This window comes from Trifolium pratense, linkage group LG3, assembly GCF_020283565.1.
Source record: "Trifolium pratense cultivar HEN17-A07 linkage group LG3, ARS_RC_1.1, whole genome shotgun sequence".
In the NCBI taxonomy this organism is placed as follows: Eukaryota; Viridiplantae; Streptophyta; class Magnoliopsida; order Fabales; family Fabaceae; genus Trifolium; species Trifolium pratense.
Genome location: NC_060061.1, coordinates 4,389,256 through 4,504,742, shown reverse-complemented (window position 1 = coordinate 4,504,742; position 115,487 = coordinate 4,389,256). Strand labels below are relative to the sequence as shown.

Sequence of the window (115,487 nt, the reverse complement as noted above, 5' to 3'; positions counted from 1 at the left end):
CTTTTTCCCTTCACGTAGTTTTACCTACGGATTTGTTGAAGTATGATGTTTTCTTATTTTACTAAAGTATATCGTTAATGATGATCAATTTTTGTTGGGGAATTTATGAGGCATATAAGGTAAATTCTCTTCTCCCAATCAAATTTTCTTCATACGTATGATCCAGGACTCGAACTCCTAATCACATTCTTAAAGAGATCAAGACACTTACCACTTGAACCAATTCATTGTTGTTTCCGAGAGAAAAAGTATTATATTCTATTGGAAAAAAAAGAAGAAAAAGAAAAGAAGGAAAAGGTGTAAAAATAAAAAGTAATTCCATTAATCATCACGGTACCTTGATAGATATATGTACTCCTACTTATGTTTTATTGCTTGTTTAATTAATCTTAAGAATCAGCAATAATGCTTTGACTTTGCAGTATTTCTTTTCATCAATGGCAAAACAAAAACAGGGCAAGTAAATAGTTAAAAAGGGTAAAAACAAAGTGTCTTCTAGTTGCAGCTATCTTCATCCACAAATAACAAAAGCAAGTAGGGCCATTGTTTCAAGTCTGCATCTGCATGAGTTCATCATCCATAATATATAAAATGATTGAAACCATATAAATAAAGCAAAAGTTATTTATTTTCTTGTTCTTACTTTTTGGCTGATCGATCAAGGTTCTCAATTCAACTACGTTGTTTCATAACACCCAACAAAATATAAAAGATTTTCATAAAGCTTAATAAGAGACTTTTATATTCTGAGTCATCATTAGGAAGGGACAAGTTAAAAATATAATGGCATGTAATAATGTTAATAATAATTTTTTTACTTTTTATTTTGAAAAATGTTATTTTGACATCAATTTTCAAACAAAACTACGACGACTGCATATTCATACCACTTTTTGCATATTTCAAAAACCTTGCATAAAAAAAGTAGCTAAAATACGGATGTGGTATTTTTGTCCATAAAAAATTGTTCATATAACATATTTTTTTTATTTTTAGCACGCAATTTATTTGAAAAGGATGATCAAATGCTAGCTAAGTAGTTGTCATTTTCTGTCTCCCCAATAAATGTTTTCCCACCATCACAATTATTACAACAGAAATGACAATCATTAAGAAAAGAAATATATATTTTTTTATTAGAATCGTTGTGAACTTAGCTCAATTATGATAGCTAGGGACATCATATTATATATGTGAGAGTTGAAATTCGAACTGCAGATACTTCATTTATTCAACTTTAAGGTGACATTTCTAGTCACTGTCTAATCTGGTGTCCCCTCCGATCGCAGTTGCGGAAGATCGAAATGTAGTCCTCCCTACCAAGTTCAACGTCAATTACTATTAGACCAACAAACGATTGGTATCATTGTTCTATTTAGCGTAAATTATAAATGTCGCTACAAGTTAATCTTAATTTAAACTAAAAATATATACAATAAATAGTTCCCGGTGAGCTTAACTCAGTTGATTGAGATATTGGATTATATATGTAAGAGTTGAGGTTCGAACCCCGAACACTCTACTTATCTATCTTAAAAATGAACTTTATAGCAATTAAACAACTTAACAAAAAAATAATATAATAAATAGTTTCTAAAATATGTATATCCATTTAATTCATATTATTAAATACCGTATAAAAGAATACATTGACAACCTTTGTACCAAATATATATATATATATATATATATATATATATATATATATATATATATATATATATATATATATATATATATATATATATATATTGACAACTTTTCACATACTTTCTACTTTTGAGATAAAATTGAAGAATTTCATATTATTTATTGGTATATTTACATATTTAAGTGTCTAAATTGAAAATAAAATAATTTGGGCATTAAATGGAGAGAAAAAAACGTTTTGTAAAATGAACGTGTTTTTTTTAATGATAAATATATATAGCGGATAAAAATGTCATAATACAATTACAAAGTAGGAGTTCGATAAATTCTCAAAAACAAAATGAATATATACCAAAAAGAACTTTGGGGAGACGTAAACAAACCACTAAAACCGCTCGAAACAGCCACCAAGAAAGGGAAGGAAAAAACCAACTAAGAACGGGCAAACCAAAAGATATTACTCAACAGGAACCAAAAACATCCGAGCACCGTATCCTCATCTTCGTCTTGTTATAAAGAGATGTTGCACCTCCCCCACTCTTAATAAGTCTTAAAAAAAAACGTGTCTGTTTTAAGATTGTCAACAACGTAATTGTTTCACTTTCATATTCCGCTAAATTCCAATGGTTTTTGTGCTTTATCAAAGATAATATGCTTTGTCAGTTGTGTACCTAATATGTTTGCTACAATAAAGTTCAAACAAAAGACAATCATATCCTGAGATATTGTAGCTCATGTTTGAATAAGACTCAATTGAAAAGAGCTTAACGATTTTGAACAATATTCATATCTAGATAATCATCTCTCTTTTATTTTGTGTTAATTGAATCAGATGAGTTGGATAAAAAAAATCTTATGAATAACATTTTTAAACATTGTTCCTCGGTAAAGAAACTTAAATTCTCATTCGAATAACAATTTATTGTTCCTTTGCTCTCAACATAATTTTTTAAAACCAATTTCTTCAAGCATTTGAGCATTCATGTCTTCCCAAGCTAACACTAACAACCTCCCCATCAATAATAATTTTCAGCGTATTATAATTCACAAATCGCAAAAGATTATTATTATCAAAATATTTTTGGAGCATATGTCAAAAAGAACATTTTTGGAGCAGGTACGAAACTATTCCGCACACAAGCTATTAACTTTTTTTTTTAACGACAAATATATTAGTATTAATAACCGATCTCTGTACAAGTTATTAATTCATGATAAGGTTTTTTGTGTTTTTGTATTGCGGAATTTGGTGAGATATAAATTTAGGGAGAAAACTCTCCTCAAATATAGGGTTATATGAAGAATACTAAAGTTCTTCTTTATTCATTATGCTTATGGCTCTATATATAGAGCTACATAAAAACAAATCATATATTTTTAAAACAAAACTAATCCTATAATAAATTCTAAACAAATATTAAATATTCTAAATAGAAATATAAATCATAAAACCTAATATTATCATATTTTAAATATAAATCTAAATAATATTTAAATCTAAGATCTTTCAAAAAAGATATATAGGCATTATTCCCAACACTCATCCTTGACTGAATATCTTTTTGTTGTATCCAATCTGAGATTTGCACTGAAATTTTATTGTATTTTTTGTTTATCAAGCCTCTCCTCTTTGACCGAATATCTTTGTGTTGTATCCGACCTGAGATTTGAGTTGAAAAAACTTTTTTGAACACTCCTCCTCGACACTGAATATCTTTGTGTTGTATCCAGCATGAGATTCATGTTGATTTTTGTTGTTGTTGTTGTTGTTGTTCATCCACATTCTTTGTTGTTGTTTTTGTTTAACACTCCTCCCTGACTGAATATTTTTGTGTTGTATCCAGCCCGAGATTCATGTTGATTTTTGTTTTTGTTGTCTACATCTTCATATGAGACTTGAGCTTTTTTCATGTATTTGTTATGGTTATACATGAAACTATCTCGCATATAACATATGAAAGATGCAGGTTATGGTTATGGTTTTTCTACAACTTCATATGAGACTTGAGCTATGTATTTGTTATGGTTATGGGTTATATAATACATGAAACCATCTCGCATATAACGTATGAAAGGTGTAGGTTATGGTTATGGTTTTTGGCTATGGATTGTTTTTCTCTTCTTTTTCACATCTTCATAATAAAGATGCAATCAAGGTTATGGGTTGTTGATTTCATGGTTTCTTCTTTTTTCTTCGTCTTCATCATCTTCTTCTTCCATCTTCACGGGTCCTTTTGAACGACGGCGCTCTGATGCCACTGATAAGGTTTTTTGTGTTTTTGTATTGCGGAATTTGGTGAGATATAAATTTAGGGAGAAAACTCTCCTCAAATATAGGGTTATATGAAGAATACTAAAGTTCTTCTTTATTCATTATGTTTATGGCTCTATATATAGAGCTACATAAAAACAAATCATATATTTTTAAAACAAAACTAATCCTATAATAAATTCTAAACAAATATTAAATATTCTAAATAGAAATATAAATCATAAAACCTAATATTATCATATTTTAAATATAAATCTAAATAATATTTAAATCTAAGATCTTTCAAAAAAGATATATAGGCATTATTCCCAACAATTCATGGGGCGAACTTCAACGCTATTCAAAGATTATATTTATCTTTAGCCAAATCATCTTTAACATTAAATTTACAAGAGATAAAAATATGTCCACTTTCCCGTGATTTTAATCTTTGGATGAGATTTATTTTATCTCAAAAACATTTTAAATTGCATTGCAAACTCTTCAAATTTGCGTGTTAAAATAATTTGGGTGGGATTCCAAATAATCATATGACACATGTACAACCAAGTTATCATTTTAATAATAGACACTTGATATATAAATAGTTATACAAAATTATCAAGAAAAAAATGGAATATTGAAATAGTTTCTTATGATTTTTCACTCATTATAAAAATATATATACTTATTTGTTTTAATGGTTTAATTTTAATACAAGAAATGTTGGCTTAAAACTATATATATAAACTTGTCCCTTTCCCTCTCCATTATCTTTGGAAGTCCCGTGGGGCATGTGCCCCTTACCACGATGAAATTGAAATGCATTGTTGTCAAATAGCTGGAACTGTAATGCAACCAAAATAAGATGCTAAAAGAATTAAAGAAAGGTGTTCAAGTATAAGGTTCTATCATTCTCATTACCTTTCTTTTAGGCACCTTGCATTGATTTTATTTATTTTTTTTTTTTTTACAAATGCATTAATTTTATACTAGCTACATCTTTTTTTACATATTATTAATCTATTCACCAAATAGTATAATGTACCGTTTTTTTTTACTAAAGTATAATGTACCACATTAAAACTAATTCCATATGAATTAAATTTTTAATCATCTATCAATAATTAGTTTGGTCCAGTGGTGATTAGCGCTTGACTTGATAAGGAGAACCTCGGTTCAATCCGCCGCAACTACTATCAGGAGAGGGCTGAAAATATTTGATGTCAGGACTAACAAATTAGACGGTCCAGTAGACCGTATACTAGTGGAAAAAAAAGTTTAATCATCTCTCTGGTTTTGGTACTTCATATCAATATCATTAAATAGTAATACACTAAAAATGACAAAAAATAATACAGTACTCTTAATTTATTATAAGCTCCAAGAGTAGTCACTGTAGTCCATTTGTTTTATAGCTATGGTTTGAGGGCCCAAATCTTTGATTTACATATTTGAGTACAATACTTGTCCTTAGGGAATGAGACTGCACTGCATAGGCCTTCTTAATAGACAAAAACTTTTATTGCACTTATTGCCATCAAATCATCGAACTACTACCTGAAAGTGCACTGATTAATTAGCTATACATCATATATATGGGGATGGATCATGGATGAATGAATGAATGAATAATTGCCACAAACAATTTCACGTGCAAATATGCTATTACCATGTTCTATTATTGAATGTTGGAACTTCTCTGATGAGTAAAAGCAGGTTATATGAAGAAATTTTGCAAGTTATCTAGCCATAGATCAATAGATATAAGTCATAATTAACATATTTGCAATATCAAATTAATAGATCATTAAACATTGACAGCGTATCTTTTAAGATTTAGAGATGATCGGCATGAGAGAGCAAAATCATGAGAGAAATGACTATCCTCATTACCGTCAGTAGGTTTCACCTTATTATGTCCAAGTCCAACGTCTAATGAGATAACATTTATTTAATTTAAAAACAGGTTATATGAAGGAATTTTGCCAGTTAGGCCATAGATCAATAAATATAAGTCATAACATATTTACAATATCAAATTAATAGAATAAACATCGACAGCGTACCTTTTAAGATTTAGAGATGATCGGCATTAGAGAGCAAAATCATGAGAGGGATGACTACCCTCATTATCATTGGTAGGTTTCACCTTATGTACGTCCAAGTCCAACGTCTAATGGGATAACATTTAATTTAAACAATTGAACAACTGAGGGCCGAGACATCTCATTGAGCTTAACTGAATGGTCTAACCAATCACGGTCCTTTCAGAAACAAGAGTCCAATTATATAATTTATCAATATTAAGTGCCACTTAATAACAGTAGACCGAAATTTATATTAATAATCATTCATAATTATTGATTATTGTCGATCCATAATTGATTAAATAATTAATCCAATATTTTTTTTGCAATCTCAAGCTATACTAAAATGACAGCTCTATTTATTAAGAACACTCATTTTAACTACTATTCTTAAAGCAACTGGTTGATACTTCCTAAAATTGTTCGAGAGAAGCTAAATTCGACTCTTGATAAAATTAATTCTTAATCAGATTTTATTTACCCTGATCCAAAATCTAAATATTTTTGTCTTCTCAATCCATTATTTATTATTCAAAAACTTGTCTTAAATGAGGTGTGTTGACCTAAATTGAAATTTTGGGCCCACCCCATTCATGGTGAGCGTTTGGGCTGACCCACCAAGAAAGTGAAAAAATTAAGCAACAAATGATAACACCTCAATAGAAAGTTGGCGAGTTTATCCCCGTGAACTTAACTCAGTTGATAGGAAAATAATGTTATAAACATAGGAGTGGGAATTCGAACCCCAGACACTCTATTTATCCGGCTTTAAGATAGAATTTCTAACCATTAAACTACTTTAAATAAAAGGACGGATTCACGCAAAATCCCAAATTTCTCGTCACTTAAATAAACAAACAAACTAGTACTTGGTAAGACTGAACTCACTTGATGTCAGAACTGACTATCAAACCAAATTTGACGGTCCAATAGACTGAAAGAAAAAAATGCTATTTGGGGTCACTCTGTAGGTAGATTGTGTATTAAGAGATTTAAATTAAATATAAACCAGTTTCTAGTTTACAATAAACACTTGAAAGGATGAGGCAATATTTCAGGATCTTAATAACTTCACTCAGTCTGTTCTCTGTTGCATCTATAATCTATATATGTATATTGCACTTAGATTCTAATTAAAGCAAACCAGTGAACCAGACTTAGTATCTCGAAGCACCCTGCAACTATATTGCAGGAAAAGCATGTGAGTTGTGAGCAAGAGCATGGAATTCTTCCAAACACATGATATAGATATATACAATTAATTACTGCTCAAAGAATGATTTATTGGGTGACTGAATGCACATTCACTATATTTAATAACTTTCAGCACACCAAAAAGTACCGAGTCTAGTAAGGATAGTTAAATACTCATTTTTCTCAATTCAGTGATGCGTCTTTTTAACTAAGGACAAAACTGTGCGAACGTATAAGATTAGTTAGTTTAAAAGATGAGAGTGTCCGAACATATTTATACATTTAACCATACAAAAATTTTAACAATGTATAAGTATAATTCCAATACAACTTCAATATTCACCCTCAGGTCTAAGATACGTTTAACCCAGTTTATTTCAAACTTTTTTACTGAATAAAAGTAGAAGTCGTGTCAAATAGTATTTTTAAGAAGTTCTTAATAAATAAAGTTACTTAATTTTTATGTGTAAAATACTCCATCCGTCCCTAATTATAAGTACCGTTTCAAAGAAAAAATTTGTCCCTAAATATAAATCCCTTTTCAATTCTCCGGACACATTTATTATTACTTTTCCAAATATAACTTTATATTGCATTGAAATACGTAAAGTTACCTACAAATATATTTTTTCACAAAGAACAATATAGTAATTGTAATATCCAAAAAGTACACATTTATTACATTACCAACTTTTCTTAATAAGCGTAAAAAATTACAAAGGGACTTATATTAAGGGACAGAGGAAGTACATTAATAAAGGACTTTTGGCAAAGTTAATATTTATAACTTTGGTCTTGCTAACGAGTGTCTCCGAGACACTCTTTAAGCATTCCACTAAAATGAACTTTTTATTCAAAAAATTAAACACTTTAATTTCCAATACTTTGGCTTTAGGCATTCCCATAAAATTTTTATAAATAACTTACTATTTAAAGAGTGTCCCGGGACACTATTTAACATTTGCGTGTAACTTTTTCTTGGGGCAGTATAGCTTTTCGCCATTACAGCCTTCGATTCCCTTCAAAATCCAAATTATTATATTATTATGTATGCATATGTTTTATGTGCTACTGCGTCAAGACAAATAATTCATGTACATGTACTATTATTCTATTAATTTTCACCACTGTTTAAAAAATAAACAAAATTTCACCACAACAATAAAGGTTCAAACTTCATGCTATCAATTAAAATAAAATAAAATGTAGTAGTGTATAGTGTTTTTCTTCTTTAAAATATAGTTATTATATTTTAAATAATATTATCAAAAATAATTATATCATTTAAATAATAAATATATAATTTTAACAAATTTATAATTTATTTGGTATATTATTAAGATCGATCTATCAAAAATTCAAAATTCAAAATTTATATCACTTAAAGTTTATTTTAAGATCTTTTAAAAAAATGTTTTTGAAAAAAAAAATCTTCTAAAAATAAATCACCAAACAACTTTAACTTTATTTATAAAGTACTTACTTTTAACCTTTATTTTAAAAGTAGTTTTAGACTGTAAAAAAGTCAGACCATACGATACCTAATAATGTGGATCCTAAGTCCAATCTCACATTTTAAATAATGCTTAACCGACTATTTTTTTTTGCGTAAACTATGTATTCTCTGCGCGCAATTGTAAAGATTGATCCATCGAGTCTTGTGGAACCTAAATAGATTGCAAACTCTCCCTAAAAGTTTTAACACTGCTGCATGCCCAAGTCATGAATCGAACTCAGGACCTTAATTAAGTAACCGACTTTGATACCATATCAGAAAAGCTTTGAATCTCATATAAAATTAGCTCAAAGCATAAAAGTGTTCAAATACATTTATATATCTAAGAGCCCATTTTATATTAACAAAAATATTAATCCATTGTTCACAAGCAAATGTGAAAACGTTCAAGCAAGAGTACGTTGAGGGCTTAGATGGAAGAGACCCTTTACATCTAAGTATGTGCTGAAGACAGAGTCAACATATTTATATTTATATATAAACGTACATTTATACAATGATAAGTGTTTAACCGTTAATACTAGCAAGATTAGCTTATGTGATGCACTTTTTTTTTTTGGTAAGGTTATGTGGTGCACTGTTTACTATAGTAGTTCCCAAATACTTCCTTTGTTAATTAAAAGTCAACTTTCAAATTAAAGAGCATGTGTGTGTGAGTGTGACTCCATAAGGAATAACACCTCGATTATATATATGTATTTATAATAATCTAATTTGGTCAAAATACATTAACAATAGTTACTGTTTGTTATGTACTAGCATATATAGCATAAAACCATGTTAAAAAATTGCTCGCAACACAAAAAGTACACCCCCCATAACTCCTGTAAATCACACTGTTCTCTCAAAGGATCCAGCTTCTTTTCTTCATAAATACTAAAACTATATACTATATACATGTATAGTAATAAAATATTTGTGTGCTTAGAATTGATCTCATTGGTTTTTTTTTTGGGTTAGCATGATATTAATATGAAGTTTCCACCGTCGTTAGTGATGGTTAATCTTTGTCGGAAAACATGTGAGACACACAAAGTTGGTTTTCTCCTCCCAACCGATTTTTTCACATACGTATGAGCCAAGCATAGAAGAAGAAAATGTCCATAACAATATTATACTAATTGATGAAGAAATGAAAGATTAATTGAATTATAATTAATCTAATTGCTAGCTAATTTTAGATATTAATTACATTTCCAACCACCAAAAAATAATACACCTAAATCTGTACTACAGTATAATACAAAACCATGGGTCCTATGCCTCGCATCTTACAACTATGTCATGGGGTCATGTGTTGACTAGCTACTCCATACCAAGTTATATTATATATGATCGAATACCATTAGAGGTGGAACAGGCCAGGCTGGCCTACATGGCCTTAAGGCCTAGCTTACATAAGCTCAGGTCAGGTCAGCCTATTTCTTTAAATAGAGCAGGCCAATGTTTTTTTATAAGCCTATTTAGCTAAAAAGGCCAGGCCGTAGGCCATTAAAAAAGCCTTTGAGGCCTACTAGGCCGGCCTATTTAAGTTAACATTAATAATATTTTTATTACGATTATTATTTATATATTAAAATTTATACTTTGATTAAATTATAAATCTATTAACTTTTTAAGTAATTTAAGTTTATTAATCTACATTAGTTTTTAACATATATAAATGTATTATTATAAACTAGAATTGAAATATGATGACATATATAGTCAAATTCTCTAAAATATCAAATGGAACATTATTTTATTAGTTCATAAGTATATTTCAAAATAAATATAATTATTTATTTAAATATGTTCATATGAAATAGGCTTTTAAACAGGCTAACAGGCCACATCAGACTTTCAAAAGGCCAGGCTCAGGCCTAGAATTTAAGCCTATGATAGGCCACAGGCCAGGCTCAGACCTTCGATTTTTTGACAGGCCAGGCTCAGGCTTGGCAAAGCCTAGCTCGGCCTAGCCTATTCCCACCTCTAAATACCATAAATAAAAGACGATCATATCATGAGATTTTGGCTCCATTTATAATATTAAATCAAATGATTTTATTTTACTCAATTTTATATTAATATTAATTCAAAATGGAAAACTTGTAGCTATCATAAAAAAACAACTTGTTATCACCAAAAAAAAAAACAACTTGTAGCATGCATCTAATAAAACAACTCGTAATACTGTAGGATATTTTATATGTTTAAGATCATAGAAATTGCGAATAATTGAACAAGGATATGATATGGGGGTGAAGGATTTTGCTCATCAATTATTGGAACCAAATTAAAGTCACTCTTTGTAATGATGTGTGACTGCTTGTGTCCACCTAACAACCATAGTCCATAGGGTTTCCGTCTAATAATGTTCAAATAATTAATCTTATCTTATTATAAGTTATTATTTTATAATTTATATTGTTTTCTTTATATGACTTTACTTTTAAAACATAATTTTTGTCGAAGTTTATTTAATAAGAATACTTGACTCTTTTTTTTTTTGTTTAAAATAACTTAGTGATTAAAATTTTATTCGAACATTTAATTTTTTTTAATAGTATATTTAAAGCCATCAGTTTTGGTGTAATGATGATGGATTTAAGTAATATGTTAGAAGTCTTGAGTTCGATCCTCAACTCATTGTAAACAAAAAATAAAAATAAAAATAGTATATTTAGAAATTAGGTCAAACCAATATTAATCAATATAACTACTGTTTTTGTACTATTTAATTATTTATAATATTTTTTTTATAACTTGTACTGTTTATAAGTTATAAATAATTTTTTTATAACTTGTAGTACTATTTATCTATAACAATATATAAAGGGGATAAGGGAGTTTGGGCTGGATTTTTTTTTGTCCATTTTGCCCTTAACTTCCTTTATGGTTTTTTAATTATTCCATAATTGCCCTTAACTTCCTCTCTTTTTTTTTTTATGGTTTTTTCATCTATATCTATTCTATACTATAATATAAAATATATAAAGGGGATAAGGGAGTTTGGGCTGGATTTTTTTTTGTCCATTTTGCCCTTAACTTCCTTTATGGTTTTTTAATTATTCCATAATTGCCCTTAACTTCCTCTCTTTTTTTTTTATGGTTTTTTCATCTATATCTATTCTATACTATAATATATAATATATAAAAAGAATACATGAGTTTTGGGGTAGAATTTTCATAATACCAACATTACCCTTGCTTTTTTTAGTAGTAACAAAAATCTTTTATTAACAAACTCACCATAACATAAAGCGTATCTTTTTTTTTTGGGTACATAAGTTAGACACAGGCACGCGCCTGCCTGGCCCGCTAGTAAGTTATAAATCATATTATGCTTCCTTTTTTCTCAAGAAAAAGACATCATCTAATAATGATAACCGCAACATGATATTATATTCAGAATCTTCTTCTTACAATTATTTACTTATAACATTCATATATCACACATACGAGTGGACCACAACAATTTAATGTGATGAATGGTAGATGAAAATAGATATTGAAAAATATTTCAATATTGCGATGGGGTCTATAAATTTGACGAGTGTGTGAACATAAGAATATTTGTATAGTACATCGTTAGTTGATTTATTGATGATTGATGTTGGATTTGATAGAAAAAATTACAGTTCAGTCCCCCGTAATTTGATCGAGTGAATAGTAGAACCACTTGATATATATTAGAGTTGATCTTTAAATTAAATTATGCGATCCAGTAAGCCAAATACTATTGATGAAAAAAAATTGCATTGTGCAGAAAACTTAAAATAACCTTTGAATATATTTGACCTTTAAGAAGTACCAGTGATATGATTTCTTCTTCAAAAACTAGTAATATGATTTTAGCATATTGTCTATATGTAATTATCAAATTCGACAATATGCATATTATACACTCATAATTTTTTATTGGAAAATGTTAAATAGTGCGTTCGGTGCACTAGTTAAGTATACCAAAAAGAAAATTTTATCTTGAAATTCCTGCATTCAATGCATTGAAAGTGTAAAAAGTTATTTTTATCAACATTAACGTTATGTTTTATTTCTATTTTTAGTATGCTTAACAAGTACACCGGGTGCACTGTTTAATATGACGCTTTTTTATATTAACAATTTTTTTTGTTCTGTATAATTATCAAACTTCTATGATCGTTTTAAAATTCAGCTTTTGTTCTGTATAATTAATTATTAGAAAATTCTTGCAAGATTTTTTCATACACATATTTGTATTTAAATTTATTCAAAAATTTGCTAAGATAAAAAATTCTGTATTTTGCTCCCATTGAAGACACAAGTAATTATCGGTTGTAACCCGTGTAGGTTGCAACTATTGTTTTCACGGCTCATCTAAATCTAAATTGCGTAATTAATTAGTAAATAAATGGGATCTCAATTTGTGTGCCCTAGAATTTTTTTTAATTGCATTCATTGCAAATATTAACTTGGGGCATTGATTATGATTTTTTTTTTCTTTCACCACCTTTGATTCAGGGTCGTTTTAATATCAAATGGTTTCAGCCACCTCTCAATCGTAGTTACGGGAATTAAATTGTGGCTCTCCTATCAAATTAAGTATCAAACATCACTAAACCAATTAACAATTGATACTCATAATTTTTATATAAAACAATCATACCGATAAAAGTTAAATAATTAATTTTTATTTACTCACTTGTGTCCTATAACAAAAATCAGAGGTGGTAGTACTCGATGATTATCATCAACTCAAGTTTTCAATGTGAATTTATTGATCATAAATTTTCTGACCATCTTATTATTATTCGAAAGTTTTACTAAGATTTGTAGTCTTTGATTATAGTAGTATCAGAAATCCTATGCTTATGAATACACATGTCAAGATTGATCACACCAGATGTTGGAAAACTGTGTCCAACAAATATCATTCTGATCAACTGCATTAAACAAGTGTATATTGTCAACGAATTGTTTTATGAGTAATTCTTCCGTAAATTAATTAATTATTTTTTGACACGGAACAAAAATAGTTGTTAGCTAGTGAAATTTCAAATAAAAGTCAAGATATATTTGACTCAAATTTAGACTAGTGAGTAAACGTTAAATCCAAATTTCATATATTAGCATAACTAGAACTGAAAAAACTACCTCTAGTACTCAATTGGTCGATGTTTAAATTGTCAAGATACTATATATTATCTCCTTAACTCTTATAAAATGTTCTAAATTAATTAGGACGTCAAAAGTATCAAAAAATAAATACTTTAATTAGGTGAAATATGCTTCCACGTGACCAAGCAATATTTTTATTTTGAATCAAGTTGTTATCACATCGTTATCGTTAATACTAATAGTACTGTTTACAAATTCTAATTGCATGGAAAATCTTTCACATGAGAATAATTAGAAAGCTTAATTAGCATTGAGTGGCTTTGCTTTGAACTAAAATCTAATGATTGCTTTGGTCTTTGGATTTTATCTCAAGTTGCCAAAGCATGAACTACTATTTAATTTGACTATGGAAGTGTTACTCTCCAAGCTGGCTAAGAGAAACCAAAATTAATGTTACGTGTCAACAAGTTATTGCTGGCTGTATGTGCTAATTATTGTTGTGGCAATTAGCAATCCAAGCTTCGTTCAACTTGTTTTTTTGATTAAAATTATCCATGCCTTACAAATATATATGGATCTTATGAGAGTTTACGATATAACCCTCTCTCATCAAAAGAATTCAGGTAAAATTTCTAGAGTCAATTAAAAGATAGTAGGTTAGAAAAAAAAATGATTATGTTTACTTTGCAAATAAAATACTATTTTTTAAGTATAAGACTTCATGACTAAATAAATGACAAGTAATAAAAAAAGTTGATAAGTTGATTGTTGTATTAAATTTATTAATAGTTGATATTATTAGCACTAGTGATTCATTAAACCATATGACATATATAGAATTTGAAATATTATTATCTTTTTTTTTTTTTTTCTTTTTCAAACTCATTTCACGACATTTTATTAAAAGATTGGGTCATGCTAACTATTGTTATGTTATACTGAAAAGAATTTATACTTGAAAAACATGGAGAACAAGTGACCAACATGATTTGTTTGTGTCTAACAAACCTCATACTAAGATTTGGAAAAAGACTAAGAAATATTGAACACTTACTTAAAATAGCTCCAAAAACTTCTACTTGAATTTGGTGAGAATGGAAGTCTACTGCAGTCAAACTCAAACATAATAAGATTGACATATACATGTTTAACGGTGCATTTGATAAAATTATGCTAATATGTGATTTTATTCAAACTCTAAAACATATTTTCTTTCAAAATTGCTATATCTTATTACCACAATTTTAAATATCACAGTCAATTCAAACATACTATCTTTTAGTCAAGTCATGAACAATACATATATAGACTATCTTTTAGTCAAAAAATAAAATAAAAATATACACCATCTTAAAAATTGAATTTTCATGTTTAAGGCACATATACCAAAAATAGGGTAGGCCATGAATTGAAAAAAAATAAAATTAATTAGCTGTAAAAGAAAAATGTACAAGAGAATCTGCTTTTAACCTTTATTTATGCCTGTTGTTGAAAAGTATAAAATAATAATTATAATAATAAACATAACATAAACAGAAACACATAGTTTCTACATGTATATATATATATATTTCATTTTATTTGCATTATTACATAAAAAAACACAAAGATGAAGACAACATGAAATTAAACCAAAAAGATGCAAACAACACAGATAATAATAAATCCTAAACAATAAACACAATAGAGACAAGAAATGTATTTAGCCTTTTGAAGTGAAAAATTTCAAAAGGGTTCACACATAATTTTAAAATATATGTAACAAAGAAAATGACAAAAATGAAAATAAAATTAAAAAAAAAAAGAAAATAGTAGAAGAAGAAAGTAGTAAAAAGCATTGGGTAATTAATTAAGATAAGACTAATGCTGCTGCCACAAAGAACCCTCATAATAACCACAAAGAATCATACTAGTAAAACTTTCAGAATTAGTATCTTGTTGCATTGAAATCTGATCCAAGTCCTTAAAATAATCCCTTTCATCGTAAATGCTGTGATTATTAAACCAAGTCCATGAACCATCAACCGGGTCGGAAAATATCATATTATTCGGGTCGGGTAATTCGAAACTCGTTCCCAATGCTGGTAATTCCACTATTTCACCTAGATCATCTGGTGTTGACGGTTCACCGGAGGAAGATGAAATCGCCAATGAACAAGATGATGAAGATTGCGACAGCGAAGATGATGATGATGTTTGTTGTTGTTGATGATCGGGAACTTCCATTGCAGCGGCTTTGACAGCAGCGGCTTGAACATCACGAGGAGAATTTGAATCGGGTCGGGGCATTGAATCAGCGAGTTCAGGGAAGTTGAGGATGGCTGAACTACCTTTGATGGCTAAAGCTGCCACGTCATGAGCTCGAGCCGCCATCTCCGGCGTTGCGAAGGTTCCTAGCCAGATCCGATTCTTCTTACGTGGCTCGCGGATTTCGGATACCCATTTTCCCCATGCCCGCATTCGAACTCCTCTGTAAACCGGGTGGTTACTTTCTCTTGGTCTTTTGGATCTCTTTTGAACCGGGTCGGGTAAATGGAGCTCCGAAGATGAAGAAGTTTTAGTCTCTGAGCTAGAGCTACTAATAATAAGTTGAGGTATCTCACACTCACCCATTGCCTTAACTAAACAGTTCAATTTCTATTTTTAGTTATATCACACTCACACACTTATTTATTTTATAACTAACTAAAATGGCTTAGTTATTTTTTGTTTGGTTTGGAATATTGATTAATGTAGTTATGAAATTACTAGCTACTAGCTATAGTAGTAGTATCTTCTTCTATTAAGAGTGTGTGTGTGTATTTATAGTAGGTAGTGTATGAGGCAAGGTAGAGAGAAAGAGTGTGTAAGAAGTGAAGTGGAGTGGAAGTGGGAAGGGAAAGCAATGAAGTTGAGAATGGAGGGAGGGAGGGGTTAACTTAAGGGGTTATAGAGAAGGGAGGGAGGGAGGGTAGCTAAGCCTTAAGATAGAAGGACGAAAGATATAAAAGAGGAACGTGGGGCTTATATGTATGTGACCCCCACACGAATGGCTTCCATATTATGCATAATTGCATATGCTATGCCTACTAGTACATGCACATCTATCAAATATTTATTTATTTCAACTCCCCAAAATAGAAAATATATTCAATATAATAATATTTTATTAGATTTTATATGAATTGTGTCTTCTTTAATTTAAATTTTTGTTTCATAAATGTTTTTTTTTATTGATAGACGAAATGACAAAGTCATTGAAAATTTACACATAAAAGTAGAGTAACCAGGATCCTAGTAATAACGTCTGACACTAGTAATTTCGGCATTTATGCCAATTAAACTAGAATTTGTGGACACATAAAATAACTCTTTATTTAGATATGTAAAAACATTAGACCATCTATAATAGAGTTGCTCATAGGGAATTTGATGGAACTGATCTCAGCCATTCGATCTCTGATCGACGGTTGAGATTGTTTTACTTCATAATAAAATTGTATTTTAAATTTGAAACAAAAGCCTTATATGACAATGTGAATGCACAGTATTAAATTGTTTATTTATTTATTAAAGAGGGAGAGAGAGAATATATATATATATATATATATATATATATATATATATATATATATATATATATATATATATATATAGGTGGTAGAAGAAGGTGGGTGTGGCAAAGAGAAGGAAGGTAACGGGGGACAGTCACCCTAAATAGGTTGACCCAGACAGAAACGGTCACTACTCGCTCACAGGCTGGCTGTAGTAAATAGAATAAGACGACGGATGATTTAGGGCTTAATTAAGTTTGTTGGATTGACATGACATGGAGGACATGGACATAGACATGAACATAGATAGCAGGCTACCTAGCTAATAATAATGCCTTTCCTACTACTGTTTTACTTTGGACTCATTCGGGAATAAATCGTATCATATCATATCTATGCCATTTAATTTTGGAGATCATTATCATATTAGTAGCTAGGATTTGAACTAGTAACATTTTGCTTGAAAATAATATATATATGTTGGAAAATTTTACATGAAATTAATTTGAGAAGATTACCTTAAAATTAGTATAAGCAAGATTTCGTTTGTTTTTCAAAACAAAAGTTTATAGCTTAATTGGTAGTGAGAATAGATTAAAATGTACTTGAATTTCATGGTATGTTGTTCGATTTTCACAAAAGACAAAAATTCTATTAGAGAGGGGATAAAGAAAATCGTAGGGTGATAGTGTCGGGGTTGCCTAAGAGAAGGTCTGGACTGTTACACTAATTCTTCGTTAGAAGATGAACTGGTCAGAAGCACTTTAAGTGTTAGTGTTGTGAGATGTAGTTATGTATTTAGTTTAGAGGGTGCGAATGTACCGACCCGTAAGATTGTTAAGAATAGTTTATATGTTATAACAATTTTCACATAATGTTATTCTTTAGTTGTCATTCGACAACAATTAAAATTTCGACATAATATTCATGTGTTTTTTTATTTTCTGTCTTGTTTTCCTAACAGTACACGTTATTACTACTCTTTACCAAACAGCTATTGATTATGCAGAATCCTAACTATAATTAAATCACCTTCCTTTGTCCTCTTGCATAGTGAAGCTGAATGAACTATATATTTTTAAGGCTACCGTGACTATGTTCACATTGTCACACTCACATCACACACATATCTGACAACAAGGGATAAGTAAGGAACTACGTAGTTTTCACTTTGGCGTTTTCATTTGTTGTATTGTATCTATTGAAGTACTGTTCATGCACACTGAGTCACTGAGCCTTGGGGGTTTGATTGATTACTCCAATTTTTCTTGGGAAAACGAAAACGTACTAGTACATGACAGAACATGAACAAAATTTACACACAATTTGTTGTTTTCATCGTTTATCAATACATTTCTGAATTCGGGATAAAATAAATTCTAAACTGTAAAAGAATATTGGTCCCAGCAGCATTAGGAAAAATCAACACTTCAACTGTGTGTCTCTTCTCTTTGATATAAAATCCAAATTTGGATATTTGTGACTATACTATACATTATGATTCATTGAATAAATACATAAACAGAATTTTCTAGCATTAAAGTAAGGGAAATGAGGTCTTGAGGGGTTGTTGTCATTATTAATGACCAAAATTATGATCATTTTTCTTCTCTGCTTCTGGGAATCTTTACTTAGAAACGATAAATACGTACGGATAATGATAAAGTAAATTGAAATTCCACGTTGTTGATCTCTAGTGAGTTTTCCAGAATCTCAGTCAAAGTTGTTTCCAACAAAAAACAAAGTTCAGTCAAAGTTCATTTTCACTTATAGACAATGAGTGGCTTCTGTCAATTTTTAGGCCTAAAAAGACTTGTGAATGAACTGATTCCACATTGGTACCATAGATCCTGAGATTGTGTAGGTATGTGGTTGTAAAGTTGAAGGATACTAATTTATAAGAATTGATTTCTACTACATATGCCAACTAGATATATTATTTTCGATAGTTCATACCATAAGAACTACACATTTAAACATGTTTGATTTAGAGCACTCTTTGAATAAGTGATCATCTTGAGAGTTATAAAAAATGTGCAGTGAGGACAGAAGATACTAAAAACTCGTATTAGTTTATGGGAACACTTAACGGTTCTAAAAACCCAATTTAAGATGTTACAAATATGCTAAAAATTAATTCATATGAAATAAACTTAGTTTAAATTGAGATAATATTTTCTATTTTTTTTTTTGTTTAATTTTAGCTGCTAATAAGAAACTAATAGATCATTAAAGTGAATAGTTGAGTATATTTTTTGGAAAATCTTGAAAATGCTGAAAGAATTAAGTCATAGTTACCATTTTAACAAGTAAAATTAAATACAAACATTCTAGTATATTGTATTGAATACTTATTAATCGGTGATATGCTATAAGCATTTTCTCGTAAAAAAAGAGTAAAATGAATTCAAATTTTTTAAAAAATGAAAACATAAAACAATTTCACAAAGTGAATAAACCTTTGTTTTCATTATTTTCATAAATACATCATTTCTAAATTCTAACTATCATTTCATTTTCTCTCTCTCTCACATTGATTCACTTCAAGATGTCATATCTTCTTACTAACAAGTCATAAAATGAACACCTATTTTAAAAATTGAAAATAGAAAATGTGTTCACAAAATGAACGATTATATATATGCTTAGGCCTTTATAGTTCACTGTGAGACTAAATCAGCAGCAGAATATCTGCTCTTTTTTTTTTTATATATATCAGAGCTGGAATACCTCCAAAGTGAGATTGTTCTTGCATGTAATGTGCCTCTGATCAAATTTATATTCTACCAACTATTTTATACATCTGTCTCAACAGCTCAAACGTGTTACTATACAATACAATACATGTCAAAAGAGATTGCATTTCCTTACAAGAATTTTCGAACAATATTATTTTCTAAATGTTGAAAATGAAGAACAATTTAATGTTCTGTTCTGGTGTTATGCGATGTGGTGGTGACCATATTCATTTATTGTCTGTCTAATCTTAAGTGCTGCTGCATGTCCATGTCTGGTGTCTTATTATATAAAAATTCCATTTTCTATCCAACTTTGAAGTTTAGGTAAATCTCATAAATAATATACCCTCTCTTTTCCTTCATATATATACTTACAGCTTATTCGGTTTTATGTACGTCAGGCAGGGTATATATTACGTACTTTTTGTCTAAATTACGTACACTTTCATGTTCTAATGCAAAAGGAGGCTAATTATGCTGTGTTAGTACAATTTTCTCATTCTGATACCTTGTACTTAAGACATTTAGTTGCATATAAAATTTAAATTTGTGATATATCTCACATATTTTGTATTTGTAAGCAAACAAATACATCGGTCTAAGTGGGGCTAGAGAAATGAAATGATACATTTTGGGCCACCCAAATTATGTTTGATCCCACTATTAATGCTTGACCTTATTTTTCTTTGGTTTTGTATGGACTATGTGCTTACAACTATATTATTAATGGCCCAACCAAATCAATAATGTATTTATTTGTGGTGCTGCTGCACTGCAGTACAACTATGCCACCAAATATACTACTACTTACTACTCTGCATTCATAATAGTAACAAACTAACATGTGGCTCAATTTTATTTAGAATGATGTTGTTGTTTGAACACAAAAAATTCTACATCATATTCTGTGTTTTTTATAGGCAGATGTTACATATGATGATTTTTTTTTATAGTCAGATGTTAGTTATGATGTTACTATTTTTTTTAGTGTTGCTATATGTAGCAAAGAGTTTCACTACGAAACTCATGAAAATCAATGTTTTTTTACAGAGCAGTTAACTTCCGAAATCTTGATTAGGAAAATATAGGAGGATAGAGGTGAAAATTTAGAAATCATACAAGTTTGTGATTTGTTGTGATGTTAATAGTTCGATTTCTTGCGTATTGAAAAAACTTGGTTGGGAGAGAGAACCCACCTTAAGTGTTCACATGTTTCCCGACAGAGATTAATCATTGTTCCCGACAATATAAACTTTGTACATGGTAACAAAAAAAATTAAAATGTTTCAAAGGAGTACTAAACTGGATTGTGCATTATAGTAGCTAAACATGGAGCTGAAATACTAAAAACATCATAGTTGGAGAAAAGTAAAGTCTAGTTCACTTCCTTTTGTACATCTCCAACTGAACAAATATCACAGCCGAGTGATGCGAGGACCCAAATCTGGAATCAAATTTGGTAAGAAAGACATTGAAGCATGTTGATTATAAGACATTGAAGCATGTTGATTATAAGACATGCTCCATTTTCCTTTCTGTCTTACCAAGCTCTACAAGTAAACTAAATAAAGCTTGACACATTTCGCGAGCGTCAGGTTCGGTTGGATTCTTCTTTGAAGAGTAAACCATCCAGGCATGATCAAGTTTCATGTTAGGCCTTACGACAACCGATCCTGGAACTTCAGCATCACGACATGTCACTAGTCCATCACTCTTTTCTCCATATCTCAGCTGCAGGTGGAGAGCCAAAACAGCCATTGCAGCTGATGCAGGAATCATTACAGGAACTTGGCATCCTGATTCGACGAATGAATCAGACACCTTTGTCCCAAATTTTGGTAGAACAAGCCGGGGAAGTTCCGCATGAGCAATCTGTGTCATTGTTGCAAGAACACCAGGGGCAATGCTTGCTTCAGAATGAAAGGAGATCAAAGGAATATCCAAGGGGAGCTTGTGCTTCATGATGAACTCCTTTCGCTTCTCGTAGGTGAGATCCTCCAATGCCCTTATGTCACCCTGAATTATACAACTGACATACAATTAACAAACGAAAGGAAGAGAGAGGATAAGTTTTTCTTATGGAATTCATATTCCTCTCCTAGAAGGTTAGAAATACAGCAAACTAACTTTCAGCACAAGCATCAAAGTTCATTGTATGATCATCTAATGATCTAAAGTTCTAACGGTTTTCTTTCAGCTATCATTTTTGGATACAAATAAAATGTGCAATGAGTACACTCTAGTCCACTCACAAACTTCAAAGCATGCGAAATGGTTACCTTAATTACTTTGCATATTATAATTTCCAAGATCCTCCGAGTTTCTTTGTCGCCAATCTGGCCTTCGCGGAGAATATCAGAAGCTATGGGGGTGCCACCATATGGACTCTGTACCAGTGCCAAACCAGCAACTTTGTCTTTCAGGTCAGACCAATACAGAGACAAAGCAGCTGCAGCATCAATACCACCTTTACTGTGTCCAAGTAGCATCACTGGCTTGCCAGAACCCCAGTAAATCTCCTCAATATACTGCTTGAGTTCCATGGCATTGTGTTCTACAGATGCCTTAAAAGAGAAACAAAATATATATTGGAAATTCAGGCACCAGAAGGAAAATATTATGGTGAATAGTATAAAGAATTTTGAAGATTTGAGCGTACAGAAAAATGTTCAAACTTCAAAGGGAAGAAGTATATAACTACTGAACAAAAAGTTAAATGCATTCAGCAAATATATGTTATTGGTTAACACTAATTGACTAATTTTTTAATCTTAACCTTCCGGTTCTTGGGGAAAAGGGACTTTGGTAATCTCCAGTTCGGCAATCAGACAAGTAAAGTCTAACCAACAATTGTTTTAGTCAAGGTTCCGGTACTCCCAACCCGACACTAATTGACTAATTAAAATAAAGGAATAATTGATCACCTCACTATGAACTTTTGCAATATGGCAAGCTAGACCCATCTTTGAAAAGAACTTCTTAGTGGCAACAAAATACAAGGGTCCATGATTGCTAAAGAGACCTGCAACATTTATAAGTTCTAATCTTTACTAAAAATAAATATATGTTAATCAAAATCACAAAGGTTGATGACATGCATTTTGAGGTACCTGGAATCAACAAATAAACAAATGAACTGGGTAGTGTGTGTTTTCCATTCCTGTAAAATGAAACCCAAAAACAGTCACTATGTAAAGAAAAGTTGAACAAGAATTTTAATATTTTGATGGTATCAAAACAAAACAAGCAATACCAAAGACTTGGATAATGTGAATATGTGAACATAAAACGCGACAAATATAATAACCTAAAATTGTGAATAAGTTTATCTGATGTTCAACAATATTATCCAATTTCGCATATGAATGATTTTGCAAGAATATCAAGGTCTTCAAAAGGTAAATGTAAATGAGAATCACAAAAGAAAAAGAAAAGAATCTATAGTCCAGTTTATTTCAGATTAAACCTTATAATAAAATAGGGGACCTTATGTCTGAAAGCAATTCCAAAAATCTTGAAGTTCCATCATGTACTAGAGGCATTCCGGGAGCATGCTGCAACCACCCAATATCATCAGAAGAACCGCGCAATGTTTTCAACAGACGAGATTTAACTCTGAGAAATACCATAATTTTATAGCAGTATTCAGTAACACTATCCAATAAATCATCAATACAGTTAATTTTTCTGGCTAAAAGACATAGATGAATGTACAAAGGAGAATAAATTGAACGCGGAAATAAGTAATCTATATTCCCATCAGTTTGTTTTCATAAACCTACTTGTTTTACCTATGAACATGAACTTGAGCACATCTAATGCATGAGAAAGAATATCTGCAAGAGGCCATTCCCACACTCCAAACATATTGTAGACCAAGAAATGGGAGTGTCAAACTGCACAAAGATGAGGATAATGTAATAGCAATTACAAAATTGCAAAATGCTAAATTTGAAAGTATTAACAAAGAATGAACAACTCTTGCATAAGTTTAGGTGAAAGTTGACATTTAGTCTAATAACTGAAAATCTAAGAAACATCGACACTAACATCAGACAAGACACTGATATATTTGAATGTAACCACACATGTTTGTATCATGTGGAACACCAGACACGTCTTTAATCATAAGTGTCATTGCTACATAAAGTGAAAATTCAATGACAAAGCACCAACTTATTAAATTTAAATTCATGCCATGTCTTTTGGTTGTATAGTTAAGCATAAAGAACAAAAGGTGATTACCCTTTTAATAAAAATGAAGGAACAGTTGCAGTTACAGATCTGGTATCTAGAAGCAGTTCACTATTATTGTTAATGTCTCTTCTTCCACAGATTTCATCTCCAACTCGAGGAGGTTGCAAAGATGTGCTTTTGGTATAACCATTTGAACTGTGTGCTGATGAGGTAACCAATGGAGTGGCCTCAAAATTTTCTGTGCACCTAACTGCATCTCTTAGTACCAAATCCTCTGCAGCATTGACATCAAGGAAAATTAATGTATAGCAATTTTATAATAATTCATGAAAATGTTACTTGTTCATAGAGAAAAATGATACATCATAATTCATAGCTATATGAAAATCAGGAGGAACATACATACCTATGAATTTTAAGAATCGACCACTAATATGATTTGTGAGTCTGAAAAGATTTGTAAGTATGTCAGCCATGAAACAACAATCAATCTGTATCTGCATTTGACATGTCTAATAAAAGAGCAATCAACTTGATACAATTACAAAGTATAGAAAGATGTGGTAGCTACTAGCAACCCTGCTGAAATATAGACTGATAGATAAACTTTATATAACAGGAGTATCAATATCAATCAATATATGGATGTATTATTCATCCACAATTATAGAATGGATCGGATTTGATCATTACCTACAGCTACTTCCTTATTTGCTTGTATCAATCTTTCCAACTCAGCAGTTTGGACCACTCTTTTATTTTTTTACTATGTATAGTATATATACAAACTTATACTCTCCGGTCACTCTTTACTACTGTTTTACTTTGGACTCATTCGGGAATAAATCATATCATATCATATCTATGCCATTCAATTTTGGAGATCATTTTCTTAATTCTCCTGTCCGTTTAGTTTTATGGAAATAAAGTAGAAGGAAAAAAATTTATGGAAATTGGGAATAAATTTGAACTAAAGTTAGGTTAAGTTCATTCATTGGTATCAGTAGTTTTCTTTTCTTCACTTTCTTTTCATAAAACCAAACCAAACGGACCCATAATATTCGCTGAGAGTAGTCTTTGTAACAATTTTCACATAATATTACTCTCTAATTGTTATAGTATATGACAACGATCGTAGTTTTTTCTTGGATTTAAAATTTCCACATAATATTCGTGTGTGTTCTTGTTTATTTTCCTAATAGTACACTCTTTACCAAACAGATATTGATTATGCAGTATATTTTTTTGAGTATACTTAAATAACCTTCCTGTCCTCTTGCATAGTGAAGCTGAATGAACTATTTTCAAAAAGTGTACAGTGAGAGGACAAAACATACCGCTAAAGTCAATTTGTGCGAAAGAAACTTTGCTTAAATTGAGATAATATTTTCTATTTTCATTTTCTTTTAAATTGTGCCTCCGATCAAATTTATATTCTACCAACTATTTTTTACATCTGTAGCAACAGCTCTAACGTGTTACTATACAATATACATGTCGAAAGAGATTGCATTTCCTTACAAGAATTTTCGAACAATATTTTCTAAATGTTAAACATGAAGAACAATTTAATGTTCTGTTCTGGTGTTATACGATGTGGTGGTGACCATATTCATTTATTGTATGTCTAATCTTAAGTGCTGCTGCATGTCCATGTCTGATGTCTCATATAAAAAGTGAAATGGAAAATCCAAATTAGGCTTGTATGACTATGAAACACCTGACTGATTTCATCATGTCACAAGTCTAAGAACCTAAGCAAGCCAAAGAGTATGTCATGACTCACTTAATCAGTAAGAATTATAGAAATTAAAATAATATTTTATCCTAAAAGAGTTGAAATGAATTACCTACTTATTCAACAAGTAACTTTGTTTATCCCTCCACATAAAACTTTTCTATGATGGGTCCTGCAATTGAAGATGTCCACCATCTGAAATGAATTAATAATAATCAGAGTTCTTTTAGTTGAAGTTTCAACTTTTAATGCCAAATTCTTCTCCATAATTCTTGCATCACTTAAAAAATATTGAATCCGAGATGTACAACATAGAAGCAAACAACATGAAAAAGAGACAAATGTTCACAGTAAAGAAAGTAGATACAAAAGATGAAATAAATAAATTGACTGTGCTGGTAGTAGGATATTCATATAATTAGTGAAACCGGCAGGCTTGAAACTTATGTTTCAATTTCTTTCAACTGAGAGTTTTTTTTTTAGCAGGACTGCTTAACATGGATATTTGCAAAGAACTGCTGCAGGTGGGTGTTATTTCTTATAATATTATTAAACATACAGTTCCAAGACATGATTTAATTTTTTTAGTGGATGCAAGATGCAACCCTCTCAATTATGTCCTATTAAGACGACACATATTTTTTATTTCATGATATTTCCTTGTACAGTTGTACGTATCCATTTAATTTGATCAGAACAAGTAAGTAAATGTGATACATACAGTATGCAGCACAACAAAGGCAGTTATTAACCGTATTGAGACCAAGGTGTGTCGGTTGTCTATGATTCTGGATAACTGATTTATGAGCCAGTATCGTTTTGTGAACTGATTTAGAATTCTATATTCTTGGAAGTCATGGTGCAATTTTTTGTCCTAAAAGATGATTGTCATTACTGACTTGTTCTTTTTTTATTACTTAAGATGACCCAGCATCCAAAATTGATGGTTCTGGCTTTAGTTTTAGTTGGCTACAAGTGTGTTAGGGAGGCTTCAACTGAGGTTTACTTATCAGAAGCTACTGACATGGTCAACTGCAGCATCATCAATCTCATCTCAGTAAATGAACTGGACTCTAGTGATCAGAAGTCTGAGTTAGACTCTGAAGGACCAGTTGAAGGGATATGCTAGAACAAATAGTATCAGATCCTCCGGCACTTCAACAGAGGTGAAGAAGAAGATGCTAAGAAAGTTTTGACCCCAAGCAAGGAATGTCTGAAAGTCCAGTAGAAAGGAAACATCAAGGGATGGAGGAAGAATTGCAAAGCTCCGAGCTTCAAGAAGAGGCATTAGCAATCCCAGAACATGAACTAGTTTCTTGTGATCAAAAGCCTGAGGTAGAAGCTCAAAGATCAATTGAAAAGGATGTTCCTTAGCCATATTTTGAATGCTTAATTTATTAAATTATTTTTAATGATCCGTACAATTTCAAATACGTATAATTTAAGAATTTCAACTAATTGAGTGAGGCACAAATAATTTGGCTTTTTACTCACACTTTGACTTGAGTTTAAGTATAAAATTTCGATAGATTATATAAATTAAATTACATTGCAAATTCTCATTGAGATTGGTTCATTGACCTTGTGCACTTGTGCAATAGTCCATCTATATTTTTATTTTTTTGACAAAAATATTGTTTATATTAAAAAAAAAATATATTTGATCACATTTAATTTATGGACATATTATATTAAAAATATAATATCAAATATATCAGCATATTGTCTTTTTTTTTATAAGGAAAAACAAAAATTTGGGCCACGAAGCACACTCCGTGCAATGTCTAATCTAATATAAATTTTAGATTATAACTCAAATCACAACTAATGTGACCACAAGATCTAACCATCATATGTATTAATCACAATTAGTTGGCCATAAATAAGGATAAAAATAGGCTTATAAAAAAGTTTTGAATCTATATAGGCTAGACTCTAGACTCCTATATATGGACTAACTTGATCTATTACCGGCCCTAATCACAAATGGTCTTGCAACAACTTATTTAGTTGCAATTAAATTTCCCACAGTTAAAGCAGGACGTTGTAACTGATCTTGACCCTCTAATTTCTGATCGATGGCTGAAATCGTTTTGCTTTATAAAACTGTATTTTAAATTTGAACCATCCAATCTCAAATCAATGATCAAGATTAACTACAACGTGAAACTATATCAATAATTTACAGCAGCAAATCCGAATCCTATTTAGTTAACAAATTAAATGAGAGAGAATTGTGGTTGAGAGATGCATACTATATAGTATCCATAGTGTGGAGTTGGATGTATGATGTAGACGATGACGATTGAGTAAGAATACCAATTGTGGAGTAATAAATAAATAATGTAAACATGATTGATATATAATCATAAAATACTAGTATGTGAGTTGAAATATTAATATATAGTGGCAAGAGGAGCATACAATATCTAGCTACCTAGGTGTACAAACATATATATATATATTGAAATCTATACATGCAGAATCTGATGGATCCATCCAGCTAGGCAGCATCAGCTTATATATAAATCCATCAATTGGGCAAAGGATCTTTCATTTCTTTATGTATTTGCAAAAAAAATCTAAAGAAGAATATGGATCATAGCAATAATTATTATGGAGAAGAAGCATACTTTGGAAATGGAAATTCTTCATCATCATCAAGGAAAGGGAAGAAGAGTAATTCAAATTCAGATCATAATAATAAAGCAAGAAAGCAGCCACAAAGAGGACTTGGTGTTGCTCAATTGGAGAAAATCAGATTACATTCTCATCAATTGCAGACCCCTTATCATCCACCTCCTCCTAATTATTATAACTACCATCCATCTCATTTCAATTACAATGTAATTAAATTCAACTCCAAATCATTTTTTCTATAAGCTACTTTTTAAAGTATTACTATAGAATAGTGAAATTCAATTGATCTATAGTTTAATTTGTTGATCAAATGCAGGAAGATCCAAGAGTACAAATGTCATACTCACCTAATTCATATGCCTTCCAACCTCACACTACTATGGTATGTCTAATCTAATAATTACCCTAACTTTATTTCATACCAATATCAATGCTCTCACATAACTTGAACAATATTTTATCAAATTATATTTTTTTTTAATATTCTTGTGATGCATGGGGTGAACATGTTCCTATATCTTATCTTCTCAATACTGTTTATGCTAGTGCAGAGTAATTGCATTGCACCACAAAGCAATTCAATCCTATGTTTGGTATCACAGTGGGAATGTCAGAATCACGGGAAGCTACAAAGTGTAGCTTTAGGAAAATCACGGTGGATTACTGTGATTCTGATGTATCCACCGTGATACCAAACATACACCAGAATACATTCAAGTATATAATAATGTATTATAATGTATACATATAGTGAGTTGGGTGTATCCTAAAATTTTGACAAAAAAAGTTTGATAATTAATGCAGATGGGCCTACCTGAATATGAAAGAACAAACAACATCAGATATGAGGATTCTCAGCCAAGGTATAGCTCACAACAGATCATTGACATTAATGGCAAACAAAAATGTTCATGAAATTTGTTTTCTTATTTTGTTGTCATGAACTCATGATCATGAATTTGTTCTTATGAGCTTCTTTTTTTTTCTTATCTTAAACTAGGTGGCAACATGCCAATGTGATCGTGGAGAACCAATCTCATTCTCAAACAAACATAACTCAACCTTTTCTAAATCTATATGTAAGCATTTTTCCATTTTTATTTTTAAAATTCTTAGCCTATAGTTTAATTATCTGCAAATTCAAATGACTTATTTTTGGCCCTTTAATATGTATTTAGGACTCACAAGACATAGATATGAAGAAGCATAGGAGTGGTTCTTTGGATTCTCAAACAAGTGATACTCAAGAGCTAGATTTGGAGCTCAGATTATCTCTGTATTAATTGATTGATTCTCATATTTAACGGTTAATTCTATTTACAATATCAACACCAATCTGTAGTTGGTTGGACTGTTTAATTTGCAATATACAAATCGAGCAGTGCAAACGCTATTTCATTCGTGCAGTTCTAATAATTGGTATTTTTATTGAGAGTTTGGTAACAAATAGGACCGCGTGAATTAAGATACTCAGTAGAATATTGATTGGTTAGTGATACCGTCAAAGAGAAAAGAGTTACCACCAGACAATGGCGTATCCATGAATCAAGATTTTGACTTGATCTGCAAACTTTAAATTAATAACAAAATTACATACATATTCTATAATCGTCCTATGTGCAATTTCATGCTCAGAAACTGTTGAATAATCGAAGCATATATCAAACTGTGGTATCGTTCTTGCCCTGCTGTGTCCCATATATCAAACTTCACAGTGGCTTCATTTAAAGACAAAACCTGTGTGAAGAACGAACGCTGCTCCAATTGTTGATTCCTGCATACACACATTCATTCATATTAATCCAACTTGAATTAATCCATAATGATGCGAAGACTGAAGATCAAGGCATAAACAAAGAAAATAAAACAATCATAGCAACCTGGTATTCTGAAAATTGACCTTTGACAAATCTAAGAACCAAGCTCGTCTTCCTGGTTCCCATGTCTCCTAGAAGTACCTGAAAAGTATATAATTTTAAGAACTTGGGATGATTCAGAGTTCCGAAAGCATTGATTATATATGAAACTGATTAGCGAAATAGTAATAGCAAGCAGGTAGCTCAGTCGATGAGCTAAGGTAAGGGATATGTAACAAATTTTAAACAGAAGGCTTAGAGCTTAAACCATGTAAACTAATATGACCGCTAATATATTTACATTTTCAAATTAAAAAACACAATGGAAATGGATTTGAAGTAATCATGCACTTAAAATTAGAAAGTTTATTTTTTCACTCTACCTATTTCTTGCGCATTCTACACATTTTCATTTTTACTCTTTCACTTGTTAAGTAGCGAGACGTTATAAAAATGAAAAAAAATTAAGAAAGTTTGTAAATGTCATTCGCTACTTAAGTAACGGACATTATAAAAAAAACATGATAGGATGTCTTTGAGGTTTATTCGGTATTTAAATAGCAGACAGAGATATTTTAATAAATTTGTAGGATACTCAAGAAAATGAATACGATAACAAAATATTTAATTTGAAAAACAAAAATAAGTCATTTCCTCCTACTCTCCCTTCAAAATTCTTTGATCACAACTGCCATCCAAACATTATTCACTGAGTGCAAAATTGTCCTTGATAAAATTGAGTACTGTGCACAATGCATGTATGCCAAAAACAAAACTTTTTTTCTTCTAAGAAATAATGAATAGTACAACGACATGAACAAATACAATAGTAAGTGTCAAACAACTATTGTAATCCACCCCATTATGGGAAGATAATTAGTTTTGCTACCCTACCGGTTACTCGCGTACCCTACGATTTTCTAATTTTACCCTTCCACTACTTAGGTAGCGGACGTTATAAAAATCAGAAATTTTGAAAAATAACGTCAACTACTTAAGTAGCACACGTTATAAAGGTAGGTTTTGAGAGGTGAGGTAGCGGACAAGAGTATGTTGGTAATTTCGTAGAGCGCGCCCCAGAATCAATAGGGTGGCAAAAGGATATCTCTTATGGGAAATGGGTTGCTTGTTAATTTTAACTGTAGTTACAATTATGAGCGTTGATAAATTTTCTAGGGTACAAATCAATTTTATAAATATGCGGTGTTAGCCATCCGATCCGATCTAATATAAAAGATGTAGATTAGTTTGACGATAGGGTTTTATGACTGCACCATGGTTCCCCATCATGTGTATTATACATGTAGAAAAATATGACTGTTTATCCCACTAAATAATTCGTTCTATTCATGCAAGAAATTTTCGTAACATATAGTATTTCTCTTTTCTTCTCCTGTCATAATTTCATTACCATGGACAACAAGTTGTAATTCTTTTCGTCTCTTTTGCACGAATAAATCTTTGAAGATAGTTTACTAAACGCCTCGTATTTTATTTTACGGTTCTTTATTTTGTAGCTTTGTTTTCATTTTCTCTCATCCACTTTATTCAATATTGCTAACATAATTCCCAATATTTTTGTAGAAAATATTTTCCATTGATGACTTCCAATGAACAGATTGCTTAAAATATGTTATTTGTTTAAACATGCATTTGATCCATGCTAATATATTATATTTTTAGTGCTTGTTCATTTTGGTTCTTTTGATTGAAATTAGTGTGGTGTTATTGGAGTTAGAATAAGAAGCCCATATATTAATTTAGAATTGATTTTAGTTCATTTAAAATAATTTAGGTTGTTTTAGTTGTTTACTCTTCTTTTAAACCTTATTTATTTATATTAATTATAGAATTTATTTATTTTAGCATGCATGTGCGCACGCACGTATACACACTAAGCACGAACATGCGCACACTAAACATATCTTAAAAATAATCATTTAATAATATACATTGGTTTAAAATTTCTAAATTATTGGTTGTTTTGCCGTTCGAGTTGGATTATTATACATTATATCTGGCTTAGGTGGAAGTTTAGTTTCTGCACTGTTTATCCAGTCCAGGGTCACCGTCAGTGCCTCTGGTGCACTGACCGGCTTAGCAGGAGGGTCTATAACAAAAAGCTTCATAGAGTATTGGACACTACACCTTCCATTAATGGTTGTTATTTAATCTCTTTTTATTATTGAGTTTTGGTTTATATGTTTTGGTATCATAATAAAAAAAGTTTATTTTTGTTGTTTTGTAGGGTTTTGACTTGTCACTTGTTGTTTCCATGATGCTCGTCAATGTTGCTGTAACAATTTTGTAAATCTGGGAGGATCGGTCATTGGAGCACTTTTTGGATTTGTGATATTTACTCGGCCCCCATTGAACAGATTGCGTTCTACCGCTTTGTTGATCGTCATTTTTGTTGGGTAATTTCTCTTTCTCATCATTGTTGGAATAATAGGATCAAATATAAAGGTTTACACCTATTTACTTAATAAATCACATTTGATGAGCCACAGATTGTTGATTGGGATGATGATGGTGCTAAAAGGAGTAAATGTGAACGATCACTGTTCATGGTGTCATTACCTTGATTGTATTCCTTTCCCGGGCTGGAGTTGCAAGTACCGGGGAATTAATTGTGATGTGAGTGGTCGATGTTATTACTTTGTTTATAATTTATCTTGTTGTGAAAATATGGAGAAAACGAATTACAAAAAAAAAACTTGATAACTTAGGTAACATTTATAGACTAGTTAAAACATAACATAATACATGCTTTACAAAATCGGATATTTCCTTTGAAAAACGGTATCCCTCCCCGTTCAGTGGAAGAGTTGTGCTTTCGCCTTTGTCAAGCCTAGGATTGTTAAGTGAAGCAAGATTGAGGAACTATTTTAGGCTCTTGAACTTGTCACTGGCTTTACATTTTTTGTTAGGCTCTTGAAAGTAGAAAACTAGCTTTGCATTTGCTTAGTGTGGTGTTATTGGAGTTAGAATAAGAAGCTCATATATTATTTTAGAATTGATTTTAGTTCATTTAAAATAATTTAGGTTGTTTTAGTTGTTTACTCTTTTTTTAAACCTTATTTATTTATATTAATTATATAATTTATTTATTTTAGCATGCATATGCGCACGCACGTGCGCACGCACGTATACATACTAAGCACGAACATGCGCACCGGGGAATTGATTGTGATGTGAGTGGTCGATGTTATTACTTTGTTTATAATTTATCTTGTTGTGAAATATAGAGAAAAAGAATTAAAAAAAAAAAAAGGAATCTTGATAACTTAGGTAACATTTGTAGACTACTTAGAACATAACATAATACATGCTTTACAAAAACACATCCCAATTAGAATGATATGTTTTGGATGTTTGGTACTAACATTTTTGTAATCGATGTAATGATGCAAATTATTGAAATTGGAAATTCATTATCCATGACATGCAAAAGCAATGGAAAAAATCGGATATTTCCTTTAAAAACGGTATCTCTCCCTATTCAGTGGAAGAGTTGTGCTTTCCACTAGTACAAAAATTGCTTTATAGAAAACGTCTTAAGTCAGTTGGCATTACCACCCGACCTAAGAAGTCACGCGGTGGCAGTTGTGTAAATATTCTTAAATATTTTAGATCGGTTTCCTGTATAACCGACTTCAAAAATATTAAATAAAAATATTATAATTCATGTTTAATTCCTTAAGTCGCCTATAATAACTAAATGACTTAAGAAACCTATTTCTTAAGTCAGGTTTCGCCCACCCGACCTAAGAAGTTTTATAATTAAATTCCAATGTGTTATATGGGAGAATCGAACCGAGTAGCTTTCGAAGAATCTAACAAATTAATTTTTTTCTTTTTTTTTTGGTACAAACAAATTAAACTTGTTAAAGATAAAATAAAAAATTAAATAAAAGCAAACACAAACAGAACCCAGTACCCTTCGCCATCTCTTCTTTCTCTGCAAACGCCTTCTCTCACTACGAACCAAGAAATCCTTCACTGGGAAACCCCTCGATTCCTTCTCTTCACTGAAAACCCAGAAATCCTTCGTCACTGGCAACCCTAACTTCATATGTATGTAATTTTTAAACCCTAACTTTTAATTTTTTTGTTGTTGTGATAATTCAATTTCTGTATCTGTTGCTATTTATGTTATTATTATTATTATTTTCCTATTCCAATTGTTCTGTATTGATGATAATAGGAATTCTAAAAACTTATAATTATAATTCCTTCTCTATTTATGTTATGAATTATTATTTTCCTATTCCAATTCTAAAAAAATTATAATTCATATTAGATTTTTATAGTTGTTGAGTTGTGAAATAGGTATTAGTAGTAACAAACTAAATATGAATAAATTTAAAGTGATTTTAGGTGAATTGGATGGAATTGAATTTCTGCCAGGATAGAGACTTATGCTCATAAGTATGGTTACACACTTCTAAACAACTTCACATATAATTAGTATTACTTTTTTTGTATGCTCACATTCAAATTAATGTTGGGGGTGAAGAAAACCTTTCCTAAAGAATGTATTCTTGCCTAACAGTACATGCAAAAAATTAACACATGCACTATGAGATGGTTAAGTGGCAATGTCTAGAGTTACTATGAGGAAGTTTGAAAAAACAAAGTAAAGGTGATTTTCTGCCTCCAAATCATTGCTACACATGTAAGTTTTTCATACTCTACAATTTTCCCTTCATTGTTTTTGGTTTCCTTCATTTTACCTCTATACGACATTATGACTCGTTGTGATTTTACTTTTTTATATATACACACACACACACCTTTTCTTGCCTAAAACAAATTCAATAATCGTGAAATATTCAATAATCACAGAGTTTCCTTCTCCTTTGATTTGCACCCAACTTTCCTCCGCCGCTGTATTTCCCTTCTCACTGTAAGGGTTCGCCGTATAAAGGCCTCCCCTGTCGTCGACATTGAAATTGGTGCCTTTGTTTTGTTTCTTCAACTTCACTTCGCCGTATTTCACCTTTTCTAGGGTCCGCTATATCAAGGTAATATCTCTGGTGGTTCACCGTATTTCACTTCACCGTAGTTATGTTATTCCCCTGCTATTGCATCTTTCTATATGTGTGGTTTAATGTTATTAATCCAAAATGTTGTGGTTTCTATTTAAGCTAAGAAGGTTGACGGATTTTTAATGTCATCAATCCTTGTTTTATGTTGATTTAATTGCTATCTTCTTCTTAGTTTAAAGGAATTGTTTCCGCTTTTGAACTTTTATTTTTCCTAATCATATATCAGTAGCCACCATATTAATTTAGTGATGATGATTTATTGTAAAATTGTGAACATCATTTTGATGTCTAGAATCTGGATACATGAGAAGGATCATACAGTATGTTACTAATGTGTCAAAATCCTTGTTCCTATAGAATTTTCACCTCGTGACACTCCTACTGGACTTGATGCTAGAGACCAATATGTTCTTCAACTTGGTAGGTTGATTGATGCTCTATAACACTAACACATTTCTAGGAGGAAGCTGATCTACAACTAGCTGGTGAGCTTCAAAGAAGCAACACCAACAACCACTTTTCACTGGAAGTTCAATTCCTTCTCCTACTCAATTGAGCCTCTAACATAAATATTCAATTTGTTTGTGTAGAGTGATGGTATTAATTAATGATTATGGAAAACTGAAATATCTTGGGTTTGTGGACTCTCATTTATGTATTACTGTGGAATTCATGTAATTGTGCATACCACTCTACCTACTTGGATTTAAAGGTATTGATTCTCTGTTTGATTTTTATCAGATTTGCTCAATTGCTACTATTTCCAAACTTCATAGTTAAGTTATTTAAAATTTAAATAGGACCAAGAGGTATTGAGAAATAACGACTTCTTTTCTTTCTCCAATGGCAGCATAATTGAATGACCATTCTTTGTACCAAACATGATGTAAATTTATCTCATTGAACTAAGATAATAGGTACATAGTTTTCCATCATAAGATAATACTAGTTTTTAATATTAGTTACTACAATATTGGAGGCATTTGAAGGGTATATGTATACACTTTAGTTGTGACTAATTCACTACTGTTTCTACTCCATTGCAGTCATTGGTCAAACATAAATTAGATTTTCATAGTTGTGCTTGAGGTGCTGGATGATTTGGATTCCTTAGTCAGAGAGTTGGTCTGTCATTGGTAGTTGAAATACTCAGAAACCAGGTTTGTACTCTATTTTAAGCAATTATTTTAGACCACTCTTATTAGTACTTGCTACTGTGTATCTTTCTCCCTCTCTATGTATAAGGCATTTTTGGGACTTAAATGATATCATAAAAATTATTGTTTCTAGTTTTGAAGATTAGAACAACTTTCTTCCACATATTTACTTCTTTAGTCTTGGACAGTGGCATAGTTAACCTTGGTTAAAGTTAAACTTTATTAAATTGCATCTTTCTTCCCCATATTTTGTGTTCCCCATATTTACATTAGTGTATTCAACATGGTATCCAACACGTGTTATAGGTTGCACTTTTCTTTCAACTTTAGTTAGGGATTTTTAATATTCTTTCAATTTTTAAGTTCAGGACATTTTCTTATGAAGGGCTAAACTTGTCATTCTCAAGCATGGTTGATCTATTCATGGGTTCCAAATGTCATTGATGCCAAGAAGTAAGAAACCAGAAAATTCACCTTAAGCATTAGTGAAAGAAGCAATTGTTGATGAGAGATTTGAAGTATCATTTGATTGTGGTATTATATTGCTATTGCAAGTTTTTAGTTTGATAATGATTAAAAGTTTTGTAACATTGTTTTCTTTTAAACAGGTTTTGTAACATTGTTGATAGTGGCATGTGTTAAGAGACAAGGGTTGGTGATATTTCTTATTTCTTTCACCTTGTCTTAGTGTTGTTTATTACCTGTGAATGTTATATTTTACTTTTGTTTATGAGTATATATATATATGTACTATGTAGTGTAATTTGTATTGAAATTTTAGATTTGTTCTTGTTGTGATGCATTATATATAGTCAATAAGTTAATTTTTGATTGTTATACATTCTATTCACTAAACACTTCATTCAGTGGTTATAATTACAAAATCAAGCTTGAATATTTTTTTGCATCTTACTTATTTTTTGTGTATATTGAATAATGCTGGGAAAAGTTCTTTAGAACGGTATTTAAATTAATATTTTTAGAATGCAATTTTTTTTTTTTAAAAATTTGCCATGCTTTTTAAGTCGGGTGGAATATAACCGATCTAATAAGATATTTCTTAGGTCGGTTCCAAATCCGTGTTAACAACTCAATACTTCTTATGTCGGCTTTTCTTAGGTCGGACGTGAAACCGACTTAAAAGGTCATTTTAAACAGACCTAAGAAGTGTTTTCTTAAGTCAGGTTAAAACCGACTTAACAAGTCAATACTTCTTATGTCGGCTTTTCTTAAGACTGGCACGAAACCGACTTAAAAGGTCGTTTTTAACCGACTTAAAAAGTGTTTTTTGTACTAGTGTTCGCCTTTGTCAAGCCTAGGATTGTTAAGTGAAGGAAGATTGAGGAACTATAGATGATGTTTGTTAAGTAGGACTTATAGTTCAGATTGCAAATGTGTCCGATGTTCGCAACATGTGTCTTTCAAACCGGATCATCATATTAGTATTAGCATCATGTTTGTGGTTGTAACATCCCGATATTTTATATATATATATATATATATATATATATATATATATATATATATATATATATATATATATATATAAATATCTTTATTAATAATTTTATTGATTAACTATTTTATTTAATTATTTTTGGAGATGTAATCAAATTGTGACTGTATCTAATTTACTTCACTAGAACCCGATTTTATTTTATCAACTAGTGTGACCATTATCACATAACTACTTCCAACTAGTTGCTAAGTTATCACTCTCCTCGTCATTCCATTTCCTCCACTCACTCTCCGTCGTCGGAAGATTCGGAAGACTTCTATTATGTTGCATAGTGTTTGTCTCTTCCTCAACAATATTATTTTAATGTGGTAAAGTTTCTCTTAAGCTTATTATCTTATTTCTTTAATTTAATAAGGGTGTTTTTTGGTACAACGCTCTCCGATGAACAGGTTGTTTAAAACATGTTATTTGTTTAAACATGCATTTGATCACCACTAATATATTACTTTTTATTTTTAGTCCTTGTTCATTTTGGTTATTTTGATTGAAATTATTCTGGTGCTACTGGAGTTATAATGAGAAGCTCAATTTAGAATTGATTTTAGTTCATTAAATAACTTAAGTGTGTTTTAGTTGTTTACTCTTTTTTAAACCTTATTTATTTATATTAATTATATAATTTATCTATTTTAGCACGCATATATGCACGCATATATGCACGCATGTGCGCACGCACATACACACCAAACACAAACATGCGCAAAATAAATATATATTAAAAATAATCATTTATTAATTGAGAGCGATTATTTGAACATAAACACTATTGGAATATGATATTGAATTGTTTATGTTACAACTACATTGATGTCTATCCCGATTATTATTATTATATTTAATTTTCATTGATTATAGAGGAGCTTTTTTTTTTTTTTGGTATTGATTATAGAAGAGCTTTGATGGAAATGGGTATGAGTTTAGTGCATACGCAGCGAGCCAGTGGTGTGGAAGGATTTCCAGCCATTGAAGAAAAATTGAGGTGTGGAAAACGAAAAAATCTGGACAATTTTGGACTTTAAAAATAGTTAAATATTAAATTACTTTTATTTTTTAAGCAAAATATTAAATTACTTAACTGTCCACTAATTGAAACAACTTTTGAGGGAGGAAAAGTGGGTTTTTTGTCCATTTAATAAAGGTGGATAATGCTATAATACACCTTCACAAAAGGAGAAATTCTTAAGTAAGTCATCACCTAAGCATTAATTATTAGGTACAACTAATCATAAAATTGCAACTCATTAATATATTAAATAATTCTAAATAAATAATAGAGTATTAATAAGAGCAAATCTTAACAGATCTTGGAAAATAAGGTAATAATAAAACACCAGCACTAGGTTGTTATTAGCAGTTTTAGTCCCAACTATAGAAATTGATATTTTCTTCGTCTACTTTTTAGTCACACCGGTCGTTACAAATGATACGAATTTATACAATATTGGAATATGATGATGAATTGTTTATGTTCAAATAATCGCTCTCTAGTGTCTAGCAGTAGTAATTTATCTTTTGCTGTCACGTAATTTTACTGGTCTATGCCGACTACTTACTAGTTTTAATTCAAATTTTTTGAATCACATGATACTCAATTGTATAATGAAGCATCAATGTCTACAATTTTTTTTTTTTTTGTGACAATGACATTGCAAAGTATTTAAGCCTAAAAGTAATCCACAAAAGAGCATACCTCAACGATAGAAATGCATATTTTATTCGTCTACTTTTTAGTCACATCGGTCGTTATAAATGATACGAAATTACGAATTTATACGGTATTGGAATATGATGTTGTTTATGTTCTAATAATCGCTCTCTAGTAGTAATTTATCTTTTGCTGTTAGATAATTCTACTGGTCTATGCCGATTACTTGCTAGTTTTCATTCAATTTTTTTGAATCACATGAATCATGTGACATGATCCTCAATTGTATAATGAAACATCAATGTCTACAATTTTTTTTTGTGTGACAATGACGGTGTCTACAATTTTGTAACTCATGGTGTCAATTTGTTCTAATGCACTTGTCTTGTTCTACAAGACTAGTATATGTTACAGACACTACTAGTATACAGTATCTCATGAAAATAAATACTACTCCAATTTTTTAGCGAGACCAAGCCGAGCCACTAGAAGAGTAAGCCCTTCCCACATGTAAAGTTGAATGAATAAAAGAATGCAGCCTCAACCAGAGAGATCAACCAGCGCCGCCGGCAGCACAAAACAACACCAATCCGCAACTAGCAAGTTTTTCCAAGTACATTTAAAAGGTTAAGTCCAACCCAAAACTATCGGCTCAAGACGAGTTTTCAGATTAAATTAGGCTACACACTTTGAGATAAAACTAATTTCCTCACATCGAGAATTAAAAATGAAAAGGAAGAAGAATTAACTTTAGTGCTTGGTTTGTTTGAAAATAAATATTTCCTATGATAGTACTTCTTCCATTAGTCCCAATCTATCACGGGACTACGTAGAACAAATCAAGTCTAGGTAAAGATTCTTGAGCTGTAGTAGTAATTGAAAAGGCTAAGCCAATGTAGCAATTTATTTTATTTTTAGTTATTAATTGTGTGTTACTAGGAGATGCCAGCTCAACCCTTTTTTCTACTATTTGAATTTAGGGGGTTCAGAAAGCAAAAATGTTGAGCAAATGTGCACTTTTTTTTAAAGTTCAAGGTTTCATAGCAGCTCCAACCCTGCCATTAGATCAGTAGAGTGAAAGTCAACTACTAAAAGGATGGTAATGTTCGAAGAGTCTCACATTAAATAGATAAAAAATTTAAATCTGGTATACTTAGATGGTGATGTTTTCTTTTCCTTCAAAATTGTGAATGGAGGGAATATAACCAGACATTGGTTGACGATAGATGGTACGCAGCTCAACTACAAAATTTGTAATATGTTTCTCTTGAGACGTGAATTAATTTTACATCAAGTAGCATCGGATCTTAAACAAATGTGATGAAGATGCTAAGGAACACTTAAAATGAGTCTAGGTAAGGAATGTATGAAAGTCCAGTAAGGAAGGATTGGTTCTGTGCTAACAAACTTCTGCTGCCTCCATATCTGATAAACTCTTTCAATCTTTTGGTACTTCCATCACAAGCATTGGCTTGCATGCCATAATCCCCACATTAAGATGCACTAAAAATCTGTCTTAGTAAAAATAAGTTTCAAATTTTAGTAGACACAATCCCCACCTTAAAATTCGATTTTGTAGGATTGAGTTAGGTCCAACTCCCAATTTTAAGATGTAATATGCAGGGATCAGGTAGCGATATATTTTAGTCAAAATTTAATATCATGTCATAATTTACAAGATCAACATTTGCAGCTTCATGAATAATCCTAAAAAATGATTGGTGTAATATTATACTAAAAGAATAAATATTTCTTTGAATCTTGATACATTCTCATCATTTTGACTTTTGAGTCCTCCTTTGATGAATTTGAACTGTATATTCCCATCACCTTCCATGTTTCTTCTTTCTCCTCGGTGCACCAACGCCTCCGGGATCGACCAATGGACCAGACCAAGTATGGATATTTGATTTTCGTTGTGACAAGTTTGTTGAACTAAATGGAATGTCGGGAGGATCGAAAATTGGATCCATGTGTTGTGAAGAACCCAAAGGATAGCCTAGAGCTCCATCTTGGTGTGGAGGAGGAAACTTCTCACTCTTGCTCTTAGCATTTGCGTGTGTGATCAATCGCCGTCTCTGTAGTAAGAATTAAACATCAACGCGGATTCTATAAAAATATAAGCTGTGATATAACAAAATCATCTACAACAATACTAAATTAGCTTAATGTCTTTGGATTTTGCAGTGATATTAATAACTACTGCAACCAAATATCTCAAATCTAAAACAGCATTTCAGAATATGGGAACCACTCGGTTCAATCCGCATTTGTAACCTATCCATCAATGCTATGTCTTAATTAACAATCATTATAATGTAATTTACATGTTATGCTGATTAGTTGAAGATGTAGTTTAACTTTTTAAGCAATCAAGTAAAACTTTTTGGCAGCGTAGATAAAAATGAAGTTTGGTCCAACATGAAAACATGATTAATTTGACATTAAAAAAATATGAAGGACTTGTTTGAAACTTCAAAATATGACCCCTAGTGTAACTTTGCCTAAATTAATTACTTGCTCGCATTAATCATAAGCAGTAAGAAATAGTAGCTGGAGTGAATTAGGAGCTTTATTAGACATACATCAATATTTGCTTGCAGTTCAGCATTGGCGTCTGGAATGGGAAGTCCCCTCCCTACTCGCTCACGTGGACGAGATTTCTTCACACCATCAGCATTTGCTCTACCAGCTGCTCTCAATCTACATTCATGACATAATTTAAATTAAAGATGGAAATTTGTACATTTTGTCATAACCAACATGCAAGTGTTTTGGCAAACTTCTATATGATAATAATAAGTGTTTCATCAGAATGCTAATGAGATGAAATGAGCATTGAGATGCGGAAAAGTAATTTAAGTCACCTTCTAGCTTCTTCGTCCCGTAGCTTTGCATCCATCTCTTTACTGGGAGGATATTTAGGAAGGCTAGAGGGATCACAAGCATAAGGTTTTGTAGTAAAAAACTGCAAAAGAGAAGCAGGTAACATTAAACTAGGATCCTTATATCCTATTACCGATATATAGTTGGCTGTCTGATATAAGAAAATTGAATGGATTGAATATAAATACTTAGTAGTTATGGCAATTATATATTTACAAAAGCATAGCCAAAACGGAAAAGTATTGATAAAAGCACGATCAATGTGGAAAGTAAGAAATTGTTATTCATAGTTATTAGATAGAAAATAGAGACATAAATTTGGGTGAATTAACCATTCTGTTTACGACGTGTACATGATAAAAGTATCCAATTATAGAGTTGTAGCATACGTCTGTACAAAAGAGAGACCTCACATGCAACATTAATTCAGTTGATTAAATATTATCTTACTTCACTATGCAACGCAGCGGTGGCAGTCAGACGTTCATCAGGATCAATTGTGAGAAGGGTTTCAATCAGTGGCAAGGATGATGGTGGAAAATTCTTAAAAGTCTCCGCTATGCATCGCTTGTATGATTGTTGAGGCTTAAAAATGGTAGCATGTGGCAACTTTGACTTTTTCCAATATTCTTCGGATGGAGAACCACATAGCTTAAATATCTTATGTAGCTGCTCAACCTACAAACCATGATGGATACTATATCAGCAACAAATATTGCAGCATAAACTAAGTAAACCAAATACATATTATGATCCGAAAAGGTGCGATTATATAACTCAGTGTTATCGATTGCAGTCGCAGATCATGGAAAATAGTGGATTTGTTTAGATTCTTCTACACTATAGTGCTATAGCCGCTATTTTTCAACACTTTACACTAAATAACGTATTGCGGAACAATAGTGATTGCGGTTTGTAATAGCAGCAATTTAACAACACTGATATAACTTATATAATGTATCTGATCATAGAGATTACCTCTGTTCGACCAGGCATGATAGGTTTTCCAGCCAATAGTTCAGCAAGAATGCAGCCAGCACTCCATAGGTCCACGCCTACACTATATTCAGTGGCTCCAAGAAGAAGTTCTGGAGGTCGATACCATAATGTCACCACTCTACTTGTCATCGGGTGCTTGTGATCAGGATCAAAGAAGGAAGCTAGTCCAAAATCAGCAATCTTGAGAATTCCATCATTGTCGATAAGAAGGTTTGAACCCTTTATATCACGATGCAGCACATGACGGTTGTGACAATGTTCCAGCCCAGAAAATAGCTGATGCATGTAACATTTTACCTAAAATATCCAGATATTATCATACAAAGAAGGTCGGTGTCAAAAAACTACACAAAAAATTAAATTGTTCCTGAATCATATATCAACAAGAACGTGGATTTAGTAATTTGAACCAACACCTGAGGTTCTGTGAACTTAATCGCTGGATTGGTAGCAAGTCCAGCCAGATCATGTGCCATGTATTCAAACACAAGATATAAACTGCATGACATTCTTGAAGTCACTAAGCCTTCCAATTTGACAACATTGGAATGATCCAAACGACGAAGAATCAGAATCTCTCTTGCCATAAACTTCACACTCTCGGGCTCTAAATTGTCGAAACGGACCTTCTTTAGGGCAACAATCTTCCCTGCTAATGTATCCCTAGCTTTGTAAACATTGCTGTATGTACCTTGCCCAATCTGATACAAAAATAGTAAAGACACCAAAGATTCAAACTTTGTCAGATCATTAGACATGAAACACAAAATGTCCAAAATCCACATTACTATTTTTAGGTGTTGCCATTACTTGCATTCAAAAACCAAACAACACAAACAACAAACAAGTCCTTCTGTTGAGCCAATTCCTCGCATTAACGTAAAACTCCAAATAGCAATATAATGCATGTTTAGACTGACGATGAGTTTGGCAGAATCACAGTGTGGTGTGCCACCGCCGTGATTCTGCCAAACTCACAGTTAAACCAAACACACATATAGTAAGTAAGCAACATTGAATACTATTTAAAGGAAATAAACAATTAATTAAGAATACAAAACTAACTTTCCCAAAACTCCAAACAACAAATAAAGAAAAAATACACACAATCTTAATACTTAAATTGGAAACAAAATGTTATGAACAACTTTTTGGTTGTTCATAACTTCAAGAGATAATTGCTAAAATGTACTAACAAACTACACTAAGCTACAATAACTAACTTCTTCATTCATTTTGCTTGATTATTACATGCACCCAATGTCAATATATATAGCTAACAAACTAATCAATGACTCATCATTATTCTAGATCATTCTAGAACATGAATAATCACATACAATTGACTAATGCATTTTGGGCCTATTTAATCTCTAAGGTCTATATCCATTCATTACATTCCATTGGTCTTGCAGAATCACCTTGTCCTCAAGGTGTAATCTAACAAATTCCACAATTTAGTGCAACCTAGAATTTAATCTAAACCCAAAGAAAATTCAAAATGTGTTGAGTGAACTTATTCCCAAATTCTTTCTCAAAACTCTAATTCTTCTTAGCTTGACCCCATTATGAAATGCAAGTAGTCCAACGTGTGTGCAGGCCCATTGCAAACATTCGTGAGTCCAAATTCATCTCCAAGGCCCAATGCTTTCTCCCTCTATCCCACGGCACTTGCAGAGGAGATTGTATACCATGATTGTTGATCAAATTCAGCGCCGGAGAACCACAATTGCGCTCATTGCCGCCGGGGTCGAAAACACAAATGCCATTACCAAAAATCGCCAGAGAACGAACTCGTCGCTCATCATCGCCGGAATCAAAGATGAAGAGGTGTTGTGGGAGCGGTGCCGTCACGTCAAAAACACGTCGTTTCTGCTGCTTAACGGAATCAGACACAGGATTGAAATTTGCGATGAGATCTGGTGCAAACTTATTTTCTTCCTCAACGGCGTGAGAAATGGCAGCGGGGGTGAAATTGTCTTCTGTTACCTCTTCACAGATCTCTAATTTCTCATCATTTTCTGAGACGGTGAAAATGCTATCGCCGACGACATCGTCGAAATGTGTTGGTTCTGTGACGATGTCGTTATTGACGAGCTTCTTTTCTTCCATGGTGACGTGAGAGTTTGAATCCGCTGATGGGTAGAAAGTATTGCCATCAACAACAAGTTCAAGTTCGGTGTGATTCGATGGATGATTTGTGTGATGCAACGGATCCTGAGGTTTGGATGGACGAGTGGAGATTTTGAGTGGTGGTGGTGGTGACGTGAAGATGGTGGGTATGACTGTGTATGTGGAATTGTTGAGGGGTGGTTGGTGGTTGTTGAAAGAATTCTGCAAAACAGAGGTATTTTGTTGCGTGGGATGAATGTTATTGTAGGTGAGGTCCTGAGGTGTGGAGGATGATGGAATGGTGGGAAAATAGTTGTAAGATGTTAGATCTGCATTGAGGGCAGAAAATGCATCGATACAATTGGACATGGTTTGAAGGCAAATTTGTTGAGAGTGTTTGAGTTGCTGGAGAATGGATTGAAGATTGTTATTGCGGTTTGGAGGGTTGATATGGGTAAGGTTAGGAGGTGTGAGTGATGATGTGAAGGTGGAGGGTGGATTGGGAATCCCGTATGGTTGTTGTTGGTAGAAGGGTGGGCATGATGCAAATGGTGAGGATCGAGTGTGAATGCAAGATGGTTGTTGATACTGTTGTGGTTTCAACAAGGTGTGAACATTGATGATGGTAGGATCGTGGTAGAGGAACGGGTTATGGTAGAGAGAAGTCATGGCAATGAAAAACTCTCAATGAAAGCACCAATTGTTATGAACAACTTTTTGGTTATTCATAACTTCAAGAGATAATTGCTAAAAACTACTAACAAACTACACTAAATCTAAAATAACAAACTTCTTCATTCATTTTGCTTGATTATTACATGCACCCAATGTCAATATATATAGCTAACAAACTAATCAATGACTCATCATTATTCTAGATCATTCTAGAACATGAATAATCACATACAATTGACTAATGCATTTTGGGCCTATTTAATCTCTAAGGTCTATATCCATTCATTACACAAAAGCAAGAATCCACAGTGTCAGAAATTTACTTTACCTTATCAAGTTTCTCAAAAGTATCAGCCCTCCTAGGAACCAATCCATTGATAGCTTCACCAGCAACCTTAGATAACCAAGAAGGCCAACCAGCTGCAACCTGTTCACCATGAACATTGTTAGATGGATTACTCAACCTCGGATTCTGCTTCGAAGATCGTCTTCTTCTCTCCCTACTATGCCTTATTCTCTTCTCCTCTCCACCCTCTTTCACATTCTCAACCTCTCTACCACTACCACCACCCACACCCACATCTACTTTTGCTTCTCTAACTTCCTCTCTCCTCTCTTCCACTGATGACTCTTTACCAAACACACAACCCATCTCTCAAAATCTCTCATTTACACCTCCACCTCCTTCATCAAGTTCCAACACATGAACCAACCAGGCAACCACATTTTCCCTCACTTTCTTATCTTCCATAAGAATCATTCACATTCACCTTTGAAAAAAACCCCAATGACAAATCTTGCAAATTAGATGGAATGAACAAATGCTACTTGAAAAGATTGTAACTTTGACAGAAAAAAGTGAGAAAGCAATGATTTTAGAGACACCCCACAAATTGAGGTGTAGTCAAAGAAAAACAAGACTAGTTTTTTTTTTCTTTGTTTCTTTTTTTGCCCCTTTAAGGTGGGTCTTTTATATATATGTTTTTCTTTTTTCTCCTTTTGATTTTGGACTATGAATTTGTGTGTGGAAGAGAATCAAAGTTGAAAAAACAGTTAAGGTTGTAGTGTTTGGTCTTACTAGAAGATTCAAGGATCAGTGAAAAGAAAAGAATGTTTTTGAGAGAGGAGAAAATGTGGGGGTGAAATGGAATATGTTTTACTGTTTTTCAACTTCTTTCTCTTTAATTAATCTGTGTTTAATCTTTGTATTAATTTTGATTAGCACAGCACACCAAGCAAACAACAAGGGAAGTTGATGGTTCGGTAATAAAAAAGGGAAATGGATGATTATTTCTACATTTTTTATTAGAAATTTAACTCGGGTTCTCCCGGACAATTTGTCCTAAAGATAATTTATTAATTACTTGAGCCAAATGTGATTTTTTTTTATTCACAAGGGAAATGAGTAAACAACAATTTTTTAGTAAAAATAGCGGATAATTAATAAATTAGTAGTTTATATTGAATAAATTAATTGATTGAATTTGTAGTGTTTGATAAAATTAGTGGTTTAATTGACTTATAGATATGAAATGACATAAAAAATATATATGTTTAATTAATATTTAATTTTTTTTAAGAAAAGACAATAAGTTAATTGTTTGAATTTGTAGTGTTTGATAAAATTGGTTGTTTAATAATTAACTTATAGATATGAAATGACATAAAAAAAAAATATGTTTAATTAATATTTAATTTTTTTTAAGTAAGATGATTGAGATAAAATTAAAAGAAAAACCCCTAAATGATCATAGGCCGGTCAGTTCAAAGCTCTAAGAGGGATAAAAACTTCCATCAGCTTATCAAAATAAGCTATAAACAAGCACAAATAAATTATAAGCTCGTGAGAAAAACTTATTTAACACAAGAAAGTACACTAAAAATATATACAACATGGTGAATTACAGTATCTAGAAGCAGTTCACTATTATTGTTAATGTCTCTTGTTCCACAGATTTCATGGTTATCACTTCCAACTTGAGGAGGTTGCAAAGATGTGCTTTTGAACTGTGTGCTGATGAGGTAACCAATGGAGTGGCCTCAAAATTTTCTGTGCACCTAACTGCATCTCTGAGTACTAAATCCTCTGCAGCATTGACATCAAGGAAAATTAATGTAGCCATTTTATTGATACATCATAATTCATAGCTATATGAAATAAGGAGGAACATACATACCTATGAATTTTAAGAAACGATCACTAATATAATTTGTGAGTCTGTCATCCATGAATTATCAAAATCCAATCATCACATCCTGCTGAAATTAGGAACCACATGAGATTTGGAAACCATCTTATTACTATAAAACTAATTAAAGCAAAATGTTAGTGAGAAATGAAATGATTAATCTACTGAGTTACCTTCCTTACTTATGATGAATGGAACAATCAATTGGGAAGTTTTTGAAGTATAGAAAGATGTGGTAGCTGCTAGCAACCCTGAAAATATAGACAGATAAACTTTATATAATATGAGTATGAATATATGGATGAATTATTCATACAAAATTATCGGATTTGATCATTACCTACTTGCTTAGTTGCTTGTATCAATCTTTCCAACTCAGCGGTTGGATCACTCTTTTCTTATTTTATTTTATTTTATTTTTTTCACCACCAGTTCTGCCATTACGTGGTTTCAGCCCTCTCCGATCAAGTTCAGCGACAATTACCACTGAACCAGCTAAAGATTGTTCACTCTTTTCTTATTTTACTAAGTATATATAAACATAAACTTATGCTCTCTCGGATCACAATTAATCATAAACATAATTTTATTTTTAAATTTATTAAATAACTAATGCATCTAATCTATAATATTAATCGAATATATGAAATTAAAAAATGAATTTATAATCGAGACTCAAAGGAGTATTTTATTAACTTTGGCTTGGTTTCTCCTAAAAATCAGGGACATTTGTTATCTTTGAAGTGACATAGTTGTACTTTGAAAGTCCATATAGGATAGGGACAACGATGCTTGCTTGCTGATTCACTCTTAAGATGATGGACGAATGTGACACGTGGAGAGTTGGGAGCAAATATCGCTTTTGTGGACATTCACTATTTCACCTTATTTTCTTGAGCATTATATACTTTCTATTTGTATTTTAGTATCTTCATTATAATTCAATATAGTTATAAGTGTTATATCAGTCACTGAACACGCCTAATCTGAACAGTTTTTGTGTTTGATAAGTTTTTGTTACATGAGGTGTGGAAAACATGTTGAAGATAAGATGGGAAAAATGTGAAACACTGTTCTTACTTCTTACTATTCCAATGGAAATAGATTTCATACTTTAACCCATAAAATAGCTCATTCAAACTGAAATTTTCTGCTAGCTGTAGGCTATGCACCTTAAGTCTAGCACAGTCTAGTTGTGCTGGCATATTTATACTACTGAGTTGATCATTGGCAATTGAGGCTGAGAAACTGCTCTTTACCTCCACAACCTATGCATTTAGCACACTACTACAAAATTTAGAACTTCCATATAATGCAAAAATGAGAAGAAAGGTCTAACACAAGATTAAATGGCCAGAAACAAAAATATGAAATAATCTTGTAAGACTAAGGACACTTTTCGGTTCACCGATAAAAATGTTTTGTTCTGTTTTCTTTGTATGAATCTCACAACACCCTGTAAGGCTGTAACTTTAAGTGCATTGACATGATCTAGAACATTTCCTTTTTGACTCATTCAGGGAATCAGGACTAACAACAAAACTAGGACATTGAATACAAATGACTAGTTCCTACCATATTTTTTCTTCTCGAGTTCTTATTCCCTATACAGCTCAAGAAGCAGTGTCTCTCATAATTAAGTCTTCATTTGTTTTCCTAAGTTCTTTAGCCACATATGCAGATATGCTTATGCTTTCTAGTTCAGAGGGCTCGTATCCATTATTTTCTCACATTTATTTGAAATACTCTATTATACCAAATTGAGTGAAGGGTCATGTGAAAGAGGTCATACTTCAAAGGTTTTGTATGCCAGAGAAAATGTTTTTGAACCCTTCTGACACCAAGTTGTAGCTTGAGATACTTCTCTTCAGGCACTGAAAGAAGTATTTGTTTCAAGTTTGGAATATCTTTCTCTGCAAGGATTAATGAGAATGCATCCCAATTTAAAACCTCGAAAAACGGCGGCACAAAATTGTCAGATATGATCACAGGTACGCACTCGTAAAACATGGCTTCAACCACCCGAGGGCTGTTGACTTCATACCCTTTAGGGCATATGCAGTATTTGCTATTCTTCATGTGTTGGATGTAATTCATTTTGTTTGCAACACCATGAGGCATTGGACCAAATATCTTCATATCAGGGTCTTTGTCCTTCCAGTGCTTTAGCAATATCGGGCGCAGATATCCGTGCATATTTCCAGCAAAGAAGGCAAGAACGGTTCTTTGTTGAGGAGGTTTTCCACCTAGATCTCTCTGAGGATTTCGTACCGACCGGATCATAGTTTCTGGAAGAGAAACGTCTCGTCCTATTTTAAAGCCTTGAGTTACATCAGAATTACAGAGGGCTTTTATGCAGTATTCCATATGGTGCCTCGTTTCATATGGAGCCTGCAACATGAGATGTAAATCTTTTAGCTATGAGCACACAAGCATAATGCTATTATAACGGTGTTCGGCTAACTGTGCCTACGTCTATGACTGGTTGGAAAGTAAATAAAAAAAATGCAAATAGAGAACACGCAATATTTTATAACTGTGTTCGGCTAACTGTGCCTACGTCTACGACTGCAGAGAAACTGCATTACCTTTCTATTATACAAACTTAGGGTTTATAGAGTACAACTTGTGTTAAATACTACGATCTAGTTTACAAGATTACCCCTGAAACATACTTGTACAAAAGATGTCCGCTTATCAGTAAACTATGAGACTTGCCCAGCAAATACTTTGTATAAAAGATGTCCAACAAAAAGGTTGTTACTACCTCCATCAAAATGGCAAGGGCATAGCTAGGCAAAAAGGATTTCAAAATGAATATGTTCTATTAAGACATCAAATAGGCATCCAATTCAACAATCATAATAGAATAATACCTTGGAAGTTAGGACAGTTAATGGTTCGTCATGCAAGTAGAGTTAAGGGGAAAAATAAAAAAGAGCAAATATCATATACATACCCAATCATGGCAAGCAACAAGAAAATGGTCAGCACCACCAGTTCTGTTAAAGTATCGATATTTTGCTGAAATTTTATCTGTGTATTCCTTCAAATACTGACGGAGATTTGTCCGGTTATGAGAGTTACGTACATAAACGGAGAATTCTAACATACGCGAACTAAATGGCATATAGAACAGGTGAGCCTTTGCAGGATCCTTCACAACGAATTGCTTATTTTCCTCCATCAATTTCATAAACCAACCCTCTGAGGCATATAGTCCCTTAAGTATGGGTTGATGAAAGATCGGTTTATTTCCTTCCATGTATATATATACTTTGAGTGTGCGTTCCATCAGTTCATAGCTCCTGCGTACGCAAAAAGAAAGAAACATAAAGATCTCGAACTTTGCATTTGCCAATGCATGTTAGAGTAAGACTTACTTTAGCTGAGTTCATTTTTTTTCTTTAACAACTTCATTCATTAAGCTTACCTTTTGAACATAGAATGATTGCGAAAGAGAGGAGCATAGAGTTCCTTGTCATGTGTTACTGTAGGAGCATGCTCAATCTCTGACCTTGCAGCAAGAATTTCCATATCAAGTTTGGATGACCACCTTGGTTTCTGCAATCAAAAGTCGAAAACCAGATTGAAATAAGCAAAAGTCCACAACAAAAACTTATCCAAGTAGCAACTAGCAAATTCATAATTGACAGAGATAATAATACCATTGCACGAGAAGAAACACGGCGGCGCTCTAGTAAATGGTTCATCTCATGTATCAACATTCTTGACTTAGGAGGCATATTACACCTCATCTTTCTCACGGTAACGTTAGCTGCAGTACTTTTACCTGAGGCAAACAATTTAATCTTCTGAGGAGATTTTTCAAGATGAGTCGAATTAGTCGATGAAGTTGTTCTCTGCGAGGTACCAAAATCAACATTTTTACTTTTTTCCAACAGAGAAATTGTAGAAATTCCCCTTTTTGCCTCGAAAAACCGCTTCACCGGAAAGTCAACTTTACTTTCCTTGGCAAAAATTGCCATGAAACTTTCCTTGGAACCTACATTATCCAACTCTAAGCTATTGTTTTTACCAACATCTTTCTTCTCAAGTTCAGAAATACCATCAAAGACTAAACTACTATTTGCATAATTATGCATTCCTTCATCTTCTTCAATAATGGGAATATTCACTTTCTCCACCATAGCATATGGAACCAAAATTGACTGAAACAGTAAATAATTAACACCAAGTGCTGCCAACAGAAAAAGCAATCTACGGTTTCCCATATGACATAACTCATGAAAACATTGAAACATGTTAACTTGTCAAAACTAATATAACCCCAAAATCACTTCAATCATAATTTTCTCCGAAAATGAACTTCAATGTCCCAAATACTGAGTTGCATGTATGAGTTCCCAAGTCAGTGAATTTTAGACATAAAGCTTGAAAATAAATCAAAAGGTCCTATAAAAAATGGAACTTGAGATGATTAGAGAAAGTTGGTGTGATTCAGATCAAGTAAAGGGTGTAACATTGTTGTTGATTGATATACAGTTGAAGGAAAAAGACAAAATGGAAGTACAGTACTAACCTCAGTGTAGTAAACTACTTGACTTCAAGTTGTTTTTCTTTCCGTTTTGCGATCTTCAACTTTCTGAGGAGCCAACAACGAATCATGAGATTCAAGTTACTAACTTTGAATCTAAAGGCAACAACTTGTTAATTTTTATAATAATTTCCACAAAGCATTGATATTAATTAAGTATAAATAGTTGACCGTAAATTCTAATATGTTCCGTTCACAACTTATTTATTTTAAACCACTTTTAACCAATATTTAAAGGGTTAAATATGTTATTTTGTTACTTGACAAAAAAATTTGTCTGCAAAATTTTATGGAAAATGTTATTTAGTAAAAAAAAAAAAATCAATGAAGAGAATAGTTTTATTTGGTAATTTTAACACTTTTAAATTATAATATTTTTTTTCTCCTATGTTTAGTTAAACAATTTTAAATTATTTAAATAATCTACTTTTATGGATTTTTCTCTTTATTGTGTAATATTTTCTTACTAAATAGTAATGCTCAAATTATATTATGTATGCAGTTTTAGTCTAAGTTAAATTAATATAGTTTTCAACCCAGTTGTGATTGTTCTAGAGGTGTTAGCTTGGGTCATTGGAGTATGCTTCTTTCAATGTCTCAGGTTCGATTCTCTCTGGTGCCAATTTCGATGGGCTAGTCTATATAGAGTAAAAAAAAGTTACGGCTTTAAATAGGGCCCCCGCAAGTGGATAGTAAGATTGGTCCCTTTGAATTTATCGGTCCTAGTGTCGGATACCAAGTTTTAAAAAAATAAAAAAATAATATGGTTTTCTCTAAACTATTATGTATAATTTAGGGGTATTTATACAACAATCTATGAGAATATCATATGCATATATATGCGTGAAATAAAAGTTCGTTATAAGTTATTTGTAAGTACTACATGTAAATTTATTTTTATTAGTTGTTGGATAAATATCCCAAATAATTATCAATGGATAGAGTAGATTTTATCAATTCACGTATATGTTTTGAATGATTATTTATATATGTTTAAAATATTATTAAAAAAATTAAAATAAAGTCAACATTTTCATTACTTTAATTTTTATTTTTTAAAATTTATTTGTATCCAAAAAAAATTTAAAATTTTCTCACCAGATATATATATATATATATATATATATATATATATATATATATATATATATATATTTAATTATTTTCATTTTAAAAAATTATAAATTTTTTATAAATAATTTTTTTTAAATAAAGTGTGGAAATAAAGGGAAAATAAAAAGAAAAAAAAGAAGAAGAAGCAAAATCTTTGTTGTTTCGGATAATGTTGGCTTGTGGAGACAACAGCCGGTGTAGTTGTCGCCGGGGAAGAATGAACCAAACGACGTCGCTCCACTAACTCCCCAAAAAAAATCTTCATATAGTTGCGAACAATTCACTCTATCTCAACAAAAAAATACTGACTCTTCTGTCTCATCTCATCATCACTTCAATTTGAACTTAACTGAGAAATGCGAACCACTTTCTCCTCATCTCAATGACTCTCAAGCTCCCAATCACTTTCTCCATCTCCTGCTCCAATGCCTCCAGGCCCACCGGAAAGCCCAACAAGAACCCATCAAAGCCCAAAGTTGTTGATCCAAAATCACACCCCGCCCTTAAGTTTTCAAATATACCCAAACAGAAACTAAGACCAGTCACTAAACCACCCGATAATGTCAAAATCAGCGAAGACGGACTCTCGTACGTAATTGAGGGTGCTCCGTTCGAATTCAAATACAGTTACACTGAAACCCCCAAATCTAAACCACTTAAAATGCGTGAACCGGCTTTTGTTCCTTTTGGACCGGTTTCTATGCCTAGACCTTGGACCGGTCGACCTCCACTTCCTCCTAGTAAGAAGAAACCTCATGACTTTGATTCTTTTGTTCTTCCACCGCCTCATAAGAAGGGAGTTAAACCGGTTCAGTCTCCCGGTCCGTATTTGCCGGGAACTAGTCCTAGGTATGTACGGTCTAGAGAAGAGATATTGGGTGAACCTTTGACGAGGGAGGAAATCAATGACTTGGTTCAAAGCTCCTTGAAATGCAGTCGCCAACTCAATTTGGGTATATCTTTTTTTCCTTCTTTTTTGACTTTATCTTTTTACATAAACACTTGCGAGACTCTTTGGGCCTGTTTGGATAAACAACTTATTTTGCAGCTTATAGCACAAGGTAGGTATTTACCATTTTTTGTTTCGTGCATTCATTCAGTTTTGGTGTTTTAGGTAGAGATGGTTTCACACACAACATGTTGGATAATATACATGCTCATTGGAAGCGTCGAAGGGTGTGTAAGGTTAAGTGCATAGGAGTGTGTACCGTTGACATGGATAATGTGTGTCAGCAATTGGAGGTTCGTTTCCTTTCATTTTAATCTCGCTTGTTGTCGTCATCCATTGCCCTATTCCCTCATAGCCTACAACCGAAACTTGTTGAGGATTTTTTGAGATAAAAATTTTAATGTGTGTTTGTTGTTTCTTTGTAATATTTGCTCTTTGTTTGATTTCTTTTTATGAAATCAAATTATAGAACGATAAAAGCAATATGCATTGGTGTGTGATGTTGGAGAAATTCTTAATCATTTCCTTTTACTGATGTTTTGGAGCACTCCTTTGTTCATTGGCAACTTCCCATTGTTTGGTTTCTCTTGGTGATCTGAATCTTCAGTTGTTTAATTTTCTTCAAATGGGTTACCTTAACTTGCCTTTGTGTATTGGCTATGTCCCCTCCTCCATGTAATTCTTCATTAAAATGAACTCAGTCATATTTTATTGTCTTCATAGTAGTTTATCTTAGCACATCTTCTGCTGAGAAGACTGCTTTTTGTTAATATATATATCTCATTTTGGCTTGTTCAAAAAAAAATTTATTGTCTTCATAGTGTCTTTGGTCGTTGCCTGTTTGTTTGAGATTTGGTCTTTGGTCATTGCAAACGGAAGAAAATGCAGCATTCCAACGTACTCTTGTTTTCAAATACCTGCTTTAGAAAAAGTGCCTCGTACAGCCAAATTATCACATTCAACAGTGAAACAAATCTCAAACAGACTGTAAGTTTTTGGCTTGGTGTCTTTGACTATTGGCCCATGTAATAAGTCTGGCATAGTGTCTTAGCTATTGGCTCCTTAATTCTAAGTCTTTCACTCCGCCACTGATTGCAGGGTAATGCTTTTTTAATACTAAATTATAATATTATCATTTCCTCATGGATCTCACAAGTCACATCCCTTAATCACCCACGAGATAATGTTGATGATGAAGTGGAGGACGGGTGGAGATTGTGATTAGGGCAATACTAGATTTGTGACGAAATGGAAATATGCAAATGGTGCGCCTAAGGCCGAGCGCTTCCCTCTTTAGTTAGGGGCGGCGTGGTATTTCCACGAGATAGGGTATTCTTTGTGGCACACTTTTAGTGTGTAGGCGTAAATCAATTCACTTTTAGTGAAAGGCTTCTTGGCTGCTTTCCTGCTATGGCAATTAGCAGGTTGAGCGAAAGGTTTGCCGAACATTTCTTCAAATTTATATGCACGTTAGATGTTTACATTATTGACATTTAGGTACATTACATTCAACACATAATTCAATACATGACACATTTCTCATTAAAAAAAATATGCAAATGAAATTGCAATTTATTAATGTTCCTCTTGTCATATATTCTTCTTGTTCTTCATTAAGGTGAACTCAAATACTCAATTAAGTTTCTCCCACCCTAATGTCTTTGGCTATTGCCCGTGGTATAGTAAGTCTTTGATTTTGTGTTTTTGACTATTGGCTCCCCTAGTAAGTCTTTGAATTGGTGTTTATGACTATTGCGCCCTCCCCCCCAGTAAAGCCATTGGATCAGTGTCTTAAATTGTTGCCTCCCAAATCTTAAATCTTTGGTTCCGTCACTGATTGTAGGGTAATTCCTTTTTTTTCTTTCAATATTATCATTTCCTCACAAGTCACATCCTTCAATCACCACCATCATAGGTGTTGATGATGGAATGAAGGATGGTTGGAGGTGGAGTGTTGTCAAATATCGGCCATGGAAGACTGCGGTGCAGATTTTTGACAACCGCCATGGCCAATATTTGATGGATGGGCATTTTATGGCTGCTTAAAATGGCGCATGTTGGCTTTCTGCCATTGAGAACACTGGGGAAATGCTAGATTTTTGAGGAAATGGAAATATGCAAATTAAAGTACCCTTTATTATTTATGTTCCTCTTGTCATATGTTATGTGGTTTTCCAGGAAAAGACGGGAGGGAAGGTCATTTACAGAAGGGGCGGTGTTCTTTACCTTTTCCGAGGAAGAAATTACAATTATAAAACACGTCCGCGTTATCCTCTCATGTTGTGGAAACCCGTGCCTCCAGTATATCCTAGGCTGATTCAGCAAGTTCCAGAAGGTCTAACACTAAAAGAAGCAACTGAAATGCGTCAAAAAGGAAGGGCATTGCCTCCCATATGCAAGCTAGGTACCTTTTTAAGGATGTCCATTACAGTTTAACAATGAACCAAATCTAGTGTTCTGTCTTTTTATTTTCTGATACACATGCTTATTTATTATTTATTGGATTTTTTTCTTATGACAGGAAAGAATGGTGTTTATTTTAAACTAGTAAACAATGTCAGAGAGGCATTTGAAGAGTGTGAACTAGTACGTGTAAACTGTCAAGGACTAAATAAAAGTGACTATCGAAAGATTGGAGCCAAACTGAGGGTATAACCAATTTCGCATCCAGTGTTGAAGAGCACATGGGTTCTATTTTGTTCTTTTGTTTTGATTTGGTTTTTCTTTTACGTCATGTGGTAGACACATGTATCATGGATATTTTATTATTATTATTAGGACGCCACTGTAACACCTTTCTTCAACGTATGTTCTTTGACCGTAGGATCTTGTTCCATGCACGTTGATTTCATATGAAAATGAGCATATACTTATGTGGAGAGGACGAAATTGGAAGTCATCTTTACCAGATCTCGGAGATGACTCGAAGGAAGCCAATAAAACTGATATTGACAACAAAAATTACAAAACACTGAAGTCAGCAGCCCTAGATGTCTCGGCACCAAGTCTACAGAATAATCCCACAGAACAATCTATGTCTGTGGTTGCTGATGCTTCACTTACAAAAGCCTACGAAGCTGAAACCACAAATATTGCCACAGATTCCTGTGGTGAGCCAGAACCTTGCAGGAGCACCAGCCTAGGTATGATCATATCACACGATGGTGTGGAATGTCCTTCAAATTCTATGAGTGATAGCCATGGAACTTCAGATATAATGGACAACAAAAGATGCAGTGACAGTTTTTCTACTTCAGTTTCAGGATCAGATGCAATGCTAGAATCTAGTGACAATAACATTTTTGGCATGGTGGATCCTCATGCTGATGAATTGCTACATGATTCAGGAGCACCTGATGTCAGTCCACTACCAAGGTCAGCTGCCCCTTGTATGAAAGGAATTTCATTACTATTGGAGCAAGCTGTTGAGCAAGGCAGTGCACTTGTTTTAGATAAAGATTCTTTGGATGCAGACAATATTTATCGAACCACAGTTTCCTTTGCCAAATCAGCTCCACCTGGACCTGTTTTTATGAAACACAGAAAGGCTGCGGTTGTGGTTCAAAAACGTGACAAGCAAGAAGCTCCGACTTTGGAGACAAGAGAAACTACCACTGTTACCGTGAAAGGCAAAAAGGAGAGGAGTCCTAGAATTGGAAGAAAGGAAAATTTTGATGAGGGATTTAGGAATCTTGTACCACAAGGAACATTAGGAGTTGATGAACTTGCTAAACTACTGACATGATACTGGCTAGAATAATGATGCCATCAGAATGAATTTTTTTTTCCCAACTGAATCTTACTTAGTGCATCCGTTAACAGTGAAATATTAAGTTTTATTCTGTTTCTCTGCCCTTTGTACTACTTTCGTTATTCTTTGTATATTATCTTAATATTCTAGGTTGCCAATATTTAATTGCCAGCATCTTTATGTTGTGAATGGCTTTAGGTCATGTTGTCAACCTCTATGGCTTTATGATGTTCAGATATAGATGATGGGAAATGGCTGATGGCTATTCATTACTTATGTGTGTGATGTAAGAAAATGTTACATTTTAGATTACACTTAATAGAATTCGATACAAAATAGAAATCATATGAATAGTGAATGAAAGTTTTAGAGAAGATTGGTTTTCTGAATTGAAGCTCAAAGCCATGCTAAATACAACAATCAAAGACCAACGAATCACATTCCTTCTGTCACCTCAGCAGTATTTATATATAATGAACTAAATAGTAAATTGTGCCACAAAATCCTTTTTTACTGTGAATTAAATTAGTTAACACATAGGCCTAAAACATAATGTGAAGAAGCAGAGATATATTGAATAACCTGTACTTTGTCAAATAAATACAAATTTATTCGACATAATTTCAAGAATTTAAACATAACCAAAGAAACATTGTAATAATCTATCTATAGTTATAATGCATGGATAAACAATTGATTAAAAAGAAGAAAATAAAATAAAACATAGACTATTGTCAAAAAAATAAAATAAAACATAGACTTGTTCAATCACATTTATTCTGCCACCTCAGCAGTATTTAAATATAATTTTCCTTTTTCTTGGTCTTTTCCTTCTCTTATAATGTTCTTCCAAAACCAATGGTTTTCAAAGAGAAGATAAATTTCTTCAATTGGAACTTGCTTTGTTTCCGGCAATAGAAAGAATACAAAGCAACTCATGACGACAATCAAACATCCAAAAAGCAAGAAGATTCCATATTTGAGGTGACAAAGTGACAAGAGAAACAATTGCGCAACAAGGGCAGTGAAGATCATGTTTACGCAAACCACAATACTTTGTGCTGCTGACCTTATCTCTAATGGGAAGAGCTCACTTGGAACCAACCATCCTAGGGGACCCCAAGATCTTCCATATGCCAACACAAACAAGAAAATCACTATAACAAGTAATGTACTTATGCCTTTTGAAAGTTCTTTGCCATGTCCAAACTCTACAGCCAAAACCACAGCAGTAATAATCTGCAAATCAATCATAAAGTCAAACAAACAATTAAATTAATTAACAATGGTTATACTTATCATGATTTAATATAGATGCACTAACATTGTAAAGATTTGTAACAATGTCAGTTAGTAACAATCGTTCGATCACTAAAAATATTTGACTTGAATATTATCTACCGTAAAACTCACCAAATGCGACATGTATGATTGGTTGATAGTGTAAACATGTGTTTCATGAAATATAACTTGGATAATAAACAAACAAGTAGTCAAGTAGTGTTTAGTGTTTACCATGCAGCATATCATTTCAAAACCAGCTTCTAGGAAGAATTTTCGTCTACCAAACTTGTCGACTAAAAACATTGAGATGACAGTAGCAACAAGGAGAGCTCCATTGGTAATAAAAGATGAGAAAAGAGATGCATTAGCTCCAAATCCTAAACTCTGGAAGATAACTGGTGCATAGAAGAGGATTGAGTTATTTCCTGTCAACTGTTGGAAAGCTGGAATCCCTAATGCCCCTATTATTAGTTGAGGTCTGTACTTCCTCTTTAGAAGTATCTTAAATGGACTCTTCACTGCTTGTGCTAGTTCGCTTGCATCTTTTAGATCTTCAAATTCAGCTTCAATATTTTTTGTGCCTCTAACTTTCTCCAACACTTTTCTTGCTTCATCCAATCTTCCTTGTTCCACAAGACTGTTTGGTGTCTCGGCACAAAAAATACCTCCCAACAACATCATAAGTGCTGGAATACCTGCCAAGCCAAGTGATATTCTCCAACCATGAGGATGGATTTTGTTGGTGAAATAATTCACTAAGTTTGCAATTAAAATTCCAGCACAGGTTGTGAACTGAAACAGTTGGTTAACTGCTCCTCGGCTGCTAGCTGGAGCCATTTCAGACAGATACAAAGGAACAGCCTGCACAATTAGAGACATGGCAGTAAGAAAAAAAGGTAACAAATGTAAGAAGTTTTTTATTAGTCATTTATCTCAATGTATGGTTCAGTGGCATAAGTTCTGACACTTGAATGAGGTCTAAGGTTCGAATTCTGCTACTAACAAATTCTTCGTCCGCCTATCTACAAATTAACGACTGACATTTGCCTGTAAAAAAACTTGACTATAGAAATGATTCATAATAAAATTTGATCCGTGTCACTTACTTGATTTCCGAAGCCAATGCCTCCGCCAAGAAAGACTCTACCAATGATCAACATTGGAATGTTCTGTGCAGCTGCATTGAGAATAGCTCCAAGAAGAAAGCTAAGAGCTCCTACTATGATACTGGCCTTTCTTCCCTTCTCTCTTGTTAGGTAGGAAGCAAAAAAAGTCATAACCAATGCCGAGAAATAAAGAGATGATGTAAAAAGTGTCAACACTTGGTTGTCATATTTACAATAGTCAGTCTCGTTTAAATGCGCGTTCTTCTTTTTGTAAACGTCCGGGAAGAATTCCTTTAAGAAATCATCCATGGAGGTCACACCACCTGACAAAATACCAAGTAAAATTCTTGTGATTTTTTACATCAATATCATGCATATGTCAAACATATAAGTAGAACTTTGTCAAATTTTCTAGTAACTCCCTCCGTCTCAAATTATAATTCATAATTTTATAACTTATTTTTAAAATAATTTGTGATTTCTATTTTGTATAAAAAATTAATTACATTTCTTAATTCCAATAATTAACATGAAATGGTCATAATAATGACAGTAATTACTTAATTACTAATTAATAAAAGATCCAATAAATAAGCAGTGATTGTTTCATGTTCCGAATAAAAATGCAGAAAATGAGGAATATCCCAAAGGAACCAGAAAAGTGGACCTAAAAGTAATAAATAATATCATTTTCATTTGCTCAAAATGGTTAAAAAAAAAAATGCCTCTTTTCTTACGTCCTTTCCTACATCTGCAATTTTTGTTTTTTGTCCATTTTCAAAACAAAACAGCTCATCAATTCAACACGCCACATGAACCTCAAATTAGTATTTATCAATTCATAAAAAACATCAAATTATGTGTGGTGTACTATTATCACAGTTGTGTACAATGATGACAAACAACAACAGTTTTTTTTTTTAATAAAAAATCAAGAAATGTTTTTTCTTTTGGAATAAAGTTGAGTTAATAAAATTAATGTATTTGACCCGAATTATAAACAAATACATTATCTTTGATCAAACTTTCTCTTATATAATAACATCAGAAGCTAGTAACATAAAAAATGTCATCAGATAATTTAGATATTTTTTGTTTACAATGAAGCCGAAGATCAGACCTACGAGGCTCCGACCTCTAGCATACTACTCAAACCCCTCACCATCGGATTAAACCTAATGATTTAGATAATTTAGATTTTGGTTTAATCTGAATTCACTGGAAAATGAAAATTGACATTAACAAATTGAATAATCAATCTAAGAAAACAAGAATGAACCAGATGATAAAAACAAGAATTGAAATGAATTGAAGAATGAACACAGACCTGAAACACCAAGATCATAACCAAAAAGAGAGCCACCAAGAGCACCAACAATACAGGTAAAGGCAAAATAAGCAGTGAATTTGTGTTCATAGAGATGAGCTCTTTTCCCTGGTCCACCATCTACCAATCCTCCACCAGCCATTATATTACTCACTATTATGTCAGTAATCTCTCTTTTCAGAATATGAAAAAAAGAACTCTCTCACATAAAACTCTAAATTTCAAGGACTTATATATATAGTAGTAAATGAGATGATTAATGAGCCATTTGCAGTTTTGGTCAACGCCAACTGTGTACTCATATTATCTCATAATAACCAAAAAGAAAAAATCCAACTGTGTACACGTCACCAAATCTCAATTTCATCCAATTAGGAGCAAAATTGGGAAACTAAAAATTGGTTCAATCGCTTAATTACTCAATGCTATTATAAGGCTATAAACACTCATCAAGTGGATAAATAAATCATAGTACAGTATGTCAAGTGATAAAGTAGACTACAACTTAAACTACAAAATCCCTACAATTGGGTTTAGATTAATGCAATATCTCTATAGTCCTTATGTTCACATTATGACTTAATAATATGTTATAAAGATTAATATCTAAAGTTTCTGTCAACATAGCCTAATTGATAAATATATTGTATTTTATAGGTAAGATCAGAGTTCAAATCCGATATCTTCTACTTGTTCATTAACCAACTTAAAAAGAATATCTAAAAAATTAATGTATAATACTATATCTTATCATTTTCATAAGAGAGAAATCACATTTTTAGATCATTATATCTCTGATTTATAATATTAAATATATTAATTAGGATATACAATTCTAACTTGCATACAACGGTTAATAGGATAGGTATGTAGTATGATGTATGATGTTGAATTTTGGATAGAGACAAAAAAGAAAACACAGTCATACTTGACTTAGGCCTTATAATATTCAAACAAACTTACCCTTCATATTCATTCATTCATATTAACTAGTGGCTAGCTATGTATGTGCTTTTTCTGGATATGGTTGTCATAATAAAAGTTCAGTATTGTCTACCTTGATGGCTGTTGGGCAACAACTATTCTACATTCATTTTTTATTTCACTTTAAAATTTAAATAGTCAACAATTGTCTAACAAATTATCTTTTTTTTGGTACAATAGTTTTTTTTTTTCTAAATAAAATTTAACAATTTCTCTTCCAATTTTATTCTTATCAATAATTACAAATTAAGATAGTTGTTAGAAGAGAATAAATAATATATTCATACTTTTTTTATTTTGTCAAACAACTTAGTAATCAGAAATTTCACCTTAAAAATGAATAAATGAAATGTTCGAAATTTAAACTTCAAGAAGATAGATATTCATTTTTTTGGGTCAAGTAATATTATTAATTAATTTCTTTTGTAAAAGTAGATATATTAATAAGTTATCAATGATATGATATAGTAGTTTTTTTTTTTTGGCACAAATGATAGTAGAATTCTTCTTAGTCCTAATGAATATTTTGTGACCGAGGCATACAAGGGCCTAGAATTGAAATTAAAATTCTTCTTAGATTTAATCCATGTCCAAGATAAGAACTTTACTAATATCAGTTATATTTTTGAAGAAAACGAATATCAATTATTGGTTCTTCATTATTCTCATGTTGCCCAAAAATCAACTTATTTACGAATCTACATATTTACCAAATGCAAGCTAACCATATGGATAAGATGCATTTACACGATTGTCTACTTTTAGAATTTTAGGGTCCGTTTGGCCCAACTTTTTTTAAAGTTTATACAAACAGTTTATGCAATATAAATTAGGTTTTATGTTATTTTATAAGTTTATACTAGTGAAAATTGTAATTTTATAAACTATTTTATCATAAACTACCTTGACAAACTTATAATAATATATAAAAATTGCATAAGCTGTATAAGCTCTAAAAAAAGTTGGGCAAAACGAAACCTAAGTGTTGGATCTAACTTAATTCTATAAAACCGACTTGTAAGCTGATGATTGTCCTCACTTATAAACACATATTCATGTCATTTTGCAATCGATATAAGATTTCTTAACACACACCTCACACCTAATACTATTGGGTTTGGTGCGTGGATATAAACGGTGGATGACCCAATAAATAATTGAGAGACTCTGATATCATCTTGGAATAAATAGTTTGATCTAACTCGACCATACAAAATCAGCTTAAGGTGAAGATTGTTCTAACTTATAAATACATATTCATACAATTTCACAACTGATGCGAGACTTTTTAACATCTACGTCTACCACAAACTGCAAAATTGTTTTGCAAATGCCAAACTATTACTAATCCTAAATATAAAAAATAAACAAAAAAATTAGGTCAAATTAATTAATGCATGTATCTAGTAAAAAATTAGAACAGCATGCATCAACTTTTGTTAATATATATATATATATATATATATATATATATATATATATATATATATATATATATATATATATATTATATTTAAGATTAGTATTTAATACAACGGTACAAATAATCTAGTCATCTTGATTTTCATTCGTCAAATTAATGAGTTGACTTAAAAACAGAGATAAAAGTTGTAACGAAAAATATTTGTAAATACAAAACTTGTTTTTTTTTGTATACAATAGAGCCGATGATTAAACTTAATACTTTTAGTATACTATCCAAATTTTTACGACTAGACGAAATTTAATGACTTATTACTTGCTGAAGTTTTCAAATTGACCTAAAACGAAATTTTATATATTTAGAGTAACGTAAAAATTATTCAATCCTATATTTTTTTTGTCACCATTTTGAACAATTTGGGTGAAAAGGAAAAGGACACTATTTTCAACAACTAGGTAGCATTATATTTTGGCACATGAAAATGAGAGGGATTTAAAAAGTGTACATGCATGAGATAACGAAGTTCAAGCTGACTTTAATTAGTATATTAACGTCATCCATACTAATTACAATTTTTTTTTTTGCAAATATTAACATGTATATTCTTTTTTTTTTTGTGCATAATAACATGTATATTCTTTTTGGTGCAAGATGACACACAGGACGGACATAAGGGGGCAAGGAGGGGCCCCTCCTCTTGTCGTATTTTTTTTTCTTCATATATTTGTTCTTGATACATATGTACACATAAATTGATATTTGAGATTTATGTTTAAAGATTAGTAACTACCGTTTGGTGCAAAACATGTACCCACAACATAGTAATTGTAATAATTTACTTTAAAATATTTTGATAATATATTATACACTACTAAAGTCTAAATTCAATTAAGTTAGTTCTGATTGTTTGCTACAAGTAAGATATTATTTTCTGCTATGAAGATTGTGAAAAATATGTTGAGAAACAAGATAGAAAATGAATTTCAAACTAGTTATGTGATTACTTACACCGAGAGAAGAATTGCTAAAAATTTAATACAAATTTAGTTGTTGATGAATTTTATGATATATAGCAATGTCGTGTATAATTTAGATAAACAATATGATGTATTTTTTATTTTTTATTGAGTATATTTAAATACTATTATAATTATTATTTATTTAATATTTATTATTTAGTTATTCCGGCCCCCCGTTTTATAGATTCTTGGATCCGTCCCTAAATTGACACATGTTAACAAAATTTATGATATTTTGAATAGACTGGTTGGATATTTTTTTATAATAGAATTGAATATTTTTATATAAACAGCAATTAAAACATAACAAATAAAAAAAAATACTATTTGAAGTTATAAATTTAAGTTGACTGAGATATATAATCGTTTCGTACTCTTCCAAAAAATGAGATACGATAACCATCTTGTATTTTATTTTAAATTGAATTATCACAACAAATTTCTAATTAATAACCATTTTTTTGGATTATATAGTCTATTTGAATTTTTTATACTAAGTTTAGAATACAAAAGACACACTCTCATGCAAGAGGTAATTAGAGGAAAATCATCAACCACATTAAAAGTGTACAGTATATAATTAAGGACTTGAATGTCCATCCATGTGGTAGTGAAATGGAATGTCCATACATTTATCAATGATCCAGTACTTGATTAGTCTATTTATTTTTTTGGTGTACTTAACTCTCGGTCGTTTTTAGATAAGGAATTATACTGATCTAGAGTATTATCAGAATATAACGTAAAAGCTCCCAATTTGAAATCCTCTTATTATTTGCAATTTTTAGGGGACTATTTACATTTTATGACATCCTAAACTTAAAAACAAAAGATAGTTAATTAAATAATTGAAATAGTTTTGACAAACTACGATATTTTTTATTTTCTATTTTCTATTTTATATGGAGATATGTAGATCATAGATCAATGAGACAAAGTGCTTTGCATATCAAATGAGACAAGGAAATAAGGGCACCTAAATATATTTTTTGACCCACACGAAAATATATTAAATTTAACAGTTTTTTTAATTAAATATCTTGACATACAAATAAATATATTAAATTCAACAAGTTTTGTGGTTTGAATTTCTTGCAATCTTATGCGTGATCATTTGATATTCTTTCTTCTTTTTCATCTGCCACTATTTTCTTCCAAAACGAATGTTTCTCAAACAGAAGATAAATCTCTTCAATTGGAACTTGTTTTGTTTCTGGCAATAGAAAGAATACAAAGCAACTCATGACAACAATCAAGCCTCCAAAAAGCAAGAAGATTCCATATTTCAGGTGGCAGAGTGATGCAAGGAAGAATTGTGCAACAATTGCAGTGAAAATCATGTTAACACATACAACAACACTTTGTGCGACTGATCTTATCTCTAATGGAAAAAGCTCAATTGGAACCAGCCAACCCAAGAGTCCCCAAGATCTTCCATATGCCAACACAAACAAGAAAATTACAACAACCAATTTCATGTACATGCCACTTCACCTCCAATACACGTTCATAATCAAACCGCCTCATCTCCAATTCACATATGTAAATCAAACTGCTTCACCGCTAATATTGACAAGTAATCATATTACTTCAAATTGAAATCATGTACTAGACACTATAATACTAGTATAGCAATTCAATTCACGTATGTTAATTTCAATTCATGTACCCTAATTTAAGCACATAGTGAAATACTCAATTTACATACACTACTTAAATTGAGATGCATAAATGCATTTGCAAAAAAAAAAAAAAAGGAAATACAAAAAATATGATGATTTATTTACGTAATCGAGTATTAATGGAATACTTTATGCTTTTCAATCTTTAAACTTTCTTTAAATTTGGTCATTTTCAATGAATGTTTGTAATAGAGTGAGAGATGTAAAAAAGGGGATTAAAAAAAATAAAAATGAACAAGGACATTTTTGGTATTATGACTAAAATTTAAATGGATTTTGGGTGTAAGTAGATATTTTTGGGGCGTGACAAGAAAAAATCGAAAAATAAAGTAACTTTTCTTTCTTTGTTTGCTCAAATAAAACATACTCCCAAGTAAATTTAACTATTTCTCTCATATTTAGCAACAATATAATTATCACGATTAATTTAACATTTTGTATATATAATAAACCAATTCATAAGATTTAATTTATACAACAAAAGTTATATATATTTTTTGGTAGTAATCCTTGGTTCTCAGGTTTCAATAATTCACGATTCGATCACGAAATAAGTAAAATCAAATTAAAAATTGTTTTTACGAGAAATTGAACTCAAATTATTTCGAACAATTTATTATAAAAAAAATTCATTAACCATTTAAATCTAATATTTTAATTATAACGCTAAAGCCTCTTGATTATAAAACTTATATTAGTAAGCATAATTTAATCAATAAAATCTTGTTTAATTTACTTAATCATTGAAGTGAAAAATTATTTGAGTAGTGAAAATAGTACTTGTGTGAAAAACAGATACAAGACACAAACAGATTAGAGTACATTTTAAAGACTTGTTTGGGTAATCCTTAATTATTCGATTCCATTCTTTTCTTTTCTTTTCTTTTGCTTCTCCTTCGTTCATTCTTCAATCTTCATCATCCACAACACTCACTCACTCACTCGCCGACGAACTCATTCCCATGGCTACTTCAATTCGACCCACTCTTTCTTCCTTTACCCTTTCACCTCTCTTCAATCGTTCTCCTCGAGTCTCTTTCTCCCATTTTTCTACCGGTAATTTATTTTCTCTCAATCATTAATCTTTTTATCTCTACTTTTGTTTTCTAAGCTAAAGATTGTTTTTTTCTTTCTGGGTATTTTTTTTTCTTTCTCTAGTAGCAGTTCCACAATCCCATAGTCTTGGCTTAAAATTGGTCAGAAAAAATGGAAACTCTATGAGAGTGATGGCATCTGGGAACGTGTCTTCATCAGTCACAGCTGCTTCATCAGAAAATCTACTTGAATGGGTCAAACAAGATAAAAGAAGATTGCTTCATGTTGTTTATCGTGTTGGGGACTTGGATAGAACCATTAAGTATATATTCATTTTATTCATTATTGCAACTTTAGTATAATCATCTCTTTAATTCAATAAATTTGTTGCCTTCATATTTAGTTTACTATACTCTTGGTGATTTCAGATTTTATACTGAGTGTCTGGGAATGAAGCTACTCCGAAAGCGCGACATACCGGAGGAGAAATATACTAATGCTTTTCTTGGATATGGACCTGAAGACTCACATTTTGTTATTGAACTCACATACAGTAAGATTCATCTTCAATACGTTTTTCAATAACTACTTCTAGTTCTAGAGATACTGTTTGGATAAACAACTTAATTAAGAGCTTATAGCAAATGGTATTTTTATAACAAAAGGTAAAATAAAGTTATATTGTTTTCATATAAGCTATAAGCTGTTTTTATAAGCTATCTTGGAGAGCTTATAGAAATAAACTGTAAATAGCACATGGACATGCCAACATGTCATAAGTTGTTTCCATAAGCCCTCCCAATTACTCTGACAAGTGTTTATGCCACTAGATAAACTTAAATAAATCAATCCAAACATGCCCTAAATGCTAAACCAGAAGTGCTATATATAATTGAGTTCTTTAAACAATGACTTCTTGTATAAGTTGAAATTAGCTTTTACATCTCAGTATATTCAGAAGCTCTCTCGATTAACCTATTCATTAACATCTATAAGCTTATGATGACTTTTTTGTTAGTGAAGAACCATCAACTTATTTGAATTGAGAAGGTCCTGTAAGTTTAAAGCTAATCCAAACTGGGCCTATTGGTTTTGACTATGTTGAAATTCCTCTTAAGATGTGTAAAAACCTCATCTTTCTTAGAATTATAGGAAGCTACACTTTTTTGAAGTAGGTTCTACTTGCTTGTGCAAAGAAAGCTCTTAATTAATATTTGTTTTTCATTTAACAATATTTCAGATTACGGAGTTGACAAGTATGACATTGGAACTGCATTTGGCCATTTTGGTATTGCGGTCGATGATGTAAGTTTTTCAGACTTTGGTAGCACAGCACTAGTATCAGTCATTAACATCTTGACCTCTCATACTTTGTTCATTCCTGGTGAGTTGGTGGCCTTTATCCTCAATCTCACACGGGATGGAGTGGAGGCGCCATTTTGGTTATTATTTAGGATTTTCTCTCTATTGGCCTTTTGACAAACACAAATGCTGGAATTTCTTTGTCTGTATGATTCTTTATTAGATTACAAAAACAGTGGAACTAATAAGAGCTAAGGGTGGCAAAATAACTAGAGAGCCTGGTCCTGTCAAAGGAGGCAAAACAGTAATTGCATTTGTTGAAGACCCTGATGGTTACAAATTCGAACTTTTGGAAAGAGGTCCCACTCCTGAGCCATTGTGCCAAGTGATGCTTCGAGTGGGTGATCTTAACCGTTCAATAGAATTTTACGAGAAGGTGAGGATCAATTTATTTTGAGTGAGTTCAAACTTCAGAGTTTTTATTTGCTTTACACAACATTAAAACAATTATGTGGTTTACCATATAGGCTTTTGGTATGGAGCTGCTTCGCACACGGGATAATCCAGAGTCCAAGGTATTATGGCTCACCTTTTTAATTTATTTTTCACTGTCATCTTCCCTTTGCTCTTATTTTCTTTTGATGCATGCTTGGTATGCTAAAACTTTGGGTATGTGCTTACCTTTTTTCACATTTGATTCTTTTATGGCCTTTTCTTGGGCAGTATACCATAGCAATGCTGGGTTATGGCCCAGAAGATAAAAATGCTGTTCTGGAGTTGACTTACAATTATGGAGTCACTGAATATGATAAAGGAAATGCTTATGCTCAGGTAAGCGGAAATTCCTCTTTTTTCTTGTTCTTTTTTTATGGAATCTTTTGAATAGGTTTTCATTGCTGCGGTTATGATATGAAATTTTGATTTATGTACTAACGAAAACTACTACAGTTTTCATTTTGAAAATAATTGAAATGCTTTTTACCCTGTATTTTTATGTAAGTAGTTTCTTGCCTCTAATTTGAAGATGGTTCCTTTTATCAATTATATTTCATTTCCCCGTTTTACAGATTGCAATAGGCACAGATGATGTGTACAAAACTGCGGAAGCGATTAAACTATCCACAGGAAAGCTTACACGGGAACCTGGACCGCTGCCTGGTATCAGCACAAAAATTACTGCATGCTTGGATCCCGATGGATGGAAGACGGTATATCTCTTGAACTTAATGATTTAAATTTTCAATGACCAAAAACCCAAAGGTTTAAGCTGGAAAGTGAAGGCTTGTGAATGGTTTTATATTTAACGCATCACCACACGCAACAGAATGATGATAACAAGGATCAAGCTGTTAACTATTTGGCCATTGAATTTCTGATACCATATTAAAGACACTCCTAAAATGTGAACCTATTTGGTGAAAGCACATGAATAGACTTTTATATTCTTATAACTTCATTGTTCTTCACACAGCAGGCCTAATTTCACGTGTATTGCAATTTAACTTTATTTAGAAGAATGGGTTCCATTGGTTTGAAAGTTTAAACAGGTCTTGATACTAGTATTAGATATAAAATCATCCATATATCTTCACCTAACAACTTAAGCTCTTGCGATGGTTGGCTCATAAATAACATAATATCAATGTCCTCATGATCACGTGGTCTAAATTTCAATCCCTGTTTCACACATCGACTAGAGATGTGATCAAATTAATCCTTATAAGGCTTGAGTAGTCTTCATCTTGAGTTAGCTTTTGAGATTGAGTTAGGCTTAAAGTCCAAATTCTAAGGTGGTATCATAATCTATTCTAGATGTGCTCTTAAGCCACATGTATTTGTCTATGCTCCAAGTGAGGGATTGCCCATTAAGCAAGCAGCTTGACGAGGCTTGATGAGAAACTCTTTATGAGCCTTCTGTGTACATATATTTGGTTAGTGTGGGCATGGGCGCATGCCCCATTAAGTCAAGAAGAATACCCATTTTGCAGAATACTGATTTTGCTCCTATCTGCATTTTGGCTAGGCTTCGTTGGTTCCACATTGGTTCTACTTGTAATCTCCACTTTAGTTCTAGTTCTCACCTAGACTGTCTCTCCATCATCTTATTCTTGTCCTATAGTTCTTTTCTTTATCCAAGGTTTAATTGGATTTCTTCTCCTCTCAGGTTGTCTCTGCTTTTACTTGTTTTCTTTGGCATCCAACTCAATATGTCTGTTTGATTAAAATCAGACAAGTCTTTCGTCTTCACCTAAGAGTGAGACTCGTTATACTCTAAGGCCTAAGCACCCTTTCATCCACGTGTTCTTTTTGCTGCATGCTTGATTGTGATGCCCTTGCTTATGTGCCTCTGTCTCATCTTCATTGATATTGATTCCCTTACTCTCCAACAACTCATTCAACATATGCTTTATGTTTTCTATTCCATTAAGCTGCTTCATGACCTTAGAGAAAATGTAGTTCCAAGAGTAACTAATTTGATCTCAGAATAGGTGGAACCCTAAGAAGGAAGTTGTAGCCCTTGTCACTTCTTTGTTCATCATTTCTCCTTTCATATACAACTATCAAATGCACAAAATGCCTTAATCTATTCTCATTTCTCCAATTTATACCTCTTCTAATTTCTCAACCACCATAACCGTTATAGTATCTGGCTTCTCTATCTGTTGCTCCTCCCTTTATTCTAACAATAATAAATTATCAAAGTAGTGATATTTTGAGATGGTAGAAACTAGAAAACTTCTCCACTTATCCCTTCTTTTTTAAATCCATAAATTGGTTTTGGTTGTTATTATGCCAACCACACTAGTTAAAATTTATCCGGTATGATTTGTATCTCCCAATTTTTTAACAAGCGGTCATTATTAGTGTTGTATCTTTTCATTCAATACATCTCAAGGGGTAGAAGGTTTCCCTCCTATTTGCTTTGGTGTGTGAAATCCATCTTACATAAGAACACACACTATAATATTGACTGGTTTAATTTTCTTGGGTATAATGCATAAACAAGCCTTATCGATCCTTTAGACAAATTTAAGGTCTCATCTGTAGAGTATAAAGCATGCATATGTTTCATTGTGTTATTTTTTCTCGTTTAGTACTTCTATTTGTTTGTTGGAAATCTAACATCATCATGTTGTTTGTTCATTTTTAGTAAACAATCATTTGTGACTGACTATTTTTCCCATTCTCTATTGTTCAGGTTTTTGTAGATAATATTGATTTTCTTAAGGAGTTGGAGTAGAAGAGTATTTAGGTAGGTCATCATCACAGCAATCTTGTAACATCATCTGTATCAATCCTCAGCCAAAGAATTGGTATGTCTATATGAAGAAAAAAGATTGAGAACGCATCATAGCCAAATCCGATTTTGTAGAAAATGTAATAATGACCCTAGCGATGCACGTGTAACAAATGCTAGAACACCACAGGGTTGAAATACAATACAGATCTTTATTTGATATATTGTTTGATGGTCTATATACAACACAAGTAATTTTGTTTATGTAAGCAGAAAATCAATATTTCGGACCCTTTACAATTACAATCACAACAATTTTTATGTTCTTCTAGAATGGGTTACATGTTAAAATACCAGATTACGTATCAGTTTAATATGTATGCAAAAGTGCTACAGATGTGTTGGATTGTGAAGAGCTGGTGTAAGAACTACTTGATAAAGGCTCAGTTTGAGCAAGTATAAAAGTAGAAGCACTAGAAGATGTTGAGCTTGAAGATGTAGGTGCCATTAATAAAGGAGATATGTATGTGGATATGGGCATCTTTGATGGGAGATTAGGCAATGGAGATTCAAAATTAAGCACATGCACTCTCGCAAAAATTTCTTTTCACTCGGAAAACTTTGGAAAATGTTTCCCGAAATTTTTATCACTGTAAACTAAAAAAAAACTTCGGTGAACATTTTTTTTTTTTTTTTGTGAGTTCTTCAATGAACATGTTTTTGGTGTGAAAAAAGAAAGACTTAAATGCAGTTTTGACCCCCCAAGTTTTACAATTGCTTGATTTTGGCCCCCCGCGTTTCAATTGCTTGATTTTAATCCCCTAAGTTTCACAATTGCTCGATTTTAGCCCTCCAAGTTTCAATTGCTCGATTTTGGCCCTCCAAGTTTACCCCCTTTTGCATTTGCTAGCCCCCGTTGAATTTTTTGATTAAAAATTGGTTATGTGGCATTTTAAAATTAAATAAGTATTTCAAAATATATAAATAAATTACAATTTTTTTAAAAAAACTAAACTATAAAATAATTTTTTTATTATAGTTTATAAAATAATTCTGTTATATAAAAAAGTAAAAAAAAAAATTATGAACTATTTTTTAAAAACTTTGTAAACTTTTTTTTAAATAAAAAAGAATTATTAAAACCTTTTTATTAAAAAAAACAATTTTTAATACATTTTTATAAAAGCAAATATTATTATTTTTTAATTAAAACATATTTTAATTTTTTTTTAAAATGTCACATAAGCAATTTTTAGTCAAAAAAGTCAACGGGGGTTAGCAAATGCAAAAGGGGGTAAACTTGGGGGGCCAAAATCGAGCAATTGAAACCTGGAGGACTAAAATCAAGCAATTGTGAAACTTAGGGGGTTAAAATCAAGCAATTGAAATGTGGAGGACCACAATCAAGCAATTGTGAAACTTGGGGGGCCAAAACTGCATTTAAGCCAAAAAGAAATATGAGTGTGTCTATGTCGAGTGAGAAATTATCTAATTTGGATGAGCACACCACCATAGGCACAGTCCAACAATCATTAACCTCGAATCAAATGTGGATGTGGTGGATGAGAACATCATTATATATGATGATAAGTAATTAATTAGGTGGATAATAATTTTTAAAAATGAGCCACATGTGGTAGGGGTAAATTCTAAAAAAATATAAAACAGGGGGTTAAATTTGTGGATTTTAAAATAGAGGTTAAATATTAGTTCCAGTCCAAAATTAGTTGCTTTAAATTTTAAATTTTTTTTGAAAGTCAACTTTTAAATATTAAATTTTTTAGTAATATTTGATGGAAATTTTTTGTGAAAAATGTTAGCATGTGTCTTTAGCGCTGTTAAAGAAGTAAAAGTAGAAAAAAAAGATATTTTAACCATCTAATATGTATGTTTAGAGAGTAGCTCAGTTGATAGAACATTGCATTATATACCTAGGAGGCCGGGGTTCAAACTCCGATCATCCCACTTATTTATTTTCAAAAAAAAAAAATTGAACTGGACGGGTCATCCTAAATGGATCCAATCCATCTCTTTTACGGATCCGGGTCAAGAACAAATAAAAAAATTGGTGCGAAAGAAACGAGAATGAAAAAGGGTTTTAGGTTTTACGTATTTATTTACGGACACTGAAACTTTTCGTTACTCATTCATTCATTCATCATCTTTCCGACCAAGCTTTGCATAAAACCTAACCCCAAAGCAAAGAGTTAGTTACAGTGTGTTAATTGAAAGATGAGCGAAGACAACAATGGTAGAAAGCGCGAACAAGTTGAAACCCTAAAACAAAAACAGAACAATAAAAAGCCTAAGCAAGTTTTCCCTTACGGAAACTACAAGAGTTACTACAATTATCGAGTAATCTTTTGCTTTTCTTTCTCTATTTTAATCAAAAGCTTCAAACTTTACATGCATTGACAATTTTTTGGTTTTTTTTAGATTGGTGATGGCGTTGATTGTGATCCTCGGTTGAAAGTGTTCAGGAAGGAGTGGTTTGAAGGGAAGGATTGTCTTGATATTGGTTGCAACAGTGGAATAATCACCATACAAATTGGTAATTTTTTCCTTCATATACACATTTTCAACTAGAGGGTCTGTTTGGATTCACTTGAGCTTAAGTTGTGTGACACTGTTTGAAGGAATTTATGAAAACAACTTATGACAATTTTTTTTAAGTTTTTTTTTTTCCAGCTTATTTTCGTAAGTTCTTCAATATAGCTTATGAAAACAGCTCAAAGCATATAAAAAACAACTTAACATTAATTTATTTTCTTCTATAGATATAACTTATGTAAGCTTATACATATGCTCTTATCATGATAAGCGCTTATATAAGCTGCAAATAAGTTGTTTATCAATGTTATCCTAGTACTGTCTAATTTTCATGCATGATTAGGGTTGATTTTAATGGTTCTCTTGCTTATCATTTTCCTTGTGTTATTGAGAAGTTATGTTAGGTATTAATCTTATAGTACTACTTAATTTTAAAGCCCCGTAAGCAAGAAAACTTATCTCGTAAGTTTGACATACATCTAGAACTTATTCAATTAACGAATGTGAAACATATAATCACTTAAAAATGTTCATTTTTCATATTTTTCATTTCCAAATGTAATTTATATTGTGATGATTTAAATTTTACCTCCCTCCCAACAGCACTGAAGTTTAACTGCCGCAGCATTCTTGGAGTTGACATTGATTCAGGTAAGATTCATATCTTTTCTGATATCTATTGCTGAAGGGTATTCCTTTAAAGTTTAAATGTTAGCTTTTCTCTTTTTATGTTACTATCTGACGAGGCCTAATAAATATGTGCGAAAGGTAACATATTTCTGATGTGTATGCTCAAAACAAGACATTAAATTTGCAAATGAATCTTTAAAATGCTGAATAAGAATAACTGGCATCATTAAACCAACTCATGCTATTAGCAAAGTCTCTCTGTAATACAACAAGTGGCTAATATGCATTATGCTGTACAAAAATTCAGGGTACATGAAAACACTCAGCTTTTCAAAAAGTGTTCAAAACATTTTTTGTACTGAATCCTATTGGATGCTTATTAGAATATGTAGTTTTCAATTACATCAATACTGCTAGTATTATTGAAACATATAGTTGGAAGTCCTCATTTTTAAAACCCCAAATTGTTTAGTTTCAACTGTTTATTATTTTCCTTTTATGGATAATGCTAGATCGAGTGGAAGATGGAAATTGGAATTTGAGAAAAACTGCTAGATTGAAATCCGCCGCAAATAAACCTTCAAAGGTCTCCAAACTCAAGGACAACAGCCATACAGACCATTCAGAGAACAATGCTACTGTACCATCAAACGTTGATACGAAAGAAATTTCAATAGAGCCTTCTTCTTTGGAACAAGTTGATCTGCTTAAGACTGTTTCTTTTAAACGGGAAAATTTTGTGCTCACTCCGCACCCACTAGGAAAGCAATATGATACTATTCTCTGGTAAGTTGCTTTTGCCTTTTCTGCTTCACTAAGTAAAACCTTTTCTTTGGGGCATAAAGCCCTTGAGGGGCGGAAGGCAGAAATTGGCATTCCTTTTGTTTGTCTTTGATTATCTTTATGTTTTTTGGGGCCCTTTCTTGCCCATTGTTTAAAATTACTGGTCTTTGATTATCTTTATGTTTTTTTGGGCCATTTCCGGCCCACTTGGGTTTATTTCTGCTGGATAGTTGATATCCCAATGGGTTATCTTCATATTGTAGTTTTTCATTTTTAAGCATGAGCGCAATCGCCTTTATGTTCACCAAGCATTTACTTCATTTTAATTTACTAAGCTGCAGGCAGAAATAAATTCTTAAGTGTCATGTGGCTTACCCTTTCTATATATACTATTATTTCAGTCTGAGTGTATCAAAATGGATACATCTAAATTGGGGGGATGACGGCTTAATTACATTATTTGCAGAGACTTGGAAGCTGCTCCGACCAGTAAGTATCATCTCCTACCTTCCTATCATTTTTTTCTCTCCGTTCTCATAAGTTTTAACCACATAATAAAAAGCTCAGTTGAAAAAAGTGAAGGCCATGATATATGAGACCTATCTAGTGAGTGGAACGATTTATTTATGCCATGATTAGCATCAGATTATATTCCATGCCTGTGCATGAACCCTTCTAAATAATCTATACCACTCTCCTTCCATTCTTTATCTTGGTAATCATGCTTGTTTTCTTGTGCACTCTTTTCTTTCTCAAATCCCTGTTTTTCTGTTCTCTCTCTGTTCAAGCCTGATTTTGTTGTCTGAACTTGACTGATTTATAGTGCACCTATTCTCTAGTAAACCACGAGCCAACATAACCTTTTTCTAAATATATTCTGTTACTTACAATGTAATCTTTCTTCTGAGCAGGGTGGCATTTTTGTGTTGGAACCTCAGCCATGGAAGTCATATGTAAGCAACCGTGCTGTCTCAGAGGTAACAATTACCGCCTTTTGTTATGTGATTATTGATTTTATAGCTCAAAAGGTGTACTGAGATGTGGAAACTGAAAACCTTTACATGATTTATGGCAAGCTTGCTAAGCTTACCTTACACAATTATCTTGGCTCCGTTCATTTTGTAAATTTTGCATCGTGTGGTTGTGGTGGAATCATTTCCTGAAATTTTAAACTATTTTATTTAGGGATTTGCCTGTGAGCAAAGCAAGTCCTACCTTTAAATGGATTGATGTCCTTCTATGCTCTCTTCTGTTATTTTATATTATGTCGGTGGATCAATTTATGCATTATCAATATGCTAATACTTTAACTTTGTTTTTGAATTTCTTCATCACTATTTACAAAAGATAAAAATAAGAAAGTGGCTAATATAGAGTCATTTTTTCTCCATTATGCAGACCACCGCTGCCAACTTCCGTAATATCAAGTTTCGGCCACAAGATTTTCAAGAAATACTGCTAGATAAGGTTTGTATTGAATACATAAGGAATTATATTTTGAAGTTTGTTCTATTAATAAGCATTCTTTTTGTTTTCCTACATGCTAATGGATAGTATTTAACTTATTTCATATTTGTAGATTGGATTTAGAACAGTAGAAGCAATCACTTCAGATTTGACAGGTAGCACAACTGGTTTCAACAGACCAATTTTGATTTTTCAGAAATAACCGATGCAGAAAGCCGTAAGATGAATCAATGTAATACGTCAATTATAGCAGTTGGTGTGAATGAGTGAAAGCAGTTATCTTAAACCTAATCTAAAGTCTAAACCTTGATACTACGTTAGTATCAATTTTGTGGTGGGTGGACCTTTTTTAGGTATTGAATTATATAAGGTTTAACTTGAATTGATGAAAAGGAAGAACATGAAATTATTATGTGAATTGTTTCTTTTTTATTTTGATTAGTACTACTTCATATTCTCTTCTCTTATAAGTTGGGAATGAGGTTTAATTTGTTTTTTGTATTATAAAAATATTTAAAGAAAAAAGTGAATTACTTTTTTATTATAGTCAGAAGGGACAGACTTAATTTTGGTTGATGGCCCTGCTTTTTGTTGATGCTTTTTTCTTTTGGTCTCATGTTCTAATAATGATTAGTAAATGAAAATCTAATAACTTGTTCCCCGTCTATGCATTGCGGAATTACTTCAGCCTTGAAATGCCTATGATTCATGAAAGTAATGTTATTGTCAACATCCTTTGAGGAGGTTTTAGACTTGAACAATAATATTAATTATTCTCTCTTTTCCATAATGTCGGAATTTGACTATTTTACATAGATTAAGAAATTACGTATAATTGTGTCAACAAAAAAAAAAAGAAATTACGTATAATTTAAATTAACTTTGGATTGATACACATTAATTAGAGATACAATTAAAAAATAAAACTCCATTGAAATTGAAATTTACGTATGAAATTGACGACATCTCTATCAAATTGTTACATTTTTATTTAAATGATGACCGTAGAAAAAAAAACTTTAAACATTTACTTGAAAACCATTAGGTTTGGTCTAGTGGAACGAAATTGGGATAATATGCATGAGATCTTGGGTTTGATCCTCTGTTTCAATGTAAACAAAAAAAAAATAAAAAATTTGCTTGAGGACCGAGGGAGTAACAATTTATAATGGATTTTTTTTTATGATCATGAAAAATCAATCTCGATATTTCAAAATTTATGACACTTGCAACATCAACTACTTGCCCGGAGAATATAATATATAGGAAAATGTTAAAGAGTGCCCATGAGCTAGTTAACGAAGCAAATATAGTAATATGACATTGAAATTTGAAACTTGTGCAATTAATTTCTCAAAATACTAAAAAATGTTTTTTTTTTTTTCAGTTTCCTTAACCAATACTCAAGGCACCAGTTAGCATGACCAATATATTGTGCAAAAGTACATAAGTCAAAACAGTGTAAAAAATGAGCCATAATAACACGAAATTTCCAAAACCAGGGTCCAGTTGAATTATGATCATAATTACCTCATTACTTTTGCTTTATACGTTTTCTTCATTTCATAACGGTCCTCATTATGGCATTTCAACCAACAATGCACTCATTCCTCATATATATATCAACACCCTTTTGTAATGAACTCCTCATTCAACATCAACAATGGATGCCAAACAAAACTCAAAGGAATTTCAAACCTTTGCTAAACAAGAACAATGCAACATTTATCCCATGCATTCCAATGTGCTAGAGGATACAAAAGATAACACTAACAAAGGCTATTCTTATGTCCCTCCTCATGGGGAACATTCTTTTGAGAACTGTTCAGACTCAGACTCGTCGAGTGAGGTAGACGGTGATGTATCTGACGAAGAAGTGAGTTTCGATGAGCTGCTGCTGCATGATGAAAAAGCAAAGAACAAAATTGAACTGTTGGCTTCAATGGTTGGAGTTGATACCAAGGAACCAGCTGCTGTGTTGACTGAAGTAGTAAGAGTTCTCAAGCTTTTAAAAGAGAGTAAACCAATATCCCAATACTTTCAATACTTAAATTATCCATAGAATTTTACGAATTTAGCTCCTCTAAATTGAGTAAAATTGAAATAATCGAGAATTGTTATTTCAACAAACTCGTAATCTGTTATGGTATATTTTTCATATTTACTTGCAATTTATTAACCAATGTTGATAATATTTATTTTACGCTCTAAATTGAATTGTTCGCTTTAAAAAAGTTGAATTCTATTTGTTCTCTCATGGTTTCAATCATTATCTTATAGTAGATAGGTGACTTGTTTATGTTTCTCACTTTTTATTAATTGAGTTTGAAAATATCTTTCAATTTGATTGTTGTTTTCATTGCTAGTACTAATGGAAAGGAAGTAGCTTGTTGTGAATTGCCAGAGGAGTAGTATCAAATACTGCAACTTATTATGATAAACATCCGTTCTATTAAAACATTGCTTAACTATTTAATGTAAAAGATAAGCTCAAATATTCATAGTCATACTGTGCTAGTGCATAGACTTTAGGTTAAATACGTTCAAGAGTCCTTTAAATTTTCTAAGAAATAACCCTTGCATTTTCTAGGTAATAAATTGGTCATTTAAATTTTCAATATGTTGCACTATTACCCTTATTATAACTATTCTCTATTTTAAAAACGATAACTTGGTTGTTAACTTAGCGTAATGACACTAGACACTGTTTTTGGCTTCCAAATATCAAGACATAACGTTCAATGCCACCTCATTAAATTAACGGTCACGTCGGCATTTTTGTAACAGAGATAATTGAAAGAATAACGTTGCACCTAATTAAAAAAATTTGTTATCTAAATTTTTTTTTTTTAAAAAAATCTATTTATTGCTTAAAAAATTTAAAGTACCAACCTCTAACAAACGCAAAATTTAAAAAACATCTTAATTCATTTTACCTAGATTCTCATCTCAACTCGACAGCATTATATTGGTAGAAAATGGAATATTAAAGGTGTAAAATAACACTTCACAAACATTAGCATTCAGCCATTCACAGCAAAAAATTTACTGGCATTTACTTTGACCATACGTTTCAAGAAGCATTCTTCTTTTGTGCAGAAAAAACGCTCAACAAGCATTAATTGACGTCTTTCATATTTTAAATAACTTTGCCCATCTTTCAGCCCTCTTGGATTATATTCTGTATAATGCCTTCAGTATCACAGCTGTAGTGTTTCTAGAAATGAACTACTAATCAAATTCTGGAAGTGCACCTCATTGATATTGTTCTCAGTTTGTTTGAAGCACAATTTTTGCTTCACACACCAACGCATTCGGTACATAAGCATTTTCACATGGATTGGTATTATAATCTTCACAATCCCCTGTTAAAACTCAAAAATTTTTGGTTTTCATTTCCTTGAATTTGGAATAGATAGAAGTGTGGAAAACAATCTTGCTTACGAAATGCCTCCAAAGAGTCTCCATGTGTGCGGCTTCCATAACCAAATGAATGAACTCTATCAGTTTATCTAACAAAGTATACAGATTAGTACCAAAACAAGCTAGTACAATAAACTAAATCAAATGTGGAATGAATGTGGGGAAAACATAATGGAATCTTGATCAGGATATATCTGCTCTGTTATTTTTTTGGAGCCATCCAGACCATCACAAAACATGGATCATAGTAGATCATGTCCTTTCGTAATAGTAGAGATTGAATAATGGAAACATATGTTAATGTTATCATAAGCAAACTTCAAACATCAAATGTACCCCGAAGCTCACATCAAACTTCATAGATCCAAACATCAACTTCATTGACAGATTACTTGAGAATAATGAAATAGCATGTGTCACATATTACAGGGATATGGGGGGGATTGTAGTACCTTCAATTTGAAATTGACAAAATATGAATTCATTTTTATGACCCCACTGTTGAAGATGTCAAATGGACAACCAGTATCAGCACAAAGAGCTTTACAAACTTTCACAGTAGGTGATACTTTGCAGACAATTGCAACAAGTAAAAACAAAGCAACCCATTCCTCACTAGTCAATTGTTCCTTGCTTGCTGCAATCCAAATCCAAGTTATTAACATTTGGGCCAGAAAGAGAAATTGAAGCAACATAGCTAGGTAAACTCCCTTTTCTCTAGCTGAAATCAATGACTATTTTCACATAACCATTGAAGTCATATCGACTCGATCAATCTCAGTTACACAAATATTTCTTTAACGCATTCTCATCCAGAATGCTTATGCTGATTTATTCATCAGAAGTAGCAGCATCATGAGTAAGTTCCTGTAGATAGTGGCATCCATAAAAGGCAAATTTCTGACATGTTTCATCCTTCAGACAATATTGAGTGGAAAAGTAATTCCTGCAAAAGTTAAAAGTATGGACTGATAACTGAGCTTCACCAAGTCTGTTTTAGTAGTTAGTTATCACAAGAAATTGAAATATACATCAGTTTATCCAAACCTTGAATCACACTTGAAAGTTGAAACAAAACTAGATTCTACACTTTCATCCCTAGAATGACATCACAAATTAACCTGGGTAAGTGTCAAATTGTGTTACCTACAAGTAAATAAGAGGTTGTTCATCATCAGAGTTATAGTAAAAAACATAAAATAGGTTGATAAAATCATAAAGAAGGACTTGTTCAGCATCAAAGTTAGTTAAAAAAAACATACAACAATGATAAGATCTAAAACAATTTGAAAAAAAAAAAAAAGATATTTGTCAATACAAATACAAATTTGACACAGGCAGGACATATTTTTATTTATTTAGTAAAAACTTTTGATTTCATCCCATCACCCTAATAACAGACAAGTATGAAATCATGTTTTTGTAAAATAGATGCCACCATGAACTACCATCGATAACTCATAAGAAACCATTATTTCAGTGACCTTACAGCCATAATATTTGCCTGTATCAATATAATTTATATTTTCAATAACCTGGTCAATAACAAGAAAAAGTGCAACTTACCATCATGAAAGACAGATGATGGATTAAAGAAAATAAGTCTAAATGAGAACAATTGATATTTGTGAAACTTTTTCAGTTTCGATCTCTCACATTCTAAGAAATTTCTTTTATGGATGCTTCCTAACATGATATGCGATCTATAAAAGTGCAAGTGTGCTGTTTCTAACTCTGACAGCAAAGACGAACAAGTAATAGGAGAAACAAAGACTAAAAAACTGATTAAATATTTTTAAAAAGGCAACTAAAAGTACATTTGCAATTCATAATGCTGTCGACCAATTTAATTTTTTTAAACCAAACTGTGTTGCCACTTATGATATGGCACAGGATAATAATAATAATCATCAAGTAACTTAACAGGAAAAGAGGCTAATTCACACATTAATGTTACATGAAAACGCGAATACAGAATGCTGTGTGCCACATTTGACATCTATGTACAGCACCGAGACCCAAGACTTGATAGTCTGTATTTTAAACTTCACAATTGTTTGTAGTCAGTCACCTCGGGAAAGAAGCAAAACATGTAGAAGCCTCAAATAGGAGATATGTAACCTTCCAGCACATTCATAGTCTCCAACTCCATGAATACACCACTTTAATATTCTTGACCAAACACTTAGGGAAAGATGCAAGCAAACCACCATGCATTTGCAGCTTCACATTTATGGGGGTCTTCATACTATTCAAGCCTGGAAATTGAAATACTACAAAATACAAATAATAAAGGATAAGTGTAGTTACAAATAAAACTCACAGGAGAAAACAGGACAAGACAACAGCATGAACCAGAAAATTACCATGTTTGACATTCATTTGGAAGAAGAATTGCGTTGCAGAGATGACATCCAGCTACTTGATGGGCCAACTTTACTGCCTTGCTCATGTCCACGGTCGGAAGGTTCAGCAGACAAGGCAGGGTTCAAGGGGTTCCTTTTTGAAGTACCAGCCGGGGAATACGAAGTAGAGGCCATATTTGCTTCACCCAAAATCTACCAAAAAGAGAATAATTACTAAATACTGATCAATTCAGTTTTAGACATAATGTGGTGCAATCACAGAACAGCAATTTCAATATTGCATCACAGCCACCGTAGGAAGAGTGAGTTTTTTAAGGCAAGATGACTTACATTCTTGTTAAGAGGATTTTCAGAACTCAAGTTTCTACCAGCTGGTGATTTAAACTGAACTTTACCACCAGAACCAGTAGCATTTCCGGATCTAATTCGCTCTTCACCAAGCCCTGAATATGTATTAAAATCTGCCAATTAGCTCATAACAGACAAGATATTTAATTACTTAGACGCAAAAGCATTCAACCTATGTTTTTTGTCGCCGTTACTATGAACTTGTCTAGCAACCAACATAAATTATTTCTAGATAGGAACCATCTACAATTTATAAATGATGTAACCTATTTAAGACACAAACCTTGACGGTTGTCAACATCCATCGGGACTGCATGACGGTTAATTGCACCAGGAACAGGCTGTGATAGGACAATTTTAATATTGTCAGATGCAATGGAAGATTCAAGTTACAAAACCAGCAATAAGCCTCATCCCCGCAAAATAAATGACAAGAAAGGCTCAAAGATGTATGCACGGAGTCTCAGAAATAAAATATACTCACAGGTAAGGAAGGCTGCACTACATGCTTCTGTGATTGCTGGTACTTTAAAATGGTCCAATCAAAAACGAAATCAAATGCATAACCTGATACATTGAAAGTAAGACTAGATTAGGAGACTCATTTTATAAAACGAAATATACAATTGCAAGAGCGATAAAATAATATGGTGCAATTTCTTTTTTATATTATTTGAAAAATGAAAAACAGGCACCTTCCCGAGCAAATAGGTCTCTAAATAGGCGTTTCAAGAATCCATAATCAGGCCGCTGATCAAACGTCAATGAGTGGCAGTAATGGAAGTATGAAGCAAACTCTACGGGATGAGATTTGCATAGTACCTTTTGGAAACAAAAATAAATACATTAGTATGCAGGAAGGAGGGCGTCTTCACAGTTCACAGCACAGCACACATACATGCTTAAATACTAACCTCGATAGGAGTTGATACCTTCTTCTGACATATTTTATCATACTTCTGTTTCTTTGTTGCAGCCTTTAGGCCTTGCCAAGGAAGGCTAAACAAAAATATTTGGTAATTTAAAAGTTAGGACATTTCATTTTATTGTGTTGAGAGATTATAGGTTATGGACAAAATAGTCAAGGAAACATCAGGTGGAAAAGAATGTCATACCTTCCCCTAAGGAAGTAGAGAAGTACATATCCTAGCGATTCCAAATCATCCCGCCTACTTAGCTCTAAAAATAATGTAGCAAATGAGAATGGGTAAACATTTATTCAAGCTAAAGGGTTAATATCTTCTTCTAACTTCAAACTTACCAATCCCAAGATGAGTATTGCAACTTGCATATCGAGCAGTCCCTGTTAAGCTTTTGTTCTCCCTGTGAATTACATTTGTTAGCAACATTCCGGGTATTTCCAAAGGATCAGAAGGGAAAAGAGACAGAGAGGGTGGGGGGTGGGGCTTTCCAAACAAAAGTTTTCGAAAGTAGTCAAGACAAAAATAGAAGAATAAACTAAAATATGGATACTGTGGAACTACCTGTAAGGAATGTGGCGATGGGTTGCAGAGTCCCTATACCGTTTTGCTAGCCCAAAATCAATTATGTAAACCTGGAAAGAACCATACAAGTGGAACATTAATAGATAGCAACAAATAGTTGATGGAGGGGCTAGTCCAACTGGCTAGATATAACAAGATAGTTACCTGGTTAGCCTTCCGACCAAGTCCCATGAGGAAGTTATCGGGTTTAATATCCCTATGTAAATATCCTTTCGAATGCACATATTCTATTCTAGTAATCTGCACATAACAAATAGGAACAAATAGAGAATTGAACAAATTAGTATGAAATAAGCACCGGCGAAAAACAGAGAAGGCAATGAGCATACCATTTGATCAGCTAACATTAACACAGTCTTCAACGAGAACTTCCTCCCACAATACACAAAAAGATCCTCAAGACTAGGCCCCAATAAATCAATAGCAAGCACGTTATCCTCACCGTCTACTCCAAACCATTTTATGCTTGGAATGCCACCTGTATCAACAAATCAAAATTCTCAACCTCATGAATCACACCTCCCTGTAACAATGAAAAATACAAATACAAAAACCAAATGTTGAATGCATACTTCCTCCTTGAAGAATTTTGTAGAGCTTCGCCTCATAAATTAGTTGTGGATGCTTTGTTTTAGTGTTCTCCTGCAAAATTCAAAAGAGGAGTTAGGTTAAGTTTCAGTCCATTAAAAAACCTAATTAACAAAACATCGCATCGCATGCATAGTAACAGAAAAACTGAAATGTGCAAATTGAATAGAAAAACCCTAGCAGATAGAGACTTACGATTTTGATGGCGACGATTTCAAAGGTATCAATATGCGTAGCTGCATGAATTGATGGGAAAAAAAACGATCAGAAGAAATAAACCTAAGATGAAAAAGAATAACGGAAGAGATAGTCGGAGAGAGGTAGTGGCTGACCGAGATAGATTTCACCGAAGGATCCACTTCCGATCTTGCGGCCGAGCTTGTAGTTGCCGCCAACGATGCGTTCCATGTGTTCGAAGAAAGTTCGAGAAGGAATTGGGAATCCAGTGGCGGCAAGAAGGAAATAAACGAAAGAAACAAGAGCCACACAAGCACAGAGTTTTTATAGAGAGACAAATAAAACACCACGGCCCATTTAGACAGTGCGTCTAGGTAGTAGGATGGGGTATTTTTGTCATATGCACTGTATGTATGTTCACGGGGATTCTATATGTGACGTGTGTTATAAGGTTTCTTTCACTCCTTGTGTTCATGAGTGTGGAATTCGATTTGAACTTGTCTACCAAATCACCTCATCTAGATCTTGGGGTAGTGATGAAGTTTGTTGTTTCATTTGTCTTTCATTCAAATGTAATTATCTTATATGTATATAAATTCATTTTTCATGCAAATTAAAATTATAAACCGGGTTCTACCAAAAAAAAATAAATTATAAACTGGTAAAATACCGAAAACTAGTTGTATGTACCTAACTATTTTTTTTTTATATATATATAAAAAAGGGTTTAAGTAAAGGTTGTCCAATGTATTGGTTTATTATTAGTCCAATGCATTTAATTGAATTGGATTTTATATTTTTTAAATGAGTTATCCAAACAAAACTGAAACTAGATAGGAAAACTCACTGTCACTGTGCGTAAGAAACCGGAGGGTGTAAAAAGCAAAAGCCCAACTTAGACGAGCCCGAAATAAGTTTGATGTGGCGGCGATGTTGAGTCATTTGACTGAACACGATGCGATTCAACTGAAAGAGAGAGAGAGAGAGGAGCAAAGATGGAGAAGATGATCGCAGTTGGTCTAATATGGGGCGCCACAAACGCTATCATGCGCCGTGGTGCACTTCTCTGGGACGAAGCACTCAAATCTTCCTCAGCAAAACAACCACATCCTCACTCAACAAATCTCGCTCAAAAAATCATCTTCTCTGTACGCAAATGGCTCATACTTCTCTCCATCTGGCAATACTCAATCCCCTTCATCATTAATCTCTCCGCCTCCGCCACTTTCTTCTCCATTCTCTCCGATGCTCCTCTCTCCCTTGCTGTCCCAGTCACCAACGCCACCACTTTTGCCTCCACTGCTCTATTTGCCACTCTCCTCGGTGAACCAACCAACCTCCCCCGTACTTTCTTCGGTACCGCTCTCATCATCATCGGTATTTGCTTGTGTATTAATTCCTAGCTTGCTTTCATTTCTATCATCTCTATTTCTTTGTTTTCCTTTTCATTCTTGTTTCTTGTTTATAAATATTGTGTGTAGTTGGATTTCCAATATTCGAATTCAATTTTATATCCCTAATCCAGGGTTCATGTTGTATTTAGTTGAGTAACATAGCATATAAGGATTTTCCTTGAGTTTAACTCAGTTGAGAGAGAGAGAGAGAGAGAGAGAGACATTGTATTTTATAGAGTCCTCGGCACCTCACTCACTTATTCATGTAATTTGTTATTATTTCATTTATATGATAATTTTATTGGTCAGTACAAGAATAAAATCACCAAGATCGTGAATAATTGCAAACAAATGGTTATTCTTGACAAATGTTTCTATTAGAATTCGAATTAGGATTAGAATTGTGTTTTGAAGCATTCACGAGGGACGTGTCCGTTGAATCTTGGGTAATCTTTGCAATAGTCATAGGTTGACATTAGAGGCACACTGATTAATGCTTGCTCTGAAATGATGAAACCCTACCTTGAACGGTGCATTGCTCCAATTAGTTTTCACAAGTCCGCCTTTTGTTGCCCAGTTATCTGCATTCCATAGGCTTGTATAAACCCTCATTCCTTGCTTGTTGGGATAGCTAAGGCCTTTATTTTCATAGTTCCGGAAAACCTGAATTGGCATGCTATCAACATACCACCTGAGATGGGAAATTGGGCATTAATATTATAGTTCTTTGTCATGTAATTGAGAAAGTGAAGTAACTTTGTTCTGGTACAACTTACACAATTTCTGTGGGATTTCAGTGAATGGTGTAATTGTGAAAATCAGCAGTTGGGTCAAACCTGATGTGAAACTGTTGCTCTTTGTTTTCTTTTCCTTGTGTATATATGTTTGTATCATAGATTTGACTGTTCTGAAGTACATTTAAATTTTGTCTCTTGTTTTTTGGAGGAAATTAAAGTATAGATTATGTTGGTGTTTATAGATTAGTTCTTCTAGGTCCAGTGAACTTACGTAGTAGGCGGGGAATATTCCTGCGGAATTACCAGGTATCAGCTTGATTAACATTTCAATACTTCCAAATAAGAAATTGTCAAAAAAAATACTTCCAAATAAGAAAGGTCTCTTTGACCTAGCAGCTGATCCTGAAATTCAAAGCCAATAACATATATTTCTACATTAGCCAATAATAACTGATGAATACATTTCTCTCAGTTTATTCACTTCACCACAGTCTGCATAATGTTTGGTCAGATTGCAAATCTTAAGTGCTAGTACAAATAGATAGAAACGTGATTATTTGGTATTTGGCCATTTACCCTCTACATATTCATTTGCAACATATTATTCACTATACTGTATTAGCATGTTTAGTCAGATTGCAAATCTAAGTGCTACATGAACATACAAAATTATGATTATCTTGTATTAAGCCCATAACTTTTTCCCCCACAAAATATTCATTTGCATCATATTGTAAAGCACAATAAATTTTTAATAACATTGTCACCTTTATGTAATTTGCTGTCACCCCAGCACCATCTTCAACTGAAAGTTCTGTTTCAAAAAAATTTCCATATGTTAACTCTTTTTGAGATGCATCTTCATTAATTTGTGGCCTATGTTAAATGCCTCATCCAAATAAGGCGGAGAGAATGCTTCAATTCTGGTCTCAATTGGATATTTATCTTGATCTCTATAAGTATCATGTGTGGTACTTCTAGCAATCCAAATATTTCCACTTGGAAGCAAAACTGAAGTTGAATGATACATTCTTGCAATTTGACTAGCCCTCATCACCTTGAACCTATTTACCCTTAGGCTTCTCTGTATTATACAACTCAGGTGTGTAGTTTGGTGCCTCTGCATCCCACCATGCAGCTGTACCTAATTGAGCACCATTGATGAATAGTAGTTGTCCATTAGAGAGGATTATAGCATCTCCCATGGTTCTCCTTGATGGCATCATTTCAGAATCCCATTCAGGGGGGTAAGGTTCAAATATTGTTAACCTATTGCAATCTTGAAGAGCTGGAAGGAATGTTTTCTTTGTTTCAGCTAACTGGAAAGCTTCGGGACAGTTGCCACCGCAGACAATGACTTCCGCCTTGGTGGTTTCGGCGTTGAGGGAGGATTGCCGACTGGCCAGAGGTGGGGTAGTTATGTGAGCCGCCAGATAAAACGGGGAAGGTAAGGACTATTTTGTGGTTGGTTGGGTTCAAAAGAAGGGAGCGATTGTTTGAAAAGATGAAGAGGTTTCCATCTGCGGAAAGATGGACAAAAGGGTATAAATTGTTCGCATCTGTGTCAGATGTTTCGTATGGATATGGGAAAAGGTATGATTTTGCACTTCTTTGTCATTCCTCTTGTGGGATGAATTCATAGCTAAATGATTTTCTTCCTCCTACCAATATGAATTCTCCGTTTGGAAGGAGATGTTGAGTTGCATACCTGTTCATCCACTATAATCAAATCATTATCAATCATAAGACTTATAATTTGCTTCAAATCACATAATAAGATATTGTTTTAATGTATTTGTTATTAGTGCATGTTTGAATCACATTGATTTTGACAAAATTACAATGGCAGGTTATGATTATGTAAAATTCACCATAGATTAAAACATGTTGCGCCTAATTATCAAATTTATATATAGATGCAAAAGTTGATGTAAAATTAATTTATTACAAATTTTGTAGTTGAGTTGCGTACCATCTATCGTCAACCAATGTTTGGTTATATTCCCTCCATTCACAATTTTGAAGGAAAAGAAAACATCACCATCTAAGTATACCAGATTTAAATTTTTTATCTATTTAATGTGAGATTCTTCGAACATTACCATCCTTTTAGTAGTTGACTTTCACTCTACTGATCTAATGGCAGGGTTGGAGCTACTATGAAACCTTGAACTTTAAAAAAATTGCACATTTGCTCAACATTTTTGCTTTCTGAACCCCCTAAATTTTTTTTGCACCACTAGTCCAAGAGACACAGACCAATTTCCCTTCACCTATTTTCATATTTCATCTTCTCTCTAACCAAAAATTTACATACTTTAAAATAATACTCTATATGTGTCAAGTGACTTAAAATAATCAGTTTTGCATTATCAATGACATCTTTAAATTGGTTATATTCTCTGATGTCTTTTTCTCTTTTATCTCTCCCTACATAATTTCATGAATTTGTCCTTTATATTGGCTATACATACACAACACTTTGTATAATTTTTGTATAATGCTTCAAATCTCACACGTACCACAAAGTTTGGTTACAACAACCATATATAGTACTAGTAGTATATTTTTATAAGTGATTAGGTAAGTATTTTGAATCCTTAATGTCAAGTTTGCATCAAACATATACTAGTCTTGTAGAACAAGACAAGTGCATTAGAACAAATTGACACCATGAATTACAAAATTGTAGACACTGTCATTGTCACAAAAAAAAAAAAAAAAATTGTAGACATTGATGCTTCATTATACAATTGAGTATCATGTGATTCAAAAAATTTGAATTAAAACTAGTAAGTAGTCGGCATAGACCAGTAGAATTATGTGACAGCAAAAGATAAATTACTACTACTAGATACTAGAGAGCGATTATTTGAACATAAACAATTCATCATCATATTCCAATATTGTATAAACTCGTATCATTTGTAACGACTGGTGTGACTAAAAAGTAGACGAAGAAAATATCAATTTCTATAGTTGGGACTAAAACTGCTAATAACAACCTAGTGCTTGTGTTTTATTATTCCCTTATTTTCCAAGATTTGTTAAGATTTGCTCTTATTAATACTCTATTATTTATTTAGAATTATTTAATATATTAATGAGTTGTAATTTTATAATTGGTTGTACCTAATAATTTCTCCTTTTGTGAAGGTGTATTATAGCATGATGCACCTTTATTAAATGGACAAAAAACCCATTTTCCTCCCTCAAAAGTTGTTTCAATTAGTGGACAGTTAAGTAATTTAATATTTTGCTTAAAAAATAAAAGTAATTTAATATTTAACTATTTTTAAAGTCCAAAATTGTCCAGATTTTTTCGTTTTCCACACCTCAATTTTTCTTCAATGGCTGGAAATCCTTCCACACCACTGGCTCGATGCGTATGCACTAAACTCATACCCATTTCCATCAAAGCTCCTCTATAATCAATACCAAAAAAAAAAGCTCCTCTATAATCAATGAAAATTAAATAATAAAGATCGGGATAGACATCAATGTAGTTGTAACATAAACAATTCAATATCATATTCCAATAGTATTTATGTTCAAATAATCGCTCTCAATTAATAAATGATTATTTTTAATATATATATTTAGGACAAAACTTACATACAGTACTATAGGTACTGTTTTTGCTGTTCCCAATAAAAATGAGACACATGTACCCATACTTATCCTCATCCAAACTCCGATAATTTTAGTTAGAAATTAAACTTTTTTTACTATAACAATCCAACTCAAACTGCAAAACAACCAACAATTTAGAAATTTTAAACCAATGTATATTATTAAATGATTATTTTTAAGATATGTTTAGTGTGCGCATGTTCGTGCTTAATGTGTATACGTGCGTGCGCACGCATGCTAAAATAAATAAATTATATAAATAGTATAAATAAATAAGGTTTAAAAAAAGAGTAAACAACTAAAACAACCTAAATTATTTTAAATGAACTAAAATCAATTCTAAATTAATATATGGGCTTCTTATTCTAACTCCAATAACACCACACTAATTTCAATCAAAAGAACAACTCACATCACAATCAATTCCCCGGTACGTGCAACTCCAGCCCGGGAAAGGAATACAATCAAGGTAATGGCACCATGAACAACGATCGTTCAAATTTACTCCTTTTAGCACCATCATCATCCCAATCAACAATTTGTGGCTCATCAAATGTGATTTATTAAGTAAATAGGTGTAAACCTTTATATTTGATCATATTATTCCAACAATGATGAGAAAGAGAAATTACCCAACAAAAATGACGATCAACAAAGCGGTAGAACGCAATCTGTTCAATGGGGGCCGAGTAAATATCACAAATCCAAAAAGTGCTCCAATGATTGATCCTCCCAGATTTGCAAAGTTGTCAGCGTGCTGGACAATTATTACAACGACATTGACGAGCATCATGGAAACAACAAGTGACAAGTCAAAACCCTACGAAACAACAAAAATAAACTTTTTTTACTATTATACCAAAACATATAAACCAAAACTCAATAATAAAAAGAGATTAAATAACAACCATTAATGGAAGGTGTAGTGTCCAATACTCTATGAAGCTCTTTGCTATAGACCCTCCTGCTAAGCCGGCCAGTGCACCAGAGGCACCGACGGTGACCCTGAACTGGATAAACAGTGCAGAGACTAAACTTCCACCTAAGCCGGATATAATATATAATAATCCAACTCAAACTGCAAAACAACCAACAATTTAGAAATTTTAAAACAATGTATATTATTAAATGATTATTTTAAGATATGTTTAGTGTGCGCATGTTCGTGCTTAGTGTGTATACGTGCGTGCGCACGCATGCTAAAATAAATAAATTATATAATTAATATAAATAAATAAGGTTTAAAAAAAGAGTAAACAACTAAAACAACCTAAATTATTTTAAATGAACTAAAATCAATTCTAAATTAATATATGGGCTTCTTATTCTAACTTCAATAACACCACACTAATTTCAATCAAAAGAACAACTCACATCACAATCAATTCCCCGGTACGTGCAACTCCAGCCCGGGAAAGGAATACAATCAAGGTAATGGCACCATGAACCGTGATCGTTCAAATTTACTCCTTTTAGCACCATCATCATCCCAATCAACAATCTGTGGCTCATCAAATGTGATTTATTAAGTAAATAGGTGTAAACCTTTATATTTGATCCTATTATTCCAACAATGATGAGAAAGAGAAATTACCCAACAAAAATGACGATCAACAAAGCGGTAGAACGCAATCTGTTCAATGGGGGCCGAGTAAATATCACAAATCCAAAAAGTGCTCCAATGATCGATCCTCCCAGATTTATAAAGTTGTCACCGTGCTGAACAATTGTTACAACGACATTGACGAGCATCATGGAAACAACAAGTGACAAGTCAAAACCCTACGAAACAACAAAAATAAACTTTTTTTACTATTATGCCAAAACATATAAACCAAAACTCAATAATAAAAAGAGATTAAATAACAACCATTAATGGAAGGTGTAGTGTCCAATACTCTATGAAGCTCTTTGCTATAGACCCTCCTGCTAAGTCGGCCAGTGCACCAGAGGCACCGACGGTGTCTCTGAACTGGATAAACAGTGCAGAGTCTAAACTTCCACCTAAGCCGGATATAATGTATTATAATCCAACTCGAACTGCAAAACAATCAATAATTTAGAAATTTTAAACCAATGTATATTATTAAATGATTATTTTTAAGATATGTTTAGTGTGCGCATGTTCGTGCTTAGTGTGTATACGTGCGTGCGCACGCATGCTAAAATAAATAAATTATATAATTAATATAAATAAATAAGGTTTAAAAAAAGTGTAAACAACTAAAACAACCTAAATTATTTATAATGAACTAAAATCAATTCTAAATTAATATATGGGCTTCTTATTCTAACTTCAATAACACCACACTAATTTCAATCAAAAGAACAACTCACATCACAATCAATTCCCCGGTACGTGCAACTCCAGCCCGGGAAAGGAATACAATCAAGGTAATGGCACCATGAACAGTGATCGTTCAAATTTACTCCTTTTAGCACCATCATCATCCCAATCAACAATATGTGGCTCATCAAATGTGATTTATTAAGTAAATAGGTGTAAACCTTTATATTTGATCCTATTATTCCAACAATGATGAGAAAGAGAAATTACCCAACAAAAATGACGATCAACAAAGCGGTAGAACGCAATCTGTTCAATGGGGGCCGAGTAAATATCACAAATCCAAAAAGTGCTCCAATGATCGATCCTCCCAGATTTGCAAAGTTGTCACCGTGCTGAACAATTGTTACAACGACATTGACGAGCATCATGGAAACAACAAGTGACAAGTCAAAACCCTAGGAAACAACAAAAATAAACTTTTTCTACTATTATACCAAAACATATAAACCAAAACTCAATAATAAAAGGAGATTAAATAACAACCATTAATGGAAGGTGTAGTGTCCAATACTCTATGAAGCTCTTTGCTATAGACCCTCCTGCTAAGCCGGCCAGTGCACCAGAGGCACCGACGGTGACCCTGAACTGGATAAACAGTGCAGGGACTAAACTTCCACCTAAGCCGGATATAATGTATAATAATCCAACTCGAACTGCAAAACAATCAACAATTTAGAAATTTTAAACCAATGTATATTATTAAATGATTATTTTTAAGATATGTTTAGTGTGCGCATGTTCGTGCTTAGTGTGTATACGTGCGTGCGCACGCATGCTAAAATAAATAAATTATATAATTAATATAAATAAATAAGGTTTAAAAAAAGAGTAAACAACTAAAACAACCTAAATTATTTATAATGAACTAAAATCAATTCTAAATTAATATATGGGCTTCTTATTCTAACTCCAATAACACCACACTAATTTCAATCAAAAGAACAACTCAGATCACATTCAATTCCCCGGTACGTGCAACTCCAGTCCGGGAAAGGAATACAATCAAGGTAATGACACCATGAACAGTGATCGTTCAAATTTACTCCTTTTAGCACCATCATCTTCCCAATCAACAATCTGTGGCTCATCAAATGTGATTTATTAAGTAAATAGGTGTAAACCTTTATATTTGATCCTATTATTCCAACAATGATGAGAAAGAGAAATTACCCAACAAAAATGACGATCAACAAAGCGGTAGAACGCAATCTGTTCAATGGGGGCCGAGTAAATATCACAAATCCAAAAAGTGCTCCAATGATCGATCCTCCCAGATTTGCAAAGTTGTCACCGTGCTGAACAATTGTTACAACGACATTGACGAGCATCATGGAAACAACAAGTGACAAGTCAAAACCCTACAAAACAACAAAAATAAACTTTTTTTACTACGATACCAAAACATATAAACCAAAACTCAATAATAAAAAGAGATTAAATAACAACCATTAATGGAAGGTGTAGTGTCCAATAGTCTATGAAGCTCTTTGCTATAGACCCTCCTGTTAAGCTGGCCAGTGCACCAGAGGCACCGACGGTGACCCTGGACTGGATAAACAGTGCAGAGACTAAACTTCCACCTAAGCCGGATATAATCATATAATGTATAATAATCCAACTCGAACTGCAAAACAATCAACAATTTAGAAATTTTAAACCAATGTACTCCCTCCGGTCCTTATTATAAGGAACACTTTGGGAAAAAAAATTGGTCCTTTTTATAAGAAACTTTGACCAATTTTCAAATGTTTTTAATGTTCAATTTCACTTATGCCCTTATTTATTATGAAAGAGAATTTAAAAATAAGTAAGTTAGTTGAATAAAAAGTAATTAAATAAGGGTAAACATGGAATAAATTTAAATTTATAAGAGTATTAAATGAAAATAACTATGTTAAATATGTTTCCTTGGTCTGTGTGATTTTTTCAAAGTGTTCCTTATAAAAAGGACCGGAGGGAGTATATTATTAAATGATTATTTTTAAGATATGTTTAGTGTGCGCATGTTCGTGCTTAGTGTGTATACGTGCGTGCGCACATGCATGCTAAAATAAATAAATTATATAATTAATATAAATAAATAAGGTTTAAAAAAAGAGTAAACAACTAAAACAACCTAAATTATTTTAAATGAACTAAAATCAATTCTAAATTAATATATGGGCTTCTTATTCTAACTCCAATAACACCACACTAATTTCAATCAAAAGAACCAAAATGAACAAGCACTAAAAATAAAATATATTAGCATGGATCAAATGCATGATTAAACAAATAACATATTTTAAACAATCTGTTTATGGAAGTATCAATGGAAAATATTTTCTACAAAATATTGGAAATTATGTTAGCAATATTGAATAAAGTGGATGATAGAAAATGAAAACAAAGCTACAAAATAAAAAACCGTAAAATAAAATACGAGGCGTTTAGTAAACTATCTTCAAAGATTTATTCGTGCAAGAAAGAGACGAAAAAAATTACAACATGTTGTCCATGGTAATGAAATTATGACAGGAGAAGAAAAGAGAGATACTATATGTTACGAAAATTTCTTGCATTGCATGAATAGAACGAATTAATTAGTTGGATAAACAGTCATATTTTTCTAGATGTATAATACACATGATTGGGAACCATGGTGCAGTCATAAAACCCTATCGTCAGACTAATCTATATCTTTTATATTAGATCGGATCGGATGGCTAACACCGCATATTTATAAAATTGATTTGTACCCTAGAAAATTTATCAACGCTCATAATCGTAACTACAGTTAAAATTAACAAGCAACCCATTTCCCATAAGAGATCTCCTTTTGCCACCCTACTGATTCTGGGGCGCGCTATACGAAATTACCAACATACTCTTGTCCGCTACCTCACCTCTCAAAACCTACATTTATAACGTCTGCTGCTTAAGTAGTTGACGTTATTTTTCAAAATTTCTGATTTTTATAACGTCCACTACCTAAGTAGTGGAAGGGTAAAATTAGAAAATCGTAGGGTACGCGAGTAACCGGTAAGCTAGCAAAACTAATTATCTTCCCATAATGGGGTGGATTACAATAGTTGTTTGACACTTACTATTGTATTTGTTCATGTCTTTGTACTATTCATTATTTCTTAGAAGAAAAAAAGTTTTGTTTTTGGCATACATGCATTGTGCACAGTACTCAATTTTATCAAGGACAATTTAGCACTCGTGAATAATGTTTGGATGGCAGGTGTTGTGATCAAAGAATTTTGAAAGGAGAGGAGGAGGAAATGACTTATTTTTGTTTTTCAAATTAAATATTTTGTTATCGTATTCATTTTCTTGAGTGTCCTACAAATTTATTAAAATATCTCTGTCTGCTATTTAAATACCGAATAAACCTCAAAGACATCCTATCATGTTTTTTTATAATGTCCGCTACTTAAGTAGCGAACGACATTTACAAACTTTCTTAAATTTTTTTCATTTTTATAAGGTCCGCTATTTAACAAGTGAAAAAGTAAAAATGAAAATGCCTAGAATGCGCAAGAAATAGGTAGAGTGACAAAATTAACTTTCTAATTTTAAGTGGATGACTACTTCAAATCCATTTCCATTGTGTTTTTTAATTTGAAAATGTAAGTATATTAGCGGTCATGTTAGTTTACATGGTTTAAGCTCTAAGCCTTCTGTTTAAAATTTGTTACATATCCCTTACCTTAGCTCATCGACTGAGCTACCTGCTTGCTATTACTATTTCGCTAATCAGTTTCATATATAATCAATGCTTTCGGAACTCTGAATCATCCCAAGTTCTTAAAATTATATACTTTTCAGGTTCTTCTAGGAGACATGGGAACCGGGAAGACGAGCTTGGTTCTTAGATTTGTCAAAGGTCAATTTTCAGAATACCAGGTTGCTATGATTGTTTTATTTTCGTTGTTTATGCCTCGATCTTCAGTCTTCGCATTATTATGGATTAATTCAAGTTGGATTAATATGAATGAATGTATGCTTCGATTATTCAACAGTTTCTGAGCATGAAATTGCACATAGGACGATTATAGAATATGTATGTAATTTTGTTATTAATTTAAAGTTTGCAGGTCAAGTCAAAATCTTGATTCATGGATACGCCATTGTCTGGTGGTAACTCTTTTCTCTTTGACGGTATCACTAACCAATCAATATTCTACTGAGTATATTAATTCACGCGGTCCTATTTGTTACCAAACTCTCAATAAAAATACCAATTATTAGAACTGCACGAAGAAAGTCTAACTCAAAATAGTGGTGCATTATACTATGAGAGAGTCTCATTAGTTAGTACCACAATTAACATCTTGACTCCTAAAATGGTCCTCTAATATTTTCCAAACAGCTCCCTTGTGCTAAACCACATAAGTTCTCAATTCGAATTCTGTTTCTGTCTGTTCTATTAGATACCATTTTCCAAATAAAGTCAAATTGCTGAGCTAGTTCAATGAAATAGCAATGCCAATTATATCAAATGAAATAGTGTTTGCACTGCTCGATTTGTATATTGCAAATTAAACAGTCCAACTACAGATTGGTGTTGATATTGTAAATAGAATTAAGCGTTAAATATGAGAATCAATCAATTAATACAGAGATAATCTGAGCTCCAAATCTAGCTCTTGAGTATCACTTGTTTGAGAATCCAAAGAACCACTCCTATGCTTCTTCATATCTATGTCTTGTGAGTCCTAAATACATATTAAAGGGCCAAAAATAAGTCATTTGAATTTGCAGATAATTAAACTATAGGCTAAGAATTTTAAAAATAAAAATGGAAAAATGCTTACATATAGATTTAGAAAAGGTTGAGTTATGTTTGTTTGAGAATGAGATTGGTTCTCCACGATCACATTGGCATGTTGCCACCTAGTTTAAGATAAGAAAAAAAAAGAAGCTCATAAGAACAAATTCATGATCATGAGTTCATGACAACAAAATAAGAAAACAAATTTCATGAACATTTTTGTTTGCCATTAATGTCAATGATCTGTTGTGAGCTATACCTTGGCTGAGAATCCTCATATCTGATGTTGTTTGTTCTTTCATATTCAGGTAGGCCCATCTGCATTAATTATCAAACTTTTTTTGTCAAAATTTTAGGATACTCCCAACTCACTATATGTATGCATTATAATACATTATTATATACTTGAATGTATTTTGGTGTATGTTTGGTATCACGATGGATACGTCAGAATCACAATAATCCACCGTGATTTTCCTAAAGCTACACTTTGTAGCTTCCCATGATTCTGACATTACCACCGTGATATGATACCAAACATAGGATTGAATTGCTTTGTGGTGCAATGCAATTACTCTGCACTAGCATAAACAATATTGAGAAGATAAGATATAGGAACATGTTCACCCCATGCATCACAAGAATATTAAAAAAAATATAATTTGATAAAATATTGTTCAAGTTATGTGAGAGCATTGATATTGGTATGAAATAAAATTAGGGTAATTATTAGATTAGACATACCATAGTACTGTGAGGTTGGAAGGCATATGAATTAGGTGAGTATGACATTTGTACTCTTGGATCTTCCTGCATTTGATCCACAAATTAAACTATAGATCAATTGAATTTCACTATTCTATAGTAATACTTTAAAAAGTAGCTTATAGAAAAAATGATTTGGAGTTGAATTTAATTACATTGTAATTGAAATGAGATGGATGGTAGTTATAATAATTAGGAGGAGGTGGATGATAAGGGGTCTGCAATTGATGAGAATGTAATCTGATTTTCTCCAATTGAGCAACACCAAGTCCTCTTTGTGGCTGCTTTCTTGCTTTATTATTATGATCTGAATTTGAATTACTCTTCTTCCCTTTCCTTGATGATGATGATGATGATGAAGAATTTCCATTTCCAAAGTATGCTTCTTCTCCATAATAATTATTGCTATGATCCATATTCTTCTTTAGATTTTTTTTGCAAATACCTAAAGAAATGAAAGATCCTTTGCCCAATTGATGGATTTATATAAGCTGATGCTGCCTAGCTGGATGGATCCATCAGATTCTGCATGTATAGATTTCAATATATATATATATATATATATGTTTGTACACCTAGGTAGCTAGATATTGTATGCTCCTCTTGCCACTATATATTAATATTTCAACTCACATACTAGTATTTTATGATTATATATCAATCATGTTTACATTATTTATTTATTACTCCACAATTGGTATTCTTACTCAATCGTCATCGTCTACATCATACATCCAACTCCACACTATGGATACTATATAGTATGCATCTCTCAACCACAATTCTCTCTCATTTAATTTGTTAACTAAATAGGATTCGGATTTGCTGCTGTAAATTATTGATGTAGTTTCATGTTGTAGTTAATCTGGATCATTGATTTGAGATTGGATGGTTCAAATTTAAAATACATTTTTGTAAAGCAAAATGATTTCAACCATCGATCAGAAATTATAGGGTCAAGATCAGTTACAACGTCCTGCTTTAACTGTGGGAAATTTAATTGCAACTAAATAAGTTGCTGCAAGACCATTTGTGATTAGGGTCGGTAATAGATCAAGTTAGTCCATAGGAGTCTACAATCTAGCCTATATAGATTCAAAACTTTTTTATAAGCCTATTTTTATCCTTATTTATGGCCAACTAATTGCGATTAATACAGATGATGGTTAGATCTTGTGCTCACATTAGTTGTGATTTGAGTTCTAATCTAAAATTTATATTAGATTAGACATTGCACGGAGTGTGCTTTGTGGCCCAATTTTTTTTTTTCCTTATAAAAAAAAAAGACAATATGCTGATATATTTGATAATATATTTTTAATATAATATGTCCATAAATTAAATGTGATCAAATATATATTTTTTAATATAAACAATATTTTTGTCAAAAAAATAAAAATATAGATGGACTATTGCACAAGTGCACAAGGTCAATGAACCAATCTCAATGAGAATTTGCAATGTAATTTAATTTATATAATCTATCGAAATTTTATACTTAAACTCAAGTCAAAGTGTGAGTAAAAAGCCAAATTAGTTGTGCCTCACTCAATTAGTTGAAATTCTTAAATTATATTTGAAATTGTACGGATCATTAAAAATAATTTAATAAATTAAGCATTCAAAATATGGCTAATGCTACGCTAGACCACCTTTACAAGTGGTCCACCGTAGACAAGTGATCTACCAAATATGAATTTTACAAAATTTACTATTGGATTAAAAGTTTATATCGTATAGATCATCCATAAATTTTTTTTTTTTTTAAAATCATTTGATGTGTTATTGAGACCCATCAAGATTTACGTTATTTAATAAACCGTTAATCTTGATGTGTCTCAATAACATATCAAATGGTTTTCAATTTTTCTAAATTTTTCTATGAATGATCTATATGATCTAAACTTTCAATCCAACGATGAATTTTGTAAAATTCGTATTCGTTATAATGTTATTCGTGACTGATCCACCATGAACCACTAAATAAAATAGTTTATATTAGGATTTACCTTCAAAATATACTTTATACCATTGAAAATACTTGTAGCTATTTTTAATTATTCTGATTCTTGTATTTATATATGATCATCTTTAAGCTATGGTGATTATTTTAGTTACATTGATTGATGCAGGTAATGAATTAGCTTTAAGTGGGTTCCACTTTGCATGTGTTTTCATAGCGCACGGTCAATTTGTCCCAGTTTATAATAATGTATTAAACTTGCCACAAGGTGCTTAAAATATAAAGAGAGATTATCTAATAGTAGTCAAATTAGATAACACGAGTCTCTTTTAATTTAACGTGAGTTCTCCCTTTTCGATCAAATTTTCTTCATACATATTAGTTAGGACTCGAATCTCTGACCACATACTTATAAGGAATGCAATTGGTTTTTTTTTTCTTCAAGTAGTCTAGTAACTAGAAAATTCACCTTAAAAATAAATAAATGAAGTATCCATGATTTAAGCCCGACTCATATATATATATATATATAGTGCGATGTCCCGAACTAAGCTCAATGCAATTGGCATATATGATACCGGGTTTACGCAAAAGAAATAATATAAGGAGTGATTGACTAAAAATATTGCGATAAGATAACTAAAGCAATGATATATACATATGATAATTAGATTAACACTAAAACTAATGCGGTTAGTATAACTAAGTGGATGAGAGATCAAATCTAATTGAGCTGTTTCACGCATGATTTGTGGGTCATATTTTATGAGTTGTTTGTGAGGTGGAAAGTGATAATTCTCCAATTTGTTAGCGAGACATGTGATGAGATGAACCATTCAAATTATAAGAAAAAAGGTCACTAATTAATTATTAATCTCAACTAAAAGTATGTCGTTAGCTTCAGGAGATTATGCGCATATATGCAAAGTATTTATAGTTAAAATTAGTATATAGATTAGTTAACTTTACATAATTTCAGATTTGTATCCTTTTTTTCTTTGGTACTCTGTATTCTTATACTTCCATTCTTTTTCAATCAATTTCCATGTCTTCCTTTTGTTCTGCCAAGTAGATTTTGAGGAGACACTACGCCAAAAATATGAGTTTAATTATTGTGCACCGTCGGTGTAATTTTTTTTTACACATACATCCAATGACGCGTTGCCACATCATTTAATGAATGTGACATATCATGTGTTTTTAATGATCATACATGATGTGTCGGTGTATTATTGGACGCATGTGCAAAATAACTTTACACCGACGGTACATATACATTAAATTCCAAAAATATAGCACTAGTAATGATTATTATGTTGGAACGTTGTAAGGTTGCACTTGCACACATAAAAAAATCATAAAATAATAATATATGACTTATTTTTCATCTTTGTTCAGTATTTTTTTTTTTTTGCAATCTTGTTCAAAATAATATATGAAGAATTATTTATTTATTTTCTTATTATTATAGTTACCAATGTTTTTTTTTATTTATTTAGTAGTGCAACAAAGATCAGTTCATTAGTTGATAAAAGGTTGGCTCACATTATATATGATTATGCATTCAACTCTTGTCGTCAACATAAAAAATGGAGAGAGAGACCATTTAAAAAGTGCATCCATAAAATAAAATAAAAATTAATAAGAAGATTTTTGTCAAAAAAAAATAAATCAATAAGAAGATTTTTTGTGCTAATGAGAAAATTAGGTGAATTCTAATATCATAAGTCAGAATGATCAAAATTTTAAATCCACTTCAAAATTAATTTTAAATTGACTTATGAAAGTCTGCCACCACAAATATAATTTATAATTAACAAGACTTAACTAATTAAATTCTTAATAATAAAAGAAATAAAATAAGACATGATCTCTTGACTTGTCTTATATATAAGAAAAAGTAAAATTTTAGCACCATGTTAATGTAAGTCGTTTGATGAAGTGACTTTTTTTATTTTTTATAGATATGAATGAAACTCGGTACTAAAAAATTGACAACACTCTCGTGCAAGTAAAACCTCAACATTAAAGTTATTAGGTTTGTTACGATGATGATGATGATAAGTTTGAGTAATATGCTAAAAGTTCTGGATTTGATTATCGTTTCTTTGTAAAAAAAAAAAATCTCAACATTACATTATTTCAATATTTTTCCTCATATTTTTTAAGTGTTTCGATCTCCACCTTTAAATTCACCTTTTTCCTTTTATCATTCTCTTTCTTCTTCCAAATTAATGGTCGGTAAAAAAATTGGACCATAATGTAATTGGAGAAAATCCTCTCCCATTAATTAATGTTACACCCTCTAACATTGTAAATTACTCTCCCAGTAATTAATAAAAGATATAAAATGAACTTTAGCTCAATGGTAAAAAAAAAATAAAAAAATAAGCAATTTGTGTCTTTAAACATATGACTTTTTGTTATAGTTTTTTTTCGTTAATCCTCCAATTTTTAGGGGAATGAATTCTAGTAATTTGGTGTTCAACCACAAAATAATTAAAGCTTGGCCACAAAGTTGTTTTATCTAAGAATCAAACTTGGATTCTTCCAAATAATCCAATAAAATTTATTAGTCAGTTGAGTTGAATGATTTTGGTCACTTGAGCACTTGTTAACAAGACAAAAGTTACCTTATTAATAACTAGTATTTCAATTAGCAAATGTTGATATCCTTAGATAAGACATTTTCACTCAAATTTAAACTTAAGATTTTGAAATTGCAGTATATAAATTTCTGGTATAATGATTGCTCTTCGTCTAAAATATATACAAACAAAAGTTACCAAAAAATAGTATAATTGAAACCAATAAGTGAGTTTAAGAATTATGCATTACAGAAATAATTATTAACAAGATAAAAAGAAGCAGAGGAGACGTAAGGAATACAAACATACATATGGTATCTCCGATAGATTTGTATACACATGCAAACTATTACATTGCATCTGCATTATTCATTCCACACGATTCTCTCAATCTACTATTTTATTCTATTCTTACAATTTCGTTCTCATCATACATTAATTATGCACACGGGTACTTGAGCTTACTTACTTAAGGTTGACAATTATCTACACTTATAAATTATAATTGATCATGTTATCTTCCATTGATCTAGTATCTAGTTTGTTAAATTGTGTAGACAAATTATATAATGCATATGCAGAACCTTGTGTCACATTATTATGGTCCTATATCATATCTTCATTTTGGATAAAAAAAAAATATATATATACATGTGAGACCACAGGGAGAAATACTGAAATTTCAATTAGTGGTGGCAAAATCTAATACTATAAATGTAGGTAGAAAAACAAAATACATAGATGTATATCATTTTATGTCAAAAAAATGAAAATACATGTATGATTCATATATAATTATTGGGTCTTGCTATAACATGTGCCCTAAGGGCGGACGCGTGTTAAGAATCTAAAAGTAGAAACATTCTCTTAAATTTTGTGTAATTAATTTGTTATCAAGTTTAAAAAGTAAAGTAAATGCATTAATTATGATAAAATATTTTCTTTTTTGAATTACTAACATGTACCTATAGGACACATTTTAGCTTTTCCCATAATTATTTATCTATATGTTTAAAGCTTGTCTTAAAAAAGTGCATCGAAGAAGTTTTCTTTGTGTTGATTAGCTTTCATTAATTAGCTCCTTATATCATGTCATGGATGATTCGTAGATTTAGTTATGAAATCTCATGTCATTATCTTATTATAAAAAAGTGACGGTTTAAGAGTGCGTTTGATCTACTAAAAAATAAGGGTCTGGACAAGACAACTTCTGCTGTACTGTATTTGATTTTAAAACTGTTTCTGGTACTGGACAAATTGGGGGTAAAGGGACAAGACAAAAATTGAAACTCTTGTCCTCCACAGAACCACGGAATAACTTTTTGTCCTCAGAACAAAAGTTGTCTAAAATACCAAAATAACATTTTGTCCACCAAATATCGTACAACACAAATTTTGTTCAATACCTTAAACGTTTGTCCCGTATTGTTCTATCTTGTATTGTCTTGTACCGTTCTGTCCAGCATTTATATTTTGCAGATCAAACGAACCCTCAATGTATATTGTTTATTTTTTAACAGTAATAATTTTATTAAAACCACTCTACCAAAAAAATGACGGTCTAAATGTAGTATATTGTGATTTGCATAAATTTTGTAAAACATACTTGTTAAGTAATTTTAAGATTCAATGACTAGACGCTCTCACTAGTCATTTTTTCTCTCAAAAAATGATTGTATGAATGATAGTTTGTGAAGATTAAAACTATTACAGAGATTCTCAAGGTCTAATAGGCGGCAATATAATGGATTGACTACAAAAATTTCTATAGCTAATCCACATTTTCTAATTTACGAAGTATAAATTAGTAACATTTTTACACGTTACACGAAACATAAACCGGTAACATTAATTTAATGTTACTAATGAAAAATTTGAGTGTTACAAAAAAAATCTAAATCTGTAACATTTTTAGTTGATCATTTTTAAGCTTAGGTGTATGTGTGGATTGAACTTGGCAAATAAGTGACTACTCATATGTGTAAATTTACAAGGTCAAAATTTAATATTTGAATTTTAGGTTAAATATAAATATGCTCAAACTTTTTACTGTATATATATCATTCATAATTTATAAGGGATTATAAACTAATTAAAAACTTGTGAATTTTCTGTTACAACTTACAACTGTTTTTTCAAATTCTTAATGTAGTGTCCTCCCATATCGCTTAAAGATGCTTAATTAAGAAATATTTTGATTCCCATGGAATTCAAGTTTTGCTTAGGTGGAAGGATTTTCTTTAGAATATAAAACTACAATAAGTCTCTAGGGATAACATATGAATATAAACAACTAGCAAAGATTATGTATTTGCACAATTGGAATGGAACCTTGGGAAACAGCAAGGAAATGATCCTAACCACATGTGGGGAGGAACTTCAAAATTCAACACAATTGGATATGCAACCTTATTATAAAAATCTATTAAGGGCATAAGGTGGCACTATATATATATATATATATCAATGTGAATAATTATAGTCCTCTCATTTATTATCTCATGACCTTGCATAAGTATATATATACTTATTAATTCAGAAAACCGACATCCTTAGTGCATTAGTATCTATATTGGATTTTAATTTGATTATTTTTTGCATACAAAGTTTGGACAGCATTTTACTCGTGGTGGAGGTTGGATATTGGTGTGTGCAATTGCATTGCAATATCACATTTCTTACAACTTGGGGAATTGGGTAGGTGGAAAGTGGAGTTAAGATGTCATCTAAGGAATAAAATCATCTTTAAAAGGATGGCTGCGGAATGCAATTAGCAAATTTAAATTGTATTTTGCTGTGGCTGCTTGCTTGCTTGGTAATAATGTTCTGATCACATCATGTGTTGGTGCTGATTTTGTTAGAGTTTGCAAATCATTTGTGCTTATGGAGATGCATCCTTCAAATGGACTATGACACAACAATCTTTGAGCATCAAAGGAAAAAAAAAAAAAAACAACAACCAATGGTTATATAGTCAATCCAGTTTTGACACATTTAGGGATGATAATAAGTAAATTTATAGTCTCCATTAGCTAAGCTTAATAGGTAGACATTGCATTTTATATGCATAAGTTAAAATTCGAACGTCGAATACTTTATTTATTCACCTTAAGGTATCTTAAGGTTTTAAGGTACCTTAAGATGAAATTCCGGGCACTAGACTATTTGACAATAAAAAAATTAATTCATAATTTAGCAAAATATGATCTTGCCAATAGTAACATAGAAGAAATCATTTTTTTTTATTTTGTCTCTATTTCTGAAGAACGTATCATCTTGTTGTCTTTAGTGTGTAATATTATACGAGATTTTTATCTTATTTAAAAAAAAATTGTGAATTTAAACCTCTTATTTAATCAACAATAATAAAGAGTTGAGCAAAAATTCACTCTATAAGAAATTAGCCTCAAGAGTTCATAAAAACAAACCCTAATTCCTACCCATTTCTCGCAACCTCTCAAGAACAATAAACCACACTCTTAATGTGTTTCCCAACCTTATATTTAGTCTCAAATAATACTTATCACTTGCGATTAAACCCCCAAAATCCCCCTTCTTTTGTCTATACTTTTTTCTCACTATAAAATCTCATACTCAACAATGGACACAAAATGGCTTAAACACTACACAGAAATTGAGGCAAACGCCCCACATACACCCTTAGACGCCTCACACCCCCTGTATTGAAAATACCAGAATGACTGACCTAGTAACTTGAACGCCTCACGTATGAAAATATAGCAGCCAGACGTCACATACTTACCAAAAACTTTAAAACATTAAGTTTACGAGTCTTTTCATTTGTAAAGTACTAAACATTTACTTTTATATCTAATGTAAGACTTAACTCACCTCACACTTTTCACTTTTTGTTTTAACTATCCTTGCATAGTTTTGTTCCATGCAGTGATGCTCTGGAGAAATATTTTTGTCGCCCTACCATTTACTCGTGCGTCCTACGCTTTTCCTATTTCACCCTTCCGCTACTTAAGTAGCAGAAGTTATAAAAATGATAGTTTTTTGAAAAATGTCGTCCGCTACTTAAGTTATAAAGGTATGGTGTTTTGGGAGTATCATCTATCTAAGTAACGGATGAAAGTATTTTGGTAATTTCGTGCGTGGAAAATAGAGTAGGCAAAAGTAAATCTCGATGCTCTTTAACCTGTTCGAGCTTCTTGTTGGGCCAGTATACAATAGACCCAAATCAATGCTATTGGGTCGGCCTGTTTTTCAAATATTTTTAAAAATTAAATTAACTTTATTTTTTTGACGCAAAAATAATAACTTTATGGGATGCAGATTATCCGCATTCTGCCGTTGTTAGTTCCCTTTTCTCCATCACCGCCGATCATACAACACCGTTTCCACTCCCGTCGCCACCGTACCGGAACATTAACGGTCCCCTAGCGGCATTCTCCATTGCGGTTTTCTTCACAGCACCGTCGCTACGAGAATGACAAACAGCCAGTTGATAGTGCACATCCCCGACGAACCACCGCACGACCTTCACCATCAACCTACTGGTCACATTATCTAAACTCTTCACTTCAATATATTTTCTATCTGGAATTCCGTCAATTCAAACACTGTTTCTTCGTTTCTTTCTGTTATATGCAGTTACCGTTTTTGCTTCATTCATCAACCCAAAGCATGCCAACCAAATTGTTAGGTTAGATTAGATTCTTTTTTTTTTCTTCTATGTTTTTGCTCCATGCTTCGTAAACTAATCTATGCTTAAATTTATTGTTAGGCGTTTGAATCAAATAGCACCACTTGAAGGTCTCCGTCATGTGAAACGAATTAGGAAGAAAGTTCTAGAAGAAGGAGGTACTTTTCAATTTCATTTGCTAAATTTCCAAATTAGTTGCTACTACTACTATTATTACATTACATTGCTGGTGACACTAGGAATGTTTGATAGGACAAATAGAGCTATCAGTGGTTTTGTGCTTGGCCTATGAAGGTGACAATCAATTGGATGCTGTGCCACCTCATCTCCAGGAGTTCATAAGTTCCTATCAGTTGAGTCCTTTTATTACAAAAGTGGGTCTTCGTTTACTTTTTATTTTTCATATTTGTTAATGAATGATAATGATAATGCTTGCTTATATTTTAATGTTATCGATTAAGACTAGAAAGAAAATAAAATAGGTGCTGGGAGAGCTTTGCTCCCCTTAAGTCGGTCCACCCATCTTGACTCGGAGTCAGGTCAATGGAGGTCCAATGTGACTTTCAGATAGTAGAATATAGTTATGATCATGGAAACTAAAAAACATGTCCAATATTCAATTCTTAATAGTTACTCCCTCAATCCCAAAATAAATGATATAGTTGACTACCTTCACGTTTGTCAATGTATGACTTTAATCATTAATATCTTAAGTTAACTATTAGTAGAAAATACTCATCAAGACAAATCAAACAACATCTCATATGCTTATATTTGCTTGTACATATCAGTAGAAAAGTACGATCATGTGAATAGTATACAAAGTCAATATTAGGTCATTTATTTTGGGACTATGGAAGTATGATGAGCATTGTAGTCAATACAATGCTTTAGCAGCAGAGTTGCCCCTGGCCACTACAAGACATGCAGCAGCAGTCAAAATAACGGCCGTTGAGGCAAGATAGTGCCGCCCCTCGGAATGAGATAGAAAATTCCATAAAAGCTCTTAGGATTTAAATGTTACTAGCTCTTTTTGGTGTGTGTATTTTTGGAATTTTGCAATTAGAAAATACACAAACAACATTAGGCCTTCTGATGTAAATAATTCTATATTTTAGTTTATGGTACTCCAATAACAGTTGAAGTTTAATCTTGAAGATCACTTTTTTGGTCCTCGTATCTTGCTAACTAAATCATCCATTTAAAAGAAACAGCAAATCCTTAACATTGAAAAGCAGTAGTTCATACATGAATGGAATTTCAATTTTATCACGTGTTTATCAAATGTTAATAATGCAAAAAGTTTTAACACTAAACTGTATTAATTAAATGGCAATCCGATACTTTTGTTAGGGTTCACTACATTTCAAGACAAAATTGATTAATTGAAGCGATCATTTTTAAGTTTTGGTTGGGATCCTGAGGGCACATGGTCCTTGTTGTCTTTCAATTAGTTAGTTTGCACGCTAAAGTTGACGTTAATATACTTTAGGTCTGCAAATATGAAGCAATATCAAAAGAGGAGTGGCAAGAGCAATGCAAGTTTTGGCCAACATCATATCACCCAAGAACTTAGTAAGCTTCAAATTCTTACTCTTTTATAAAGTTACTTTATTTCGAATATCATTGTGGGATTTTATCAAAATTACAAAATGTTGGTTTCATTTGAGTATTTGAAATTCGAAGACCCTATATGAAAGTTGTCATCAAAATATCAGATGAATAAAACAATCCATATTAAAACGTGTACTGTTAAATGAAATTCCAGGTCCAGGAATTATATCCTCCAATTTGATTAGATGATTTGGAAGATGGCCTGGGACTTAATACAAAAAATTATATCCATGAGAGGAGCGTTACAAGTTATTCATTGTGTCTAGTTGACTTGGTAGTGGGTAATATATACATTAGTGGGGCATACTAGATGAAAATGTGACCACCCTTGTGTCTATGATATCCAATATGTAATTATTGTTTTCTGTCTTCATGAATAACCCAGACTTGTTTACATTTTTATGATGTTTCCAGTAATTATGGTATCCGATGTATTAGATTTGCAAGTAATTTTTAAAAATATTTATTCTATGTAACCATCTAAGCGTTGTATGTTCTATGGGTAGAAACTAGGGAAGTTCAAATGGGAAAGGATTAAAAGGGTATTTTAAAAAATTTGGACTGCATAAGTATTGGGCATGAGGTGGATTTAGGACCATCTGGTGAATCAAGATCTTTTAGTCTCATGTTTGTTTGACACTCGGGATAAGTTATGCAAAGCATGAAATCTTTACCATACATAACCCATGCTGAATTATTTTGGGGGAGGGGCTCTACATTTTTTTTTTGTCAATAAGCTAACTGGACTAAAATGCCAAAAACTTGTGTTGTTGTACGATAATAGTTGTCTTTGCTTATGATGTTGGCTTGGCATTTAAATAAAATTACAGCAGCATCGATGGCATTACTGGATTTAGCGAGGAGGACTCACAATCAGTATTGAAGTTTATGCAGTCTGCAGTAGAGTTGGCAACTTCTGGTGGCTCGGTAAATGTACAAATTTGACCTTTTTGATACAATTTGTGACAAAGAATAATGTATTGACTGGACAGGCTTATCTTCTGTTGCTTTATTTTTCTGATTATGCCAAAGCTTGAGCTATGTTCAGTTTTGCCCCCCTCTATCACTTGCTGAAACAATAAAGCCTATTTACATTATTGTTTCCAACTATTAACTTTCACATTCAACTGCTGCTTACCTAGAATTTGATCAATTTAGGTAGTCAATGCTGCGGTGATAGTGGATCCTTCAGCCAAGCAAATAATTTCAACTGCACGTGATCAGGTTTTTGCTTGGAATACTTGCAAAGATGACAGCTGCTGTAATAAACCAGATTTACTTAGTTCCCATCCTATTGCCAATAGCTTGGATCCCCAGAAACCGTTGCATTTAAGAAGTTCCTGCAATCATCTCAAACAATCATATACAGGTGTTGCTTGTCTCTGTCCTTGGCAGTGGGCTGAGCAGCAATCAAATTCACAGAGTTCATACTATTGCCATCCTTTGCGACATGCTGCCATTGTAGCTATAGAATCATCTGCTGCCAGGGATAGACGTCTTTTTCCCAACGACGAGGGCAGTAAAGAAAAATATTTGGAATTGGATCATGAAAGTCCTTGTTCAAGCTCTCCTTCAAAGAGACAGAAAACTGTCGGGGCAACTGTAAGTTTACCCACATCTGATTTATTATGTCTCTTTAAGAAACTTGGCCTGTAGAGACGGGTACTCCCAAAAATCACACTAATGGATAGAGTACTTAGTTAAATGGATGTGGCTTTGGAGAAGGGTAATTACCTGAAAAAATTTAAGGGGATGGGTGCGGGATCAGTACTTTCGTATCCACCTTATTCCATTCCCCCCACATCTTAATTAAAATGTTAAATTTAAAAGTAATCCATAAACCCTTTTCTTAAGTCTTGTTGATATCTTCTTGTGTTTTAATTTAAATTACTGTTTCTATTGGTAATGTATTATGATTAGAATTTGGATGATCTGTGAATAATTTTTCAATTGAATTATATGTTGTCACTTAAATCAATGTTATTTTATTGATGTCTTGATTTTTTTTTTTTTTTTTGCAAGAATTGATTTTTTGGAACTTGAATTATCATAACTTCGATGCTTTATTAGTTTTTTTTATAAAAATTACATTAGGGGAGATCATGTGGAAGTTAATTAAAGTGTGAGTATGAGTCTAATTACATTACATGTATTTAAAAATGTGAGTATGCGAACTATTACTATTATACACCGCATAAAAAATATATAGAGCATTTTGTATACCCTTATGCATGAAGTGCAACAATTCCTCTTTTCTTAATTTCGAGTAATTTGTTCTATTGGAGATTAGTTTTTACCACCTCAATAGATCATGAAGTTCCTGGGTTATTGCATTGAGTCTACAATATCAATTGGATACGTAAATGTTGTGCAGAAGGATAACAAAGTAGACGTTTAATTGGCCAGATGGACACTGGCCGTTACGTCCCGTTGAAAATCTAAGGCCTAATAAAGCATATCACACCAAATTTAACATTGGGAATATGGAAACTTAAAATACAAATGCAATAGCATTTACCTTAGTTATATTTGTTCATTTTCAACTGTGTACTATGTTGAAAGCTTTATTTTGATATTGGTGTGGCGACGTTTCAGGTTGAGGATGATGGCAAATTGAATGCTCAGAGTCAAACATCCAATCAGGTTGAGGACAATGATAAATTGAACCCTCATAGTCAAACAGAATCTAATCTGCTATCAGCACGACCTTACTTATGTACTGGTTACGACATATATCTTGTTTGGGAACCTTGCACAATGTAAGATTGGAGAGGAGATTCCTCTATAACTTCAAAAATACTTGATTGTCTTTTTAATTTATTTGATGTCTGAATTAGTATGAAAGGAATATCATGAAAAGAAGCTAGCTGTCAATAGCATTTTGATTCTCCTTTTTTCTTGAATGCCCCGTACCACATGAAATGGAGACATTCTCTCCAAGTTTCAGTTTTTGATGGTTAAAATATCTTCTTAAGTAGCTGTTTTCTGATATATTTGCTTTCCACTATGATGTCAGGTGTGCCATGGCCCTTGTCCATCAGAGAATTAGGCGGATATTTTATGCTTTTCCAAACCCTAAAACAGGTGCCTTGGGCAGCGTTTACAGATTACAGGGAGAAAAAAGCTTAAATCATCATTATGCTGTTTTCAGAGTTTTGTTACCTGAAGAAGCCCTCCATAATCGGTCAGCTGCAGAAACTGAAGAAACTGGCATATGACTATGTTAAGTAGCAGATGTAGCTTCTTAAAATTCAAGTGTGGATGAAGAAGTATTTTAGCTGTGGAGACTGTTTATTTATTAGTGAATATTGAATGTTTAGTGATTAAGTAGCAGATGTACCTTAGGATTGACATTTTTATGCCTGGTTCCAAAGCATTTTTTGTCGTTGTCAAAGAAAACAGGGTCAAATTGACACTTGTTTTGTTGTACACGAATATGTATTCAAATTTTGCATGTCGAAGTTAGCTAATGTAATGCATTTTTCTGAAAATTTTGGTATACTTACTACAAATAGGGTCATATTGACATTTGTTTCTTAATGTTAGAAATAATTACACCCATATATTTTTTAATTTTTAGGAGTCTTTTAGTAACATTCAGTTTAAAGTGTGTATTAACCACTTTTTAGTTAATAACTTGCAGAAATACATGTTCAGAAATATTAGTGGGTGTATTCTAACAATGCTTACAG

The 115,487-nt window shown here is 32.2% G+C and overlaps 12 protein-coding genes, 2 long non-coding RNA genes and 2 pseudogenes across 33 annotated transcripts; 7 read left to right on the top strand and 9 right to left on the bottom strand.

Annotated features, from left to right (window-relative positions):
- Positions 1 to 15,468: 15,468 nt before the first annotated feature.
- LOC123915495 (ethylene-responsive transcription factor TINY-like) lies at positions 15,469 to 16,930 on the bottom strand. Its single transcript, XM_045966644.1, has one exon. The coding sequence runs from the start codon at positions 16,391 to 16,393 to the stop codon at positions 15,641 to 15,643; it is 753 nt and encodes a 250-aa protein (XP_045822600.1). The 5' UTR covers positions 16,394 to 16,930; the 3' UTR covers positions 15,469 to 15,640.
- Positions 16,931 to 21,263: 4,333 nt separating this feature from the next.
- LOC123915494 lies at positions 21,264 to 24,922 on the bottom strand (annotated as a pseudogene).
- A 3,493-nt stretch (positions 24,923 to 28,415) lies between these two features.
- LOC123915493 (protein SPEAR3-like) lies at positions 28,416 to 30,381 on the top strand. Its single transcript, XM_045966642.1, has 5 exons — positions 28,416 to 28,832; positions 28,943 to 29,008; positions 29,431 to 29,489; positions 29,627 to 29,705; positions 29,805 to 30,381. The coding sequence occupies exons 1-5, from the start codon at positions 28,581 to 28,583 to the stop codon at positions 29,907 to 29,909; spliced, it is 561 nt and encodes a 186-aa protein (XP_045822598.1). The 5' UTR covers positions 28,416 to 28,580; the 3' UTR covers positions 29,910 to 30,381.
- A 4,009-nt stretch (positions 30,382 to 34,390) lies between these two features.
- On the top strand, positions 34,391 to 37,488 carry LOC123915492. Of its 6 annotated transcripts, XR_006811928.1 has the most exons (8): positions 34,391 to 34,559; positions 35,038 to 35,160; positions 35,331 to 35,509; positions 35,891 to 36,018; positions 36,124 to 36,245; positions 36,384 to 36,450; positions 36,580 to 36,693; positions 37,076 to 37,488. It is a non-coding gene; the product is annotated as an uncharacterized LOC123915492 (long non-coding RNA). The 6 variants fall into 6 exon arrangements; XR_006811925.1 differs by having other exon boundaries at positions 35,891 to 36,245; positions 37,059 to 37,488; XR_006811929.1 differs by having other exon boundaries at positions 35,826 to 36,245; positions 37,059 to 37,488.
- A 3,997-nt stretch (positions 37,489 to 41,485) lies between these two features.
- LOC123915491 (probable serine/threonine-protein kinase At1g54610) lies at positions 41,486 to 47,686 on the bottom strand. Of its 2 annotated transcripts, XM_045966641.1 has the most exons (8): positions 46,855 to 47,671; positions 44,156 to 44,440; positions 43,719 to 44,036; positions 43,191 to 43,418; positions 42,722 to 42,822; positions 42,440 to 42,557; positions 41,652 to 41,932; positions 41,486 to 41,606 (listed from the first exon to the last, which is right to left on the bottom strand). In XM_045966641.1, exons 1-7 carry the CDS (start codon positions 47,176 to 47,178, stop codon positions 41,681 to 41,683), a joined length of 1,626 nt encoding a protein of 541 aa, XP_045822597.1. In that variant the 5' UTR covers positions 47,179 to 47,671; the 3' UTR covers positions 41,486 to 41,606; positions 41,652 to 41,680. The 2 variants fall into 2 exon arrangements, with proteins under 2 accessions (XP_045822597.1, XP_045822596.1); XM_045966640.1 differs by having other exon boundaries at positions 41,486 to 41,932; positions 46,855 to 47,686.
- A 686-nt stretch (positions 47,687 to 48,372) lies between these two features.
- On the bottom strand, positions 48,373 to 49,112 carry LOC123915490. Its single transcript, XR_006811924.1, has 4 exons — positions 49,056 to 49,112; positions 48,889 to 48,966; positions 48,704 to 48,785; positions 48,373 to 48,612 (listed from the first exon to the last, which is right to left on the bottom strand). It is a non-coding gene; the product is annotated as an uncharacterized LOC123915490 (long non-coding RNA).
- Positions 49,113 to 50,118: 1,006 nt separating this feature from the next.
- LOC123915488 (probable glycosyltransferase At3g07620) lies at positions 50,119 to 53,468 on the bottom strand. 3 transcript variants are annotated; one of them, XM_045966636.1, is made up of 5 exons: positions 53,259 to 53,468; positions 52,384 to 53,131; positions 52,149 to 52,279; positions 51,675 to 52,023; positions 50,119 to 51,106 (listed from the first exon to the last, which is right to left on the bottom strand). In XM_045966636.1, the coding sequence occupies exons 2-5, from the start codon at positions 52,978 to 52,980 to the stop codon at positions 50,435 to 50,437; spliced, it is 1,749 nt and encodes a 582-aa protein (XP_045822592.1). In that variant the 5' UTR covers positions 52,981 to 53,131; positions 53,259 to 53,468; the 3' UTR covers positions 50,119 to 50,434. The 3 variants fall into 3 exon arrangements, with proteins under 3 accessions (XP_045822592.1, XP_045822594.1, XP_045822593.1); XM_045966638.1 differs by having other exon boundaries at positions 52,384 to 52,887; positions 53,259 to 53,406; XM_045966637.1 differs by having other exon boundaries at positions 52,384 to 53,454.
- A 1,032-nt stretch (positions 53,469 to 54,500) lies between these two features.
- On the top strand, positions 54,501 to 59,358 carry LOC123915487 (CRS2-associated factor 1, chloroplastic). 3 transcript variants are annotated; one of them, XM_045966635.1, is made up of 6 exons: positions 54,515 to 55,339; positions 55,501 to 55,628; positions 57,514 to 57,739; positions 57,857 to 57,984; positions 58,160 to 58,478; positions 58,593 to 59,358. In XM_045966635.1, the coding sequence occupies exons 1-6, from the start codon at positions 54,769 to 54,771 to the stop codon at positions 59,078 to 59,080; spliced, it is 1,860 nt and encodes a 619-aa protein (XP_045822591.1). In that variant the 5' UTR covers positions 54,515 to 54,768; the 3' UTR covers positions 59,081 to 59,358. The 3 variants fall into 3 exon arrangements, with proteins under 3 accessions (XP_045822589.1, XP_045822591.1, XP_045822590.1); XM_045966634.1 differs by having other exon boundaries at positions 54,528 to 55,339; positions 58,160 to 58,499; XM_045966633.1 differs by having other exon boundaries at positions 54,501 to 55,339; positions 58,160 to 59,358.
- Positions 59,359 to 59,636: 278 nt separating this feature from the next.
- LOC123915489 (sugar transport protein 14-like) lies at positions 59,637 to 63,275 on the bottom strand. The gene is made up of 5 exons (XM_045966639.1): positions 62,804 to 63,275; positions 61,477 to 61,799; positions 60,602 to 61,231; positions 59,841 to 60,325; positions 59,637 to 59,809 (listed from the first exon to the last, which is right to left on the bottom strand). Exons 1-4 carry the CDS (start codon positions 62,943 to 62,945, stop codon positions 59,861 to 59,863), a joined length of 1,560 nt encoding a protein of 519 aa, XP_045822595.1. The 5' UTR covers positions 62,946 to 63,275; the 3' UTR covers positions 59,637 to 59,809; positions 59,841 to 59,860.
- Positions 63,276 to 68,673: 5,398 nt separating this feature from the next.
- Positions 68,674 to 73,755, top strand: LOC123915486 (probable lactoylglutathione lyase, chloroplastic). 3 transcript variants are annotated; one of them, XM_045966629.1, is made up of 9 exons: positions 68,674 to 68,967; positions 69,070 to 69,268; positions 69,375 to 69,499; positions 70,187 to 70,251; positions 70,472 to 70,684; positions 70,776 to 70,823; positions 70,972 to 71,079; positions 71,316 to 71,456; positions 73,448 to 73,755. In XM_045966629.1, exons 1-9 carry the CDS (start codon positions 68,874 to 68,876, stop codon positions 73,487 to 73,489), a joined length of 1,035 nt encoding a protein of 344 aa, XP_045822585.1. In that variant the 5' UTR covers positions 68,674 to 68,873; the 3' UTR covers positions 73,490 to 73,755. The 3 variants fall into 3 exon arrangements, with proteins under 3 accessions (XP_045822585.1, XP_045822588.1, XP_045822587.1); XM_045966632.1 differs by having other exon boundaries at positions 68,744 to 68,967; positions 69,076 to 69,268; XM_045966631.1 differs by having other exon boundaries at positions 68,753 to 68,967; positions 69,073 to 69,268.
- Positions 73,756 to 75,574: 1,819 nt separating this feature from the next.
- LOC123915485 (probable RNA methyltransferase At5g51130) lies at positions 75,575 to 79,469 on the top strand. Its single transcript, XM_045966628.1, has 8 exons — positions 75,575 to 75,841; positions 75,923 to 76,037; positions 76,640 to 76,687; positions 77,179 to 77,452; positions 77,851 to 77,938; positions 78,361 to 78,426; positions 78,848 to 78,916; positions 79,029 to 79,469. Exons 1-8 carry the CDS (start codon positions 75,719 to 75,721, stop codon positions 79,116 to 79,118), a joined length of 873 nt encoding a protein of 290 aa, XP_045822584.1. The 5' UTR covers positions 75,575 to 75,718; the 3' UTR covers positions 79,119 to 79,469.
- A 2,363-nt stretch (positions 79,470 to 81,832) lies between these two features.
- Positions 81,833 to 87,886, bottom strand: LOC123915484 (casein kinase 1-like protein 3). 5 transcript variants are annotated; one of them, XR_006811921.1, is made up of 18 exons: positions 87,479 to 87,797; positions 87,342 to 87,382; positions 87,131 to 87,200; positions 86,888 to 87,036; positions 86,703 to 86,798; positions 86,538 to 86,608; positions 86,315 to 86,376; positions 86,169 to 86,232; positions 85,968 to 86,052; positions 85,749 to 85,875; positions 85,538 to 85,620; positions 85,337 to 85,394; positions 85,036 to 85,148; positions 84,706 to 84,897; positions 84,411 to 84,612; positions 83,387 to 83,485; positions 82,792 to 83,285; positions 81,833 to 82,392 (listed from the first exon to the last, which is right to left on the bottom strand). XR_006811921.1 is itself a non-coding variant. In XM_045966627.1 (15 exons), exons 1-14 carry the CDS (start codon positions 87,552 to 87,554, stop codon positions 84,718 to 84,720), a joined length of 1,275 nt encoding a protein of 424 aa, XP_045822583.1. In that variant the 5' UTR covers positions 87,555 to 87,886; the 3' UTR covers positions 84,165 to 84,612; positions 84,706 to 84,717. The 5 variants fall into 5 exon arrangements, 1 of the variants encoding a protein (XP_045822583.1); XR_006811920.1 differs by lacking the exon at positions 81,833 to 82,392 and adding an exon at positions 82,399 to 82,428 and having other exon boundaries at positions 87,479 to 87,806; XR_006811919.1 differs by lacking the exon at positions 81,833 to 82,392 and having other exon boundaries at positions 82,399 to 83,285; positions 87,479 to 87,821.
- A 358-nt stretch (positions 87,887 to 88,244) lies between these two features.
- Positions 88,245 to 88,889, top strand: LOC123915483 (transmembrane protein 234 homolog). The gene has a single exon (XM_045966626.1). The coding sequence runs from the start codon at positions 88,319 to 88,321 to the stop codon at positions 88,724 to 88,726; it is 408 nt and encodes a 135-aa protein (XP_045822582.1). The 5' UTR covers positions 88,245 to 88,318; the 3' UTR covers positions 88,727 to 88,889.
- Positions 88,890 to 89,179: 290 nt separating this feature from the next.
- On the bottom strand, positions 89,180 to 92,863 carry LOC123913644 (annotated as a pseudogene).
- A 6,886-nt stretch (positions 92,864 to 99,749) lies between these two features.
- Positions 99,750 to 101,511, bottom strand: LOC123915482 (protein SPEAR3-like). The gene is made up of 5 exons (XM_045966625.1): positions 101,117 to 101,511; positions 100,941 to 101,006; positions 100,456 to 100,514; positions 100,240 to 100,318; positions 99,750 to 100,140 (listed from the first exon to the last, which is right to left on the bottom strand). The coding sequence occupies exons 1-5, from the start codon at positions 101,375 to 101,377 to the stop codon at positions 100,036 to 100,038; spliced, it is 570 nt and encodes a 189-aa protein (XP_045822581.1). The 5' UTR covers positions 101,378 to 101,511; the 3' UTR covers positions 99,750 to 100,035.
- An 8,269-nt stretch (positions 101,512 to 109,780) lies between these two features.
- LOC123915481 (tRNA-specific adenosine deaminase TAD3-like) lies at positions 109,781 to 115,286 on the top strand. 4 transcript variants are annotated; one of them, XM_045966621.1, is made up of 10 exons: positions 109,803 to 109,903; positions 109,945 to 110,035; positions 110,130 to 110,181; positions 110,263 to 110,339; positions 110,434 to 110,555; positions 111,674 to 111,756; positions 112,626 to 112,728; positions 112,954 to 113,397; positions 114,391 to 114,554; positions 114,812 to 115,286. In XM_045966621.1, exons 2-10 carry the CDS (start codon positions 109,966 to 109,968, stop codon positions 115,011 to 115,013), a joined length of 1,317 nt encoding a protein of 438 aa, XP_045822577.1. In that variant the 5' UTR covers positions 109,803 to 109,903; positions 109,945 to 109,965; the 3' UTR covers positions 115,014 to 115,286. The 4 variants fall into 4 exon arrangements, with proteins under 4 accessions (XP_045822579.1, XP_045822577.1, XP_045822578.1 ...); XM_045966623.1 differs by having other exon boundaries at positions 109,781 to 110,035; positions 112,626 to 112,722; XM_045966622.1 differs by having other exon boundaries at positions 109,803 to 110,035; positions 112,629 to 112,728.
- Positions 115,287 to 115,487: the final 201 nt, after the last annotated feature.

What these genes read in the sequence shown, in the direction of transcription:
- LOC123915493 (XM_045966642.1), top strand. Translation starts at nt 28,581, where the DNA reads ATGGATCATAGCAATAATTATTATGGAGAAGAAGCATACTTTGGAAAT. An exon ending in CATCTCATTTCAATTACAAT is followed by an intron (nt 28,833 to 28,942) that starts GTAATTAAATTC and finishes GATCAAATGCAG; the next exon opens with GAAGATCCAAGAGTACAAAT. An exon ending in TATGAGGATTCTCAGCCAAG is followed by an intron (nt 29,490 to 29,626) that starts GTATAGCTCACA and finishes ATCTTAAACTAG; the next exon opens with GTGGCAACATGCCAATGTGA.
- LOC123915491 (XM_045966640.1), bottom strand. Translation starts at nt 47,178, where the DNA reads ATGGGTTGTGTGTTTGGTAAAGAGTCATCAGTGGAAGAGAGGAGAGAG. An exon ending in TCATGCCTGGTCGAACAGAG is followed by an intron (nt 43,419 to 43,718) that starts GTAATCTCTATG and finishes CATGGTTTGTAG; the next exon opens with GTTGAGCAGCTACATAAGAT. An exon ending in CCGCTGCGTTGCATAGTGAA is followed by an intron (nt 42,823 to 43,190) that starts GTAAGATAATAT and finishes TCTCTTTTGCAG; the next exon opens with TTTTTTACTACAAAACCTTA.
- LOC123915489 (XM_045966639.1), bottom strand. Translation starts at nt 62,945, where the DNA reads ATGGCTGGTGGAGGATTGGTAGATGGTGGACCAGGGAAAAGAGCTCAT. An exon ending in TTATGATCTTGGTGTTTCAG is followed by an intron (nt 61,800 to 62,803) that starts GTCTGTGTTCAT and finishes GTATTTTGTCAG; the next exon opens with GTGGTGTGACCTCCATGGAT. An exon ending in GCATTGGCTTCGGAAATCAA is followed by an intron (nt 61,232 to 61,476) that starts GTAAGTGACACG and finishes CTAATTGTGCAG; the next exon opens with GCTGTTCCTTTGTATCTGTC.
- LOC123915484 (XM_045966627.1), bottom strand. Translation starts at nt 87,554, where the DNA reads ATGGAACGCATCGTTGGCGGCAACTACAAGCTCGGCCGCAAGATCGGA. An exon ending in CAATACTCATCTTGGGATTG is followed by an intron (nt 86,233 to 86,314) that starts GTAAGTTTGAAG and finishes CATTATTTTTAG; the next exon opens with AGCTAAGTAGGCGGGATGAT. An exon ending in CTCTACTTCCTTAGGGGAAG is followed by an intron (nt 86,053 to 86,168) that starts GTATGACATTCT and finishes ATTTTTGTTTAG; the next exon opens with CCTTCCTTGGCAAGGCCTAA.
- LOC123915487 (XM_045966633.1), top strand. Translation starts at nt 54,769, where the DNA reads ATGACTCTCAAGCTCCCAATCACTTTCTCCATCTCCTGCTCCAATGCC. An exon ending in CAGTCGCCAACTCAATTTGG is followed by an intron (nt 55,340 to 55,500) that starts GTATATCTTTTT and finishes TTGGTGTTTTAG; the next exon opens with GTAGAGATGGTTTCACACAC. An exon ending in ATGTGTGTCAGCAATTGGAG is followed by an intron (nt 55,629 to 57,513) that starts GTTCGTTTCCTT and finishes GTGGTTTTCCAG; the next exon opens with GAAAAGACGGGAGGGAAGGT.
- LOC123915485 (XM_045966628.1), top strand. Translation starts at nt 75,719, where the DNA reads ATGAGCGAAGACAACAATGGTAGAAAGCGCGAACAAGTTGAAACCCTA. An exon ending in CAATATGATACTATTCTCTG is followed by an intron (nt 77,453 to 77,850) that starts GTAAGTTGCTTT and finishes CTATTATTTCAG; the next exon opens with TCTGAGTGTATCAAAATGGA. An exon ending in CTTGGAAGCTGCTCCGACCA is followed by an intron (nt 77,939 to 78,360) that starts GTAAGTATCATC and finishes TCTTCTGAGCAG; the next exon opens with GGTGGCATTTTTGTGTTGGA.
- LOC123915481 (XM_045966621.1), top strand. Translation starts at nt 109,966, where the DNA reads ATGACAAACAGCCAGTTGATAGTGCACATCCCCGACGAACCACCGCAC. An exon ending in GAAAGTTCTAGAAGAAGGAG is followed by an intron (nt 110,340 to 110,433) that starts GTACTTTTCAAT and finishes AATGTTTGATAG; the next exon opens with GACAAATAGAGCTATCAGTG. An exon ending in GTTTGGGAACCTTGCACAAT is followed by an intron (nt 114,555 to 114,811) that starts GTAAGATTGGAG and finishes CTATGATGTCAG; the next exon opens with GTGTGCCATGGCCCTTGTCC.
- LOC123915486 (XM_045966629.1), top strand. Translation starts at nt 68,874, where the DNA reads ATGGCTACTTCAATTCGACCCACTCTTTCTTCCTTTACCCTTTCACCT. An exon ending in TTTCTCCCATTTTTCTACCG is followed by an intron (nt 68,968 to 69,069) that starts GTAATTTATTTT and finishes TTCTTTCTCTAG; the next exon opens with TAGCAGTTCCACAATCCCAT. An exon ending in AAGGAAATGCTTATGCTCAG is followed by an intron (nt 71,080 to 71,315) that starts GTAAGCGGAAAT and finishes CCCGTTTTACAG; the next exon opens with ATTGCAATAGGCACAGATGA.
- LOC123915482 (XM_045966625.1), bottom strand. Translation starts at nt 101,377, where the DNA reads ATGGATCATAGCAATAATTATTATGGAGAAGAAGCATACTTTGGAAAT. An exon ending in TCCAACCTCACAGTACTATG is followed by an intron (nt 100,515 to 100,940) that starts GTATGTCTAATC and finishes TAATTAATGCAG; the next exon opens with ATGGGCCTACCTGAATATGA. An exon ending in TATGAGGATTCTCAGCCAAG is followed by an intron (nt 100,319 to 100,455) that starts GTATAGCTCACA and finishes ATCTTAAACTAG; the next exon opens with GTGGCAACATGCCAATGTGA.
- LOC123915488 (XM_045966636.1), bottom strand. Translation starts at nt 52,980, where the DNA reads ATGTTTCAATGTTTTCATGAGTTATGTCATATGGGAAACCGTAGATTG. An exon ending in GTGTTTCTTCTCGTGCAATG is followed by an intron (nt 52,280 to 52,383) that starts GTATTATTATCT and finishes TTTTGATTGCAG; the next exon opens with AAACCAAGGTGGTCATCCAA. An exon ending in AATCATTCTATGTTCAAAAG is followed by an intron (nt 52,024 to 52,148) that starts GTAAGCTTAATG and finishes TTGCGTACGCAG; the next exon opens with GAGCTATGAACTGATGGAAC.
- LOC123915495 (XM_045966644.1), bottom strand. Translation starts at nt 16,393, where the DNA reads ATGGGTGAGTGTGAGATACCTCAACTTATTATTAGTAGCTCTAGCTCA.
- LOC123915483 (XM_045966626.1), top strand. Translation starts at nt 88,319, where the DNA reads ATGGAGAAGATGATCGCAGTTGGTCTAATATGGGGCGCCACAAACGCT.